Genomic DNA, 121,896 nt, shown 5'->3' with positions numbered 1-121,896 from the left:
GATCCAACAGGTACTTCCAGAGCTTTTGGCGTTTCTGCGGGGAGTTGAGACCCTTTACATTCCAGGTTCCTACATTAACAGGCATTACAACATCGGGACTCTTCGCTCTGGAAGCGTGGTAACAAGGATCCCGCCCCTCCCCTGACCAGCGTCACCTCCACTCCACACACATCCGAGCGAGGCACAACCCCAATCGCCTCCCTCCAGTCAACCCTGCTTCCCCTCCCCACCATCATAGCAGCACAATCAGATCTCCCATAACCAGGCACACCCGGCGTCTCGTCAAGCCACCAATATGGACGCAGACCAGCGAGACACCCCGCTACTAATAGCCCGACCAGCATCCAACCCAGGGGGGCAGTATCCCACCCGCCCAAGTACCCCAGACTCCCCATCCGCAAGTAACCAGCATCAATTAGGGGACTCATAAGCACACCCGTGGCAAAGAACGCTCCAGGAAGTGACCCCTTGCAAGAGACTCTAGAAAAGAAAACACTGAATGCAGACAACACCTCGCACACACAGCACCTGGCCGCCACCACCTTCCCAACTCCCCCCCTCCCAAATCCCAACACCCCCCCCCCCGCAGCCCTCACCCTCCGATTTCACCGCCCCCCACCCCCCTCAGCCAACAGAACAACCATAGAAAATAACAGAAGGCACTGAACCTGAACAATGTCCTCAATAGTTCCAGAAGAGGATAGGTCACAAGGAACCCTCCAGGGTGGGAATGGGGAGAGGGTACCAACGTGGAAACCCCCTGGGCCATGGTCCGGGGTGTCTTCTCCAAAAGTACAAACGCACCCCCGAGACCTTAAGACCAGACCCCCTCCGGCGCCGATCTGCTACTGGACATGATCACGCTGCTCCCGAGCTCTGTTGAGAATCAGTCACCGTGGCGGAGGCCACCGAAGCCACCGCATCACCACGTTCCAATAAGCTGGTAGCGCTATCCGGGCGCCGTCGATTCGGGGATGCTCCCACTCTGTGCCAGGAGGACGACCGACGCCGTCTCCTCGATGAAGGATCAGTGGCCCCTTGTGAGGGAGGGATGTCATCCAGACCCAGCAGGTCCTTAGCCGCCTGAAGAGAGCGTATTTGTTCCAGTCGGTTCTGCCATCGGAATATGATGCGGAAGGGGTGCCCCCACGAGTAGGAGATGTTGTGGTCCCGAAGATAGGCAGTCACAGGTCGGAAGTCCCTTCTTTTCTGCAGCGTCGACGCCGCCAGGTCTTGGTAGAGCTGCGGACTGTGGCCCCTGAATTGCAAGGAGGAGATGGCTCTCGCTTTTCGCAGGATGCGTTCCTTCATTTGGAAGTCGTGCACACAGACGAGGATGTCCGGAGGAGGCCCCCCTCCTCTCCTGGGTAATCCCACTCTATGGACCCTGTCCATTCTAATTTCCTGCAGATCGTCCTCGGCCAAAATTTGCAAGAACAGGGCCTGCACGTAGCCGCGTAGATCCCCAGCCTCACCGTCCCAAGGGACTGCACGAATGCGAATATTATTCCGCCTGGATCGGTTTTCCAAGTCCTCCGTGTGGGCTTGCAGATCCAGATTCTGCTCAGTGAGACGGATGACGTCTTGTTGAAGTTGGTGCACATCATTCGCAACGGTCAGATCATGGTCTTCCAACGTCGCCACTCGTTCGCCAATCCCATCAACATCTCTCCGTACCTCACGCAGATCCGACGCCAGCTGACCACGGAGGTCCGAAATTTCTTCCTTGATAGCGGCAAACAATTCAGTCATAAAGGCCTTGGTGGCGGGCGCCTCATCATCCGATTGCCGAGACGAACCACTTGCCCCGGGAGAGGCCGGTTGCTGAGAAGATTTAGAGGTGCCATCCTTCCCCGGCTTCCCCTTACGCAGAGCGCTGGACATCGTCAAATCTCAGAGCCCCCAGATAGGCGTGGGACCAGGCGAAGTCTTCCACTCCAGGAGTCAGAGGTGGACACCGCTATGGGAGCACTGGTCAAGAAAGGGCTCGCTCCAACCACCCACCCCAGCCTAGGCGCAATACTGGTAGCTGCCACTCCTTCAAGATGATGGCAAGGGAGCCTCCCGCCAGATGGCGCCGCAAAGTTAGTTATGTAGTGCCTCTAGGAGTCCCCAGGCCAGGGATGAATAGCGTCACGCAGTTCTACAGGCGGAGCCAGGTAAAATGGCCCCCCGGCTACTTTGCCAATCAGCGCCCCAGGATACCAGGCGTCGGTCCCCCGCAGCTAGTTTCCACCCGGTCCAGTTCCGGTGCCAGCGATGCCCGTGACCGACCGCTTCACCCTCCAGACCTCGTGGTGCGGCGCTTGATGTAGTCGAGTAGGCGACCCACAGGGGAGAGTGCCGACCAGCCGCCAGCCGCCACCTGTCCGCACCTGTCCGCACCACCTCAATGCACGGGCGGCACTGCGTCGAGCAACGATGATATCAGGGGCACCACACCGCAACAGTCACTGGGCCGCTCCACGCTGCGAGTAGGCAGCACCCCCAACGCAGCGCCGGACGGGCCTCGTCAACCGTCCCGGCACCGCCCGACACCACGCTCGGCCAGGGCGGGGGGGCCCACTCACCGGGACCAGGTCTCCCGAGGGCCTACTTGACGGCCCACCTTGACCCCCGCTGCTCCACCGGCGGCGCCTCTGTCCCTCCGACGTGCTCTGTGGCGCTTCTGTGCTCCGGCGAGTCCGAGCCCCCTCCTCACCTCGGGCCGTGACAGACAGGCACTCCCGGGTCCCCTCGATGAGCGGGGCTTCCCCTCACGTGCTCCGGCACTGCACACTGCTTCCCGGTGCCGGCGCAGGACGAGTCAAAGGCGGGGCGCGGACAGAACTCTCCACCTCCGCGGCGTGCTCCAGACTCTCTCCGGCCGGCCCCAACAAATCCAGACCGGGGATTTACAGGCCCAAAAGCTCCGCAGCTCCCGTCACTGCGCCAGGCGTCCCCTTGCGTCGCCGATGGTTCCAGGCGATTCCGCAGGGAATCGGCGGCCTCCGCCACCGAGCAGGGGTCAATCCGCACCCTCAGCGCCGTGCTATAAGTCGCTCTGTCGGATCGGCGCCGGAGAGGTTAGAAGAAGCGACCTACTCCGTCGCCATCTTGGCCACGCCCCCAAAGAGGTCATTTTTACTATTCCCACTCCAGGCTAACCAAAGTGGGGGAAAGTGTTTAACACTAAAGGGGTGACTTTTACTATTCCTACTTCAGCCCAACCGTATTGGGGATGTTTTAGAAATGGGGGTTTTGGTTGATAGGGGTATTCACCTTGCCCAAGCAGGTACCACCATTCTAGTCTGGGTAAGCTACATACACTCTGAGCAATAACCTGTGCTCACCCTCTGCTAGCTTGAAACAGAGCAGCCAGGCTTATTTAAAAGGCAATATGTAAAGTATTTGTGCAACACATACACACAATAACACAATGAAAACTCCACCCAGGGTTAGAAAACAGATTATATTTGTATTAGTGTAACAAGACCAAAACAACAAATCCCCAATAAGTAGAACAGGAGTTGTGAATTTGTGAAGATTAAATCAAATTATAGTGCTTAGAGTCACGAAACGCGATGGAGGGCAGGCCGGCTACAGGACTCACGCAAGTCCTGCTGAAAAAATACCTTGGATGGAGGAAGCGTAGATGACTCGATGCGAAGAGCCGTTTCATCGTCGAACCCATGGACAGAGGCAGTGCATCAATTCCAATTCCTGCCATCAGCAAGACTTTGTCAACGAACCTCTTTTCATTAAAATCAATTCACCATAGTCGAGCCGTGCAGTTCGTGTGCATCATGCTGTGCGGTCTGTTGAAGCCATATTGTCGGGCAGCAGCTGTGTTTGCATCGAAGGGAAGAAAAAGAGTAGGTTCTGATCAGCACAAAGTAGTTGATGCATGAGTTCTGCTGGATCAGCACAGAAAAAGGCACTACCAAGGGCCCAGGACTGGGATGGCACCTGTTGGCAAGGCACGACTAACAGATGGCAGAGTCCAGGTGTTGCTGGAAGGAGTCTTTGATGGCCCTGAGACTTCAGAACAGTCACTCTGGATTTAAGTGAGATGAGTTTTTTTTCTCAGCAGGACAAAGGGCAGCAGGCAACAGGCAGCAGCAGACCAGAAAAGCAGTTTTTTCTGGAGCAGCAGTCCCACGGTGTAGCAGTCCTTGTAACAGCACAGCAGTCCTTCTTCCTGGCAGAGTTCTTCACAGGTTCAGTAGTGTACTGACTTGGTGGGGTCAGAGTCCCATTACTGATTCCCAGTTGTGCCTTTGAAGTGGGGGTGACTTCAAGGAAGGCTCTTTGAAGGGCACACAGGCCCGATCTTACCTGCCTTGGCTCTAGACTATCAGTAGGGAGTAATCAGCTGTTTTTGTGGGGACAGGACACTACATATACAGTTGCAAGTGTCAGCTCCTCCTTTCCTTCCTGCCCAGAAAGAGCCATCAGAATGCAGAGACACACCTAACCATCCTGTTCTTGTGGCTTTCTAGCGGGAATAGACAAAGTGAAGCTGTCACTCACCCCAGACGTGTATTGGAGACAGGCTGCAGGCACACACCGGTGTGAGAACATTTACATACTAAAATATGCACCAATACCATAAAACAAACAATACAATTGAAGGACTGGTCAATTTCACAATTGTATTGTTTGTTTTCTTGTATCGGTTTATATTTGTTTATGTATTTGCTCACACACCGTTGTCAATTGTATAATGAAATGATCTAAAGTTATTGCCCTTCGAAATGACATGCAATCAAATGTCAAAATAGATCTAAAAATAGAGAAAGAAGAGCAAAATAAATTGCAAGGGCCACTACAATTGTAGGTGTGGTTCTTATAGGTGAAATCAAACATTTAGCATTCAGCATCTAGACACCATTGCTGGTATAATTTAAAAGGAGCTCAGTCTAGTTGCTAGGTAAGGGACCAACCCCCTCTTTCTTACACTTTCTAAAATATTAATGTTAAATCCACTTTTACCATTAAAGAGGGTGTATCATTACCATTCCAAAGATATAAAATATGACACAGCTAATCCCTTCTAATCAGGAATTACACCTTAACAGTGTATTATGAAATTCCCAATGTTAACCTATGAGAGCAATAGGCCTCACGCCCTGCCCTATGTATTATCTAGGGCTTACCTTGGGGATAACCTATGTGTAATAAGAGGCAGGGGTGTGGCTTGGTCAGTAAGACTGTGGGGGTGTCAGCATCAGATTTCCCGAACATCACGCTGGCATATAATGTTAAAATACATTATATGACAAGCAGGGCACATGAGAGTGGCTTAATAGGCAGTGGAATGGAGAAGAATATGGATTAATAGAAGTACTAAATGTGAGAAATACAATATTTTGCTAAATAATCTTTTGTGTGTGTTTTTGTCATTGTGTGCATACAAAAATCTCAGGTGAAATCCAACAGACACCTCACCATCAGGCCTTTGAGGTGAACTTATCTCCATTCGTGGAGTTTTCCGCACTCCGTGTTAAGTTGGAGAGTGTGAGCAAGGAAAATCCAATGATAGAACACCTCCCAGCGAGATTTGTCAGCATGGGCAGTCGTGAATGGTCATAACTGCTCATGTTCAGAAACCTGTTTGCGTTGAGGAAGCTGACCCTCGAGTTAAGCATCTACTCGAGCATCAGAAAGAAGCTGTGCCCTCTTGCACTGTGCATGGTGCCGTTCACACTGATTTTCCGGCGTGTGACAAACACACCTCACTACATCAGCACAAACAGAGCAACCTAACGCGCTCTGCCGCTTGTGGAACTTTGCTTAGCTTGGCAGAGTTTTTTGGTCACCTCACGAACTCCGCCCAGGACTACTCACAGTACCTGACTGACAGCACTTGTATCCAACTATTCATCTGAAAATACATTTATTAGGGGGTGTAACACCCGAACACCCCCCCTCCCCTGCCCCTGAAGCTACGCCTCTGATAAAAGGGGAGTTTAGGGTTTGGCAAAGGGTTTTAAATGGCAAGTGGAAGTGGCAGATAAACCGCACACACAGGGTCTGCAGTGACAGGCCAGAGACATGTTTGAAGGGCTACTTGTGTGGGTGGCACAATCAGTGCTTCAGGCCCACTAGTTATTCAAAATATATGGGTTGAACTTTTAATGCAGCTCAATGATAGGTCACATTACAAATATATATGACTTTTTACCTTAGCTGAAATTGCTTTCAACAGATTAATTCTTTTAGGTTCAGGATATAAGTTGCCTTAAACCTCGATTTTTATTTTTGAATTCCTCATTTCTTTCAAAAGCTTTTTTTATATATCAAACTCAATTCAATTCATGAAGCTTTATTCGGTGCATATAAAATGACCATAAAAGCACATATTAAAATACAGAATACATGAATCAACAATTAATAAAAAGAATATAATGGTGTACAAACCAAATACACTAAAATATCATGCCTTTTCGCACACTAATAGATTTGTTTAAAAACACAGCAGTATTAAAACAGATATCAGCCGATTTCATGTTAAAAATAAGACTCATTGCCTCCTCAACTGTACGTACCCCATATTTAACAAACATAGGTTTTAAATACATAATACGAAAGTTCAAGTACAGTTTGCATATTAGTAGAAAGTGCAAATGCTCTGTTTAGATATGCCGTCACATAAACATGGGCCTTTAGGATGTTGCTTAAGGTTAGGCAAAGCCACCAGGTAATGTACTATTCCAAACCTTAGTCTGGTGAGGACAAACTTGTGCGATTGCCTGGTCACCAATGCTAGGTAAGGTGAAAAACCTTCAGTGAGGGAATATCTACTAAAAAATGTGACAGTTAACATGGATCCACTGGCAGAAGCTCTCTTCCTTGCCAAATTATCCAAACATTTTACTTTCAACTCGGCTTTTGGTATTGTCAAAGCAGCCTTAGGGTCAGAACATTAAGGTTAAATATTTGCAAAAAACAATCAGCGACATATTTTATCCATGGGATTTTCCTGTGCAAGTCCAAGGAAAGACAGTCCTCAATTATAGATCTATTGAGGGACTTTTCGTCCTGGAGCCATATGGAGCGCAATAACATAAGTGGTCTTAAAGATAATAGATCATTTAGAAAATTGATGTCTAATTCCCAGTGGATCAGTACAGTGGTGGCCGAGGTGGGAAAACACAGGAGATTTTTTAAGATGGAATTTTCCTCCAACTGTAGTTTATGGTCACAGCTGTAACCCCAAGTGGCCGCCCCATACAATGCAATTGTGGCTCATCTAGCTTGATAAATTTGCAACATGTCCCTAGTTCGCCTATCCCCAATTTTTGCTGCAAATCTGAAAATACCATGGGCGCTTTTTGCCATTTTATTGCTGATATTGTTAAATTCGTTGGTCCATTTTCTGTCATGAGAAAAAGTGATTCCAAGATAACAAAATGAATCGACTGGTTGCACCTTGTTACCATCAATAAAAAAGGCATTAGATTTATTGTTATTGGCCCCATAAGTCATAGTGTGCGTTTTTTCCTTATTGATGAGTAGTTTCCTGTCCTTAATAAACACAGAAAATATCAAACTCATTAGATCACATAAAACAAAGGTGACTTAGCTCTTCAGGCTTTTGATCAATTCAACATTACATGTTACACAATCAAAAGCTAAATTATAAATAACACAGCTATTTTACAAGACAAATACTTGTTTTTCAAAACATATATTAACACAAAGACTAAATGAACCCAAAAACCAGTTGTGTATTATTCATTTATACAAAAGAGAGTCTATATTCAATACATGTTTTTTTGGACTGAGTCTTCAGTTCTCGCCTTACTAAGGGATCTTAACAACTGCTAGTTATCCAGGACACCCGTCATAATACTTTGGTTGTCATGAAGGAAATACATTTTATTTTTCACGACTCCCTTTGTTTGCAAAGAAAGTAGATGCGTTTCACCCTCTTTAATTTGGGGTCCCTTCAGGATCAAGGCCGTTTTTTTTTTTTTTCTGTTGCACAATCTATTTAGGGATGTTCATGTTATGTTGAACTGCACAAATTAAAAAGGTCAGCTCAAAGCTGGTTCAGATAGCCGGGGGGTTAGCAAAGATGTCTGGGAAGTGCATACATAAAATGGCTGGTCCAGCAATGGAAATTTATAAGGCCCAGGGTAGAGGAGCGGCATTATATGGGGCAGAAATGTAGGGCTATCGAGCATGTGATCATTTATCTAAAAATGAGAACTCTTTTATTAGGCAGCTTCTAGGTCTCCTCAAAAGTACACCATTAATGCCACTCCGTATGGTCCTTGGGGTCAACACAATTGCAGAGGAAGTTGCCCTAAGGCCTCTTCTCTACTGGAGACGTATCTGGAGTACTCCAGAACTTGAGTTCTCCAGACAAGAATTGAAGAATTGTCTGTCCTACATCAAACACACCTTGGCTGCTATGAGGATGGGAGACCTATGGACTGGCGCTGAAGAATAAAAAAATTGTTTTCCCTAGACCCACTGTTTACAATTACTAAGCACAAATTACAGTTTGAATATATCAAAGGCAAATTATTTATTAAAATGTCATCATTCAACGATAAAAAACATAGTAATTACAAAATATTCAATTATAAAATTATAAAATCCGACATTACAAAGAAATCACAATTATTCACCATTTTTATGACCAGCATAATTGATACAGACAAAAAACAAGCTGTATGATATTGAGTTTATCAATTACTGTTTGTACATCCAGAAATCAGTCTAAGATACTACTTGTAATACATTTAGACAATTTGTATTCGGGAAATTAGTGTTGTTTGTAGGATTATACTGTATGTTGCGTTGACGCGTTTCGATTGTTTGATTCTGATTACACCATCTTTTTCAAGCTAATCACTTTATTCTGTCTCCGGGGGGAATTGTATTTTCGTTCCCTACAAAGATATACAATGTTTAGATCACAATCCCAAATTACCTATGTCTTTACATGGTGAAATGCAACTCTTTTACCATACATTTGAAACACAAAAAGGTGAAAAATGACCCCATGGTGTTACTTATATAGATTATATACATTTTCTATGGCTTAAATCATCAATTGTCTAACCAGTTTAATGTCTTTTTATGGGGGGACTCAAGCGCTGAAGAAACCAGCATGAAAACTCCCAAGAAGGCCTTGTCAAAGATCTTTAGAGAATTTAAACTTAATCAGATAAAGGCCGATTCCGACACAGGCGCATTGACTCTATCATTTTTAGAGGTAAAAGACCAATACAAGCTGGAATCTGTTCTTGATGTCATACAACCCCCCTTGCAAAAAAACTGTACCTGCAATTTAGGTACGGTGTACTACCATTGCGCGTATTTACAAGTAAATGGGGAAATACTTTGTCTCAGGACTGTCCATTCTGTGCAGACAAACCGGAAACAGACCAACATGTTTTATTCGTCTGCCTGGCATACAAGAAGGCTAGACACCAATGGTTACAACAGGTATGTGGGAACCTTGGGGCAAAGTATTGTGCGGAGGCCTATAGGATCCTAAAATATGATACCAGTCTGCCCATAGTGTTCTCAGTGACTTGTTACTTATTTTCTATGTGGTGTATATGGTCATCCATTTTAAAAGCTGGGTCTATTTGATAAATGTTGTCTTTCAACGCAAACATAACGATTAATATTTTTTTAACTATCTTTTTAAAAGTTTTACAAATATTAATTTTAAACTAGCTCCTTTTTATTATATTTAGAACTCCTCCTTCTCTTAATGTTGCAATGCAGGCTCAATTTCTCTCTGCAAGAATCATGAGTGCAAATTATGCTGTAATACTTTTTTTATGCGCCTTAATGGCCATAAAGAATTTTTTTTATTTGAATTTGAAATGCCTATATCCTCAATTATATTGCTCACAGATTAAAAGGTGTCTTCCCTGCTTCTTTGTGCACTCTCGCTATAGCTGCGAATACCATTTTTTCACCTGCAACATTGTTTTTATTTTGTGTGATTCTTGACAACGCTCCACCTCGGCTTCTTGTTTAATGCTGAACAGGCAGGCCCACTAGTAGCATTTAATTTACAGGCCCTGGCTAGAGGTAATACCAATTTATAAGGGACTTACAAGAGCTCCGAGTCCTAAGGCCAACAAAAAGAAGGTCAGAAAAAAGAAGGAGGGAGGCAAGAAATTTGTGTTGGACACTAAAGCGGTGACAATTACAATTCTAACTCCAGCGGTGACAATTACAATTCTAACTCCAGCCTAGCCAAGTTTTCAAGTTTATTTTATCATGCATAGTTAGTTAAAGTGATTACATGTTCTTTTAACATACTTTAAAAGACTAGCCATGACAATACAGTGTGTCCATTAAAACACCTTAAAAAATGGTGCATAAAATCAAGTAGGGCTGTGCGCAGCTGGCAAAAAGATAATGTAGTTTCAGCATGAACTAGACAGAGCAAACTCAAACTAATCAATCAAAAAATTGCACCCTAAAATGTTGTCTCCTAAGTGACGTGTGGATTGCTTCAAGTAAAGTTGCTAATCGTACTGTGCAATCCTATTGCTTTAAGATGCATTTGCGCCGTGTTAGAAATGGGGTTCTTTAGTTGGCAGAGGCAGGTACCTTTGTCCAAGTAGGGACCCTTCTTCCTATTCGCGGTAAGGGAGTTACACTCCTAAAATAACCCTTGATCACCTCTTTGGTAGCTTGGCACGAGCAGGCAGGCTTATCGAAGAGGCAGTGTGTAAAGTATTTGCACATAACCAACATTAATACAGTAAATGCACTACAAAAGGACGCCACATCAGTTTAGAACAATATCCAATATTTGTATATGATAAAATTCTAACATACAGTACTTTATCAATCAATCGATCAATCAATCAATCAGGGGTTTATAAAGCACACTACTCATCCCTGAGGGTCTCAAGGGGCTAGGGGGGCGGGCAGGTCCAGATCTGTCAAAGAACAAGGTCTTGAGGTCCTTCCTGAAAGTGAGCAGCGTCGGGGAGTGTCTGATGTTCACAGGGAGCTCGTTCCAAGTCTTGGCTGTGATGTAGGAGAAGGCTCTCGCGCCTGTTCTGCGGATGCGGGGGACTTCTGCCAGGGCGAGGTCGGCGGAGCGGAGGTCCCTTTTGGGTACGTGGAAGGATACTCTCTCGTTCAGGTATTTGGGTCCAATGTTGTTGAGGGATTTGTAGACATTGGTGAGGAGTTTAAAGATGACCCTCTTCTCGACGGGGAGCCAGTGGAGGTCTCGTAGGTACTTTAAAAATGAATACTTTGCAAGCTATCCTTAAAATTGCAGAAATACTTCAAAAACACAGTTTGTACGAGTCAGTAGATCCGTCTGGGGTTACCACGATGCTGAAAACAACTGAGTCTAACAGTTCCAGCCAACCGCGTCGGCATGGGCCAGTGAAAGCGTGGACAGACTCGGTAACAGTACCTTTCTCGTATTGGCTGGCACGTGGGTGCAAGCCAGTCGTGGCAACCGTTGCGGTTATGTTGCAAAATTGAAGCAATGCAAGGTGCAGTGCCCTCTCAATGCAGTGCAGGCAGCGGCTTGGTGGCAAATGTCCAGACGGCGTCGGTGAGACCAAGGCTTACGGTGCAGGGTGAGGCAGTGCTCGATGTGGTGCTGGCAGGTTGCGGTGCAAGCGAAAGATCTGGTTAGCGGGAGCTGGCGTCAGTCGGCCCAGACTGCTGTGTGGACGAGGCAGTGCATTGTGAAACTTACGAGCGATACCTCCACCCTCGATGTGGTCATGGGTGTCGTAATCAGCCTCAGCGACAGCGCGCGGTGATACCAGGATGGCAAAGTGAAGTGAGGCGGTGCAGAGTGCGGTGCCCACAGGTCACAGTGCAAGCAGCGGCTCGGTGGCGGCAGCAGTCGTCGTCGTTGAGACCAGGGTTGCGGTACAAGATGCGGACGGTGTTGTCAGGACACAGAGCCAGTGATGGAGTTGGTTGCGTTTCCTTTCTCTGTGGCAACTGAAACAGCGGCTCCAGAAGCAGTACCCAGAGGTTGGTGAAGTCTTTGCAGTCCCTGAGACTTCAGAACAGGAGGCAAGCTCTACTTCAAGTTCTTGGAGATAGTCCTTTCAATGCCCAAGGCAGAAGCAACAAATGCAGGTCAACCCAACAATGCAACAACACAGCAAAGGGGCAGTACTCCTCCTGGCAGTTCTTCCAGCTCTTCTTCTTGGCAAAGTCCTTGATTCCAGTGAGTTCTAAAGTTCTGGGGTCTGAGCTCCAGTACTTATACCCAAAATTCCTTTGTTCTCTGAGGCAGAGAAGCCATGTGCCCAGTCAGAACCAGTTCTGTCCTCTCAGTGTAGCTGCCCAGCAGGAAGCGGAGGCAGCATTGCCTGCAGCAGACCAGGCCCATTCAGGTGCAAGTAAATCTCCTCCCACTACTCTAAATGTAGCCCAGGTCTATTCAGCCCAGCCCTGACCCATCCAGACTCTCTGGAGCCACTTCACACCCCCAGCCCCTGTCACTCCAAAGCCAGACAGTCAATGCACATCCTCGCAGAAGCACACTGGATGGCTAAGCAATAAAAGTGGTATTTTCAAACACAGAATGTAAAAATCACCCTCACTAAAAGATGCATTTTAACATTCTGAGTTCAGGCATACTAAACTTTACATTCCAATCTTGCCCTAATGGAAAGTTACATTTATAAGATGTTATAGATAAACTCCCATTCTATCCTATGGGGCAGATAGCCTTACAATAGTGAAAAACGAAATTGGCAGTATTTCACTATCAGGACATGCCATACAAATCAGGGCATGTAATACCTTTCGCCCACGCTGCACCATGCCCACAGGGGTAACTTGGGCCTACCTTAGGGGTGACTCACATGTAAGAAAAGGGAAGGTTAGGGCCTGGCAAGTGTCTGCACTTACCAGGTCGACATGACAGTTACAAACTGCGCAATGACTCTGCAGTGGCAGGCCTGAATGACAATCAGTGTTGCAAGCCCACTAGTAGCATTTGATTTACAGGCCCTGGCACTCTCTGTGCACTTTACTAGGGACTTACCAGTAAATCAAATATGCCAATCATGGAAACACCCATCCATAACACAATTTACAGCACTGAGCATATGCACTTTAGCACTGAATAGCAGTGGCAGGGTGCCCAGAGTCCTAAAACCAACAACAGCAGATCAGGGCAAAATAGGAGTAAGAAGCAAAATGTTTAGGGAGACCCCTGTAAACAAGGCCATTTCCAACACACTGCTATTGTGGTATGCTGACTAAAGTGCTATTTTCTTGACGGATAGGGGCATGAGTGTAAAATGTGAAAGCTATAGATGTCTCTACTGTACATTATAATCATACAGGTTTTTGTTTCCAAATTACATAAATGAACTAAAACAAATTTATTGTCTGTCCAATCCCCCTATTTACCTTCTCAAACAAAACTTTATGTTGCAAACTGTTTAAAATGTTACTTTGCTAGAACGGCAAATCTGAGAATGTCTTTTTTAGGTCGAGTAATTTATTACTCGAACCTATTACATCTGAACCAAAGTCTCTTGAACCAGCCGGATTTCCTACAATGCATGTTAATTTTTCAACCGTGACGCTTCTCCAGCGCGCGCTTGGCCTGTTCCCTCCCACTCGCTCGCATCCCGCCCCCCCACCAAGCTCTTGAAGCATGACGCTTCGCCAGGGCTTCCCTCCCACTTGCTCACTTCCCCGCCCCCCCACCCGACTTGTTTTTTAGGTCGAGTAATTTATTACTCGAATCTATTACATCTGAACCAAAGTCTCTTGAACCAGCCGGAATTCCTACAATGCATGTTAATTTTTCAACCGTGACGCTTCTCCAGCGCGCGCTTGGCCCGTTCCCTCCCACTTGCTCGCATCCCGCCCCCCCCCACCAGGCTCTTGAAGCGCGACGCTTTGCCAGCGCTTCCCTCCCACTCGCTCCCTCCCCCGCCCCCCACCCGGCTTGTTTTTTTTATAGCAGAGACTTCGCCTCACTCCTCCTTTGCCATATCTCCGCTCACCAATCACTGTGTATTAGAATGTAATGTATTATTTTCATTTCTTGCTCCAGCGCGTCTTTTGTTTTCCAAACCTTTTCCCATTATCGCACCCATCTCTCCTGCGCTCTGCACACTTCCTCATTTCTCTCCTTAACCCACATCTTTCCTGATTCTTTCCCAGCTCCTCTACTTGTTAGGCTCATTTGCTCATAGAATCCCTTTTCTCTCTTTTCCCATTCACAATCATATGCATTTTCTTCCTGTTTCTCCACATCTCTTTATTCGTCTGCGTCCTTGCCCCTAGCCTCTTATCAGTATCTCTTTTTACCCCGTTTCTCTGCATCACCTCGACCTGTACTCCCCTCTCGCTAGCATCTTTTTAGTTGCATGGACTCCTACTTCACACGACTTTCTTTCCATAGCCCTTTCATCACTCACTGCTTCCTATCAGCCATCTTCTCATACCACTCCCTTTCCCTGTTCTTTCATGTGTAATTTTTGTCACATATTATGCTCTCCAAAGTCTACCACATGTTTTCAGTTTTCCACCTACTTCTACACGCTATTGTGTTTATATCCTGGCTCAGTTCGGACCCTACCGCCCGATACCCCCGCCTTTCTTCCTGCCCCTGCCACATCCCTACTGTAAAACTGGCTTCACATTCTCACTCTTCTTTTAAATTTTATATCCAGCTGTTGGTGAGCTGGAAGCAGGGTGATATTTTTGGAGCGGGCAGTGCTTTAAGACTGTCTTATCATGGCTACAATCCAAGATGTTTGCTTGTTTCTGAAAGCTTTTGGTTGCGAACAGTCTTAATAGGGATCTATGACATAATATCGACAGACAGAATATCTACATACAAAAATATCGACATCAAAAATATCGGAGTTATATCTTCATAAAGGTAAGTACAAAAATATCGAAAAAATAATATCGTAGTACAAAAATATCGAAATTAAAAATATCGTTTTTTAAAATGTATTAATAATAATGTAAAAATTATTTAAAAATACATATACTTTTACAAATATTAAATAAAAAAATTAAAACATATTAAAAAAATTATAACTAATACATATACATTTTAAAAAAATTAAAAACTCTACATATAAATTAATATATATACGTACTCCACATATTGCAACAGTAGGAAAAGCGTTGGATAGCGTAGGGGTAAAAATTACTTTTCCCACTCCAGAGGGTGCAACAGTAGGGAAAGCGTTGGATAGCGTAGGGGTTTAAATTACTATTCCCACTCCAGAGGGTGCAACAGTAGGGAAAGCGTTGGATAGCGTAGGGGTAAAAATTACTATTCCCACTCCAGAGGGTGCAACAGTAGGGAAAGCGTTGGATAGCATAGGGGTAAAAATTACTATTCCCACTCCAGAGAGTGCAACAGTAGGGAAAGCGTTGGATTGCGTAGGGGTAAAAATTACTATTCCCACTCCAGACGGTGCAACAGTAGGGAAAGCATTGGATAGCGTAGGGGTAAAAATTACTATTCCCACTCCAGAGGGTGCAACAGTAGGGAAAGCGTTGGATAGCGTAGGGGTAAAAATTACTATTCCCACTCCAGAGAGTGCAACAGTAGGGAAAGCGTTGAATTGCGTAGGGGTAAACATTACTTTTCCCACTCCAGAGGGTGCAACAGTAGGGAAAGCATTGGATAGCGTAGGGGTAAAAATTACTATTCCCACTCCAGAGGGTGCAACAGTAGGGAAAGCGTTGGATAGAGTAGGGGTAAAAATTACTATTCCCACTCCAGAGGGTGCAACAGTAGGAAAAGCGTTGGATAGCGTAGGGGTAAAAATTACTATTCCCACTCCAAAGGGTGCAACAGTAGGGAAAGCATTGGATAGCGTAGGGGTAAAAATTACTATTCCCACTCCAAAGGGTGCAACAGTAGGGAAAGCGTTGGATAGCGTAGGGGTAAAAATTACTATTCCCACTCCAAAGGGTCCAACAGTAGGGAAAGCTTTGGATAGCGTAGGGGTTTAAATTACTATTCCCACTCCAGAGGGTGCAACAGTAGGGAAAGCGTTGGATAGCATAGGGGTTTAAATTACTATTCCCACTCCAGAGAGTGCAACAGTAGGGAAAGCGTTGGATAGCGTAGGGGTTTAAATTACTATTCCCACTCCAGAGGGTGCAACAGTAGGGAAAGCGTTGGATAGCGTAGGGGTTTAAATTACTATTCCCACTCCAGAGGGTGCAACAGTAGGGAAAGCGTTGGATAGCATGGGGGTAAAAATTACTTCCCACACTACTCCCCCTTTAACACACAACCCACTACACATACAAAAAAACACAATTAATATAAATTTCAATTAATCAATTAATAACAATTAATATTATTAAATTGATGTAATTATAAATGAACTAATTAACACATATTAATTACTAATTAATTAACAATAAATACCAATAAATAAATAAAAGCTCTTTAATTAATTACATTTAATTATATCACACCCTATTCCCCTATAAACACACAACCCACTACACATAAATAAATCACATCATTTAATCACTTAATAATTATTAATTACTAATTAATTATTAATTAACAATAACAACAAATTAAATATATTAGCACATTAACTCTAATTAATTTAATTTACTAATTAATATTATTTACTTACCAATTAATTAATTAACAATAACAAAAAATTAAATATATTAGCACTTTAACTCTAATTAATTTAATTAACTAATTAATATTATTTAATGGCCAATTAATTAACAATAACACAAAATTAAATATATTAAAACATTAACTCTAATTAATGTAATTAACTCAATAATATTAATTAATTACCAATTAATTATTAATTTAAAATATTTACAAAAATATATTAATTAATTAATTATTATTTAATTACTTCCCACCCTATTCCCCTATAAACCCACAACCCGCTCTGATACTAAAACGCAAAATGTAAACAAAATTACTAATTTTCAGACATACATTACAAAACATATTTAACAAACATATAAACAACATAATAAAATACATAACACTAAACAAAATTTCGATATTAGTAGATTTCGATATTAGTAACATACATACCTTAAAAAACGATATTTTGTCTGTCGATATTTTGCACATCGATATTCTATACCATCGAAATTAAAACATCGATATTATTGTATATCGATATTTTAATTTCGATATTTTGTCTCATTACCGTCTTAATAGAACTCTGAAAGATTGTATAAATGGCCAGTGGTAATGGAGAGAAGGCGTAATTAATTATAGCCCAGCCCAAACGGATGAGTGTTTAACAGTGTACGCATAAAATGTAGAAGACCGTGCAGTCCAGCCTCTAACAAAGACAGCTTTATTAAACCGTAGGAGATTCAATGCTATCCAAATCTTTTCACAAAGCCGAAGAATACATGCCTCACAACACATACAGGCGCTGAGTTGTCAGTGTAAAATGTGTGATCTCAAAGTATTTTACATTGGTTGCTCCACTGTTTATTTTTGTGTCTTTTGACACCCCTTAGTACAACAGTTGAAGTGCAGACAGAAGGCTACCAAAAATACATATGGTGTATTTTATTTATAGCGAAGACATTAAGATTGCTCATTGATTTTGTTGAAGGAACCAGAGCAGTGCATTCATACCTAAATTGCGGATGGCCCATGACTCAATGTACAATAAGAATTGATTTATAAGTTGTCGTACATCCCTCGATACAGGGCTCAAAAGCCAGATTCTGTACAGGTGTGGCACTGCACGGGGACGCCCCTAGGGCAGCACAGAGACATTTCTCTCATCTATAACACACAGTTCCCTCACTTCTAATTCATGTTTTCCCACCTCTGCTTCATGCTGTGAATACTTGCTGGGCTTCTCTTCTGTGCACTCAGTCTTGTCCAGTTTCAATATGGCACCATTCTGTGCTTCAAATCCCCATTACGCCGAGTGCATGTGCCCGTGCACGCGCTTGCCGTTTGCTCCCCGAACCGCCTCCATTATCGCATCAGACCCGCCACAGCAATGCCGAGAGCTTCACACTTCAAAGGAATGTTCTCCCCCGCCCCCTCTGTGCAATGCCTCTTCTCTCACCCTTTCGCTATCTCCCCCGCCCTCCCACCTTCAGCCTCTTCCTCTGCAGCGCACTCTCTCCCCCCTCCCTCCTCCTCACCCCAACATTTGTCTCTCACACCACAGGCTGCTGCTCCCCCGCCCACCCAGCAATGCCGAGAGCTATTCCCTCCCACTTACTGGCTCCCCTGCTCCCCCACCCGACTTTAAAGGAAGCCTCGCACACCACGACCAGGAAAACACACACACACATTCACAGCAAGATTTTTCTGTGTTTTAAACGCTCGCTGCTGACATCTTCAGTTATGTAATGAAGGTCATCAGTTCACATCCTTGCAGGACCAACTCACACACGTGCTATTTAGTGCTAATTTTTTCACACACATACATGCACGCACACACACATACGCACACACACACACATTCACAGCAAGATTTTTCTGTGTTTTAAATGCTCGCTGCATACATCTGCAGTTATGTAATGAAGGTCATCAATTCACATCCTGGCAGGACCAACTCACACTTCCAGCTTCTAAGGTGGATGAATTGAGTACCGTTACATTGGGTAATAGTAGTTCATTTTCATTGTGTTGTGAGTGCGCCTGCTGGCCAAAATAGACTGCCACATTAACGCATGCATGCAACACATAGAGCCAGTGGTTCAACGGCTACGGCTAAGGGGGATTCATTTGTCACTTTGTGTGCAGACTAATTACTGAGATTCACGCACATCAGCAAAAATGGAGGCCTGCGGGTCGGCAATTCTCATCACATTCTCTGCCTCTCTCGTCATACTGTAACTGTAAATTGCCTGGAATGCGGCTCACACAAAGCCTCCCTTTATCTGGGGAATGCTTCTGAGGAGCACGCTGCCCACAGCAGAAAATTATTAACTCACTCTATCTGTCTATCCATCGCACTCACTCTATCGCCAACACTCTATCTATCTATCTATCTATCTATCTATCTATCTATCTATCTATCTATCTATCTATCTATCGCCCTCCCTCTATCTATCTATCTATCGCACTCACTCTATCGCATCCCCACAGCATCACTCAGCACCACCACAGCATCACTCAGCACCATCACAGCATCACTCAGGGGCTCCACATCACTACTATGCGCTACCACAGCATCACTGAAAGCCACAGCATCACTTGTCGCAACCACAACATCACTCAGCGCCACCACTGCATCAATCTGTGCAACCATTCAACAACAACTATGGGGCATATTACCAACCAATAGAGATAATTTTTGTCTCTAACTTGTTTAGAGACAAAAATTATCGCCGCAAATCGGCGATTTTTATCGCAGATAAACCTTGCTATTAGCAAGGTTTATCGCAAATGCGATAAAAAACGGCCGCAATGCATGAATATCGCTGAAAAGTCAGCGATATTCATGCATTATCGAGCAAATGCTCTTAGCCATGTTATCCACCTTCCATTGGATAACATGGCTAAGAACTGCTCAGGGCAGGTGTTAGCTTTTGGAGATATTCGCGCTTAGCGCGAATATCTCCAAAAGTTGGTAATAGGAGATAGCGATGTTAGCGACTGTTTCCAGTCGCTAACATCTTGGCACGCCCACTTTGCATGTCATTAGTGATAAATATCACTGACATGCAAAGCGGGGCCCAAGATGGTCGCTATCTCCTATTAGCTGTCGCTAACTGGTGTTAGCGACAGCTTGGTAATAGGGAGATAATTTTATCTCCGCTTTCTTGGCTTTTAAAGCCAAAAAAGCAGAGATAAACCCCCTTGATAATATGCCCCTATGTTCTCTCAATGTTTCAAGCTTTATTACAAATGTCACAAAAAGATGTTAATATTTCACTTCTGTTCTTGGATTTTAGTAACAATAAAATACACTGAACATAATCTTCACTAAAGTTATTTACCAAAGTTTAAGCTATTGCCATTATAAATTACAATAACTTTTATTTAAGTATTAATTATTAAAAATAAATTAAAGCCATTGTTATTTGTAATATCAATAAATCTAAGTCACGTTAATACAATACATATTGCATTACAAATGCTATAGGTGTCACATTTGCGATAGTTAAAACTATTGGCATTGTAAATGACAAAGCTATTAATTTCGCTATTTTCAAAACCAACACATAAATAACAAATTTGTCATTTACAATACCAATAGCTCAAACTTTCCTAATGCGAGACCTATTGCATTGCAAATGCTTGTTGGCCCAGTTATTGATCTTGTTTCTGAAACCTCACAGACTTGTATCTTTGACTACCCTTGCTCGCTGTGTTAAATGGGTAAAAATCTTAGTGGGTATTGATATGACTGCCTTTGGTGCACACTCTACTAGAGGTACCATGGCTTCTAAAGCCTTTTGGGCAAGAGCTAGACTAGAAGACATCCTCAGATCTGCAGACTTGCCTAATTTTTCAACTTTCTATTGTAACCCTGTTACTCCAGTGGCAGATGCTGTTGTTTCAATGTTTTGAACTAGCATTATAGGAGCCTCCGGTCTTGTAATTAAATGGAGATTTTCCTATCTTTAGTGAAGGAAAGTTTAGATTTTATTAAAGACACGGAGTTGAGTATTATCCCACCACTGTTATCTAACCATCCCTTTTTCTCTTCATAGTGCCATCTGCACAAATGGCTTCTTTCTCTAAAGGACCATTTACGATTTATTAATTCTCTGCTGAAGAAACCGTCAGTCTTGTCCTCTTTCGGTGGAGTGCTCAACGTTCCTGGATCAACATTCCTTACACCCTGCGGCTGCGTTCATATTGACCTTGGCTAAAGACTTTTTTTCTCTTCTGATGGCTGTCATTGGTATCATTGTTATTTTTCCAATTATTACTTTACTCTTAACTGCTTTCGCAAGAAAAAGGAGTTTCTTGGTCGCAGTCAGGACTGTTACTAACAGCAGTTACTGCTGATTGGTTATGCTTTTATGATGTAATTTAATAGCTTCTTTCCCTGTCACTCAAGAGCTACGTATTTTGTTTATTTTTTATCTTGGCTACTATTAATTTAAAGGAAGAAAAGAATGCATAATACTCACCTCTGTGTTTTTAATGAAATCTCGACTTTCCGGGCCAGATTCACAGAAATAACTTAAGACAAAATCCTAAACTTACTCTCATTTTGGTATTCACAGAAGGCACTTACTCATTTCGGTATTCACAGAAGTTAGAAGTCCTAACTTTAGGACTCTTAAATGCCTTCTGTGAATACCGAAAGTCTTAAAGTTAGGATTTTTCTCAGTTTAGGAGTAGTAAAGTTAGGACTCCTAATTTTAGGACTCCTAAATGCCTTCTGTGAATACCAAAAGTCTTAAAGTTAGGATTTTTCTCAGTTTAGGAGTAGTAAAGTTAGGGCTCCTAACTTTAGGACTCCTAAATGCCTTCTGTGAATACCGAAAGTTTTAAAGTTAGGATTTTTTTCAGTTTAGGAGTATGGGAGTAGTAAAGTTAGGACTTTAGGACTGTGAATACCGAAATGAGTAAGTGCCTTCTGTGAATACCAAAATGGTAGTAAGTTTGGGATTTTGTCTTAAGTTAGTTCTGTGAATCGGGCCCTCCTTCACTAAAGTTATGGAAATCTCCATTTTAGCCCATATTGCTATCAATATGCAATCACGGCTGTCAGGGTGGAAAACAGGCGGCAAACATGGATGTAGGCGCAATCACTGTCTGGTGTGGATCCCATACATTCTTATGGCACTGAACAGTATACACCACACACCTAGATGTTCTCCAAGGCATGGGTTTGCAACATTTTGTCAGAAATAAATCCTTTGCAAAGGATCAAATGCTGCATTGTATTCCACAAGCTTTCTTGGTAACTTCTGATCCGTTTGAGCTAGACATAGGATGTTTTTATGAAATGCCCAAACTTTCGGAAGAAGGCAGATTATCTGCAGATGTATCTACCTGCTATTAATAAAACATGCTGCAGTATTTCTTTTTTCAGAAGACACCTAGGATGTCACCACCACATCTGCCAGCACAAACCCTGGGTTCCAATGTAGTGGGCCTCGTTTGTCATTCATTAATTCCTTCTTCCTGGCAGCTGCTCCTTCTGAGTTGTCCACAACACTTTTATTTCAGTTCTGTGGAATCTGACATTTGTGTAGGTGACAGGAGTCACTCGACAGCCCTGGCAGCTTTACTCCGCCACAGTAGAGCTCTCAATATTTGCTTGTAATAAAGATGTGCAGTCCCCTTATCTGAAAACATATTGGATTTGTGAACCACACCCTAGTTCATGGCAGGGTGAATCTTGGCCCTACCCATGCACTCGTTTTTGGGGCAGAGTGCACACATACCAGAGAGGCCATAAATACTGACATGAGAGTCTGCAGCATTCAGAAGTCACCCACACGCTGACAGGTAACTCTCTCTTTCTTATCCTCTTTGGACTGTACCTGTGGCTCTTACTGGCAGCACAGAGTTGCTTTGCGATGTTTTTAGGTTGCAGCGTAGGTTTGCTAAAGACATCATGGGGACATTCATAAAGTTGACCTAAAAATGCATTCCGCCTGTTGCTTACCATTAGCTTTGTGGTTTATAACTCACATTTTCTGGCTTTCTCTTTGCTGGCTTTATTTGCTTTAGGCTGTCCAGCTCGAGTTCGTTCCTTCCGTTGCCCAAACCTTGTTTACTGTATTTGGCCACAAATTTGCTTTCTGTAAACAGACCTTTAAATCTTGTTCTTGTCTTGTCACATTTGCTGTGCATTCAAAGACAGAGGTCAAATGTCAGGCTGTGTCTTGCAGGGAGCTTGGTGTTTATTCTTGTTGTCTGACTTCAAAGTGAGAGGATTTACGTGAGGATCATGCTGGCTAGTGGGGGATGATTGAGCAAGGCCGTAAAGGTGTTATGTTTATTTTCCAGCACACAACAAAATGTAAATGTCTGTAAATTAACTGTGCTGATGACAGAATCAATATATTGGGTAATGACATTTCGGCACATTATCATTTGTGCGCTGTATACTTTTAGCAGTAGAAGTCTATGTGAGTGCAAATATAATTGTCAGTTCAATTGAAGATCTGTTGTCTGTAATGGCAGAGTGCCACCATACCATGCATACTCCATATTACTCCACTCCACTCTACTCTGCACCACTCCACACCACTGCACTCTACTCTGCACCACTCCACACTGCGCCACTCCACTCCGCATCACAGCACACTTCTCTGCACTACTCCACTCTACGCTTCTCTACTCTTCACCACTCCACTCTACTCTATGTCAATTCCATCAACCCCACACTACTTTACTATGCACCACTGCACTCCTCGCCACTGCACTCTACCTTATTCCGCACCACTGCACTCTAAACCCTACTCTGCAACACTTCACTCTATGCCACTGCACTCTACACCACTTTACTCAGAAGCAATGCACTCTGCGCCAATCTACTCTGCACCAAAGCTCTCTACGCCACTATACTCTAAGTCACTGCACTCTACGCCACTTTATTCCACTCCACTGCACTTCACTCTGTGCCACTGCACTCTCCGCCACTCTACTCAGCGTCACTTCACTCTACGCCAATTATGCACTCCACGCCAATTTACTATACACCACTGAACTCTACAACAGTATACGCTGAAATACTGCACTCTATGCCACTCTACTTTCTGCCACTCTACATCACTAAACACTACGCATCTGCACTCTATGCCAATCCACTCTAAACCACTCTAATCTACTCTGCACCACTGCACACTACAACACTTCACTCTACTCTGAAACAATCTATGATGCCACTGCAGTCTATGCCACTCTATTGCACTCTATGCCAATGCACTCTACAGCACTTTACTCAAAATCAATACACTTTACGCTTCTGCACTCTACGCCAATCTACTCTGCACCACTGCACTGTATGCCACTCTACTCTATGCCACTGCACTCTACACCACTCTACTCTGCACCATTGCACTCTACGTCACTTTACTCTGCACTATTGTTTGCCACTGCACTCTACACAAATGAACTCTAAGTCACTCTAGTTTACACCATTGCACTCTACAACACTCTACTCTGCAGCAGTGCACTCACTGCCACTGAACTCTCTGCCATTGAACTCTCTTACTTTACTCTGTGCCACTCTACTCTGTGCCACTCTGCTCTGTGCCACTCTATCTGCGCCACTCTATCTGTGTCACTAATCTGCACCCCTTTATGCCACTCTTCAGCACTCTATGCCAATGCACTCTAAACCACACTAATCTACTGTGCACCATTGCACTCTGACATTCACTCTATGTCACTTCACTATATGCCACTCTAGTCTGTACCACTCTATTCCATGCCAGTGCACTCTACCCCACTCTACTAGGCACCACTGCACTCTTAGCAACTGCATTCTACACCACTCCACTCTGCAACACTGCACTCTACGCCACTCCACTCTACCATTCACTGCTCCACTCTACACCACTTCATTCTATTCTGAAACAATCTACTCTACACCACTTCACTCTACGCCACTCCACTCTATTCTGTACCACTCTACATTACACCACTGTACTCTAAACCACTGCACTCTATGCCAAATCACTCTACACCACTGTTCTCAAAACTGTACTCAAAACCAATGCACCCTAAGCCACTGCACCTATGCTAACTGCTTTACACCACTGCACGCTATGCCACTATACTCTACAACATTCTACCCTGTGCTTCTGCACTCTACGTCACTGCACACTACGTGACTCTACAGCATTGCTCTCTACATCACTGCACTCTACACCACTCTATTCTGCACCACTGTACTCTACTTCACTTCTCTCTGCACCAACTCTGTATGCCACTCTACTGCACTCTACATAATTCACTCTAAGCCACTCTAATCTGCTGTGCACCACTGCACTCTAAACCACTCCAGTCTAGGCCACTCCACTCTAGGCCACTCCACTCTGTACCTCTTCACACTACTCCACTCCACTGTGCAACAATGCACCCTACTCCTGTGTACTCAATGCCAATACTCTGTACCCCTCCACTCTACCCTGCAGCACTTCACACTACCCTTCAACACTTCACTCTACCACACTTCACTCTACTCACTCTACTCTGAAACAATCTGCTCTGCTCTATGCCACTGCACTCTAAGCCACTGCACTGTACACCCACTCTACTCTACACTGCACCACTTCACTCTGCGCCACTTCACTCAATGATGTGCCACTCTACTCTATACTACTCTATGCCACTGCACTCTTGGTTACTCTACTCCACTCCATGTCACTAAAGTCTCCGCTATGGCACTGTACTCTAAACCACTGCACTCCAAGCCAAACTCTACACCAGTTTACTCAAAACCTATGCACCCAACTTCACTACACCTACACCAACTACTTTGAACCACTGCACTTTCCCCCACTCTACTCTACAACATTCTACTCTATGCCACTGCATGCTATGTCACTCTACACCACTCTATTCTACTCTGCACCACTGTACACCACTGTACTCTATGCAACTGCTCTCTGCACCACTCTACTCTGCACCACTCTACTCTTCAACAGTCTATGGCCCTGCACTCTACGACCCCACACTCTGACACTCTACTCTGCATAACAGCACTATATGCAACTGCACGCTATGCCACTGCACTCTAATATGCACCATTAAACTCTATGAGACTCTACTGCACTCTATACCAAAGCAGTCTGGGCTACTGTACTCTATGCCACTGCACTCTACACCGATCTACTCTATGACACTGCACTCTACCCTGCACCACTCCATCCTAGGCCACTTTACTCTAAGCCACTCAACTCCACGCTGTGCCACTCTACTTTGCGCCACTCCACTCTATACCATTGCACTCTACGCCACTGCAATCTACTCTAAAACACTCTACTGTACGCCACTGCACTTGACGTCACTGCACTCTATGCCATTGCACTCTACACCACTTTATTCAAAACCAATGTACTCTACGCCACTGAACTATTAACTCTACACCAATCTACTCTGCACCACTGTACTTTCCGCCACTTCACTCTAGCCCACGCTACTCCATTCCACAGTAATCCACTCTATGAAGCTCTACTCCATTACACTCTGCTCCACTGGCACTCTACTCCACTACCCTCCACTCTTCTCCACTCTATGCCATTCCTCAACAGCTCCACTGTACGAATCTCTATGTCACTCAATGCCACGTTACTCCACTCTGTTCTTTGACACACTACTCCACTTGACTCCCTTCCACTCAAGGCCATTCACTTTATGACAATCTACTTCACTGTACGCCACTCTACTCTACAACACTCTACTCCACTCTTTGCAACACTCTCTACGCCACTCCATGACACTCTATGGTACTCCATTCTACGACACTCTACTCAACTCTGACACTGAGCTCCACTCTACATCACTCAAATCTACGGCCTTCCAGTCTACGACCCTCTACTCCCTCCACTGTACGCTACTCCATGACACTCCACTTTACGACACTCCACTCCACTCCTTTTTACCACACTAACTTTCAGCCATGCTGAAGAACAGCCACGCTGGTGTACAACACGGCTAAAACATACTGGCAAAGCCAATAGCTCTTGCATTGGCAAGACCTATAGGCTTTGCCAATGCTTGTTTTACGGAACACTTACATATCACCTTTGTCTTCTTGGAGCTGTAACTTAAGGAGTTTCCACCCAAATTAAACTAACATGTCTACATTAGATTCACACACAGAATCCATATAGCCTTCGTTATAAATATTATTTGGTGTCTGTTATGTGATTAATTCATTTTTAATCATTTTCTTCTGTAGAAAGCAGAACAAGTTTGTATGATATTTGTTATGCTGAATGTCACCTGCTGTGAAACTGAAAATGTTCAGGTAGCAAGGGCTAGGATCAGACAAATAACATAACATACTGTGCAATTTTAAAATGACGACTGGCAGTCATTGTGTTTTCAGTCGCAGTCTGGGACCTCGTAGCACTATAAATGCATGCCACTATCCAGCCTAAATGACCCCGCCCCCATTGGACCCAGGATCACAATTCCCAAGCTTCTTATGAGCTTGAACCGCTGCTCTGGCTGGTGGCAGCGTTCTGGTAGATGAGCACTGGCTCTGTGATTCTGACGCCACACAGCTCTGCCTGAGAACTTTTACCAACTGCTTGCATCTCTCTTAGGCCAGTATTATTTGGCATCTTTGAACTTTGTGGGTGTCTTTGCTATGGTCTGCCTGATGTGATCTCTGTGGTGCAGTGGCGGCCACGACAACATGAAGGTCGGAGTGCGGGGGACGGTGGGGCAGGCAGGGGAAGGGGACGGGAAAGGAATGGGAAAATAATAATTTAAAAAAGCTTACTGTTTGCTACTGCCGCCTCAGTGTTCTCCCAGCAGTCTCTGGGAAGGCAGAGGCTGCCCAGCCAATCCAGACACTGCTCTCATGCTATGAGAGCTGCACCAGGATTGGTCTGAGCTGCTTGCACTGCCACTCAGACACTGCCTTGTAGCCTGCAGCTTTTTTCCATCCCCGCTGTGAGCACAGCTGGGTAGGAGAAATAGAAGTGTGCATGTCTGTTTGGCCGCCTAGGATGGCTGACCAAACTTGCATGTGCACTTCTAAGTGCTCACCATCTGATCGTCATGGCCCGCCCTTCATGCATGCCAGAGCCAGTTACAGAAAAATAAAATATTGTTTTATTATTATTTATTTTTCTGTGACTGACTGTCGAGTGGGGCAACGCTCCTCCGCCATTACTGAGGAGTAAGCATGGTGGTAAGGGGTGTTAGGACCAACTTTAAAAGCACATGTAAAAGTTTGCAGACTGGTGTAAAGTGACGCCATTGTTCTCTTAGAGACGAAGACGTAGAGGTTTGAAATCACTACCCCTTCCACGCTGACACGCATCTCATCATAAATGTGGAAAAAGGTGGAGTTCATACTGTGTCCGTAAATAGCAGGCAGGGAAATTAAAATGTGGATACCAAGGGGCCTAAAACAAAGAGGACGTGGCTTAATGGCTAGAGAGGCTGACTTTGAAGCTGGGGAACCAGGTACGAGTCTGGCGGGAGGCTCCAACATCTTGTGATTCTAGGCAAATCACGTAATCTCCCCGTGCCTAAAACAAATGAATGTGTCCATCTGTAATGCAACTGGTGCTCATATAAAGCGCTCTGATTCCTTCGGGTTGAGTTCCCGCTATATAAGACTGCAAAAAGGAGACTTTACCTCCCCCCTTGCGCTCCACCCCAACTACACCAGCTTTGGTAGTGAAAAGGGAAAATAATTTGACTAAAGGGTCCATCAGTTACTTGAGCCCTGGTGCCACTGCACCCGATGCGCTACTGGCAAGTGGGGGTGGGTTATCTCAATGGTTCGTTCCACAATCGGCAGCCCTGCCAAGTACCATGCATCAGGCGTTAGACTAAAGCATTCTAGTGTGGTGTTCCGCATCACAACACTAAAATTTAAAGTCACGCATTATAGCACTGCCGCTTCTTCTTCATGTGCGCCAGGCTCTGGTACATTAAGTTAAAGTAGCAGTTATTTCAGCAAGCAGTGGGAGCTCGGACCACCCGCTGGCCACGCTGGTGCTGGTGTGGCATAGTCAATTTAAGACCTGGACAGACAATTGACTGACATGCTACTATTCTGCGCAGTGCTGTCCTTTCAAGTTACATTATGCAGGCATGTACCGGCCGGCCTGGCCTGGCCTGGCATGGGGAGCTCAGCTGCTGAGCGTTAGCTGGGTGTTGCATTCATTGCAGCTGCTGCGTTCATGTGACATGGTGTCATGGCTGTAACAGTGTTCCATTTCCTGAGAGGGGAGACAGGAAGTTAAGTTACTCCTGAGGCGGACGGGTCCGCGGTGCAAGCAGGCGGCATTTATAAATGTGTTTCTTTCGCTTGAGTGGCAGCCAGTGCTTGCACCACTGCCTCTGCTGAATTGGTCACAGTGCCTCATCATGCCACTGCCCTGCGACCAGATCTGGTCGGAGACGAGAGGTCGCACAGACTGTCATCACGGAGAGGCTGCAGCGTGGCTCACTGAGCTATTGATAGTTTTTAGGTCTCGGTCTAGCGATACACCGCACCGCCAGAGTCCTTTTGTACGGGTTTTCAAAATGGACCTGGAAATTCCACATGCTCGTGCGTGTTCATTTCCTATGGTCCATTTTGATTGGGCTTTGCGTGCGTGTTGATTTTTAACAGAACACGCAGTAGGCCATGGGCGGTCACGTAGCTCCGCCCATGGCCTATTGGTGTCTGTTACGTGCATCAAAGCCCATATGTTTTCAATTATCGTGTCCAGACACGGGCGCGATAATTGAAAACATATGCCTCGCAGTGGCGCACGTGCGCGTGCACCACTCGCGGGCGTGTTTTTTTTTTTTACAATAGCGACCGCGAAAGCGATCGCTTTCAGTGCTGCTTGTTGAAGAGGCTATCTCTTTTTTTGTAAAATTGGTTTGCCGGCATGTGTGCTGGAAATGAAAAATTTTCAATCGCAAGGAAAACTTCTGCACGGCAACAATAGCCGCAACTCGCCATGAAAGCTGCAGCCGCCGCCGCCACCGCTACCCCCCTCTTCAACATTTTCCAAATACCACTCACCCAAGGAGCAGAGCTGAGCTGTCTGAGAATTAACAAGAGGTGTGTACCTAGTGGGAAGGGTAACGGATGCAGGAGAAAATTCTATGGGACATCTCTCGCTTAGCATGTAATGTGCCTTTGTTTCTATCATCCAGGAATTCAAGTTAAGCTGCCCGCTGCTGACATTTTACGCTGAGAGTATATCAATCTGAAAGGACTGAGAAACAACATCTTTGAGCAGTATGCAGAGTACTGCCAGCAGCAGGAAATCTGTACTTGGAGAGCGGCCTATATTTTCCTTTCCACGTCTGTTGCTTTACTTTGCTGCCTTCATCTGACATGTGAAGAGGTGGTGGTGTGGGTGAAGAGTTGGCTAGTAAGTGGATGGATTTTTATGCATGAGTCAGGGTTAGAAACACATGAAAGGGAGCGCAGCAGAGCCACACGTGGATAAAGCTCATATGCTGACAATATGGCTGTCTTTTCTTGTAGGTAGGCTTTACATAAATTCAATTACTAATCAAAAATACGAATTTTAACATTCCATGTGTTTGCGAATAATCCCTAATCCTTAACAAGCATTGGAAATGCAATAGGTCTCGCATTAGAAAAGTTGGAGTTATTGGTCTTGTAAATGACATATTTTATTTATTTGTTGGTTTTTAAAATTGCTAAATTGATGGCTTTGTCATTTACAATGCCAATAGTTATAACTTTCGCGAATGTGACACCTATAGCATTTGGAATGCAACATGTTTTGTATTTACGTGACTTAGATGGCAGCTCTGGTCGTTAGGCCACATCACTAGAGAGCAGGAGAGTGCAGCAGGGGAGAGAAGCACAGCAATGCAATAGGTCTCGCATTAGGAAAGTTTGAGCTATTGGTATTGTAAAGGACACATTTTTTATTTATGTGCTTGTTTTGAAAATAGCGAAATTAATAGCTTTGTTATTTACAATGCCAATAGTTTTATCTTTCGCAAATGTGACACCTATTGTAACACAATATGTGTTGTGAGGGTGAGTGAGGGTGAGGGGTTGAGGGTGAGGGGTTGAGGGTGAGTGAGGGTGAGGGGTTGAGGGTGAGTGAGGGTGAGGGGTTGAGGGTGAGTGAGGGTGAGGGTGAGTGAGGGTGAGGGGTTGAGGGTGAGTGAGGGTGAGTGAGGGTGAGGGTGAGGGGTTGAGGGTGAGTGAGGGTGAGGGGTTGAGGGTGAGTGAGGGTGAGTGAGGGTGAGGGGTTGAGGGTGAGTGAGGGTGAGTGAGGGTGAGGGTGAGGGGTTGAGGGTGAGTGAGGGTGAGTGAGAGTGAGGGTGAGTGAGGGGTTGAGGGGTTGAGGGTGAGTGAGGGTGAGGGGTTGAGGGTGAGTGAGGGTGAGAGGTTGAGGGTGAGTGAGGGTGAGGGTGAGGGTGAGGGGTTGAGGGTGAGTGAGGGTGAGGGTGAGTGAGGGTGAGGGTGAGTGAGGGTGAGGGTGAGTGAGGGTGAGGGTGAGGGGGTGAGGGGTTGAGGGTGAGGGTGAGGGTGAGTGAGGATGAGGGGTTGAGGGTGAGTGAGGGTGAGGGGTTGAGGGTGAGTGAGGGTGAGGGTGAGTGAGGGTGAGGGGTTGAGGGTGAGTGAGGGTGAGGGTGAGGGTGAGTGAGGGTGAGGGTGAGGGGGTGAGGGGTTGAGGGTGAGGGTGGGTGAGGGTGAGGGTGAGTGAGGGTGAGTGAGGGTGAGGGGTTGAGGGTGAGTGAGGGTGAGGGGTTGAGGGTGAGTGAGGGTGAGGTTGAGGGTGAGTGAGGGTGAGGGGTTGAGGGTGAGGGGTTGAGGGTGAGTGAGGGTGAGGGTGAGGGTGAGTGAGGGTGAGGGTGAGGGGTTGAGGGTGAGTGAGGGGTTGAGGGTGAGTGAGGGTGAGGGTGAGTGAGGGTGAAGGGTTGAGGGTGAGTGAGGGTGAGGGTGAGGGTGAGTGAGGGTGAGGGTGAGTGAGGGTGAGTGAGGGTGAGGGTGAGGGGTTGAGGGTGAGTGAGGGTGAGTGAGAGTGAGGGTGAGTGAGGGGTTGAGGGTGAGTGAGGGTGAGGGTGAGGGGTTGAGGGTGAGTGAGGGTGAGGGGTTGAGGGTGAGTGAGGGTGAGGGTGAGGGTGAGTGAGGGTGAGGGTGAGTGAGGGTGAGGGTGAGTGAGGGTGAGGGGTTGAGGGTGAGTGAGGGTGAGGGTGAGTGAGGGTGAGGGTGAGTGAGGGTGAGGGTGAGTGAGGGTGAGGGAGGGTGAGGGTGAGTGAGGGTGAGTGAGGGTGAGTGAGGGTGAGGGTGAGGGTGAGGGTGAGTGAGGGTGAGTGAGGGAGGGTGAGTGAAAGTGAGGGGTTGAGGGTGAGTGAGGGTGAGGGGTTGAGGGTGAGTGAGGGTGAGGGGTTGAGGGTGAGTGAGGGTGAGGGTGAGTGAGGGTGAGGGTGAGGGTGAGTGAGGGTGAGGGTGAGGGGTTGAGGGTGAGTGAGGGTGAGGGTGAGTGAGGGTGAGGGTGAGTGAGGGTGAGTGAGGGTGAGGGGTTGAGGGTGAGTGAGGGTGAGGGTGAGGGTGAGGGTGAGTGAAGGTGAGGGTGAGAGTGAGCGAGGGTGAGGGTGAGTGAGGGTGAGGGTGAGTGAGGGTGAGTGTGAGGGGAGATGTATATGGGCATATAACGAGAAAGCGAAAGTGAAAGAACAGGTGATGTGGAGGACTCAGAGGTAATCAGAACGGAGCCGAACGCAGAGGAGATGGCTTCGAGCTCCAGTACAGGTAGAGAGAGGAATGACAAGGACACGAGGGCAGCTTGGGAAGGACTTCTGCTGATTACCTTCAAGTACCGTCTTCCACTGCCAAGTAAACTGCTCTCAGGACAGAAAGGGCAGAGGGGGAGCATGAAACAGAAGACAGGTATAGTGACTAAGCAAAGGGCAGGGCGACAAACAAGAATAATGATCATACGGATAGGGGTTCAAAGGCGGCAAGGATGAGGCTCATGAAATTACGCGTTGGCAATTTGGATAAATACATTAAATGATTACGTTAAACAGAGTAGGCTATAGCCAGAGAGAGGAGGCATGCAGGGAAAGAAGTTAAGGCAAGAGGGAATCCAGGCCAGACTCTCCTGCTCTGGATTCATAATAGAGTGTGAAGAGGGTTATTAGATGGCGTGCAATATTAGGATGTAAAACTGTTAACAAAAAAACCTTTAGAAATAAACATTTTTACGCAATAAAGTGCTATAGTAGTTTGATGCACTAAAATCACACTAACGCTGCTATGATTGGTTGAGGTTCCTGGCAGTGCCCTTTGCAACCAGACTGGAGATGCATATGAAGCGGTACTGATTCTCACAAGAATGAAAACTGGTCTAATGAACAGACTATATGTTTACAGACTCATCTATGAAACAGCAACTTTGTTACCCACAAAAACATAACTAAAACAGACAATAGGTCCAGGTCATTGTTGAGATTGCACACAACAACTTAAGACACCGAAGGGGAGACACACGGCGGGCAGGGGAGGGGGCGGAGCGGGGAGAGCGGCATGAGGGTGTGAAGCAGCCGGGGCCTTTGAAGTGAAGCTAAGCTTCACTTCAAAGGTGTGGGAGGAGTGTGGCTTTGGGAACAGATGGCGATTTGATGATGTGCACGCGCATTTTAGGTCAATGCGCTTGCGCATTGACCTAAAAGCGCACGGGCACAGCACCAAATCGCCACAGTTAGTTAAACTTTGTTTAAAGCCCTATAGTCTCGCTTCTCTCAATGCGCATGCGCATTGATAGGTCACGAGACCTAAAAATGACAGAAACAAACTTTGCAACCACAGGCTGCACACTTTGGCAGAAGATGGTCATTACTGTAGTTCGGTAGAGCTGTATTTCCATGAATCAGATTTGTGTTACAACCTTCGAATGGTACTCAGTTGTCCTACTTTACTCCTACATGATCGGCTGTTTGCCGGCTATGCTATCCTGTGATTATGGGGCAAAAGACAATTGATATAGCTGTAGAAAAGGACAATAGATTTCAGTGTCAAGTTATGACTGCCTAAGGAACTTTTTTAACGACGTTCACCCTACTAACTTGGACCTTAAAAGAGTAACAGAGAAAATGCCTTTCCAGGTTTAAAAACAAAACATTTGGGTTTGTGGCAAGGTCGCCGGGTCTAGGATCTCCGGGCAACTGGAAGCCAATTGTGTGACCCCGGCTCTCAGACGCCGCGCAGTAACAATGACAGCTTTGGTTTCATTGCATATGTAATCTGCATGCAGGAGTTTCCTATCACGGCTTACCATGCAGAGCTCATTGAGTATTCATTAAGAGCATGGGGTGGTGCGCGCTGGTCCGATGCTCAGCACCAACACAAAGCATGCATGGACCACGCCGGCCGCCTTGAGGCAGCATGTGGTGATGATAGGACCACGCTGTAGGCCCCTCATCATCTCCAGGCACCGCACAAATTGTGCTTTCAATCACAACAACCCAATTAGGCGTACACACTTCTCCTTTTATTTAAAAGCATTCCCAGCTCGAGGCGCACATGCACGTCTGTGTTGTGAGTGCCTCCCGGGGTACTTGCGATCTAACACTATGGAATCTCAAGGCGAGTGCGGCATGTCCTGTGCCCTGCCCAAGCACAGTGTGTGTGTGTGTTTGTGTGTATGTGATGTGAGAGTGTGTTCGTATGGTGTGTGTAGGGGTGTGTGAGAGAGCGCGAGAGAGTATGTGTCTGTGTGCATACCCAGAGGCGCACACTGCACCAGTGCACGCGCCTCTCCTTTTATTTAAAAGCATTCCCAGCTCGAGGCGCACAACCACACACACACACACAACCACACACAACACCACACACACATCCACACAGACACACACTCAGCCACATGCACACACAACCACACACACAACCACACACACAACCACACCCAACCACACACACACAACCACAAGTACACACAACCACACACACACACCCAAGCACACACACAACCACACACACAACCACACTGTCAGTGCACACTTTCACCAGGCACAGACACCATCAGTCGTTAGTGTACGCTTTCACCGGACACAAACACCACCTGCCGTCAGTGCACGCTTTCACCGGGCACAAACACCACCAGCCTTCAGTGCACGCTTCCACCAGGCACACACCACCAGATGCCAGTGCACACTTTCACAAGGCACACACATAGCACTAGCCATCTGTGCATGCTTTCACTAGGCACACACACCTCCAGCCGGCAGTGTACGCTTTCACCAGGCACACACCACTAGCTGTCAGTGCACGCTTTCACCAGGAACACACACCATCAGCCGTCAGTGCACGCTTCCACTAGGCACATACACCACCAGCCGTCAGTGCACACTTCCACCAGGCACACACACCACCAGCCATCAGTGCACAATTTCTACAGGCACATACACCACCAGCCATCAGTGCACACATCAATTGTTAACGCATCCACAATTAACTATTGTAGCAATCGCAGTATGGCGCACTTTACTTTTAAACATATTCTTCTAAAGCGCAGCATGCCACCATTGCTACAAAACTTTTGTTGCAGTTGGTGTTGCAATATTTAGCAATGCCAATAGCCCAAACGTAATTAATCCGAGACCTATTCCATAGTAAATGCTTGTTAAACTTTACAGTCTGTACCTCTGCTCAATGCTCTCCAGGCTCAGTTTAGTGCCGCAGCAGGATAGGCTCCATTCAGCTGACTCTTGATTTAAAGCACTGACTAGACTTCAAATATAATTTCAGACCCTGACGGAGGGACTATAGTCCATGCACGATCGGTCCGTGCTACTCTCTGTGCAGGAGATCGCGCTCACACTGGCACCAGGCAGGAGTGTTTCTAAGTCCTGTTGTGCCCCCCTGCTGCCTGAGCCTCACCAGCCATGGCTTAGGGAAGAGATTCCCATCCTCTGGGCGGGCCTGTGATGTAAAGCATTCTTCACCTGCCCTGGCTCCATGTGTGTTGCGGGAATTGTGTGGCACTTGTGTCCACACGGGCATTCACCGTGCTGTACTATCTTGAAAAGGCACAGCAGACCAGAGCCTGCGACTGAGGATTGTTCAGACTGTCAACTCTTTAATGCAGCACTGAGCCCCCAAAGTCAAGAGAGACCCAGCACCTGCTGCTATCAGCGCAATGCCCGCACCAGTTCAGGTGATTGGCAATTTAGCAGAACCCGTCGTGCAGAAAGTTGGTAAGTGGCCTGACCAGAAGGGGCAAGCAATCACTGCTGATAGAGTGATGCCTGTGGTTGGAGGGGTGATGTATACCTATGAAATGATACAGGCAGTAATTTAAATGGAAGCATAAAAAGTGCTGGGACTTATTATCCACAGTACCTATTCGCTCCTCTGAAGTGCCGCTGTTCTCCCATTAAATGTATTACAGCACTGCTGAAAAGTGCAGATGCTCTGCCTTTTAAATTAAAGTAGTGCAGGTACTCAGTACCAGACACCATCTGCTCAGTTAAAGCAATAGTTTACAGGAACAAGTCTGGATTTAATGATTATTCTCAGGGCTTTAAGTGGGCCGTGTCTGAGCACTGGCAGTTGTTTAAAGGAGGCCTCGAAACGGGTCTCTATCGGCCTCTGTTTTGTGCCCTGGCACACACTGTAGTGTAGCTCCTATTTTCCCAATAGGCTCTGCGCATTGGAATAGTACCTACAGCAGTAAAGGCCTAGGCCAGACGTTAACTAGGTCTACTACTGTCGATACTAGACTTAATTTTTGGGTTTGCCAGCTAAGCTCAGAGTTCGCTAGAAACTTTCTCGAATGTTCAAGGAAGGAATTAACTCCCCTGATTAGACAAGAAGGGATTTAGTTTCTGACAACCATAGAACATGACAACTTTGCTCTCCCCTAATCAAGAGTAATCTCGAGAGTCGTGTGAGCACAAGGCAATTATTTTACTCAGTCAGTACGTGCATTCTTAGTCTCATCAGAATGTAGAGAAAAGGAAGAGACGGGCGTGTTCAATAAAAGATGTTATTTATTGATCAGTCTCTTTTCTCGTACAAGAGAAATGGATCGATATTATTGCAATACTTATAGTTAAGTAAAGTGCATACATTAAAAGCAATAGTATAAAATAATATTGTAAAAACATTGATATGGTTTCTGAGCCATATGATGTTTAAAATGATTAAAATATATTTACATACACATATACATTTTGACTAAACATGCTCAACTGGTGTTTCTAAATACGCCTACCCCGTGTACCTGACCTAAGTCTAATGCGTGGGCGGGAATAGAAAGTTACAGTTTAAGTTAAGTTTGTTTTTGCCAAGTGAATAACTAAAGAATTCTCTGTGAGGGGTTATTCAGTTCTGTACCTGGAAGTTAGGATGAATGAGGAATGGTATCTCTTTCTCTGCTCTCGATATCCCAGGCTGCCTGCGAGGGCTGCCCAGAAACGCCGGTGCTGGGTCTCTCGGCTTGAGATAGCAGCGCGTCTCTCAGCGCGTCAGGAAGGCGGGGCTGCTGCCAGCGGGGTCTGCTCCTGCTCTCGGCTTCGGCAAGTATGGCTGCTCCGTCTTGTCACCACGCGTGTGTTTGCATAGGGCAAGATCGGCAATATTTATACCTTAAAGGTGCCGAGATTGACGTAAGGATGGACATAGATACGTCAATAAAGATGTCATACGATTTGCTCGTTAGCACATTCTTTACTAAAGTTCTCTGTGAAATCAAAACAATGGCCGCACGGATTTTCCAGGTTGTCATAGGTTTGATTTGTTATGAGAACGTCGTATGCCTTATCAGGGGCTGGAGGAATGTCGCTTGTCTAATTAGATCTCAAGCGTTATGACCTAATCAGATAACACGTTCCTGTGCCGTAGTGTGACTGCGTCAGATAACGGTATCTGCATCATGGGGGTTTTCTTGCCTCATGGGCTGACTGTTAGTTAACTTGATAGTTAGTTTAACCAGAATAGGGTCAGGAATAGGGGGATCGATTCAGAACCTATAGGAATACATGACACCCACTCCACGCTAACTATGGTCATATCTACTAATCTATGCATAGTATAACATAGTACAACATACTATAGAGTATAGTGTATACCTTACCACCCCAAAATACATAAATGCATTTCGAAATTTTCAAATATACTGAAAAATTGCAGTCATATATATTGTATGCACTTAAGCTATGAATTAAATGCAAAAGTAAACACGCATTGTTATGCATTATTGCTTATTGGTATATGAGAAATACACATGAAATGGCTCTTAATATAGCTATACAGAAAGGAAGTTCGAGACCATCTCATCACATAATAAAATATTTGTGAACATCCCAGCGGGCAACTAAAGTTTATAAAGTATCTAAAAATAGAAATCTTAGTTCTCTAGGAATAGTTTCTTACTTTAAGCAGAAGATAAGTGTCCCGAAAAATTTGTGAAAAATAATTTGGGGCTGCTAAAAAATTGTTGTCCGTGAACTGGTGGGAAGAATTGTTCATGTGACTTTATTTTTAAAGTTGAAGGCCGAATTCAGGGAACGCCGTGTGCGAGCTTGCTCAAAAGTCTCTATTTCTGTTCTGGAGAGAACATCATATCATTCAGGCTTTCGAAAAAACTGTCAACAGCTTCATGGGAAAGTTCCACTAAGTCGGAAATAGGGGTAACCATGCATTCGTGCGCATGATTGTCTGTATTGACATTCTGAGTCGCATTGCTGACAGAAGGTCGTACCTGTTTGATGCTGCTTTCATCTTGAACTTCACTACTCTTCAATCGCAGTGGTGAAGATTCCAGGAATGCCGTCATCAGGATTGGCAGCCTTAGAGGGCAGCACAAAGCGTGAACCTTGGTAGGAACCAACAGTGTATCTGCATCCACTGGCGCATCCGATTGTAGCGTCAGACAGGTGTCTAACACGCATTCTTCTCCGCATAGCAGACACCTTAGTACAGGTAAAACACATCTTTGCCACATTGGTCGAAATGATAGAAACCAAGTCATGTCCAGGTCTCTAAGCCGGGAGAGTCCCAGGATTTTTGATATCCGGTCCCGGTATCCAATGGCTAGGATCGTATCTTCCATTGTCGCGAGAGTTTGATCTGTGACATGGGTTGCCATAACGAAAAATAAGGACTAGGAATAGGATTCCTGCAATTAGTCCCAGGATCAGGGGAAGTCCGCCAAAAATCGAATGGACGAAATCTGGAAAAATACCCAGTATGGCTTTGAATGGTGTTAATGCCATCGAAAATACTGTCTTAAATACCCCTGAGATCCCATTGGTATCAGAAATATTTAAGATTTCGCTCAGAATTTCCGCGAAATGTACGGGGGAATTAGTTGATAATAATGTATGTATCTCTGCAGCCGTCCTTGCGACTTGTAGATCATACGTGTCTTTTGATGACGTGAGCCTTGTAGGCGTCTGAAGAAGCACTGTTTTCATTCTGCTTAAAGTATCTATTCGAATAGAAGTAATTTTCAAACTGGGCCATGCCCTTGCCTCCCTGTCTGGAAAGGAGCTGGGGAATAAAGAGCGTCCACAGCACTTGACCTCCGCCTTCGTAGTGACTAGATAAGGAGTCCCGGGCCTAAGACTACAACATCTGCGGTCTACAATAAGAATGTAACTCCCATTATAGAGTCTTTGAAAGAATGGTTCCATTCCAGTTGCAGGTGCGCCTTGCTGGTGACATGAAAGGTTGTATGAATTCCCTTCACAGGCTCCGTGCAAACTAATACCGTTACACAGAAGCGTGCCGCTTAGTGACATAGCACAATTGTAGCCACTAAGAAACACTTTCTGTCCTTTATTACTGACACATGCATGTGAATAGGGCAGGTTCCAAGTTGTTTTAAGGTACCCCTTTCCCAATTTCTCGTACATGCCAGCCTGTATATATTTTTGGCAGTATTGAAACCTGAAGGTTGAGATTGGAATATTTATGATTCCGTGTATTATCCATTCACTGACATTGTCATTGGTAATCTTTCTAGTTTTTCAATGCTCAAGATTGTATAATCAGCACCCTTTTGCGCCATACCGATTTGTCTATCAGTAAGGTAAAAGATTTGGAATAGTGACGTTGTGTTGATTAAACGCCAAGGCACATAGCCTGAACGCAGATTTTGTAACGTCCAGCCAAGCTGTACAATAGAACGCAATTGTGACTGACCATGTTGTAATAACAGTAAGTCTTGCGATAATATATCGATTGCTGAAGACACAATGCTGTCCAATGAAAAAATTCTGGAGGACAGAGTCATTAACCCATTGTCCACTACAGAAAGTGATTTTTCCAAATTGATACGGTCAATTTCCCGTATTCTTTCTGCTGTTTCAATTTGAGTAACCTTCCAGGCCTCATTGTATGCTGCATATACAGAGGCTGCTATGAAACGCTTTTGACGCTGTTTGCGTGGTCCCATTATGAAATCACGCAAGTCAGCACCATCAGTAAGTAAAGTTAGGTGTTGCTTAATTTCAGGCAGTGTGGAAGTTTGTAGCCATTGAAGGCATAATTTGCCCACACTGTAGGTTGTTATTATCCCTGGGTGATGTCTTTGGGGATATCTAGGGTCTGGCCTGGTCATTTTGAAACCCTGTGTTTTATTCAGGAATCTATCTTGACAGTTATTTGTATCTGTGGGCCAGATCAACCATTGTTTCCAATCAGGATGTGTTCTGTTTTGGTTTAATATATGGTTTACGTCTATCTCTTCATCTGTATCAGAGTTATTGCTAAACATTGTTGGCTTTGGAATAGACGGTTTAATTAAATCTTTGATTTTGGCTAAGCCAAGACAGGTGGTTTGTTGAACAGTGTCATTTAAAAATATCATTTGTTCTGGGATCATGCAGGCTCTAAACAAAGCTTCTATACCCTGTACTTGCCATTCTTTTGTACCCCAAACACTTTTCAAATCAACATTTTTGTCCCAATAATCAAATCCAAATGTATTAATTTTTTCAAAGAATGAATCTGAATATATCAATTTTGTGTTGGTTATCATGGTTTTCATCCCTGTCTTGTTTGACAATTTAAAATAAAATGTTTCAGCATTACTTATGTTAAACCCTGAAAAATATGAATATTTGTCATAAACGGTTCTTGAGCTCCCTTTTGGAGGTGTTGCACAATGTTCCCATTGATTATAATTTAAAACATTTCTAGGTTGTGCAGATTTATGCAAAAAATGATTACCATAATGGTTATAGCAATACATACTGTCATAATTTGTAGAACCTTGCAAATAATCATGTTTTGTAAATTTAGCAGACATTACTAAGTCAGACATCATGTTGTTAATACTTTCGAAGTCCCAATCATCAGCAAATGAGTTTGGTTTTGCAAAGTCACTCAAGGAGATCTTGATTTGGTGTGGATATTTCAGGATCTCGACCGGACCATAAATTTCATAGTCAGTGTTGTCCCAGGCTACCCCACCAGGTATAGGATTGGCTGTGAAGTTGGCTGAAGAAAGTTCTCTTTTCTCGACGTGTGAAGATGTGTGTGGTTTGAGGACCAAGTTGATGTTCTGGCTTGCTGTGTCCATTTTAGCATATTTTCCCTCAATGAAGCGTCCTAAAGTAAATACCATGATGAGCCAAAGTATGAGGATAAATGCACCAAAACCCACCCAAAATTCAATCCATGGAGAAACCAGATATGTTTCTTTCAGATGTTTCAAAAGTTCCTTAGCTTTGTCTTTAAAGGATTTTGATGATGGCTGTGTCTTTGATTCACTGAAGCTTTCAGAGGAATCATCGAAGTTGATGAAGTACCCGGATGCAGTTCTGTCAATTGTTCCAATTGCTTCAGGATTTTTGTTTCTTGCATTGTCACTTGGTACTTCAGTATAGATTGGTGTGTCTCTGCTAAATGTCTTTATTTGGGTTTTCAGAGGTCTGAGTTCTATTGCATTGTTGCATAGTCCTTCTTGTTCTTCTTTAGGCGTTTCGAATGTGATGAGCCTTTTTGTTAGGACCTCTGTGCTGGTAGCAAACCTTGGTGTTCTGCTACTTATTGGGAGTCCACTTGGCCTACTGTTTGTTATCAGCCACATGTTGTGGTTTTACCAGGTCGATGGATACAACTCGGTTCTCCTTTTTACCAGCAAGTGGCGGTAGTACAACTGATCTTGTCCCGTTGACAGACAAGACAGGAACTGCTTTTCTGTAAGAAGGCCCAAATTCCTTCTTTACCGCGATCTTTTCCCTGACTAGATCCCCGACTTTTGGAATCCAGACAGGTCTTGCTGGGACAGGTGGTGATTCTTCAGTGGTTGTTGGCTGTTGTTTCAACTGTATGTTGCTCAGGTCTTTTCTTGTTTTGTTTAAGTCCTGCAAAATTGCCAAACGGTCTTTGACATCAAAGGTTTTTTCTATTACCACTGAAGTCTGACTATCAAGGTCAGAGATCAACATCCTAGTTCCGAATATTAATTCGTACGGACTGAATCCCTTCAGAGAATTTCTTGGCAAGTTATTTAGACTACGTTGGACACTTATTAGATGTTTGACCCACCCAGCTCCCGAACCTAATACCTTTGCCGTTATAGATTGCTTTATGTCACTGTTTTTTCTTTCAACAATTCCGTTCCCCTCAGGGTGAAATGGACAAGAGTACCGCAATTGCACGCCCATGCTGACCATGGCCTCCTTATAAGCCCGAGAGCTAAAAGCAGGACCATTGTCCGAATGCAGCATGCCAATTGCGTATGTGCCGATAAAGACTCGCAAATCTTTTATAACAGTTCTGGCGTCAGCCGTTCGCTGGGGCCACATCCATATGAATCTCGTGCATGAATCCACTGCGACCAAGATATATTTATAGTTACCATCCCTTTGTAAGGGACCGCAGTGGTCTAGATAAACACAGGCTAATGGTTTATCCGAGATTAGAAGGGGCGTCTGTGCCGGACGTCTCACCGTTGATACTTTCATTTTTTGACATATTTCACATGCTAGAACATAGTTCCTTGTTTGTCTTCTAATTTGTGGCCACCAGTATCTCTGTTTTAATAATGATACTGTGGCTGAGACGCCAGCATGAATAGAAGCAAGCCCTTCGTGTGCCGCTATTATTAGTCCTAACCTATGTTCCATGTTTGGAATTGCCCTATCCCCCACTCCAGGGATTTGAGCAAAAGGAACATTGTTTGCATCAGTTATGTATGAGTATTTTACTGGAAAGCCTTTAGGGAGTGGTTCTATCGAATCCTTTTCTGAAGCGCTGACAGCTTGTAATATTTCGCTGTCTATTTTTGTTTTTGACCTGGTGACGGCAGCTACGGAAGCCGTTTGCACAGCTGCCTTCGCGGCCTCATCAGCCAATGAATTCCCTGCAACGTGAACGCCATCACGTTGATGACTCAGTGTATGTATCACGTGAGTCTTTGGTAGTTCTTTTTGTAAAAGAGCTACTTGTTCCCAGAGCATTTTATGCTTGATTGTGCCACCTTTCGCATCCTTGAAACCGTTCTGAAGCCAGATCTGCAAGTATTCATTATAAGATTGAACGCAATAATACGAATCGCACACTATGAGTGTGGGGAATTCTCGATCGGTATTTTCAAGTGCCATCTTGAATGCTAGTAGTTCAGCTCGCTGAGCTGTACAATCTCCTAGGGATTGTGTTTTAGTGAGGGTTGGTTTAAATTTCCCTTCGTGCCAACGACCTTTAACAATCGCGCACGCAGCACTGTAAGCTTGTTTACCCCCTACTGCGGGTTGTGCTGATCCGTCTGTATATATTATACAGCCGTAGTGATCTAGAGGCAGAATTTCGGTTGGCGGAGGACATTCAAATTCATATTGGAGAAATTCTTGTGTTTTTAAATAAGGATCAAATTCGTACACCACGTCTGTTGCAGCAAGAGAGTTAGCCCATTGTATCCATCTTGGATGGAGTGCTTTAGCATTTGGAATGCTTGCCTTTGTTATCGCCTCTAAGGCTGGTATTGGTGTCACGATTATTATTCGTTTACCTTGTGCCAGGGCTCGTTCTTTTGCTATAGCTGTCTGTGTTGCTGTAAGAATTTTTTCCGTTGGGCTAAATTTCATTTCAGCCTTAGTGTACAAGTGTGATTTGAATGCAATTGGTACCTTTTCTCCTTCATTAGAAGTCAGGTATGTGAATCCGCATCTCCCTGGGATGACTCGAATCACAAGATTGCGTGTGTTATCACGTGTTTCTAATTTTGTTTTAATTAGCATGTCTGTTTGTAAGGATCTCAAAATTTCTGTGTGTGTTTGAGTCCAATTGGATCTTTTAAAGTCTGGTTTAATTAGATCATAAAGGGGTTTGACCCTTTCTGCGTAATTTGCAATGTATGTTCTTCCGAAATTTAGGAAGCCTAGAATTGACTGTAGGTTTTTTAGTGTTTTAGGAGCTTGGATTACGGCACATTTCTCTAGGAAATTGTCTGCCAGGCTTTTACCTTCACTTGATAACTCATATCCTAAGAATAGGACTGTCAGATGGGCAATTCTGGATTTTTTAAAGTTGAATTTGTAACCCTCTGCAGCGAACCCAAGTATTATGGTGTTCACCCTTTTCAAGTGAGTCTCCAAGTCATCATCTGTTAAGTAAATGTCATCGACATAAGATAATGCTTCATCATCATATAGTTGTAGTAATTCTGTTACTCTCGCTGAGAATACCCCCGGGCTGTTCTTGTACCCCTGGGCTAACCGACAGAATTGTTTTTGAGTGCCATTTACTGAGAATGCAGTTAAATATCTGCTCTCTGGTGCTATGTTTTGACAAAAGAATCCATTGGAGATGTCCAGGGTTGTTTTGTATTTTTTGCGCACTATGTTATTCATTAGTGCAGCACTGTGTGAGTTTTGCACTGCAAAGGTTTTGCAACATGTGTTAAGGTGTCGGTAATCCAAAACTAGACGATATGAATTGTCTGGTTTGGAGACCGGAAACAAAGGGTTGTTCATTTGTGAGGTGCAAGTTTCAATCACCCCCTGGTATTCTAGCTGATCTAGTATTTCATTTACCTGTTTTTTAGCTTCTTGCTTAATTGGGTACTGCCTTTGTGCAGTAGGTTGTGATTTTAACTGGATTTGTGAGGAGAATCCTCATCCCATCCTACATGATTTTTATATAAAGCAGGTGCTAAGGCCACTGCCCACTTTCTAGCAAGTGTGTATTTTTTATGAATCGGGATTTGATTCGAGAAGGCAGGCATAATTACTTCTTCGCCATGAGGGCACTCCCTGACAAACTCTGCCGGCCAGTCTTTTTCAGCTAGAAGGATGTCATAACCCTTTGAGAGGTTATCCCAAAATAGTCCCCTAATTTTCCTAGTCTTATCTCCCTCTATACGTAATGTTATCTCGTATATCTTGTGGGGCTTGCTAACTCTGGTGTCTGCAGTTTCCACTTGAAGGTATTCATTCGTGTCCACTGTCTCCAGATGATTCATAAGGACTTTGCGAGCTATGCTCACCTCTGCTGCGCTGTCTAGCATTGTCTGAGCCCATTCTCCGTTTTTCAGTTGTGTCCTCAGTATTCTCGGCATTTTTAACTACCTTGATACTGGCTACCTTCTTTTTTGGAAATTGTAATTTCTTTTTTGGCTGAGCAGGTTCCTTGTCTTTGGACTTGGCGTGCTCTTCTGATCGTCCTCTTCTTTCCGATTTCTGCGAGGAAGTCTGAAAAGATTGAGAGGGACGTGTATCAATGTCTTGATATCTATCAGGTTTTTTAATATTATCCCTATTTCTAAGGTTATATCTATTCCCAGAGGGGTCACTCTGCGGTGACCTTTGTCTTTGGTTTGGAGATTTCTCTCTTCGCCTAGGAGACCTTCCTCGGGACTGGAATTTCTTTTCTTTAGGATTGGATTGTTTGTTTCCATCCCAGTTCTTTTTTGGTGAATTATTATTAAAAAATATTTTTTCTGGACTTGTAGTCAGTTGCGGTTTTACTGGTATTCCACCTAGACTATCTCTGCCTAGTTCTTCATAGGATTTTTCTATGATTCTGGCAATTTCAGCTGGTTGGTCTGCTATATCTGTCTCTTTTAACCTCTGGCGGATCGCCACGTTTGCTGCTTCACCTTTTATGTTGGCTAATAATATAGCCGAGACCTGCTTGAAGTCTTTTAGTAATTTCATACCAAGAGTTAAAGCAGGTTCTGGACCGTATTCATCTTGAATTTGTTTTAGCACATCTGGTATTACCGAAATGGATGGAACACCGTGCGTTTTTGTGTAGATGTAAGCAAAGACTGTACCCCAATTGTCACAGTCCTCAATGTGTGGTGCGATTCCCATTGGGAGACATATAGTCAGAATCCTGTGTTTTTCTAATGGGGTGGTGTCAGGAAACACCGCCTCTATTTGGGTGATTTTCTGTGCCAACCAGAATGGTATCTGTTCCCGTTTAGCTGGAACTTTACCTAGGCAGGATTGGATGTTCTGTGGTGTAATTTTATTTGTGTTCCCCTGGTGAGGGGTCAGCTGTGGAAGTTTAATCGCTGGCTGAATTGTTGAAGTCCGCATTACATACTGAACTAATTGTCTATGAATTTTTAGTAATTATTTTAGCTGTATTAACAGCTCTGCTGCAGGCATTCTTTCGATGTCTGGATGTGGTGTGTATCCGGCTAAGACCGGCCACGTTGCTCCTGGTCTTCCTAAAGGACCGAGCCTTGTAATGTGATTGTTATGTATTAGGGCGCCATCAAATAAGAGCAAATGCTCTTGGAATTTGAGTGGTACTTCCACCTCCTCGAAAGGAGTGTACGTTTCAGGAGGTTCCTCTACTTTGTAATAGTGGAAGTACTTTGTTACAGCTTTTGCTGCTGGAAAATGTATCCATGAATAGTATACCTCTGTCTGCCGATATTCGTGTGCCTCGATTACGAATATGACTGTGCCACCTCTAGGTGTCAGTCCATTTTCTATAAGTTTTAAGGTTATAGATCTCCTTTTAATGACCGGAATGAGTGTTATATTCGGGTCTGCTGCTTGCATGGTAGCATCAGCATCTGCGAGTTCAGTTGCTAATCTAACTGCCTCTCTTTCATCATCACTCTCTGCCATTTTACAGACAGGATGGTATTATGTTTGTTTGCAGATCAGGTTTCTTTATGGAAACAGAGATTAGATGCACAATATTTTGGGAATGTTTTTATCCTTCAACGTTGACTATACCAAGAACCATACATAGGAGTTCCCTCCTGCGAGGTTTTGGAGGATATTACCTTTCACCCACTCCAGACGTCTTTAGAGTATAATGGAAAAAGGGGTCTGAGTGAGAAAGCACGACTGAGTTACTCTAAATGTCTTACGTTAGTTTTATCGCCCTTTCCAAACGCGTTGGGCGCCATGTAGTGTAGCTCCTATTTTCCCAATAGGCTCTGCGCATTGGAATAGTACCTACAGCAGTAAAGGCCTAGGCCAGACGTTAACTAGGTCTACTACTGTCGATACTAGACTTAATTTTTGGGTTTGCCAGCTAAGCTCAGAGTTCGCTAGAAACTTTCTCGAATGTTCAAGGAAGGAATTAACTCCCCTGATTAGACAAGAAGGGATTTAGTTTCTGACAACCATAGAACATGACAACTTTGCTCTCCCCTAATCAAGAGTCAATCTCGAGAGTCGTGTGAGCACAAGGCAATTATTTTACTCAGTCAGTACGTGCATTCTTAGTCTCATCAGAATGTAGAGAAAAGGAAGAGACGGGCGTGTTCAATAAAAGATGTTATTTATTGATCAGTCTCTTTTCTCGTACAAGAGAAATGGATCGATATTATTGCAATACTTATAGTTAAGTAAAGTGCATACATTAAAAGCAATAGTATAAAATAATATTGTAAAAACATTGATATGGTTTCTGAGCCATATGATGTTTAAAATGATTAAAATATATTTACATACACATATACATTTTGACTAAACGTGCTCAACTGGTGTTTCTAAATACGCCTACCCCGTGTACCTGACCTAAGTCTAATGCGTGGGCGGGAATAGAAAGTTACAGTTTAAGTTAAGTTTGTTTTTGCCAAGTGAATAACTAAAGAATTCTCTGTGAGGGGTTATTCAGTTCTGTACCTGGAAGTTAGGATGAATGAGGAATGGTATCTCTTTCTCTGCTCTCGATATCCCAGGCTGCCTGCGAAGGCTGCCCAGAAACGCCGGTGCTGGGTCTCTCGGCTTGAGATAGCAGCGCGTCTCTCAGCGCGTCAGGAAGGCGGGGCTGCTGCCAGCGGGGTCTGCTCCTGCTCTCGGCTTCGGCAAGTATGGCTGCTCCGTCTTGTCACCACGCGTGTGTTTGCATAGGGCAAGATCGGCAATATTTATACCTTAAAGGTGCCGAGATTGACGTAAGGATGGACATAGATACGTCAATAAAGATGTCATACGATTTGCTCGTTAGCACATTCTTTACTAAAGTTCTCTGTGAAATCAAAACAATGGCCGCACGGATTTTCCAGGTTGTCATAGGTTTGATTTGTTATGAGAACGTCGTATGCCTTATCAGGGGCTGGAGGAATGTCGCTTGTCTAATTAGATCTCAAGCGTTATGACCTAATCAGATAACACGTTCCTGTGCCGTAGTGTGACTGCGTCAGATAACGGTATCTGCATCATGGGGGTTTTCTTGCCTCATGGGCTGACTGTTAGTTAACTTGATAGTTAGTTTAACCAGAATAGGGTCAGGAATAGGGGGATCGATTCAGAACCTATAGGAATACATGACAACACGGTCCGTTTTTTCCGGACTGCAGTGACAGCAGGCACATACATCATGTGCACTGCTCACACTGCTCACTTCTCACTAGTGGAGAAGTTACGGCATGACGTCATGCCAGGAGAGCATTGTAGGGGAAGGGAAATCCTCTAAAGAGAGTCATTTTCTCTCTGGATTTTCCTTCTCTTTTTGAAACTCAGAAGCAGCAACGTTGTTGTGGTGTCACCAGGGATTTAAGTGGAAGCTTTTTCAATACTATATACAAGCCATAGTTGCTGCTTAATTATCTTATGCGACTAAGAACCATTGACAAAGGCAATAGTCCTGACTTGTGGGTATGATGTTACTTGTTGTATAAACATAACATAACATGTATTTGTGCACGTTCACCACTAAGGGTATCTTGGCACTGAATAACAGATGTTTGTTGTTACCCAACTCAATGATACTCATTTTATCGACCTCAGATAGATGAAAGGCTGAGTGGACCCGCCGGGATTTGAACCTGTGACCATGAGGTTAAACACAGGCCCCTGCAGTAGACACATTAGTCCACTGAGCCCCCAGACCCGGCTGTCATGTATCTGGATGCAATGACAGAACAGTACACTATGCTAAGCACGGATTTTTTGCGTACGTGTTTCCAAACCATGCCCTTAATTACATTGCCCCCAGTCTTTTCATCCCATTTAAAGCCCTGATTATTCTGGTAAGGTTTTGTAGCATGGAATGGCAATTGTATACTAGAGGGAGCAGTGTCAATTGGAGTGTTTTGTACAGGGGAGCTGGTGCTTTCAAGGAGTATGTGCTGTGCTAAAAGCCGAAGAAGGATGTGGTATTGCTCTTGGCACCTGTTGAGGAGGACTACCCTTCCATTTCTCGTACTTTGCAGCAGGGCCGGACTGGCTATAGCAGGCACCAGGCATTTCCCCAGTGGGCCGCCAGGGTGGGGGTCGTTTTTCTTACCGGGGTTCGGCAATATCGGCGGTTCATTCCTGATTCCGAGACTCTGGGTTGGAATTTTACGTTCGTAAACACCTACATTTCAAGAGTTCAAAGTTAGGCCACCAATGATGTTTGAGAATCAACAGCCGCTCCTCTTTAGTACACAAAGCACTTCCGCCTGGTCTAATGAAGGGCCCTCAACATGCGGGCAGCGCCATCTGCTGGCAGCCACGATAAATGCAGCAGAACTTTTTGAATGGTTCAAGTGAGCTGCCTCTGTCCTCTACTGTGCAGAGCATGAATCAAAGTTTAGAGGCATGTCATCATCTATTTTTAAAATGTTTTTTATGACATTATCCCAGCTATTATCTGAGGTCTGGGCCTATAAGACTGGCGTAACCCATCTGCTGTCTGAACCTGCCGTGTCTCTGTACCCTGAGCTGGAGCTCTGCTGTACAAGCCAAGGTCCTCTGTCTAGGTCAGTTGGTTAAAGCCACACATTGTGAGATCTGGGTAAACTTGCATCTTGCTCTTTCTAAATAGATTCCCAGTCATACTATATGACTGAAAATCTATGTGGAAGTGATAGCATAGAAAACGAATTAACCATTTTTAAAGTTGTTTTAGGTAGAGATTGCCTTTTTTTGCACATAGTGAGGATATTGAAATATTTAATCTGTGCCCCTTCAGAAAGTATGGCTTTCAGCAGTTTAATGCGGAAACTGTGCTTTAAAATGCACAATTCGACCCTGTGTTTTTCAAGCATTTCTTTGGGGCAGAGGCACTCTGAACCCAAATGGAGTAAGTGAGGCTCTTTCGCGCTCACTCAGTACCATTGAGGTGGACATTTTAAGCCTCACTACTTTGAAAACCAATAGTGTCCCGGTGCATTGTCCATTACTTGTGTCCTAGGAGTAAATGGCATTTAATGGTGCATCATAAGGAGGCAGGGTGTTGCTGAATCTGAAGGCATTCATTCAAGTATAATCTTTAGACTTTGGCCTGTTTGCAGCTGCTCTACAGCTCAACCTTCAGCTGATCATGGGTAAATAAAGATTGCATTAATGGTAAACTACAACCACACACCTCTGGGACCTGCTTATTGTATTTGGAAGGCTGTTATGATGCAGTCACTTAACAAGTCCCACTGGAGCTCCAGTACTTTTTCGGTTCCTTGGATTTTGTGCTTGTGTGATCTATGATCTATATCCTGGTCCTATATACCGGTCTTAATTACCTGATCTATGTACAGTACCTATAAACCGGCCCTCTACACCGGACCTATATACTGGTCTTATATACCGAACCTATACACCGGACCTATGTACTGGTCCTATGTACTGGTCTTAATGACCAGATATCTATACAGTCCCTATATACTGGTCCTATATATTGGACCTATGTACTGGTCCTATATACTGGACCTACGTACTCGTCCTATATACTGGGCCTATGTACTGGTCCCATATACCGGTCCTACAAACAGTCCTATATATGGACGTATGTACTGGACCTATATACGGTCCTATTTACTGGTCCTGTATACCGTTCCTATATACCAGACCTATGACTGGTCCTATATACCTGACCTATGTTCTGGTCCTATTCACTGGACCTATGTACTGGTCCGATGTACTGGTCTGATGCACTGGTCCCATATACTGGTCCTATACACCGGACCTATGACTGGTCCTATACACCGGACCCTTGTACTGGTCCTATACACTGGACCTATGTATTGGTCCTATATACTGGCCCTATACACCGGACCTATGTACTGGTCCTGTATACTGGTCCTATATAGCAGACCTATTTACTGGTCCTATATACTGGTCCTATTTACTGGTCCTGTATACCGGTCCTATTTACCGGACCCATCTACTGGTTCTATATACTGGACCTATGTACTGGCTCTATACACTGGTCCTATGTACTGGTACTATATACTGGTCCTATATACCGGACCCATGTACTGGTCCTATACACTGGTCCAATGTACTGGTCCTGTATACTGGTCCTATACACCGTACCCATGTACTGGTCCTATATACTGGTACTATATACTGCTCCAATATACCGGACCAATGTACTGGTCCTGTATACTGGTGCTATACACCGGACCAATGTACTGGTCCTATACACTGGTCCTATACACCGGACTTATGTACTGGTACTATATACTGGTTCTATATACCGGACCCATGTACTGGTCCTATACACTGGTCCAATGTACTGGTCCTATACACCGGACCAATGTACTGGTCCTATATACTGGTCCTATGTACTGGTACTATATACTGCTCCAATATACCGGACCAATGTACTGGTCCTATACACTGGTCCTATACACCGGACCTATGTACTGGTGCTATATACTGGTCCTATATACCGGACCCATGTACTGGTCCTATACACTGGTCCAATGTACTGGTCCTGTATACTGGTCCTATACACCGGACCCATGTACTGGTCCTATATACTGGTACTATATACTGCTCCAATATACCGGACCAATGTACTGGTCCTGTATACTGGTCCTATACACCGGACCCATGTACTGGCCCTATACACTGGTCCAATGTACTGGTCCTGTATACTGGTCCTATACACCGGACCCATGTACTGGTCCTATACACTGGTCCTATGTACTGGTACTATATACTGCTCCAATATACCGGACCAATGTACTGGTCCTATACACTGGACCCATGTACTTGTCCTATACACTGGTCTATTACACCGGACCTATGTACTGGTACTATATACTGGTCCTATATATTGGACCTATGTACTTGTCCTATATACTGGACATACGTACTCGTCCTATATACTGGGCCTATGTACTGGTCCCATATACCGGTCCTACAAACAGTCCTATATATGGACGTATGTACTGGACCTATATACGGTCCTATTTACTGGTCCTGTATACCGTTCCTATATACCAGACCTATGACTGGTCCTATATACCGAACCTATGTTCTGGTCCTATACACCGGACCTATGACTGGTCCTATACACCGGACCCTTGTACTGGTCCTATACACTGGACCTATGTACTGGTCCTATATACTGGTGCTATACACCGGACCTATGTACTGGTCCTGTATACTGGTCCTATATACCAGACCTATTTACTGGTCCTATTTACTGGTCCTGTATACCGGTCCTATATACCGGACCCATCTACAGGTCCTATATACTGGACCTATGTACTGGCTCTATACACTGGTCCTATGTACTGGTACTATATACTGGTCCTATATACCGGACCCATGTACTGGTCCTATACACTGGTCCAATGTACTGGTCCTGTATACTGGTCCTATACACCGAACCCATGTACTGGTCCTATACACTGGTCCTATGTACTGGTACTATATACTGCTCCAATATACCGGACCAATGTACTGGTCCTATACACTGGACCCATGTATTTGTCCTATACACTGGTCCTATGTACTGGTCCTATACACCGGACCTATGTACTGGTACTATATACCGGTCCCATACACTGGACCTATGTACTGCTCCTATATACTGGTCCTATATATTGGACCTATGTACTTGTCCTATATACTGGACCTACGTACTCGTCCTATATACTGGGCCTATGTACTGGTCCCATATACAGGTCCTACAAACAGTCCTATATATGGATGGATGTACTGTACCTATATACGGTCCTATTTACTGGTCCTGTATACCGTTCCTATATACCAGACCTATGACTGGCCCTATATACCAGAGCTTTGTTCTGGTCCTATACACCGGACCTATGACTGGTCCTATACACCGGACCCTTGTACTGGTCCTATACACTGGACCTATGTACTGGTCCTATATACTGGTCCTGTACACCGGACCTATGTACTGGTCCTGTATACTGGTCCTATATACCAGACCTATTTACTGGTCCTATTTACTGGTCCTGTATACCGGTCCTATATACCGGACCCATCTACTGGTCCTATATACTGGACCTATGTACTGGCTCTATACACTGGTCCTATGTACTGGTACTATATACTGGTCCTATATACCGGACCCATGTACTGGTCCTATACACTGGTCCAATGTACTGGTCCTGTATACTGGTCCTATACACCGAACCCATGTACTGGTCCTATACACTGGTCCTATGTACTGGTAGTATATACTGCTCCAATATACCGGACCAATGTACTGGTCCTGTATACTGGTCCTATACACTGGACCCATTTACTGGTCCTATACACTGGTCCTATGTAGTGGTCCTATACACCGGACCTATGTACTGGTACTATATACTGGTCCCAAACACTGGACCTATGTACTGCTCCTATATACTGGTCATATTTACTGGTCCTATATACTGTTCATATTTACTGGTCCTATATACCGGTCCTATATACCAGACCTATGTACTGGTCCTATACACTGTACCTATGTGCTGGTCCTATGCACTGGTCCTATATACCGGTCCTGTACACTGAACCTATGTACTGGTCCTATATACCAGACCTATATACTGGTCCCATATGCTGGTTCTATATACCAGACCTATATACTGGTCCTATATACCGGTCATATTTACTGGTCCTGTAAACAGGTTCAAGTCCCCATATACCTTTACTTAAGTAGCAATGCGGTTCCTCTAGTGCACATCATGGTAGTTACATATTGTCTCAGTCCAAACCTGGAGAAAACATGGCCAACATCTGCAGAAAACTTTGCCATACTCTGCTGCCATAGTAGTAAACATGCAGATTCAACAGTAAAACAAAAAAAGTTTAATTGTATTCTTAATTTTCTTTTATTTTTTAGTTCAAAATGATTTTATTGAAGTTTTTTAGACAAAAGAAATAAACAAGTGCAATACAAAAAGAATAAATCTTAAATGCGCAAATGATTAAATGATGAGCGTGAAATGCAGTAAGCCAAAAATGAAGAGGAAGGGAAAAGGGAGAAAAAGGGGGGGAGGGGCGGGGGAGTGAACATATCATAGAATCATAAAATCATAAAATATAGAGTCACAATTAAATTGAATACAAAAAAGATGGTAAATAAGGAGAAATTAATCACGAAGATACATAAGAGAACACTTAATCATATCATTGCATAACATACGAATCAATAGGAGACCAAAAAGATTGAAATGACTGTGAATTGTGAGTAACGCCTTTAAGAGACAGCTGAGCACCTCTTCTTGTAAAGGTAATCCACGACCACCACGCATGAACTGAAAGAGAAGAAGCGTCTTTCCAACAAAAAGTAATGGACTTTAAAGCAGCTGTAATTAAAAAATTAAATAACTTTGCCTCTGACTCACTAAGAGGATGGGAAAGGGCAACCGATTTGCATATTAACATAGCATAAGAAATATCATCATGTAAAGGCAAAATTTTCAAAATTACATTCCAAACATCCGACCAAAATTGGTCATTCAAATAACATATGACGAAGTGACCCAGAACTTGAATTGCAGTGCCAACAAACATCAGATGGTAACAATTTTGTACGACCTAATCGAGATGGGGTCCATAGAGCGTTAAATAAAATATAAGCATTAGTCTGATAAAGAGACACCGGAAGCCAACCAGAGATACAGTTGAGCCATATTGAGGACCATGAGTCATCTGATAGGGAAATGGAAAGTTCATTATTCCAAAAAGATGAGATTGCACCAACATTGGAGCCCTGGGAGGTGGTAAATTTTTTATAAAAAACAGAGACAGCTTTGGAAGATGACGTAACAGCCGTAAGGTAAATTAATAGGTCATTAGTGGTGGAAGAGGGAATAACATTGGGAAAAGAGTCCAAAATTGAGTTACATAAAGATTGATATTTTCAGAAATCAGAAGCCGGGATATCAAACTTTAACTGTAGTTGCTCAAAAGGAATAAAGGCATTTCCACAAAAAACATCTTTAAGATATAAAATTCCTTTTGAAATCCATGAGGACCAGAAGTTAATGTTTCTGTTTAGTTTCTGTTTCTGTTAGTAAAGCACTATGCCATAAAGACAAGTGGACTGTAGAGAGTAAGGGTAAATCAAAATTAGAGTCCAAATCATTAATTATTAATCTAGCGGATTTAATTATAGATGACAGATGAACAACCTTGGATGCAGAAGACATTGACATCAAAGAGGGCAATGAAAAGGGTCGTACAATTGAGGACTCTATATCAAACCAAATTGGAGGTTTGACCACATGTGAATTTGTAAACCATAAGGAGCTTTGTTTTAAGATAAAAGCTTTATGGTAGAGGTAAAAGTCTGGAAGGGCAAATCCCGCCTGGGACTTAGGGAGTTTTAATTTCCTGTAAGCAATACGAGGAACTTTGTTGGACCAAAGGAATTTAGATAACAGTTTATCGACATCTTTATAGAATTTGAGAGGAAATTGAGAGGGAATCATAGCCAAGGAGTAGAAGATTTTTGGTGCAATATTCATTTTTACAGCCTCCATTCTCCCCCACCAGGTGAGATAAAGGGAAGACCACTTGGACGTTTTGTTTTTGATATAATTAAGTATAAAATCGCTATTTAGTTTTAATGTAGCAGGCAACGAGGAGGCAAATAGGATACCCAAGTACTTAAGCTTCATGTTTTGCCAAAGAATATCTGTGTTTGGTAGCATATCCGAGGTACAAAAAGCATTTAAAGGAAAAAGTCAGTCTTACTTACATTTAATTTGTAACCTGAAACCACAGAATAATTTGCAATAATGTCTAATAGGGAGGGAACAGAGGAAAGAGGATTACTAATAAACAATAAAACATCATCTGCATAAGCTAAAGTTTTAACAGTGACATCATTTATCGCAATACCCTGAATATTGTCACAGCAGCGGATATAATTAAGAAAAGGCTCAATTCCTAATAAGAATAACAGTGGGGAAAGGGGACAACCCTGCCTAGTACCTCTAAAGAGAGGAAATTGAGTAGAAATTTGACCATTAATAAACAAACGAGCAGTAGGGGCAAAATATAAAGCAGAAATCATACAAATAAAATGGGCACCAAAATTAAAAGATAATAAAGTTTTAAATAAAAATTGCCAATGAATTTTATCAAATGCTTTTTCTGCATCCAAAGCCATCATTCCCACAGGGGAAGTAAGGTGAGGGTCTGTTCAATAACGTGTAAAAGCGTTCTGGTATTATTAGCAGAGTACCTATTTTTCATAAAACCAGATTGATCTGGATGAATGATGGAGTGAAGGACAGGAGCCAATCTAGTGGCAAGGATTTTAGCATAAAGCTTACAGTCCTGGTTTATTAGGGAGATGGGATGATAATTAGAAACCAGGGTAGGGTCCTTATCAGGGTTGGGCAAAACAAGGATTAGAGCATCCGTAAAGGAGCCCAAAATAGTACCAGAGGAACCAAAATGGGAAAAAAGTGCACTTAAATAAGGTAAAAGATGAGACTGAAACTCTTTATAAAATTCAGCTGGGATACCATCCAGGCCTGGGGATTTATTCTTAGGAAGTGACTTAATAGCAAGTAAAATCTCATCACAAGTAATTGGGGAATCTAAACCCATTCTATCTGATGGAGAAACGTGAGGCAAATTACACTTATTTAAAAAGGAATCAATTAAAGAATCATCACAGGGGACAGGTTTACTATATAGGGTAGAGTAAAATTTTTACAATTCTTGGACAATATCATTATGGGAAATAGCAACTTGGCCACGAGAACCGCGTATTGAGGTTATTTGAGTCTTATCCCTCTTGATCCATAAATAGTTTGCAAGGAGTTTCCCAGACCTATTGGCATTAAAGCGAAATTTAGCATTGGATTTTGCGAGTTGGATCCCTGCTCTAGTACTAAGTAGAGCATTAAATTCATAACGAAGCTTTTGTAGTTTAAATTTGTGTTGAGGGTCATTAGAAGAAATAAATAAACGTTCATATTTAGCAATTTGTTTTTCCAAGAGTTTAACATTAGAGTTAAATTGTTTGTTCTCATGGGCCATAATAGAAATTGTGGTACCTCTAATGTAGGCCTTAAATGCATCCCATCTATTGACTATTGAAGTTGAACCTTCAGGGTTGAACAAAAAATAGTCTTGAATAGCTTGTAATAGTTTAGGTTTATGCGTATCATTAAGTACAATGTTCGTGTTCATACGCCACCTAATTTGTTTGGAAAAAGTAGAGGAAATATTTAAAACAAAGGAAATTAAGGCATGGTCCGAAATATCAATATTACCCACAACAGGATTGGTGGCTGATTGAAGTAATTGTAATTGTAATTTATATTTATATAGCGCATTATCACCAATGGTCTCTAAGCGCTTGCTTTGGGAACCCGTCCTGGTTTTTCCCTGTGAGATAACCCGTACTGGGCACCCCCAAGGTGAAAGCCAGGCATCCCGCCGCGGGGGGCCATAGTGGAGATTAAGCAAGCTATTGCCCGGAGTTGCAGAGTGTGAACCCGAGATTCGAGCAGGCACCGAAGCAAGAATTAACGAGCCCCTGGACATTTTGGGCTCAAGACCCTGCCGTGTCGGGAATTGAACCCTGGTCCCGGGTCTGACCTCTGCTTCATGGTCTGCCTCTTCTAACCATTGAGCCACACTTCTACAAGTCACAGTAATGAAGGCGAAAGCAAAAAATAATCAATCCTTGAATGAGAATTATGGGGATTAGAGAAAAAGGAAAACCATTTATCAGTAGGAAAGTGTAGCCTCCAAATATCAGCCAACTTGGTTGTGCGAAGGAAAGATTTAAAGGCATGAAAAACTTTAGGAGGTCGGAATTTTGTAGTGGAAAGCCTATTCAGCAACGGATCAATAATCACATTAAAATACCCCCCAACAATCAAAGGAACTTGCCCCAACTTTAGAACTTCAGTAGTTATAGTAGACCAGAACGAGGGGTCATCAGCCGTAGGGCCATAGATATTAAGCAAAAAGAAGGTTGAGTCATGAATTTTAACCTTAACCACAATATATCTACCTTCTGTGTCAGTAAACCTACTAAGAATCTGACAGTGCAACCTTTTTGCAAAGAAAATTTTTCCTCATATATTGTAAAATTTTGTCATCAACATGCGTTTCTTGGAGAAAACAAATGTCAGCTTTGCACGCACCCAGGTAGTCCAAGATTTTAGTGCGTTTTACTGGATGCCGTAGACCCTTGACATTAAGTGAAACAATTTTAACATTATGAGTATTAGCCATTAGGAATTAGAAGGAAGAGGATAGAAAAAGATTCAAAGGAAGAGGAAATGAAAAACAGCCATCGAGAAAGAGCAACTCTATGTAGAGAACAGGAAAAGGAAAGACACAAAAGGGAGGAACACAAAGGGAAGGAAAAAGAACAAACAAGAAACATAAACATAAATAAGAACATAGAGACGCACACCAGTTCCTCAAGCATGGCCAGAAAACCGTTAGAGCCCATGAAGAGAGAGATATTTAAATGCCAGGAGAAATCAGACTATAAGCATTCAAGTAACGGGATCATGAGTGTCCATTGACGGTGAAGCTTGTTGCTCCAGAAAAAGTCTTAAATCATTCAGGACGATGAAAAGATTTAGAGAAGGTGTCTTTCCAGACTCTCATTGTAGAAGGATCAAATAGACCATACTTAAAACCAAGGCTTCTCAGTTGTGGACGATAAGAGGAAAATTCCTTGCGAATAGCAACCGTTTCCTTAGCAAAGTCTTGATGGATAAAGATTTTACAGCCATCCACTAAGAGTGAAGGAATGTCTCTTGCTGCTTTCCTGATAAGGACCAAATGATGGTGTCGCAAAACCTTCAAAAATCATTTCCCTGGGTTTAGTGTGGTGAGGATTCCTATGTGATGGAATTCTGTGAGCCTTATCCACTTCAAATTTTTCAGGGAATTTGATATTTAGGAGGCCAGGAAGCAAGGACTCTAGATATAAGCGACAATCAGATCCCTCAACCTCTTCAGGCAGATTGAAAATACGGAGATTGTATTGTCTATTACGGTTTTCCAATTCCAGCAATTGAGTATGCATTGGTACTATTTGACTCATCAGAGGTGTAAAAGCGTCCAACTTATTTTTATTGTCCTGAATTTTGATAGCATTATCAGACACTTTCATGGACATAGAAGCCATATCTTTGCGAACATTTTTCACTTCAGTTGCAATAGTATCAGTATTCAGACGTAGCGCTTGAATTTCCTCCAAAATTAGAGCAAGGGAAGGTTCAGAAGATTCAACAACCTTAGACTTAGTTGGAGGAGGCGATATCTGCTGTTTCCTTTTATTAGCAGCCACATTTTTATTTTCCATCTTGAGGTGAAAAAATAACCTTTTGCGTCAGAGAAATGCAGAAAATGAAAAACACCTCAAAATGTAATAGATATGAGGGAAAAAGGACGTAAAATTCCCCAAAAGCTCTTCAAAAGGACTGGTGCAGCAGCTAAACTGGGTCATGGGTGTGGCCAGGCCCAAGCCAGGCCCTCTCTTCGTGAGCACTCCACCCCCTATGCAGAGCAAGCCAGCAGAAGCTGGAGCAGAGGCAGGGGAGAGGAACCAAGGAGCCAGCAGGAGTACTTCCCCACAAAGAAATCGCCTAAAAATCGAGCACAAGGTAGGAGACAGGCATAGAATGCAAGCGCCGCTATAATTTGGCGGTTCCTGACAGGAATATCGTCATTTGTCGCCTAATTGGGCTGGGACACTTACGGAGCTCCGGTGGCAGCGGCCATCTTGGTCGACGCGCTCGCGCGACTCGTATTCTTAATTTTCTAAAAGTAAAACGTAACACTTTAAACTGCACCCACTGTTTATTCCTGAGTGTTTAGTAAAAAAAATTTAAATATTTCAGCGAAGAGAAAGGGGTTTGTAGTATTTTTTTCTTCTCTTATGGTCTGGTGGGACCGCCAGCATATGGTAGGGCATATTGCATAGGTAGCCAATAAAAGATGAATGGAAGGTTTGGAGTTGACCCACTCAATTGCTGTATCCTGCCCCTTCTTGTGTGTCACGCTTTCAGTGACATTTTGCTGTGAAGTCAGCAATAAAGGCTGGTTAACATTGTACAGAGGGCTGTGGGGTACTGCCACGAGGCGTAACAATTTGGCAACTGGTACTTGACATTACCACCGGGTTCATTTTCTTTTTCACTGAAGGTGGCATAAAAAAGAGCATGGACCGCAGTGTTAATCATTGTCCGTTTAAGTTCCAAGAGCACACACGCAAACCACGATGTACTGCAAGAGTTCAAAGGGAACGGGGGACAAAAAAGCACAGAGCTGAGGGCCAGATGTATCAAACAGTTTTACCCATTCTGTGTCTTTGGGAAAATGTCTTCGTACACCTGGCCCTGAATTCACACAAGGCACACCCAGCGCGCATGCGCGGGTACACTCGGCATGAACTCTGACGCTCCTCTCACAAGGATGAAAAGTTTGTCTTCACATGAATGGAGATCACTGCACCATTCATCCATATTCACTTCTCTTCCAGGCCTCGAACGTTGTTGTGATTATCTTGAGGAGAACTCTCACCTTGGGGTTCAGAAGGAGAGGGTTCATGAAGAGGCAAAAATAATGTTTTCTACGATGCTTCACACCAATCTTTTGCCATTTGGTGCCTGCACACAGTGCAGGGATGTTTAGAGGGCACCACAGGTGCCCCCCAGGGTTCATAGCAGAGGGTGGAGCGGGACCGGGACAGTGCTAGGGGCCCCCAATGTCACTTTCCCACAGCCTTTCTATGTCGGAGAGGCAGACATAGAAAGGCTGTGGTTGGGGATTATTAGCCCTTCCGACGCTCCGACAGGCTCCTTGAGCCCGTCGGAAGTGCAGCGGAATGCCCCCGCGGGTTTCCCTTCGAACGCCAGTTTGGTAATACGGCAGTCGTAGGGAAACCATCGATGTCGGATGGAAAGCCTCCAACTAACTGTTGGATGGCTTTTCGCCCAACATCGTAATTGGGCCCTCAATGATTGTGTAGATGAGGAGATTGTACTGGCACCCGGTGAGTATGAAGTTATGGAAACAGATTGCTTGCACTGCAAGCTATTTCTGTCTCCACACTTTGAAGCTTAAAAAGCAAGACTTTTAATTTCTGATTTTGGAATAGTTATGGGAATCTATAAGCTCTCAATAACCTGAGTAAACCGTGCACTTAATCGCCTTGCATGGCGGGTGGTGAATGAATTTAACTCTGTTCACTATGATTTAGTTCCAACCAGCACAGTACAGATATTTTATTTAGATCTGGCTGGGTTGGAGTGCAAGAACCTCCCGGTGACCATTAAAGCTAAATCCCCCATGATGTTATATTCTCCCCTTCATCTCATTCACAAAACCTATCAGTTTAAAATCAACTGAAGACTTAGCCTCCAAAAGAGAAATGTGACAAGGATAGGAAAAGTGACTGATTTAAAGTTCAGAGCTTCTTGGCTTTCTCGCCTGTTCTGGAAATCCACATACAGGTAGGAAATAAGTAAACTCTGCAGGCGAATCAGTGGTGAGGAATTCTACACTGTACTTAGTCATAACAGTGTGGCCCACCTCAGACCCTTCCTAATGCTGAATGGTTGTCTGAGCTGCTGCACCCAGTACTCACCCCTAAGCAGACTTCCAATGGGGAATCCCTTAACCCAGGATAACATTGCTGAAAGGTATATTAAAGCTACCTTTAAGAAATCTTTGGGGTGCCTCTGTGGCTTCCCCTATACAGGGAGTTGAGGCAAAGTGACCTTTATCTTCAGCATCTTTAGTCTCCCCTCCTACTCAGCCTGCCAGGTGGATGCCTCGAAAGCACAAACCTTACTGCATATAGCAAATGGATAATATCCATGTTCCCTAATGCATGTCTATGAACTGTTCAAACTTTCACGTTTTGTTAACATTTCGCTCATGCAAGGGTAGCCCACCAGCAAGTATTCCCCTGATGAGTTTTGGGAATCTTGCATAAGATATATTGATGCATCGGTACTGCTTTGAAGGTTGCCATTCAGTGGTTATAGGTTTTCACGTAAGAGATGGGTCCATGTAAGTGTTTACTCTATTGGTTGCTATTTGGCCCATCCTAAAGCCAAATTGATTTTTTAGGTTCTCTAGTTCAAGCGGCCCAATAACATTTGAGAGCTTCTCTTGAGCACACAGACAACACGGCAATGTCTGGCGAACTGAGCACTCTTCAGCAGAGAAAGATAAATTATGATGGCATTTCATGAGCTTAACTCTGAGTCTTGGAGTGAGAAGGTGGCCCTCACCATCAGAACGCCCAGATGTGGGAATTTGAGCCTACACCCGCAGCATGTTTCCATACCTCATTACAAAGCATTGAGAGCCACTGATCTTCAGGAGACAATGTGGAAAACTAGGACATGTGGCTGCAAAAAAGAAACACTGGATGCCGAACGAGGGCCAATTGATTATTGTGTAATAAATATGAGGACGATCCAGCACATGGTCTTCGTTGGACACGGGGGTTATGGGTAGGGCGATGGGGAAGAGCTAAACTTAGCATTGATTGATTATTCTCTTCTCCACAGGATGGAGTTTCTTACAATTCTTCTCTTCGGACTCGGCCTCTTCGGAGAAGTGCTGGCGGGTCCAGCCTGTGAGCCAACGCCAGCAAGTAAGGAAGTGTTTTGAATAAATGCATCACTTTTTATACTGTGCGATATGTTTGGTTTTTATAACACAGGTACAAACCAATATGAATACAGTCTGAAGAGTTAAAATTCTGGAAATTCATTTGTCATTGAGGAGCTGTGAGCTTGCAGTTCCTTAGCGGTGGGGGGGGAAGTTGGGTGACAGGAAACTAGTCACCACTAACGGCCAACAAACCCATGAGCGAGTTACTGGGAATCTGGGGCAGCTTAGATTCCATTCCTTGGATATTGGTTAGCTTGCCTAGCTTTTTTCAGTTATGGATAACAGACATAGACACAGAATGCCCTGCAAACCTCAAATCTTGGCACATAGTTTCCCCACATTTCTGAGAGGGATAGTTCCGGTATCTGCATTGGTCCACACAATTCCGACCAGCAAGCTTTCCAGATCTTCTCCTGCAAAAAATAGTCTCCCACCTGTGTGACTGGGCCTAGCAGCTGTGACAGGAATAGCCTCAAAAAGCTAAATGAAGACATAACATTTCTGCTCTCACAATCAACACACTTTGGCAATACAGGTAGTAGTATATTTAGGCATGGGCCTGGTCACCACCCACGGAAACCTACTAACCCAGACATTTCTGAAAAGTAGCCACGGACAGGCGGTAGTGGTGGTGTAAGTAGTGTGGATTCCACCAAGTTTTCCTAACCACAATGTCCTACACCCACAAACTTTGGATAAAATCAAGCTTTTACTTATATTTCTGAGGAAAAGCTCCTTAGTCTATGAAGATCAACAAAATTCCTACCACACTGTGTTTCCACACTTCTCCCGATAAAAGCAGTATCCCACTTGTGTGGCTGGGCCTAGTGCCAGTGGCGGGTACAGATCAAGCCACGGACCATGCAAAAGCCATAGTGACTTTGTATGATCACAGTTTTCATTCCTTCATTTCACGGGTGCTACCCATTTACAGTGGGATGAGTGTGGGGACACTGTGTGCTAGGAATATTGTGGATCCTTTCAGATTATGGAACTTTCCCTCACAGAAATGTGAGGAAAATGTGTTAATTTAGAAAAGTTTGAGTATGGGAGGACATTCTAGGTAAGAAAATATAGCTGGATCCAGGCAAGTAACACCACCCTGCATTTGCCTCTGTCTCTAGCTTTCAGAAATACCAAGTGTTCATAGGGTACCCTGGTTGCCAGCTGACCCAGAGCTTGTGAAGTGCAATCCTTCACCATAGCAAGGGAGATGTGGATGCTCTAGGCCCGGGGGATGGCAGATAGACTGTTGGTGCCTAGCCCCTTCCATGCTGATGACGGCCCCCAGCCGTCATAGCACACAGTGCTCGTGTGCTGATGACGGCTGGGGGCCATCATGACCAGCCTGATGTCAGAACAGGGACAGCCTCCACACCATCTAAAGTAAAAATATATCCATGCCATTCGGTGGGCTTGCTGCCCTCTAGGGGGGTAGATTGGAGGCGAGCAGTATACATACGTACCTGCCAATGCTGTTTCGTGTATATAGGAAGCACAGTGCATCCAGTACATAAGCGTATTTCGCAACATATACATGCTATTAAGAACCTTGATAAGGCATACCCAGTGGTACGCCACTTTGATTTGGTACACAGAAAAGAAGAATAGAAGCTACACTTCTTTGTGGTTGGTCATGCCCCAAAGAATTTGATGGGAGGTAACGGGGAAAAAAACACCACACCAGCTAGAATCGAGATATATACTCAAGATGGAAAGTAAAAACCCAAAAGGGTTAAACATGGAAGAGTATCTGCATACTTTCTTGTGATCTTTCTCAAGATAGAAACACTCTTTTGTAAAGGTAGATGCATATTACCCTTGTCTAACTAGGTTCTAAAAGAATCTCTTTATATAAGTTAATTTTGGTGGTTAGAACTTGATGACACGAAGGCACTCCACTAGGGGTAGACCACAGTGTAACATGCGAAATAATAGGATGTATGTCACTACAACGCATGCTTTTACAACGCATGTCATTACGACGCAGGTTTTACAGCGCAAGTCGTTACAACGACTTGCGTTGCGGGGCGCTGGATAGTGAATAGTTTAATTTACTATTCCAACTCCAGTCCCCGTGGATAGTAGGGAAGGTGTTGGATAGTAATTAAACTATTCCCTATCCTAGAGCGCCCTCCAGTGCAATGCGTTGTAATGACTTGCGTTGTAAAAGTTGCGTCGTAATGGTAGTGCGTTGTAAAAGTTGCGTTTTAAAGGATGTTTCCCGAAATAATATGATCAAGAAACAGCTCATGAAAATGCAATGTATGTGTATGCGCCAGGAATATAACCCTACTTAGATGCGACAAAGGCTATTATAGCTACCTATGTATGTCATCCAACTATGATGGGTTATTCAACTGAAGCTGTGCTGCTAGCTACTTAGCGTATCATATTTTATGAATTGAATTGAATTGAATAAAATTTATAATGCGCAGACAATAACCCAAAGGTATCAAGGCGCCTAACAGAATAACACAGAAAAGAGAATCACTACAACGCTACAGGTACGCTTGCGTAAAGAGGTGAGTTTTCAGGGCCCTTTTAAAAGCATGAAGGGTGGGCAGTGATCTTATTTCCAGGGGGAGGGCATTCCACCAACTAGGGGCCAAGGTGGAAAAGGCCCTGCCACCCCATTTTGCTCTCCTGAAACGGGGGGTCACTAACAGGAGTCTGCCGGAGGACCGTAGATTCCTAGTAGGGGAATAGCGAGACAGCATAGAACCTAGACCCGAGGGACCATTTCTGGCCAGAGCCTTGTATGTCAAGCATACAATCTTGAAATGGATCCGTGCCTCAACAGGGAGCCAATGTAGCAGCTTTCTAGCCGCTGTGCCTGAGGAGCGCTTGGGGAGATCCAGGACAAACCTGGCAGCGGCGTTTTGTACTACCTGCAGGCGCTGCAGTAGGCTCTTTTTCAGGCCCGCATACAGTGCATTGCAGTAGTCTATTCTTGAGCCTATAAGGGCAACTGCTAGTTGTTTCCTGGCCTGGAGGGAGAGGTAATTCCTAATCCTTCTTAGGATATGGATAATGCCCCAACAGGTAGAGATGGTACGGCTGACCTGTTTGCTCATGTCAAGGGCAGGGTCTATCATGACCCCCAGGTTTTTGGCGGAGGTGGTGGGGGTGGGACAGGCTCCTAGTGAGTCTGGCCACCAACTGGAAGACCATATTTCCTCTTTCCCTCCGAACACCATCACCTCTGTCTTCTCTCCATTTAGTTTAAGCGAGTTTGTAATCATCCATTTACCGACCGCCTCCATGCAAGATCTAAAATTGGAGGCGGTCGGGGCGCTAGCATGGGAGAGAGAGACAAGGATCTGGGTGTCGTCTGCATATGAAACTATCTCCATCCCATAAGATCTAATAAGTCTGGCAAGTGGGGTCACATAAATGTTGAATAGGGTCGGACTTAAAGCCGACCCCTGAGGGACCCCACATTGCACAGGGAGGGATGGAGATAGATACTCCCCCAGCTTCACTCTTTGTACTCGGTGGATGAGAAAAGACGTGAGAAGATCCAGGGCTGCTCCACGCACCCCAATCTCCCTCAGCCGGGTTGTTAGTACTGAGGGAGAGAGGGTATCGAACGCCGCTGTCAGATCTAGGAGGATCAGGAGGGTGGTCTGGCCCTCATCCACCCGTGTGCGTATGTTATTTAACACAATGGTGAGGGCTGACTCAGTGCTGTGATCCCTCCTGAAGCCGTGTTGGGAGAAATCAAGGCATTCCGAGCTTTCAATGATGTATTATGTATTGAATTTAATCAACGTGATATGAGATAGCGTTCTAACACTGTGATTGGTTAAGGGATCACCAATTAATGTGATTTTCACAGGCGTTTACACATTCTACATTTTAATCACTGACATAATGAATTTTGTTGAAATTGCTAACATGATGTAAAGCATTTTCATAAGATGTGATTTACTTTTTTAATTTTTATGGCAATGAAAAAAACCTTTGTACTTGACAGTAAGACTAGACGCCTGTGAAGCGCGAGTTAGCGTTCCAGTGTTTAATTGTGCTGAAATTAAAACTAGAATGAACATTATTTGAAAGATGAAATATTAGAAGTGTATTTAAAGACACAGAAAATTTATTTTGTTATTAGCCTTTTTGTTGCACAATTGCAGTTTGCATGATGAAATGCATTAAAAAATGTTTAAAACTTCCATGTTTATGATTAATGTGTGAGATCACCTGAGAGTATTGAGAAAGAAAATGGTGTTCTCTTGATGTGATCATGGCCGACTAGAACGACCAAACCTTTTTAGCGGTCTTTCTGCAATATGCAAAAGTTATTCTATGCAGCCTGCAGTGTCTGTGCCTATTTCTATAGAGCACTGTAATGTGATATATATATATTTATATACATAAGGCAGAGAGACTGTAGGGACTGTTCTGTGGAAAAGTCATGGCTTGATTCCACTCCTATATCCCATCTTTTTTAACGTCTTCGCTACTAGCCCAAACCTCCCCCGTGCTAAGCCTTTTTTTGGCTATGTGGGTAGTTCGCATTTAGGCCCCTTTTTGTCCAAATAAGGTATCCACGCAAAATTTGCGTCCTTTTTGTACAACATCGTGAGGATTCTAAAGGTACCCAAGGGTTTGTGGATTCCCCTGGAGAGGACAGAAAAATGACCCAAAATACAGCAAACCTTTGTTTTATAGGGAACAAATGGGAATAAAGTGCTGCAGAAGAAAGTGGCTCTTTTTTTCCCTGCAAATGGTATCTGTAAAGGGTTTGCGGTGCTAAAATCACCATCTTCCCAGCTTTCAGGAACAGGCAGACTTTTGCCATTATATCAAAATATTCCACACAGTTTTGTTATTTTACTGTGATATAGCCTATTTTTTCCAATTTTGTTTCTTTCAACCACCTTCCAGTTAGTGGTAGGAATAGGTGTGAAACCAAAAATGGCTCCTGGAAAGCAATAAATTTCGGAAGAGTAGACAAAATTCTGAATTCAGTGAGGGGTCATTTCTGTAGATCCTTCAAGGTTTTCCTATGTAAACTAACAGTTGGAATAAAAAAATATTGAAATTGAGTTGAAAAAACCCAGCTATTCCTGCCTACGTTTTCACCTGTAACTTCTAAGTATGGCAGATTTTTTATATTTGAAAGCAATATACTGTTACTTCAGCTGGACCTTTCTGGTTGCAGGGATATACAGGGCTTGTATGTTCACCAATAACCAGAGATACCCAGAGCTATTGACTGAGCTGAGTCTTGCAATGGTTTTTCATTGTGTACAGGGTATACCGCAATTCATTTGGCAAAAGCTAAAGAGTGAAAAATAGGTATCAAGGAAACATGTATTTCCAAAATGGGAACAGAATATGTTATGTTATGTTACTGTAGTTTATAATGTGCACAGATACTCCAGGGAGTGTCCCGGCGTGAACCTTGAGGTGCTGAAAGGGATAAAATGATTAAAACAGGAATGTTTTGAGCTGGTTTTTAAATTGACCTGGATTCTGAATGCTACGCAAAGAATAAGGAAGGGAGTTCCAGGCTGTGGCAGCACTAAATGCAAGAGACCAACCCCCAATTCTTTGGAGACGAACACGAGGTATCGGGGCAAGGAGCTGGGATGCTGACCTCCTTCCTGGAGTGTAAAACACAAAGCGCTTCCTTAAATCGGCAGGCCAAGACACATACAAGTCACGGTGTACAACGAACAGGACTTTGAACTTCACAAGATTAATGACAGGCAACCAATGCAGTATGCACAGGTGTAGACTAAAGCTGCTTCTAATTGGAATATTAAACAGAAGCCTAGCCACTGCATTCTGGACCGCCTGCAGTTCGTTGAGAGTATAGTCTGGTAGGCTAATGTACAGAGCATCGGCATAGTCAATACGTGACAGTATCAGTGCCCGGGTCACCGTTTCCTTCGCTGCCCTAGGAAGCAATGGGAACATTTCTTAGGGGACTTTAATATCCCAAAACAGTCCCCAGCCAGCTTCTTGATTTGGGTCGAAAAGGATAAATTCTGATCGAACCAAACACCCAGGTTCTTAACTGGTTGACCCAAAGAAGATGGCAATGGATAGTCAGACGGCCAAAGTGATTCTCTGAACTGAGTTGGAGTATGGAGTTTAAAAGCAGTGATTATTTGCACATCTCTGAACTCAGAATAGCATGTGAATTAGAGGGCATTTTTCAAAATGGCTTCTTTTTTACACATTGTCGTACATTTGGAAGGCAGAAATGCATAGAAAGTCAATTGGAAATAACGCCGATAAAAATGGCACCTCACTTGTGTGGGTAGGTCTAGTGCCTACGACAGGAAACGGCCCAAAACTCAGTGTGGATACATCACATTTCCAGTGAAAACTGACCCTTTTTATGCAATGTGCCTAGCTGTGGATTTTGGACCTTAGCTCAGCCGGCACCTAAGGAAACCTGGCAAACCTGTATATTTTTTTTAACTAGACACCCAGGGAAATCCAGGATGGGTGACTTATATGGCTCTCACCAGGTTCTGTTACCCAGAATCCCTTGCAAACCTCAAACTTTGTAAAACAAAAACACATTTTCCTCAAATTTCTGTGATGGAAAGTCCTGGAATCTGTGAGGAGCCACAAACTTCCATCCACCCAACATTTGCCCAGGTCTCCTAATGAAAATGGCACCTCACTTGTATGGGTAGACCTAGTGCCCGCGGCAGGAAATGGCCCAAAACGTACTGTGGAGACTTCAAAATTATCGATCACAAAAAGACTTTGTGAAGGAGTCACCTGCTTTTTTGGTCCCGGGCTCCGCGGGCACCTAGGGAAACCTACCAAACCTAGACATTTCTGAAAAGTAGACACCCAGAGGAGTCCAGGGAGGTGTGGCTTGTGCAGATATTCCTTCAGTTTCCTACCCAGAATCCCCCACAAACCTTACATTTAGCTCTAAAAAAACACATTTTCCTCCCATTTCTCTGTGGGAAAGTTGTGGGATCACCAGGCCGACACAAATTCTTACCAACCAGCATTCCACCAGGTCTCCCAATAAAAATGCTACCTCACTTGCGTCGGTGAGCCAAGTGGGCCAAGTACCCGTGACAAAGAAGGGCTCAAAACTGGTTGTGGAAACATCAGAATTATCTATCACAAAACGAACTGGCTTTGCAAGTGGGCCCATTTTTAGGTCTCGCCTAGGCAGCGTGCATGCACCGCTCTAGGAGGGCCTTTAACCATCGGTCTGCTCCTTTTCCCCACACTCGTGCTTGTGCTGGCATCCACCTTGCGGGTGCGAGCAGTGGCTGCGTGCTAATTGCAAACATATGGCTCTCGCGCCACCATGCTTGCTCCCACAAGGTGGAGGCCAGCACAAGCATGAGCGCTTCAAAACAGCTGCTGCTTGTTTGCTTTCGCTTTTGCCGCCACTTGGCCGCGCGCGCACCTCTCGCGGGACGCTTCTACGGTACTGTCTATCTCTATCTACAGTCTTAACCTTGCCTACCGAGCCAGATCTCTTTTCTCCTTTCTAGAGGCAGCCCCACTGTTTCAAGAAAATGATAAGTTTGCCCCACTCTCCAAAGGCACCCCATACGTGTTATCTTTCATCTCTAGGAAAGCGTATTTATTGACTCCTTTCTCTAGAGCTGCCTCTATTAACCCCATTCTCCGAAAAACGTCTTATTTTGCAGAGCAGTCTTCTTCTACCCCTCTCTGTTTAGCTGTCTCTACACGGGGTCTTTATCCCGGCCTGTTTCTACCAGCAGTCTCTACACAGCCCTGCCTGTTGCAGTAATCTGCTACTGTATTTCACTGGAATAGGAAGCAGATTGGCTCGAGACCGGATGTGTTCTGGCACCTGGATGAAAACACGTCCTTTCTGTGAGCTGTCCCAGCGGTCTGTAGCACCAGGCAGGATGGAAGTCTCTGGCTGCAGCTTGTGAGAGCCTGGGCTTGCTGACTGCCGGAACCGCTCATTTACAACAGTCTCTACCACTAAGGTCCAGAACCGTCTCGGGACCTTAAATCTACCAAGTCTGTACTCCTGCTCCTGGACTGCACAACGCGCTCTACACCTGGAGACATAACATGCTCTACTACTAGAATAAACTACATTATGTGCACCTGGAATCCGAACGGTCGCTTTCCTGGAACCCACAAGTTTCCATAATTTAGCCCGCCACATCTTTCATCACTGCGGTATTAATTTGCCTTTATTTATTTCGCTCCTCAATTAACAGCCAGCGTCTTCCTGTTTGTTACAAATCTTTCATTCAGAGTGAAGCATGGCGGTAGGCTGAGCGGCGGGGTTAGTAATGTTAGCGTGTTTCCTATGTGCAAGATTAATGACCCGCTCTTTTACATCCTCCATTTTTATGACAGTACAAAGAAAGCCATGTGATCTACTCTCCCCTGTCACTCTGCTCCTGTCCCCATAAGCCCCCACCCTCCTTGCATCCACATATCCACACATATCCACCCATGTCTTTTTAATGTATTTATTGGTGTTTTTTTTGTCTCCCTCGACCTCCCTGTAGCATTCAGACACCTCCAAGTAATGTGCATTTATAACTGAAACAACAGTTTCCCTGGCTCAGCTCAGTGCCCGGCTTTAACTCAATCCTTCACAGCCCCATTGCTGCTTCATCTTGCTCCCCCACCCTTTTATCTCGCTTTTCCAGCCCCTTCCCCAACCAGTCCATGCCCGTCCTTTTGGGACAAGAGGTGTACGCTGCTCTGTCCCCACAAGTCTCCCACCCTCTATGCTTTCATACGCACTAACCCATTTTTAGTTGTGTATTATTGCTCTTGTTCTCTCCCACCACCTACCTGTGCCACACAAACACTTTGGGACCGAGTAATTTGAGTTCTTTCGTATTTGATCCTGTTTTTAAAGGCTCAGGTCTCTGCGCCACATGCTGCAAGTAATATGCATTTTTTATTTATTACCTGTGCTGCTGCTTTCAAATCCCTACCAATACTTGTCCGGGTTTCTGCCCCCATATCCCCCACGCCCCCAACCCTCCATGCTTGCATACGCACCCACCACCACCTTTTCTGTTTATTTATGGTTGCTTTTATTTCCTCCGTGGCCTCCCTGCAACACAGAGTAATATGCACTTATACATTCAAACAAGCATTTTCCTGGCTCAGCACAATGCCTGTGTTGTGTTGTGCACCTTTAAGAATTGTCCTCGTGTTTATTCACGAGCATTTACGTGCACTTGCCATAGAATGTTATTGTTTAATAGTGTATTCTTTGTCTTCAGTTATTCCCTTTGAACTGACTGCAGTTTCTGTAGCAGCTGTTCGTGGGGAAGGACTGAGGAAAGGAGGCTCCGTTGGATAACTCATTATCTTAATAAAACTACTTATTAATCAACTTTATTCTGGACATTATACTTAACAAATTGGCGACGAGGGTGGGATTATCTTCCTTCATTTCAAAGGGTCTTGGTATAATACTCAATCCAAATAGTGAGGATCCAGTAATGTTATTGGATGATAATACAGATTTTTGTAAAGATATTTTGAATGAAAATCCTAATGTGTTTAAAAAAGTTATTGGAGAACTAAATGACTTCAAACATCATATTGTCCTTAAACCCGATGCTTGTCCTAAGGTACACAAAGTAAGGAATATTCCCATTGTATTGAGAAAAGAAGTCGAATCTGAGCTTGAAAAACTGGTTCAAGCTGATATTATCGAACCTATTGAGTCATCACAATGGATTTCTCCCATTGTGGTGGCTCGACGCAGCAATGGCAAATTGAGGCTATGCATTGACCTTAGGCACTTGAATAACAATATAGTTGTGGACAAATTTCCACTACCAAAAATCTCAGAAATGTTAAGCTTAATTAAAGATGCTAGCTGGTTTTCCACAATAGACTTGTCAGCCGCTTATCATCAAATTCCACTCACTGATGAAAGTAAACCCTTAACTGCATGCATCACTCCTTCAGGATGTTTTCAGTATAAACGGTTACCTTTTGGTTTAGCATCCGCAGCTGCCATTTTTCAAAGATTAATGCACCGATTATTTAGCAAGTTTGACAATGTGAGGTGTTTTCAGGACGATATTCTTGTTTTTGGGGAAGACAAAACTCAACATGACAATATCTTGAAGAAAGTTTTGAGTGTTTTGGAAGAAAAGGGTTTAACAGTAGAACACTCCAAGTGTAAGTTTGGTGTAAGATCTATCACTTACTTAGGACATGTTATTAGTGGAGAAGGAGTTTCTACTAAACCTTCTTTGGTTGATTCTGTGATAAATGCTCCAAGTCCAGGGAATAAAGATGAAGTAAGATCTTTTGTAGGCCTAGTTGAATTTTACTCGAGATTTATTGAGAATTTCTCGAGTAAAATTTTCAATATCAGACAATTATTAAAGAATAAATCTAAATTTCTTTGGTCTAAAGAGTGTGATGAAGAATTCAACAATATTAAATGTGAAATTGCAAAAGCTCCTGCTCTGAGTGCTTTTGATCCTGAATTGGACAATGTGATCACTGTTGATGCGAGCAACAAAGGTCTTGGCTGTGTATTCTCACAACTAGATTCTAAGGGGAAGGAGTACATAATTGCTTATGCTTCGCGTTCCTTATCTCCTACTGAAGGGAATTTCTCGGTGATAGAGAAGGAATCCTTAGCTTGCATTTGGTCTTTAGAACATTTTAGGACCTATGTTTGGGGGAAACCTTGCCTTCTCAGAACCGATCAAAAACCTTTAGTGAGGCTATTAACTACAGAGGGTTTATTTAATGCTTCACCCAGGATAGCTAGAATGTCTTTAAGATTACAGGATTATAATTACAATGTGGTTTATGTGCCAGGTAAAGAGAATGTTGTGGCTGATTTTCTTTCACGCATGCCAATAAATCTTGTGGATAGTTCTGACCACGAGTGGCAGAATATTCAACTTGCTTTGGTTCAAGACCATGGTCCTCCTTGCATAAATAGAGAAGATTGGGAATTGTCATATAAGAAAGATTCTGTTTTGGTGGAATTATCTTCCTTCATTTCAAAGGGATGGCCTGTTAAACATATTTTATCAGATGAATTAAAGCAATTGTGGGAGATTCGTGATGAGTTTTCTATTTTGAATGGTAACATTTTACGGAATGGAAGAGTTATTCCTCCTTCTAACTTTAGAAGAAAGATAGTGGAAATGTGTCATGAAGGTCACTGTGGGATAGTGAAAACCAAGAAGAAAGTTAAGCAGTGGTTCTGGTGGACTGGAATGGATTTATTTATTGAGAGAATCATTAGAGACTGTGTGTGGTGTGCCAACTCTGATAAGACTTTAATAACTTTGAAACCGGCCATGGCTGAGCCAATTATTCCTAAAGCACCTTGGCACACAGTTGCCATTGATATTATGGGGCCTATTGAAGCATCTAACAAGTATGTTTTAACTGTTATTGATTTATTTTCAAGATGGCCAATTTTGAAAGTGGTTGAAAAAATTACTTCTGAAGTAGTGATAAAATTTTTGGATGGTGTTTTTGTTGGAGAAGGGTTACCTGTGTTGTTGATCAGTGATAACGGTGTACAGTTTGTATCTAACGTTGCCAAGGATTATTTCAAAAAAGTTGGTATAAGACATTGCACTACTTCCTTGTACAATCCGAGTGACAACGGTATGGTTGAGAGGTTTCACAGAGTACTCAAAAATGCTATTCAAGGTGCTGTGGCAAACGATTCTGATTGGGAATTACAATTAGTGAAGACTATTTGGATGTATAGAACCTCACCGCATGAAGTTTTAGGTACAACACCTTTTGAGGTTATGAGAGGAAAGGCAGTACACACTAAATGTAATCCTGAATGGATGATTTCCAATATGAAACCAGTGATTCCTTTTGATGAGTTAAGGGACAAAATAAAAGACAAACATTTGAAAGTTAAGGATGTGTATGATTTGAAACACAATGTTAAATTTTGTGATATTAGTGTAGGATCTTGGGTTAAAGTTAAAAAAACCTTGGAAAGTTAAAAAAGGTGAGAGTCAATTTTCTGAACCATTAAAAGTAGTAAATATTTACAGGAATGCAGTACGTTTGAGTGATGGGAAAGTGTGGAACTTAAAACGGATTGCAGTTCTTAAAAGTGACATTAGTTTGTATAAAAATACAGGTAATTCCTGTATGTCTAAAGGAATCTCACAACATTTTATCATTGAAGATGACCTTATCAAAAATCAAAATTCTAATGTAGGAAGTGGTTTAGCTAGTTCTTCAACAGGTTTGCATGGTGCTACTTGTGTTACATCTGAAGGGGTAAACAATGCTGTAGCTTCTAAAGAAATGGAATGTACTTCTAAAGAAATGGAATGTACTTCTACCTCTGTAAGAACATCTGAGGAGTTTAATAGTGTTGTAGCATCTAAAGAAATTGAAAACAATGTTGTTGCAGGTTCATCTGGAGCAATAGAAAATGTTGATGTTGCTACATCTATAGCTACGCCTATTGATGGTATTACCAATGTTGATCGTTCCGTTAGAGCTAAATCAAAACCTTCATGGTTAAAAGATTTTGTTTGTGATGACTTTTCTGATTAATGTATTTTATGTTTTTTTTTAATTTTATTTTATTTTACTATTAGGAGGAAGATGTGTTGTGTTGTGCACCTTTAAGAATTGTCCTCGTGTTTATTCACGAGCATTTACGTGCACTTGCCATAGAATGTTATTGTTTAATAGTGTATTCTTTGTCTTCAGTTATTCCCTTTGAACTGACTGCAGTTTCTGTAGCAGCTGTTCGTGGGGAAGGACTGAGGAAAGGAAGCTCCGTTGGATAACTCATTATCTTAATAAAACTACTTATTAATCAACTTTATTCTGGACATTATACGTAACAGCCTGGCTTTAAGTCAATCCCCGATATGCCCCTTTCATCTTGCTTTTCTGGCCCCTCTCTCAACCAGTCCATGTTGGTTCTTAGGGACATGAGGTGGACGGTAGGCACACATGTAGTGTTTCTTGTTCGTTTTTTTTTTTTGGTGGGCCCTCGTATACACACGTCCAGGAAGTTCATAGTACACCTCTTAAGTCACCCAAGACTTCCAGGCACATTCCAAGAAATGCCCTGCCATCGCCCCTATGCACAGGCCGCAGGCAGGCTTACTTCAGATGTGAACGGAGAATGTAGAGTTTAGTTACAGGCGGACAGGCAGGCCCATTAAACTACACTGTTTCAGGCACAGGCGAAATGTGGGCTGTGCCTACTATGGCAAAGAAAACAACCCGGAGGGGTGTTCATCGCAGCAGGCAAATGCAGACTTTACTTGCTGTGAAGGGATGGTTGTTTGGCTCAAAAGCTGCAGTTGATAGTGTGCCAGCAATCTTTTTTTATAACATTAGATCTAGTTATTGTTTACGAGTCTGACATGATTGAGTGTCTTTCTGACAGCCATGCAATATTTTCTAAGTGAAGGCATAGCTAGCTCATCAATCCAGTTCTTCTAATTTTCATTATGGGACTTGTAGCTTTTTTCATAAACCACAGCTAAATTTCACAGAATGCAAAGACAAGCATTGGCATAGGCAATAGGTCTCGCCTTTGGGACCTTGTAAGTGTTTAGCCATGCAACAGTTAATGTTGTTGCAGTAAGGAGATTGGGCTGCATAACTAAATACTTATAAGGTCCCAAAGGTGAGACCTATTGGCTAGGCTAATGCTTGTTTATGGAGGGGTGGGGCATTGGAAAACCCATTCTCAGAAGACTCCACCCCTATACTAAGAAAATAAAGTATTCCCTAGTCCCTAGTGGGATTTCTGCCCGGCTCGGGCAGATGGGGGCTATTTGCCCCCATATGCCCCCAGGGGGGCAGAACGATTGTGCCATTTTTGGGGGCTTGGGGCCTTGGCATACCCATTCTAGGCAGCCCTCATCACTCTTTTATTTAAAACAAAAACAAAAAAAATCCATGTTGTCAAGTGGGCTTTTTGCCCCCCCCTGGGGAGCGCAGATTGGGGGTAATGACCCCGATCTGCACCTCGGGGGCAGAAAGACTGTCCCTTTTGTGTTTGGAGGATGGGGGCATTGGCATGCTCATTTTGGGCAGCCCCCATCCCTGCACATTAAAAAAATGAATCCCTGGCTCCTAGTGGGCTTTCTGCCCACCGGGGGCAGATCTAGGTTAATAACTTCCATTTGCCATCCCAGGGGCTGCATAAAGGCTGTTATTATTATGGTTGGGTGAGGCCATTAGCATGCCCGTTGCGGGCAGTCCCCACCCGTCTTTTAAAAAATAAAAACAACAATAATCCCTAGTGGGCTTTTTGCCACCCCGGAGGGGGGGGGGGCAGATCGGGGATAATAACTCCCATAAGCCCCCTGGGGGCAGACATATTGTCTTTTTGTTTTTTGGGGTGTGTGGGGGCATTGGCATGCCCATTTTGGGCAGCCCCAACCGCTATGTTTACAACAAAAAAATAATCCCTTGGGCCATGTTGTTTTTCTGCCGCCCCACCCCCCAAAGGGCAGATTAGGGTTATTGCCCCAATCTTGCCCCCAGGTGGAGCAGAAAGGCTGCTTTGGCCAAAAAATATGGGGGGAGCAAAAGCTCATTTGTGCCTAATGGAGTGGATCCCTACTTGGGGTTCGCTCTCCTGCAGCGATCCCCAAGCAGGGATCCACTAGGGAAGGGTTCCATTGGTTGGAAAGAGGAGATTCTCCCCCTTCTAATAGTACCTCTCCTGCCTGCCTAGGTGCTTGGGAGGCTGAGATAGCCCTGCGAGCACATAGTCAGCAAAAGTGAAATGAGCAGTTTGGCTCATTTCATTTTCTCTTTCAGTCCAATGACATTAGCACGCCATGAGAGCCAACCGTCATTACACTGACAAAAAAAATGCCTCGGAAGGTTGGAGAAGCTCTTGCCCAGCTCCCAAGGCTGAAAAAATGAAACAGAAATCCCTCTGCTGTTAACAGCAGAGGGACTTGGTGGTAGTGTACAGCGGACGGAATGGTTCCATCCTCGGCACACAACCACCATGGCGCATGACTGAACCATTCCATCATGAGCATGCAAGGGGTTAAGTGTTTTCAATTGTGTCCCCTTTCCATGGGTACCTCTCCCACACAAAGGCTTGGGGGTCCCCGCTCATCGAACAAAGTAAAAGCAGGCTGTGCCTAATTGAGCCATCTGGTTTCAAACTTTGTTTACTCAGACATCGGCATGCTCTGTGGGTAACGGTATATTAAAAAATCAAACGTTTGATCTGAAATGATCTTCACCGATGCAGTGGATGAATCGTTTACTACAAAAGTAATGCGGTGGATGTGAACGGTTCATCCACCACATCGAAATGATAAAGCATTTTTGAGATAAGACCAATGCGGACACTGTATGCAGTCCATATCTGAAACCGGTTCTAGTTCAGATTCACAGTGTCGGTGGTGTTACTGAGTGGTCCATATAAGGGAGCTGATCTCCACGGAAACTTGGGAACGACATCGATGTTCTCTTCGTCTTTTTTGTATAATGTATGCACCACTCTGAGCCTGAAAGGGTATTGTCATGACGTATACTGGGTGCTCCCTTATGTCTCTCTGATGAGCTCTAGTTAGAGCGAAACATGTATCAGGGTTGCTTTTATTCATTCTAGGTAGGCTTGGATGGTATTTTACCATTTCAAAGCTGTACTACAGTGTCTCGAGTGGTAAAAGCCTTTTATCATTTTTTAGCTAATCCTAAATTCAAACTTTTTGCTGTAAAATGGCAAATGGCTTTGTCACTTTCTAACTCAGCGATGATGATACAGTGCTAATCTTAAACTTAAAAATTATACTAAAAAAACAGACATTTGAGATTCAGAGTGTCACTGGTGTTGTAGGTTGCTCATATGAAGGAGCTGCTCTCTGCCTAAACTTGGGAACTACCCTGCGTTCCCAGCTTCCTGTTTTGCACAATTTATACAGAACTCTAAGCCTAAAAGACAATTGCCTTAGTATATGCATATAAAAACAAAATACATTATTAACATTATTTAATATTTATTTAATAAATATACTCTACCAACCCAATATCCCATTATAGCCAACTCAGCCAACTGTCCTAAAAAATATAGAAATAGCTATCATATTTACTTTAAAAAGAATTCATATTACATTAACATACATAATTAACCAAAAACAATACAATAAAACACTTTAATGCAAAACCATTTTTCAAAGAAACAGTATTTAAAACTTCAATATAACAGTAAAATAGGTAAAAAAGACACACTTACCCTCAATACTTTTGTCCACGATATTTTTGAAGTTACAATACTGTGATCAGCATGTTATGGTGAGACAACATTTTTGCGATGATATTTCGATTGACATCCAGTAAATCAAATTCCATATTTGTAAAGCACGAACATATCACTCCTTAGGGTATCGAGGCGCATGGGGCCGTTGAGGAGATTCAGGGCCCAATTTACAGAACTAACTTAAGACAAAATCCTAAACTTACTACCATTTTGGTATTCACGCCGAGACGCGCCTGGAGGCGCTCAAAAGCAGACGGGAGGTCCGGCAGAGCGGGCTCCCCTGCGTTACCTGTCCATTTGAGTTTACTGCTGCCAGAGAACCCAGCGGGGCGCGTGCAGACATTTCCAGTCACCGGCTGCCCTCCCTCCCACCCGCTGCCGCCGAGGAACATCAGGGTGGCCGCTGTGTGGAGGTGGAGGTGAGGTGAACTACCTTCCCCGGCATCCCCTGCGGGCGCTGACGCCCGAGACGCGCCTGGAGGCGCTCAAAAGCAGACGGGAGGTCCCGCGTCGCGGGACGCGCGCGGGACTGAGCCCGGGCCTAAGCCCGGGCAAAGGGCGGGCCCTCTGTGGCCCTCAGAGGACCTGAGGAGGACGGGGCGGGCCACCCCACTTGGCCCCATCATAAGAGGAGGTACAGAGACATATTCCCCTATTTATTATTGTGTTCGATCTGCCCAGTGTTGTCATCGGGCCTTTGTAGTCCAATCACTATGTCTATTTGGGAGGAGCTTAATGCCGCGTGTGGCACAAACTATGCCCCTGATATATCAACTCCCCCTTCAGTGGGGAGAGATACTGACCCCATTAACTGTACTACCCAGGATGTACCCTTATCCCCTCAAATAATCCTGTTTGGAGCAAACACACTGTCCCGGGAGTCACCCAGCAAAAGGAACAACGAGGAGATTCCATTAAATGTTGATCAAATGTGCTGTAGCTCCTCATCTTCCCCCGCCAATCCAACTGTATCAACGCCATATAACGCGGGGACCACATTAATTGACTCTGTTCTCCCCCTCCAATCGACCCTACTGGCCCAAATTGAGCGATTGTTGAATGCAGCTCTATCACCCCTGGTCACCAAAATCACGGATCTGGGAGACAGGTTGACCAGTGTTGAAAAAATAGTAAAAAGGATTTACCCATCCTCACGTCCTACGCTATCTACCAACCCTGACAAGCCTAAATCCATTGAACAGAGGAAAGCACGAACAACTGATCCTTCTTTGAGCATACCCATTCCAAGGGGCCGTAATGTCACTTCTAAGCCTACCCGAGCCCCTTACAAAGCTCCTAGGTTTCCTCAAGAAAGAAGGCATCGAATTAATTTACCCCCTGAAGCTGCCCCCTACGTGACTGTTCTCTCCGGGGTCCCGGAACTTAGTCAGGGCAAACTCGAAACAAGCGAGGACCTGTTGAATAAAGCCATCTTTTGGCTTAACAACAACAGACCGCTGCCGCCTGCCCTAGATGGCGGAATCCGGAGCGTCAGGAGGGTGGGGTGGCTAGGCATGTTGCCCAAAGACATTCCGGGAGACCTGATTTTAATTAGATTTAAACACAGGAACATTGTCCCCTATTTAAGATTTTCTCAGCCAAAACCTGGAGATGGCCCTATTTCCACTTGGGACTTGTTTGATTTTTACCCTGGCCCCAGAGTATTGAACAACTACACTTGGTGAAAGGGGACTCTGTCTACCATGTGTTATTACTCCGCACCAGATTGAAGTTAGTTTTAAATAACTGTTGAGTCATATACACATGTATGTAAAAAGGTAAATCCTAATATGTTCTTAATAATTGTGTTTATGTATCTTGTCATACATCCTATGTTATTTCTGTGTATTTTATGTATGATTTTATTCTTGTAGTAGCTTTTATGATTTTTTAATTCACAAAAATCGAAATAAAGCTTAATGATACTGAGTAAGTGCCTCCTGTGAATACCAAAATGGTAGTAAGTTTAGAATTTTGTCTTAAGTTAGTTCTGTGAATCGGGCCCTTAGTGAGCTATTGCCCAGAGTCACATGATGCTGAGCTGAGCTACTGTCGATTGAGCCGTGAGCCTTGCGCTCCGGGGTCAGCCGTTCTGGCTGCTGCGCCACACCTCTTTCTCTTCTAAATGATGTCACAGCACATCTCCAAGCCAATGCAGACATCATCAAACAAAGCAACATTCAAGGATGTCTATTGTTGGCGATAATTTGTGCTGCAGGACTTGTTAAAAAGAACACTTTTGTCTTCAATACTTGATGCCCCCTTAAAGTTCAAGGCACTAGTGGTGAAAAGGACTCCTTGGGAATGGATACTTCCTGCTAAAATGTTACCTGTGTGGACATATAACATTATTGTGATACAATTGCTTTCTGTAATGACTCTATAAGAGATCAATCAGATTTCTCTGGCAAAACTGAAATCCATGCAGCTCACGAATAACAGACTATGTGAGGGCTCAAAAGGGATTAATTTAGGAAGATAATCATACATCATTCTGTGAATCCTTTGTAGGTGGGGCTCAATGCTCCCAAAGTAAAACGCTGCAAGATCCCTCAATGTCAGTAGCAAGAATATCTACAAGTGGATGGATTTCTGGCACTTGTAACTTTTTATATATTTTTCAGGTGAAAATTTGGCATTGAAGGGGAGAGCCTCCCAGAGTAGCCAGTACCAACATGGTGGACTGCCATTCTATCCCCTCACCGACAAGCCCAGTGGTTTCTACATTGACAACACCTGCTCCCACACAGATGCGGACATGAATCCTTGGTGGAAAGTGGACTTGGGACAAAGTCAGCCAATCGGTTCTGTTGTGGTGATGAACAGAGCCGATTGCTGCCCTGAGCGACTCAACGGTGCTGAAGTTCGGGTCGGAGACAACGTGAACAACAACAACCCTGTGTAAGTTCTCCTACTTGTATACTTCACAATTAGAAGTATGCGCACAATTGTGTTTTCCAGGAATCTTGGAGATAAGGGTGTGTGACGATCATGTCTGTTAGAAGAATGAGTTACCCTTATGTTTGTAATATATATATATATATATATATATATATATATATATATATATACATATACACATACTTCTCCCTGTATTGGTTCCTGTTAGTGGATGGTGCTCTTTATTAACGGGCGGTGCATGACTCCTCCGTCCGAACCATGCCAGTTTCAAATCTCTAATCTGTGCAGATGCACAACACAAACGAGGGCACTCCCAGGAAGTAACTTTGCAGAATGGTATTGTTCAGCACAAACAAACACCCAAAGCATTTCGGTCTTGCCTCAGACCTTGATCAAGGAAATACTGTCCCTCATTTATTTCCAATACTTTCGTTACTTCCTGCTGGAACACGTAGTTCAATATATTGAAAGTGACATAGTGCATTGAGTGCAAATTTGCAAAAAAGTTGCAATAATGTTAATAAAAGTGCAAGGTAAGCCCGTCTGCGCCTGTCCGCATCCCGGAGGCGCCTGGGCCTGGCCACCCTAATGAATTCCAAACTAGTACCCCTGTCATCACACATAAATATGACTCTTTATTTCTTAACAGCCTAAGGGGAAATATTGGTTGAGACTGCCCGGGGCTCCCCTGTGACCTTTATGCTGCGGTCTTAAACTGTGCGAGGTGCAGATGGGTGACTCAGACCGCATCCGTCAGTCTGGACACTGTACGTGCGGCTGATTCCTCTGATATGGCGTCGATCAGGGGAAGTTCTCACTCCTGCATGCTGCTTAACACTCGGTCCCTGGGCAAACATGCCCTGGATCTTTTTAATCTATTAACCGAGTGTAAGCCAGGGTGCCTTTTTTTGACTGAGACCTGGCTTGGTGACTCTTCCAGCCCTGATATCTCTACCGCTCTTCCCCCAAACTACTATATGATGAGGAAAGACCAAGCTGTAGGTAGGGGAGGGGGAGTTGCTATCGTAGTGGACAGGCGATATTCTTGCTCAGTGGTTGTGACGGAAGATATCTCTGGGGTGGAGTCACTTGGTTTCTGTTTGTCTTTTTCCCCCATCACTCGTGTGCTGGTCTGTTATTATACAGACCACCCGGCCATTCTGGCTCTTTTTATGATGATCTGCATATGGCCATTTCCCCATTGTTTATGAAATGTAAGCATTGTTTAATCTTAGGGGATTGCGAGAAGTTGGCCTGATGTATGATGTCCACTATTCTAGTGAGCACCTTGTATCAGTCCAAACAATCCCTTATGGTGGTGGTTGTAAAGTCAACCTTATAGACTAGCTATCCTAACGGTAGCATGGACTAAGCAGTCTTAGGCTTAACTCAAGAGGGCATGTGAAGCCAGCTGTTTTACCATATGCAATCCTGTAATATCAAATGAAAGGACACCACACAAGTTATATATTATAAAAATATATGTATTTATTACTAGAATAATCTTCTGTACTCTTTATGAGTCCAGAGGCACAAGCGTTTAAATAAAAGCACAGTTAAACATACAAAAGTTAGAGAGAACAGCAGGCTGTGGGTCTGATTAGCAGGCCCACAGCCACATTAAGTCGAAAACCGGTGAAGCAAAAAGCAAAAATTGGGGTGATCATAGGAAAGCAGACCCAACTCTCCTACAGGGATTTTAACATCCATATGGATGATGCCGAGGCAGCGGATTCCTTGAAACTTCAAGATGTAACTAGCACATTTGGCCTGTCTCCGTATATTTTTTCTGCGACTCACAATAAAGGTCACATTTTGGACCAAATCTATTCTTCTATTCCCATTATTTCTTTCCCTCCGTTACCCTTGATCTGGTCGGATCACTATTTACTTAACTTTGACATTTTGGGCATTTCTAAAGCAGCCAGTGTTGGCGTAGGCTCACAGTCTATGGCCTTTCGCCCTTATCACAATGTCACGGCTGATATGCTGGAGCAATCTCTTGCTGCGCACCCTTGCCAGCTCACGGGTGAGCTGATGAATGACCTAGCTCTTTTTCAATCATGGCTTACGCAGCGCCTTGATGAGTTAGCACCCCTTCCCACTCAGTCTAAATCAGTCCAGCGTGCATCGGCTCCCTGGTTCACTCCAGTGCTTCATGAGACCAGAAGAAGTTGCAAGAAAGCCGAAAGAATATGGCGTAAATGCTACGATGCTCTATCTAAAGTGACTTACAAGGATCTCATTAAAGGTTATCACAGGGCTATTGTTGCTGAGAAGAAATTGTACTTCTCTAAAAGAATTGACTCGGCGGTTAATGTTAGCAAAGAAATGTTTAAAATTGTCAAGGAATTCACCTCTCCTTCCTCCTTAATTTCAAAATGTTCTCCTTCAGAATCCTGGGTCAAGCAATTGGCTAGTTTCTTTACTAACAAGATCTTAAGCATCCAGGTCTCTTTTGCACCTGCTGTCTCTGTAAGTGATCCAGGTTCAAATCTCTCTGTAAATTGTTCCCTTCCTGAGAGTCATATGCTCTCAATTTTTCCACCACTATCTCCACAAATGTCACTGGATCTACTACTGAAATTAAAGTTCGGCTCTCCGTCTGATCCCTGCCCCGCTAAAATCCTGCTAAAATGGCACATGTTATCAACCCTATTGTCAACCCGCTCCTCAATGCCTCTCTAGAAACTGGCACCGTCCCTAGTGCATGGAAAATGGCGCACATCGTTACGCTGTTAAAAAAAAAACTATTTGGACCCCTTAGAGCACTCTAACTATAGACCGATCTCGCTGCTCCCTGCTTTGGCTAAAATTGGGAAAAAGCATGTTCACTCCACTCTTTCCAACTTCCTTGAAACCCGAGATATCCTGCATCATACTCAGTCCAGTTTCCGCTCAAATCTGAGCACTGAGACTGCATTATTGGAAGTCACCGAGTCTATTAAGGAGGTTTTGGATAGTGGAGGGAAGGCGATGTTGGTGCTACTGGATTTATCAACAGCCTTTGATACCGTCCCTCACCGACGTCTTCTTTCAAAACTCCAGGAGATCGGACTGAGAGGGACGGTATTCAATTGGTTCGAGTCCTTTCTGTCTGGCCGCCAACAATCGATCTGGGCCCCTCCCTTTTCGGTTACTGTTCCCCCGTTGGATGTGGGAGTTCCACAGGGCTCGGTATTGAGCCCCACTCTTTTTAATATTTATCTGTCTCCCCTGGCGGATTTGGTGGAATCTCATGGAGCCCGGATTGTGTCCTACGCCGACGATACGCAGCTTCTCTTTACCTGCAACAAGAACACAGATTTCGTCGGCGATACCATCAGGAGCTGCCTTGAGGCTGTCTTTTCTTGGTTTCAATAGAACCAGCTAAGGTGCAATTCGGATAAGTCTGAGATTCTTTTCTTTGTCTGTCCTCCTGACGCCCATTGGAAAGCTTGGTTGCCTACTGATATGCATCCTCCATCATCTGCCACCTCTCTGGCAAAGAATCTGGGTGTAAAAATTGATAATGGCTTAACCCTCAAACCCCAGATTCTCAATCTAGTCGGCCAGTGCTTTGCCCTGTTACGAACCCTTAGGAAATTCCTTCCCTTTCTCTCCTATGACCACAGGAGAATCACGGTTTAGGCGCTGATCAGCTCCAGGCTAGATTACACCAATGTACTTTATCTGGGCCTTCCGGAATACCTTCTTGCACGCCTCCAATCGGTCCAGAACTCGGCTGCAAGGGCCATTTTTGGCCTCAGCCGTAGGGCTCATACCTCGGCTCTCCTGAATTCGCTACATTGGCTGCCGGTGCGTAAACGTATCTATTTTAATACTCTCACTATGGCTTTTAAATCCTTGCATGGTATTGGTGCTGTCTATTTATGGAAAAGAGTCCAGTTCTATTTTCCCTCTAGATCTCTTCGCTCCTCCTCGCAAGCACTGGCCGTTGTCCCAGCCACTAAACGTGCGTGTATTGGTGGTCGCTCATACAGATTGTTGGCCCCTCAACTCTGGAACAAACTTCCCCTTTCCCTCAGGAAATCAGATAATCTGCTGTCCTTTAGGAAAGGACTAAAGATCTGGCTTTTCAGACTGTAGTCTCTCTGCGTTTTTCTGGCTACTCCTCTACAGATCTGTATAGCGCCAGGACACTCTGCCCGAGTAGCAGAGCGCTTTATAAGGCACCCAATAACATAACATAACATAACATAGTGCGAGGACAGATATTTATGATAAACACCATATAATTAAAAAATTGGGAGAACATTTTCAGGCTTTTAAATTATACTTTGGTATTTTCAAAACTTTTTTAAATATCAAAGTCTCCATTAAACGATAATGTCCATCTATATAAATAACAGAGCATTATCTTGTTTCTTTAACATTTTACATTTCTCAGGAGAACTGTAAACTGTGAAAGAACCAGGATAATGCGCATTCCTTGATGTTGGTTGAGACTCTGAAAAATGTAATGGACGCTCTCAAGAAACTTATTGGTAGTTACCCACTTGAGGGTGTTATTTATATAGATTGCATCACTTACAGTTCACATGCAGGACGCCCCACAGGAGTAATGGGATGGGCTCAATCACCCCCCTCCCTGTTGCTGAAGACCATAAGTGGTATCCAGTAATGACACACAAAATAAAGGAGAAAATTGTGCTCTTTATTCTGGAAAAGGACTCCCGCCTCCTACCATCTCCTCACAAGTCCAGCACTAAGTCTCCCCTCAAAGAATTCTACAAACACACATTAGGTCACAGATCACAGTACATTGAATGTGCTTTCAGAACCAGTACCATACATCTTCCCCCCATAGACAAAGCAAAAGACAACACCAAGACAAGAAGAGAATTACCAAACAAAGAAAAATGAAAAAGAAGCACACCCCACTGCAACACGACAAACACGATGTACTCCTAAGAACCTGACAAAATCAATTAATAACAGCAATACGTTTGAGATTCCAAATCCGTCCATCATCTAACTTTACAACATTTTAAAACAATTTAACCACACCTTGAATGGCTTGGTGTATTTAGACGTAGTGCTGTTATTAATTGATTTTGTCAGGGTCTTAGGAGTCCATCATGTTTGTCGTGTTGCAGTGGGGTGTGCTTCTTTTTCATTTTTCTTTGTTTGGTAATTCTCTTCTTGTCTTAGTGTTGTCTTTTGCTTTGTCTAAGAGGGGAAGATGTATGGCACTGGTTCTGAAAGCACATTCAATGTACTGTGATCTGTGGCCTAATGTGTGGTTGTAGAATTCTTTGAGGGGAGACTTAGTGCTGGACTTGTGAGGAGATGGCAGGAGGCGGGAGTCCTTTTCCAGAATAAAGAGCACCATTTTCGCCTTTATTTTGTGTGTCATTACTGGATACCACTCATGGTCTTCAGCAACAGGGAGGGGGTGATTGAGCCCATCCCATTACTCCTGTGGAGCGTCCTGCATGTGAACTGTAAGTGATGCAATCTACATAAATAACACCCTCAAGTGGGTAACTACCAATTATTTTCTTGAGAGCGTCCATTAAATTTTTTAGAGTCTCAACCAACATCAAGGAATGCACATTATCCTGGTTCTTTAACATTTTACAGTTCTCCTGAGAAATGTAAAATGTTAAAGAAACAGGATAATGCTATGTTATTTATATAGATGGACATTACCGTTTAATGGAGACTTTGATATTTAAAAAAGTTTTGAAAATACCATAGTATAATTTAAAAGCCTGAAAATGTTCTCCCAATTTTTAAATTATATGGTGTGTATCATAAATATATGTCCTCGCACTATGCACTTTTACTAACATTATTGCAACTTTTTTGCAAACTTGCACTCAATGCACTATGTTACTTTCAATATATTGAACTACGTGTTCCAGCAGCCCCTGGGGCAGGAAGTAACGAAAGTATTGGAAATAAATGAGGGACAGTATTTCCTTGTAACCAACCCATGATCAAGGTCTGAGGCAAGACCGACATTATGGTGACTAGCAGGATGTTTCACCACTACCATATCACCAATGTTCACCTTGACACCGGAAACTCCTTTACGTAAGTCATAATTCAATTTTCTTTGAATTTGTTTTTTTTCTACTCAACACACACTCCTCTACGTTCTCACAACATCCCAACCATTCAAACTCATTCTGAAATGTACTATTTTTATCCAATGAGGACAAAGAGCAGTATTAGATAGTTTTCTTCGAAGCCACTCTAAAGGAGTTGGCTCTGTGGTACTATGTAATGTAAACCCGTTAGCCTCACTCTTTCTCCACAACACTTCCTTCTAACCTTTCCCATTCACTCTGGGGTAATTGCAGGCTCTCTTTCACAGTCCCGTTGAATTTCTCCCCCATCCTATTAGTTTGTGGATGATAGAGAGAGCACTTCTTGTGCACTATACCTCTTTCCCGCAGGAAATTCTCCATCATTTGCAAAGTAAACTGAACTCTATTGTCCCTGAGGAGTGTTCCAGGATTGGTCTTTCTGCTAAAAATCTTCTCCAAGAATTTAATTACCGATGTCGTGGTGATTTCTGATACAATAGCTACTTCAGGCTACCTTGAAAACATGAATATGGACAGGCCTGGTCCCTAAGCTGAGAGGACGTAAAATGTCTAGGGAAACCTCATTCCAAGGACATAAAAGTACCTCCTTGCATACTATGGGAGGTGTTCTCACAATCATGGTTTTATCGCTCAATGAACACTCAACACACTCTATTATGACACATTCAACCTGCATGTCCATTCCCTGCCACCAATAACCAGTTCTCAATCTCCATTTAGTTTTACTTATGCCTAGGTGTCCTACATGTGCCAAATCTACCAAACCCCAAACCCTTCCTCGATGTTACTGGTGGTATCAGCCTTTGGTTTCTCATAACCAAACTACGTATTTTGCAAAAAATCTTTGCATATTCACTGGATGATTACCTTTTACTCCCAGTAACAATCATCTCTTGCACCCTACAGAGTATTGTATCCCTACTCAATTCATCCAACTATTCAGCCTCACTAATACATCCTTCTGTAATCACACACACTCTGATGTCTTCATCCAATCACCAATCATCACTACAGTCAACACCACTATCTGAGGGTACCAACTTCGAGAGACAATCTGCAGTTTTATTGGTAATGCCAGGCACGTACTTCACATTGAATTGGAATTTTTTCAAAGCCACAATCCACTTACAAATGTGACTGGATTCTTAATCAATTCACTTCTTCTCAAAAATCTCATGTAAAGGGTTAAAGTCAATGCACACACTGAATCTCTCCCCCCATAAGAATTTTTTGAATTTTCTAAGGGCCCAGTATACAGCTCATGCCTCCTTCTCAATGGCAGGGTATCTTACCTCAGACCCTCGCAGTGCTCTGGAGGCAAAAGCAATGACAACCTCACAACCCTCTTGCTCTTGTTTCAATACTGCCCCAACACCTTTAACACTTACTTCAGTCAAAACTGAGCATAATAATCCAGGGACAAAGCTACTCAAATGTTGTGCTTTCTTAAGACATAGCGTTATATCTTCACATTCTTTCTCACAGTCTTTATTCCACTCAAAGACAACTCCTTTTCTCAACAAACCACTCAAGGCACATGCTCTGCTTACAAATTTGGGCACAAAATAAGGAGTAAACCTCTGTCATTCCCGAGAACGTTTGCACATCCACTTTTTCGACTGATCTTGACAATTTGGGCTTAACTCCTTTGGCTGCAATATCATGCCCCAAATATTCTATTTCTTTCAGAGCAAATTTGCATTTATTTGCCTTGAGGGTATCCGCATTCTCAAATATTACTTTAAGACTTCCTTGACTCTGCACAGGTGCTGTTCTCTGGCTTTACCAAATATCATCCTGAAAGTACAGAACTTCTTTCATACCACCAAATATTCTTGACATTAACCTCTGAAACAGAGGCGGCAGAACAGAGACTAAAGGGCATGTGATTGAATCGGTATGTGCCAAACGGCTTGATAAAGGAAGTCAAATCCTTAGAGCGGTCAGTGAGCTTGACATGGTGACACGCTGACAAAGGATCCAGCATGGTGAACCACCTAGCACCTGATAGAGTCCCTACCATTTTGGTAATGTTCAGCATGGAAAATTTGTCTTCCACTACTCTTTTATTGAGTTCCCTCAAATCAACACATAGTCTAATTTCATTATCCGGCTTGCACGCTACCACTATGGGAGCCAACCAGTCCATTGCTTCAACTTGCTCAAGAAATCCCTCTCTGCACAGCCTATCCAGTTCAAGCGTAACCACTTCTCTGACACTATACAGAATGTTCTTCACCTTGCATGAAAAGGGATTGGCATCTGCCTTCAATTTTAAGTCATGCAAATAGTTCTTTACTCAACCTACACTCGACTAAAAGATCAACAGAAAATAATTCACCAAAGCTTAAGATAGCCTATCGACACAGTTGACCTGAATTTGTACTTGGGGAGCACCACTGGGGTTAAGTGTTATACCCAATAACTTCTGAGGCAGCCCGCTCAACACAATATTACCAACCACAGGAACATAAACCGTTCCTTCTGCCTCATTACCGTTAAAACAAAATCCCCCATCAAAAATGACCAACCAACTCTATTGGTTTACCTCCATAAGCTTAGGGCTTAAAAACCAGTTCATATAACTCAACTTATCCTTTAAAGTATTTTTCAAATAGTACATCAAAGTCAAACATGCTCCAGAATCCATCATTATTTCCACACCAATGTCATTCACCAGCACCACATAGGAGCCACATCATTTGACCAAAATTGCGAGTAGGTGCTATCTTAAAGTAGTAACATAATCTTCAGCAGACTCCTCAGGTTATTATGCCCGCATACCAAAATAGTATCGCTCTAAGATTATAGACAGTTTGGGTCAATAATATCTGTACACCTTTTAATTATACATAACTTAAACTTATTTACACTGGATGTTTCATTACTTCCTTCCTCATCAAATAAATCAGGTAAGTGTTATAACACTTCCTGCCCTTCAGTGCAGGGGAGGACCTGTGGAAAGGAAATGTTAAAGAAATGCAAACCAAAACGTAACTGTGGTTCCAAAGTATAACGCCTTAGTGGTAGCCTCTATGAAGTTCTGTCCAAAATGTGAGGAGGAAACAAAGTCAATCTTCATAAAAAATAGACTCCCTAAAAGCCAAACCTGTTGATAAACAGAATCCATAAAAACTTTTAATATTCTTCCTGAATGTCCATGGCTGAAGACAATGACGCCATGATGCCTTTGCAATGCGTGCAACTACACGTGGAGAACACTTACTCTAGCCAGACAGGGCTTTGAGTGGGATTAAAAAACCGAAGTGTCTCTGAAAGGGGCGTGGCCGATTTAATTAAGGGCGTGGCTTAAAAACACGGAAGCTGAAAATCTATGCTCAGCTTAGTGGGCTGCCTGACTGGTATTTTGCTACTTCTGTCATCACATCCAGATCTATACTACACAAGTAACATTACACTTAATTTAATGTATCTCCACGCTTCGACCGCTGGGGAACCCGTCCTGGCTCACCCTGAGAGATGGTCCCTGATGGGTATCTCTAAGGTGCGACCAAGCATCCCCGGCAGTCTGGGGGGGCCGTTGTGAAGATGAGGCAAGCTGATGCCCAGAGTTGCCGAGTGTGGTTTCTGACTAGAGTAGGCACCGAGGCGAGAATTATCGAGTCCGCTGACCCTGGTCCACGACCCTGCCGCGTCGGGAATCGAACCCAGGTACCCGGGCCGTTCTCTGCTTACGGGTCTGCCGCCTCTAACCAGTGAGCCACACTTCTCACACTACTGGCTTTGTCAATGGTTTTTAGTTGCATAAGATAAATAAGCAATAGCAATAGCCATGCCAAGGGCTTTAAGTGGGATGAAAGAATTGGGGGGTCTCTCAAAGGGGCATGGCCAATGATATTAAGGGCGTGGCTTAAAAACATATAAGCTAAAAATCTGTGCTTAGCAAAGTGTGCCGCCCGACTTGTATTTTGCGGTTTCTGTCATTGCATCCAGATATATGATACATGTAACATCATACCTACAACAAGGCAGGAATATTGGCTTAGTCAACAGCAACTATGGCTTGTTGTATATAATATTGAAAAAGCTTCCACTTAAAGCTCTGCCGACACCACGACGATGTTGCTGCTCTTGAGTTTCAAGAAGAGAACGGAAATCTAGAGAGAAAATGACTTTCTTTGAAGGATTTCCCTTCTCCTACAATGCTCACCTGGCATGACGTCATGCCGTAACTTCTCCACTAGTGAGAAGTAAGCAGTGTGAGCAGCGCACACTAGTGAGAAGTGAGCAGGCGCACATAGATGTGCCTGCGGTCACCGCTGTCTGGAAAAAAACGGACCGCCTGTGCCAGGGCACAAAACAGAGCCCGATACAGACCCGTTTCGAGGCCTTTCTAAAAAAACTGTCGGTGCTCAGCACTGGTGAGACCCGGCCAACCTAAAGCCCTGGCCATGCCTTTGAGTATAGTATATTGAAAAGGCTTCAGTTCTGAAATGAGGAGACTTTGAAAGAACTACAAGGAGTCTCTTTGAAGTTACTTCAAAGGCAGTGAAGGTTGGCACTGCTGCTGAGGTAAGATTTATTTTTTCATGGTGAGGGCAAAAAGGTAGAGTCCGATAGAGACCCATCTCGGCACCTGCTTTAAAGAACTGCCTGCGCTGAGCACTGGCAAGACCCGGCCCACTTAAAGCCCTGCAGCCAGAGAAGAAAGAGTATGCGGCAGCAGCACACAGAGACCAATGAGGAGCACGTGACACCAGTGCTCAGCGAAAAGGACCCGCACTCCGCGAGGATTGCAGACCATGCAGCACCATAACTCTGTGAAGATTGCAGAGCGCGCTGCACCAGCACTCCCAAAGTGAGGGCGGCAGCAGCGCCTGGCACCGAGATGGTAGGCGGACAGCCCCAGCACGAGATGAGGAGGCTGGTGGGAGGCGTGAGCGGCACTAGCAGTGAATCTCCCGAGACTCCAGGGAATGTAACAGTAAGGGGCAGATTTACAAGCCCCTTGCACCCCTTTTACGCCGTCATTGCATCACTTTTGTGATGCAGTGGAGGCGCAATGATGCGGGGTACTTACAACGTGACTGGGATATGCGTCACGTTGTAAAGCCCTGTGCAGAAGGAGGCGTTCCTGCGCAGGGGGGTGGCGTTCTGATGCAGGAACACCTCCTAAAAGTGGCTGAGTGAAATCCACAAGATTTCACTCAGTCACTTTTGGGTCCATGCTGCGTCAAAACCCTGCGCCTGCTTGAAGCAGGCGTAAGGATTGACGCAGCATTGTAAGAATAGGGCCCTCCAGAGCATTCCTGGAGCTGCGTCGCACTTGCGATGAAACTCCAGCAATGCGCCACTTTTACGGCACAGTTGCGTGAAGCATCTGTGCCGTTTTTGCCCCATGGTGCCCAGCATTGTAAATGCGGCGCATCCAGGGTGGCGGAGCTGCGTCGCACAATATCTGGCGCATCCCTGCTGATAAGCAGGGATGCGCCACTTATTGTAAATCTGCCCCTAAGAATTTGAGGCAGGCTCAGTGCCGATTGTCGAATCTTCAACTGGCTCCTGTAATTGTCCCAAATGTATGATTTAAGGTTGAGGAACCAAATTTCGGTTTGGAGAGTCTACATGGCAATATCCGTGATAAACACAAATGAAACAGGAGATAGTAAAACCTGTGACACAGAGTCGGATTGATAATGCGGGCTCTCGGGAAATGGCTGAAGGGCCGGTAGCTGAGTTTTAGCTGTGGGCTGCTTTTTTGTGCAGCCTGGGAGCTGTGTGTGCTGTTCGGATGCCGCCAGCGGCCCATTGGGTGCCTGAGTGGCATTTCTAGAGGCAAATGGGTGGAGATATCACTCCCTTTCTCTCCCTGGGACGCTGGCCCATTAAAGTTTGCTGATTGAGTGGGGGCTTGGGGCCTGAGCAGAAGTGACCTCACTTGCATTCATGTGTGTTTCACAAGTGTGAACTAATCTGTGCATTTTTTTTTATATAAGTGAAGTTAATAAACCATGCCCCCCCACCCCTTTTTTTTCATACAACTTCGCTAAAGCAGTGTTTTGCGGAAAGGCAATATGCAAACGAGGGCCACTTTTTTTTGGTGTCCCCGGGCCGATTTTTTATCCCAATCCAACCCTGCTGAGCAGTCATCGATCAAATTTTAATTCCATCCATAGTTTACGTTGAATATGTCCTAGGGTTTCTAGAAGTTAGTATGTTCTCCAGTTGTCGCCAAATTGTAGTATGCAGTAATGACACGCAAAATTAATTAAGTTCTTGGATTTAGGGTTACCTACCCAGGACAACTTCATCCTGTCTACTTTCCTGCATCACTTACAGTTCACATGCAGGAGGGTACTTTGCCTCCATGCATCTTCAGTCATGCGCATATGCACGATAGGAGTAACGGGGGGATTTAAAACAGCCCCATTCTCCTAGCTGCTGAAGACCATGAGTGGTGTCCAGTAATGGCACGCAAAATAAAGGTGAAAATTGTGCTCTTTATTCTGAAAAAGGACTCCTGGATCTGCCATCTCCTCACAAGTCCAGCACTGTCCCATCACAGAATTCTAGAACCACACGTTAGGTAATGGATTATAGTGCATGGAATGTGCTCGCAGAACCAATGCCACACAATGACATATTACTTGTTGTCCCTCCCCTTCGGCTCTGGCGCCGCACCAGCAACAAAAAATATCACTATGATGCAGCCACCGCTGGCCGCGTCATAGCGCTTTTTTTTCACTTCAGCAGTGTTTAGGTTACATTGTACTGTGCCCAGTTTACCATCATTTGTTTAGTGACAAAGTCATTCTATTTTGACGTGACCCGTGCAGATGCGCAGCAAGAATACAACCACTTAATGTTGATTAAATGTGAAAAAGCAGCCAAAGTGATATCTTGAGTGCAATGTGTTGTGTTTATGTAAATGTGCTGTGTTTGGAAGGTTGCATCCTGAGGTGCAATCGCTTGGTTATGGTGCTCTTTGGCTGCCCTGCCTGTGTTTATTTATCATTCAATCAATCAATCAGGATTTGTATAGCGTGGCTGCTTCACCCGTGAGGGTCTCGAGGCGCTGTCAGGTTGATATATTTCCACTTGCATGGGCATAAACATGGCTGGCTTACAAAAGCACTCTGTGGATGATTGGTCGTTATATTTAAAGGTAATTGATGGTCCAGACCTGGTGTAGTTTCCAAGCAGTGGCTTATCCGGGCAGGCTCCCATACATTGGGCCTGAATATGATGTCGGTCGGAAAGACTCCAAACCGCATTTGGATTTTCCTAAACTGTGTCGGAACCTGTTTCTGACCAAGTCAGAAACATATCCGACCGACAGACTACGATGGAAAGGTAACCGTTCAGTCATTCCTAATGGGTTCCGACCAGTATTCGGAAACTCAGAGTCAGTCGAAGCCAAATCGTACAGCTCATTGGATCGCGTTTCTGACTGACGTATTACAATGTCGGATTCGGACAGCCTTTCCGACTCAGACTGCCCGACACGAAAAGGCTGTCGGAAACTGAGTTTGTGGGCTCCTACCAGGCCCCACTTCTTCCTGAGGCCTCCGGTTGTGGGCCCTGGGGGTACCCAAGGGTCCCCCATGTAGAACAATGCACAGTGTGACAGGTACCATGGGGTGCCCCACCACAGGGTACAAGATTTTCCGCAACCTCTCCTTTTTTCAATTGGAGCGTGTGTTGTCGGTCAGAAACAGGCTCCCATTGACGTCAACGGGAGACTTTCCGAACGGTGTTTGGAAGCATCATAATCAGTAGGTAGGAACCTCCAACCGTGAGCCGGTGGGAAACGAATCCAAGATGGAGGCAGAAGGTTTAGTTTCCGACTGACATCGTAATCAGGCCCATTGTCTTCATCTCACACCACACATCCCACTGCAAGCTATTTATTTACCATGTGTATTTATTACATTACTTGCTACATTCACAGAGCACCAGGCATCTCTTGTGAGTAGAGCAGAACACAACCTCGTCCTGTCTGCTGTTCTCACTTAACACTTGTGCAAAAATATATCTTTTTCATGTCTAATTGTTCAGCAATGCTGGTAATAATTTATCGTTGGCTATCGAGTTCTCCTTGTGACTACAACCTCTATACAGTGCTACTGTTTCATTATTCGTCGCTTTCATTATTACAAAGTGTTAGCGCATCAATTAGTAGGTTCGAGGGCTCTCAGATAAGACAGATTATGCCATCTTGTGTCACTTCTTCAGAGCACTGAAGGCAGACCTGCAAACAACTTAACACCAGGCAGCTATAATTGTGGGACTTTAACAATACATGTTTTGCTCTCTGGGGGCCGGGTGGGTCTAGATCTTTGTATTACCTCTCTCTAATATATATTCTGAGTATTGAGTTATCAGTATTGAACCAATTCTCCGGCCCATGAAGTCGGTATTTTGGTTGCCACTCCAGCAGAACCCATTGAGTCACTTCAACAAGATCACACAGACTGTCAGCAGGCAATAAGGAGTCAAACTAACACCTAGCTAAAAAGTCTGGCTCATTCACCAACACTGCACCTTTCCCAAGTGGTATTCACCATTGAATAATTCAAAATGCTGTGTCAATGCAATTTATATGTCTCAAATATAGTAATATTTCCTGAAATAAGTCCTTAGTGAATTATTGTCTTGCATATACGGTTACTCTCATGACCATTTTAGAGCACTAGGTTGCTCAAAAAGGGATTCTGGGTACATAGTTTGTGGGCAGTTAGAATCCAACTATAAAGCCTATCAGTTACCAGGATGTGGCGAAACGGCTAGAGCTGTCCACTTTGGAGCTGGGGAAGCAGGTTTGAGTATCAGAGTCGGCTGAACATCCTGTGATTTTGGACAAATCACTTAATCTCTTAATCAGCGTTTGGCTACCTTCACTGTAAGTGACACAATCTGACCTTTAAGAAGGAGTCCATCCACACACAGTAGTTCCCTTCAGTGCCAATTAGTACCATAACAGTGTTCAGTCTTTGAAATCAAAAATAAATGTGACTTTCGCAGCTTCCCCGACAATAAAGCCACTCCACTCTGCACCACTCCACTTTATGCCACTTCTCTCCATTCTGCGCCACTCCATTCCAAAGAATGCCACTTTACACCACTCCCTCTCCACACAATGCCACACAATGCCACTCTGTGTCTCACCACACTACGCCACTCTACTCTGGAACAACACTCTACTCTAGTCCACTTTACTCTTCTCCACCCTGTGATTCTCCATTCTATCCCACGCCACTCTGCGCCACTTTATGGTATGCCACCCCACACCACTCCACTCTCTCCGATGCCACTGTACACCATGCCACTAACTTTTAGCTATGCTGAACAGCAGCCACACTGCTGTACAAGGCTAAACGACAGTGGCAAAGCCAATCTCTCTAGTTGGTAAGGCCTATTGACTTTGCCTGTGCTTGTTTCTTATGTGGGTGCTTGATGAAAGGTGTTTGAGATGGTGGCTGGTGATTTTATCATTCTTTCTGACATCATTTGTGACCTAGCTTACTATGAGTAGATGATGGCTTTTTTCTCATTAAGCAGCTGTCCCAAAATGCACCTTCAAACCTTTTGGAGGACAAGTGCTTTAGACGTTTTACCAACACAACATAACACCATCTTTGATTTCAAGTCATATATTCTATGCAAAAAAATAGAAAAAGCTGGCCCTGTTGGTCCTTCCTAATCCCAGACTTTTGATTTGTGTTTTGATCTACAGGTGCGGTATCATCAGGGACCTGTCTCCCGGATCCGTCTCCACTCTCTGCTGCAAAGGGATGGTGGGCCGCTATGTGAGTGTCATCATCCCGGGTCGGGCAGAATGGCTCACTGTGTGTGGAGTGGCTGTTTACGGTGTTGTGCCTCAGAAGCCAGATCCCAATGCATGCTGGTAGCTTGAAGATGTCTTCTATCTCTATTACACTGATACTTTCCCTTCCATAGAGACGCTACATTATGCCTTCACCTTTAGTAATTCGGATAATTTGTTGTCACCTACTGCAAACCAGGATGTTCTTAGACTGAAGGCTGTGCTGCAGAGCCCACATGAACCGTTGATAACGTAGGCAGTGGATGGCTCTGCGGAGGATGAGAACATTATGGGAAAACTGTTTATCGCCCATAGGTCCTTTCAAGAGGAAGTAACATTTGTTACAGAGTTTTACAAACTGCAAAATAATGTTTGTTAGCAAAAAATGTGAATCTGGCTTGTAAGTTCTAATGCAATGCACCCATAAGTTAATTCCATGGAGCGCACGAGGAGGCCTTGGCTCTGCCCTTTCTACATCACCAGGAGAAGTGTCAGACATACCCGGAACATGTTTGTGGATGTTGCTCAGATATGATTTTACCTTAAAGAAATGAAAAGACAAGAGGCGTTTGGTAAAACAGGAACAAGTTGATTTTTTTTAAATATTTCTTTTTATTAAACAGTTTCGACAAAATCACATCAATTGATTACAAGCAAGCGACTTCATCATTTCTCATTACCATCATGAACATTTCAATATAGGTCACAGTTATTATACTGATTAAATCAAGGGGTTTCAAGAGTTTCAGTGTTGATCTGTCGACAAGGTGGGAGACAGATGTCACTTCTGTAGTGATTCCACGCTCCCCACACTGTGATGTATTCCTATAGGTCCTGAATCGATCCCCCTATTCCTGACCCTATTCTGGTTAGTAAACTAACAAGTTAACTAGTAATCAGCCCATGAGGCAGAAAATCCCCATGATGCAGATACCGTTATCTGACGCAGTCACACTACGGCACAGGAACGTGTTATCTGATTAGGTCATAACGCTTGCGATCTAATTAGACAAGCGATATTCCTCCAGCCCCTGATAAGGCATACGGAGTTCTCATAACAAATCAAACCTATGACAACCTGGGCAAAACCCTGCGGCCATTGTTTTGATTTCACCGAGAACTTCAGTAAAAGAATGTGCTAACGAGCAAGTCGTATGACATCCTTATTGACGTATCTATGTCCATCCTTACGTCAATCTCGGCACCTTAAAGGTATAAATATTACCGATATTGCCCTATGCAAACACACGCGTGGTGACGAGACGGAGCAGCCATACTTGCCGAAGCGAAGAGCAGAGCAGACCCCGCTGGCGCAGCCCCGCCTTTCTGACGCGCTGAGAGAAGCTGCTTTCTCCTGCCGAGAAATCCAGCACCGGCGTTTCCGGGTAGCCCTCGCAGGCAGCCTGGAATATCGAGACCAGAGAGAGAGATACCATCCCTCATTCATCCTAACTTCCAGGTACAGAACTGAATAACCCCTCACAGAGAATTCTTTAGTTATTCACTTGGCAAAAACAAACTTAACTTAAACTGTAACTTTCTATTCCCGCCCACGTATTAGGCTTAGGTCAAGTACACGGGGTAGGCGTATTTAGAAACACCAGTTGAGTACGTTTAGTCAAATGTATATGTGTATGTAATATATTTTATTCATTTTAAAACATCATATGGCTTAGAAACCATATCAATGTTTTTACAGTATTATTTTATACTATTGCTTTTAATGTATGCACTTTATTTAACTATAAGTATTGCAATAATATCGATCCATTTCTCTTGTATGAGAAAAGAGACTGATCAATAAATAACACCTTTTTATTGAACACGCCCGTCTCTTCCTTTTCTCTACATTCTGATGAGACTAAGAATGCACGTACTGACTTAGTAAAATAAATTGCCTTTTGTTCACACGACTCTCGAGATATACTCTTGATTAGGGGAGAGCAAAGTTGTCATGTTCTATGGTTGTCAGAAACTAAATCCCTTCTTGTTTAATCAGGGGAGTTAATTCTTTCCTGAACATTCGAGAAAGTTTCTAGTGAACTCTGAGCTAAGCTGGCAAACCCAAAACTTTAAGTCTAGTATCGACAGTAGTAGACCTAGTTAACGTCTGGTCTAGGCCTTTACTATTGTAGGTATTATTCCAATGCGCAGAGCCTATTGGGATGATAGGAACTACACTACATGGCGCCCAACGCGTTTGGAAAGGGCGATAAAACTAACGGTAGACATATCACAGTCAGAACAGCAGAATCAGCCTTTGAGGCACTAACAACACCGTGTAATTTACCAACAACAACATTGAATCCAAAGTGGATACAAAGGGTGAATTCAATCACAACGGACAAAGTATACTATTACCTTGATCCAGAACTAGAAGAGTTGAAAAATCTAGAATATGAAAGAATATTCCCTCTGCCAATCGATATTCTGCCTTTACGACATTACGCCTGTGTAATTTATACAGACGGACATGCTCAACCTCCCGTTTGGGGAGAACAAGCATACAACCCCAGATGTGGGATTACAAAAGTGTGGCGCGGAGGTAAACTAAAACCTCTATTAACAAAAACACACTCAGTAGAAACTAATTCAGAACAACAAACTGAGATAGTAGCCTTGAAAATGGCGCTAGATAATGCGGATCGCGAATTCCCGACACTTATAGTGTCAGATTCATATTACTGCGTCAAATCATATAACAAGGATTTGCAAACATGGATTCAAAACGGTTACAAAGATGACACAGATGCACTAATAAAGCAGAAACTGCTCTGGGAACAAATAGCTCTTTTGAAAAAAGAACTACCAAAGACTCACGTGACACACTCACTGAGTCATCAGCGTGATGGCGTTCACGTTGCAGGGAATTCATTGGCTGAAACAGCCACAGCGGCAGCAACTAAATCGGCTCCCGTAGTTCGAAAAAAGCGTACATTAAAATACATTGACGGTGAAACAGTGCTGGCAGTGAGAACGTCATCAAAAGGCGACTGCTCAGCGTTACCGATCAATTATCCACTCAATTATACATACATAATCGATGCAAACTCCGTCCCTTTTGCTCGAATCCCTGGAGTGGGGGATAGGGTGATTCCAAACATGGACAGGAGAAACTTGTTAATCGCAGACGCACATATGGGCGAGGGTCTCAGACACCTCAAACTAAAAAGATTCTCTGAAAGAATTACAATCACGGTACTGGTGGCCAGGCATGAGTCTGCGTCACACCATGTTTGTAAAAAACTGCCCAAACTGCAACAGAGATCGCAGTGGGGAGAGAAACAGTTTAATACCTCATCGTTTTACTCCGGAAAAAATCAAGAGTAAAAAGGAAGGGTTGCGATTAACATATACAGGCTAGTTTCCACTTATAATGTAGATCACCAGCACTCGGCTGACGTCCGGACTGTTATACAAAGATTTGCGAGTCTAAATGGCATATACGCTAAGAGCATGCTACGTTTGACCATTGTCTTCACTCTAGCACTCCAGCCTGAGGGGAAACATGACCAAATGAGCATAGTCCAGCGGGAATTTTCTCACTTCCTTCCTGAGGGTACGGGATGGTGTAAAGAAAAAACCAAGGCATAAAGCAATCTATAGCGGAAAGGGTATTAGGTTCGGGAGCTGGGTGGGTCAAACATCTAATAAGTGTCCAACGTAGTCTAAATAACTTGCCAAGAAATTCTCTGAAGGGATTCAGTGCGTACGAATTATTATTTGGAACTAGGATGATGATCTCTGACATTGATAGTCAGACTTCAGTGGTGAAAGAAAAAAGCTTTGATGTCAAAGACCGTTTGGCTATTTTGCAGGACTTAAACAAAACAAGAAAAGACCTGAGCAACATAAAGTTGAAACAACAGCCAACAACCACTGAAGAACCACCACCTGTCCCAGCAAGACCTGTCTGGATTCCAAAAGTCGGGGATCTAGTCAGGGAGAAGATCGCGGTAAAGAAGGAATTTGGGCCTTCTTACAGAAAAGCAGTTCCTGTCTTGTCTGTCAACGGGACAAGATCAGTTGTACTACCGCCACTTGCTGGAAAAAAGGAGAACCGAGTTGTATCAATCGACCTGGTAAAATCACAACATGTGGCCGATAACAAACAGTAGGCCAAGTGGACTCCCAATAAGTAGCAGAACACCTAGGTTTGCTACCAGTACAGAGGTCCTAACGAAGAGGCTCATCACATTCGAAACGCCTACAGAAGAACAACAAGGACTATGCAGCAATGCAATAGAACTCAGACCTCTGAAAACCCAAATAAAAACATTTAGCAGAGACACACCAATCTATAATGAAGTACCAAGTGAAAATGCAAGAAACAGAAATCCTGAACCAATTGGAACAATTGACAGAACTGCATCCGGCTACTTCATAAACTTCGATGATTCCTCTGAGGGCTTCAGTGAATCAAAGACACAGCCATCATCAAAAACCTTTAACCCCTTCGACGCTCATGACGAGCTGGGCTCGTCATGAGGTAGCCTCCTCGCACGCTCATGACGAGCCCAGCTCGTCACGTAACATGCGATACCGCAAATCTCAGCGTACGGGCGGAATTCCGCCCGCACGCATGCGGTTAAAGATAAAGCTAAAGAACTTTTGGAACAACTGAAAGAAACATATCTGATTTCCCCATGGATTGAATTTTGGGTGGGTTTTGGTGCATTTATCCTCATACTTTGGCTCATCATGGTACTTACTTTGGGACGCTTCATTGAGGGAAAATATGCAAAAATGGACACAGCAAGTCAGAAAATCAACTTGATCCTCAAACCACACACATCTTCACACATCGAGAAAAGAGAACTTTCTTCAGTCAACTTCACAGCCAATCCGATACCGGGTGGGGTAGCCTGGGACAACACTGACTATGAAATTTATGGTCCGGTCGAAATCCTGAAATATCCACACCAAATTAAGATCTCATTGAGTGACTTTGCAAAACCAAGCTCATTTGCTGATGATTGGGACTTCGAAAGCATTAATAATATGATGTCTGACTTAGTAATGTCTGCTAAATTTACCAAACATGATTATTTGCAGGGTTCTACAAATTATGATAGTATGTACTGTTATAACCATTATGGTAACCATTTTCTACATAAATCTCACAGCCTAGAAATGTTTTAAATTATAATCAATGGGAACATTGTGCAACCCCTCCAAAAGGAAGCTCAAGAACCTTCTATGACAAATATTCATACTTTTCAGGTTTTAACACAAGTAATGCTGAAGCATTCTATTTTAAATTGTCAAACAAGACAGGAACCAAGACCATGATAACCAACACAATATTGATTTATTCAGACTCATTTTTTGAAAAATTGAATACCTTTGGTTTTGATTATTGGGACAAAAATGTTGAATTGAAAAGTGTTTGGGGTACAAAAGATTGGCAAGTACAGGGTATAGAAGCTTTGTTTAGAGCCTGCATGATCCCAGAACAAATGATATTTTTAAATGACACTGTTCAACAAACCACCTGTCTTGGCCTAGCCAAAATCAAAGATTTAATTAAACCGTCTATTCCAAAACCAACAATGTTTAGCAACACTTCTACAGATGAAGAGATAGACGTAAACCATATATTAAACCAAAACAGAACACATCCTGATTGGAAACAGTGGTTGATCTGGCCCACAGATACTAATAACTGTCAAGACAGATTCCTGAATAAAACACAGGGGTTCAAAATGACCAGGCCAGACCCTAGATATCCCCAAAGACATCACCCAGGGATAATAACCACCTACAGTGTGGGCAAATTATGCCTTCAATGGCTGCAAACTTCCACACTGGCAGAAATTAAGCAACACCTAACTTTACTTACTGATGGTGCTGACTTGCGTGATTTCATAATGGGACCACGCAAACAGCGTCAAAAACGTTTCATAGCAGCCTCTGTATATGCAGCATACAATGAGGCCTGGAAGGTTACTCAAATTGAAACAGCAGAGAGAATACGGGAAATTGACCGTATTAATTTGGAAAAATCACTTTCTGTAGTGGACAGTGGGTTAATGACTCTGTCCTCCAGAATTTTTTCTTTGGACAGCATTGTGTCTTCAGCAATCGACATATTATCGCAGGACTTACTGTTATTACAACACGGTCAGTCACAATTGCGTTCTATTGTACAGCTTGGCTGGACGTTACAAAATCTGCGTTCAGGCTATGTGCCTTGGCGTTTAATCAACACAACGTCACTATTCCAAATCTTTAACCTTACTGATAGACAAATCAGTATGGCGCAAAGGGGTGCTGCTGATTATACAATCCTGAGCATTGAGAAACTTGAGAGATTACCAATGACAATGTCAGAACGACCTGTCAGTGAATGGATAATACATGGGATGATTAATATTCCAATTTCAACCTTCAGGTTTCAATACTGCCAAAAATATATACAGGCTGGCATGTACGAGAAATTGGGAAAGGGGTACCTTAAAACAACATGGAACCTGCCCTATTCACATGCATGTGTCAGTAATAAAGGACAGAAAGTGTTTCTTAGTGGCAACAATTGTGCGATGTCACTAAGTGGCACACTTCTGTGTAACGGTATTAGTTTGCATGGAGCCTGTGAAGGGAATTCATACAACCTTTCAGGTCACCAGCAAGGCGCACCTGCAACAGAAATAGAACCATTCTTTCAAAGACTCTATAATGGGAGTTACATTCTAATTGTAGACCGCAGATGTTGTAGTCTTATGCCCGGGACTCCTTATCTAGTAACTACGACTGCGAAGGTCAAGTGCTGTGGACGCTCGTTGTTCCCCAGCTCCTTTCCAGACAGGGAGGCAAGGGCATGGCCCAACTTGAAAATTACTTCTATTCGAATAGATACTTTAAGCAGAATGAAAACAGTGCTTCTTCAGACGCCTACAAGGCTCACGTCATCAAAAGAAACGTATGATCTACAAGTCGCAAGGACGACTGCAGAGATACATTCATTGTTATCAACTAATTCCCCCATACATTTCGCGGAAATTCTAAATGAAATCTTAAATATTTCTGATACCAATGGGATCTCAAAGGTATTTAAGACAGTATTTTCGATGGCATTAACACCATTCAAAGCCATACTGGGTATTTTTCCAGATTTCGTCCATTCGATTTTTGGCGGACTTCCCCTGATCCTGGGACTAATTGCAGGAATCCTATTCTTAGTCCTTATTTTTCGTTATGGCAACCCATGTCACAGACAAAACTCTTGCGACAAGGGAAGAAACAATCCTAGCCATTGGATACCGGGACCGGATATCAAAAATCCTGGGACTCTCCCGGCTTAGAGACCTAAATATGACTTGGTTTCTATCATTTCGACCAATGTGGCAAAGATGTGTTTTACCTGTATTAAGGTGCCTGCTATGCGGAGAAGAATACGTGTTAGACACCTGTCTGACGCTACAATCGGATGCGCCAATGGATGCAGAAACATTGTTGAGCCCGATCAAGGTTCATGCTTTGTGCTGCCCTCAAAGGCTACCAATCCTGATGACGGCATTCGTGGAAGCTTCACCACTACGATTGATGGGTAGTGAAGTTCAAGATGAAAGCAGCATCGAACAGGTACGACCTTCTGTCAGCAATGCAAATCAGAATGTCAATGGAGACAATCATGCGCACGAATGCATGATTACACCTATTTCCGAGTTAGTGGAACTTTCCCAGGAAGCTGTTGACAGTTTTTTCGAAAGCCTAAATGATATGATGTTCTCACCAGAGCAGAAATAGAGACTTTTTGAACAAGCTCGCACACGGCGTTCCCTGAATTCGGCCTTCAACTTTAAAAATAAAGTCACATGAACAATCTTTCCTCCAGTTCACGGACAGCAATTTTTCAGCAGCCCCAAAATATTTTTTCATATTTTTCGGGACACTATCTTCTGCTTAAAGTAAGAACTATTCTTAAAGAACTAAGGTTTCTAAATTTTAGATAGCTTATAGACATAGTTTATAGACATTAGCTGCCCGCAGGTATGTTCACAAATACTTTATTATGTGATGGAATGGTATCGAACTTTTTTTCTGTATTAAGAGCCATTTCATGTGTAATTCTCATATACCAAATAGCAATAATGTATACAAATGCGATTACTTTGGCATAATTATACAGCTTGAGTGCATACAATACATATGACTGCAATTTTTCCGTATATTTGAAAAATTTCAAAATGCATTTATGTATTTTGGGGTGGTAAGCTATACACTATACTCTGTAGTATGTTGTACTATGTTATACTATGCCTAGATTAGTCAATATGACCATAGTTAGCGTGGAGTGGGTGTGATGTATTCCTATAGGTCCTGAATCGATCCCCCTATTCCTGACCCTATTCTGGTTAGTAAACTAACAAGTTAACTAGTAATCAGCCCATGAGGCAGAACATCCCCATGATGCAGATACCGTTATCTGACGCAGTCACACTACGGCACAGGAACGTGTTATCTGATTAGGTCATAACGCTTGCGATCTAATTAGACAAGCGATATTCCTCCAGCCCCTGATAAGGCATACGGAGTTCTCATAACAAATCAAACCTATGACAACCTGGGCAAAACCCTGCGGCCATTGTTTTGATTTCACCGAGAACTTCAGTAAAAGAATGTGCTAACGAGCAAGTCGTATGACATCCTTATTGACGTATCTATGTCCATCCTTACGTCAATCTCGGCACCTTAAAGGTATAAATATTACCGATATTGCCCTATGCAAACACACGCGTGGTGACGAGACGGAGCAGCCATACTTGCCGAAGCGAAGAGCAGAGCAGACCCCGCTGGCGCAGCCCCGCCTTTCTGACGCGCTGAGAGAAGCTGCTTTCTCCTGCCGAGAAATCCAGCATCGGCGTTTCCGGGTAGCCCTCGCAGGCAGCCTGGAATATCGAGACCAGAGAGAGAGATACCATCCCTCATTCATCCTAACTTCCAGGTACAGAACTGAATAACCCCTCACAGAGAATTCTTTAGTTATTCACTTGGCAAAAACAAACTTAACTTAAACTGTAACTTTCTATTCCCGCCCACGTATTAGGCTTAGGTCAGGTACACGGGGTAGGCGTATTTAGAAACACCAGTTGAGTACGTTTAGTCAAATGTATATGTGTATGTAATATATTTTATTCATTTTAAAACATCATATGGCTTAGAAACCATATCAATGTTTTTACAGTATTATTTTATACTATTGCTTTTAATGTATGCACTTTATTTAACTATAAGTATTGCAATAATATCGATCCATTTCTCTTGTATGAGAAAAGAGACTGATCAATAAATAACACCTTTTTATTGAACACGCCCGTCTCTTCCTTTTCTCTACATTCTGATGAGACTAAGAATGCACGTACTGACTGAGTAAAATAAATTGCCTTTTGTTCACACGACTCTCGAGATATACTCTTGATTAGGGGAGAGCAAAGTTGTCATGTTCTATGGTTGTCAGAAACTAAATCCCTTCTTGTCTAATCAGGGGAGTTAATTCTTTCCTGAACATTCGAGAAAGTTTCTAGTGAACTCTGAGCTAAGCTGGCAAACCCAAAACTTTAAGTCTAGTATCGACAGTAGTAGACCTAGTTAACGTCTGGTCTAGGCCTTTACTATTGTAGGTATTATTCCAATGCGCAGAGCCTATTGGGATGATAGGAACTACACTACATGGCGCCCAACGCGTTTGGAAAGGGCGATAAAACTAACGGTAGACATATCACAGTCAGAACAGCAGAATCAGCCTTTGAGGCACTAACAACACCGTGTAATTTACCAACAACAACATTGAATCCAAAGTGGATACAAAGGGTGAATTCAATCACAACGGACAAAGTATACTATTACCTTGATCCAGAACTAGAAGAGTTGAAAAATCTAGAATATGAAAGAATATTCCCTCTGCCAATCGATATTCTGCCTTTACGACATTACGCCTGTGTAATTTATACAGACGGACATGCTCAACCTCCCGTTTGGGGAGAACAAGCATACAACCCCAGATGTGGGATTACAAAAGTGTGGCGCGGAGGTAAACTAAAACCTCTATTAACAAAAACACACTCAGTAGAAACTAATTCAGAACAACAAACTGAGATAGTAGCCTTGAAAATGGCGCTAGATAATGCGGATCGCGAATTCCCGACACTTATAGTGTCAGATTCATATTACTGCGTCAAATCATATAACAAGGATTTGCAAACATGGATTCAAAACGGTTACAAAGATGACACAGATGCACTAATAAAGCAGAAACTGCTCTGGGAACAAATAGCTCTTTTGAAAAAAGAACTACCAAAGACTCACGTGACACACTCACTGAGTCATCAGCGTGATGGCGTTCACGTTGCAGGGAATTCATTGGCTGAAACAGCCACAGCGGCAGCAACTAAATCGGCTCCCGTAGTTCGAAAAAAGCGTACATTAAAATACATTGACGGTGAAACAGTGCTGGCAGTGAGAACGTCATCAAAAGGCGACTGCTCAGCGTTACCGATCAATTATCCACTCAATTATACATACATAATCGATGCAAACTCCGTCCCTTTTGCTCGAATCCCTGGAGTGGGGGATAGGGTGATTCCAAACATGGACAGGAGAAACTTGTTAATCGCAGACGCACATATGGGCGAGGGTCTCAGACACCTCAAACTAAAAAGATTCTCTGAAAGAATTACAATCACGGTACTGGTGGCCAGGCATGAGTCTGCGTCACACCATGTTTGTAAAAAACTGCCCAAACTGCAACAGAGATCGCAGTGGGGAGAGAAACAGTTTAATACCTCATCGTTTTACTCCGGAAAAAATCAAGAGTAAAAAGGAAGGGTTGCGATTAACATATACAGGCTAGTTTCCACTTATAATGTAGATCACCAGCACTCGGCTGACGTCCGGACTGTTATACAAAGATTTGCGAGTCTAAATGGCATATACGCTAAGAGCATGCTACGTTTGACCATTGTCTTCACTCTAGCACTCCAGCCTGAGGGGAAACATGACCAAATGAGCATAGTCCAGCGGGAATTTTCTCACTTCCTTCCTGAGGGTACGGGATGGTGTAAAGAAAAAACCAAGGCATAAAGCAATCTATAGCGGAAAGGGTATTAGGTTCGGGAGCTGGGTGGGTCAAACATCTAATAAGTGTCCAACGTAGTCTAAATAACTTGCCAAGAAATTCTCTGAAGGGATTCAGTGCGTACGAATTATTATTTGGAAATAGGATGATGATCTCTGACATTGATAGTCAGACTTCAGTGGTGAAAGAAAAAAGCTTTGATGTCAAAGACCGTTTGGCTATTTTGCAGGACTTAAACAAAACAAGAAAAGACCTGAGCAACATAAAGTTGAAACAACAGCCAACAACCACTGAAGAACCACCACCTGTCCCAGCAAGACCTGTCTGGATTCCAAAAGTCGGGGATCTAGTCAGGGAGAAGATCGCGGTAAAGAAGGAATTTGGGCCTTCTTACAGAAAAGCAGTTCCTGTCTTGTCTGTCAACGGGACAAGATCAGTTGTACTACCGCCACTTGCTGGAAAAAAGGAGAACCGAGTTGTATCAATCGACCTGGTAAAATCACAACATGTGGCCGATAACAAACAGTAGGCCAAGTGGACTCCCAATAAGTAGCAGAACACCTAGGTTTGCTACCAGTACAGAGGTCCTAACGAAGAGGCTCATCACATTCGAAACGCCTACAGAAGAACAACAAGGACTATGCAGCAATGCAATAGAACTCAGACCTCTGAAAACCCAAATAAAAACATTTAGCAGAGACACACCAATCTATAATGAAGTACCAAGTGAAAATGCAAGAAACAGAAATCCTGAACCAATTGGAACAATTGACAGAACTGCATCCGGCTACTTCATAAACTTCGATGATTCCTCTGAGGGCTTCAGTGAATCAAAGACACAGCCATCATCAAAAACCTTTAACCCCTTCGACGCTCATGACGAGCTGGGCTCGTCATGAGGTAGCCTCCTCGCACGCTCATGACGAGCCCAGCTCGTCACGTAACATGCGATACCGCAAATCTCAGCGTACGGGCGGAATTCCGCCCGCACGCATGCGGTTAAAGATAAAGCTAAAGAACTTTTGGAACAACTGAAAGAAACATATCTGATTTCCCCATGGATTGAATTTTGGGTGGGTTTTGGTGCATTTATCCTCATACTTTGGCTCATCATGGTACTTACTTTGGGACGCTTCATTGAGGGAAAATATGCAAAAATGGACACAGCAAGTCAGAAAATCAACTTGATCCTCAAACCACACACATCTTCACACATCGAGAAAAGAGAACTTTCCTCAGTCAACTTCACAGCCAATCCGATACCGGGTGGGGTAGCCTGGGACAACACTGACTATGAAATTTATGGTCCGGTCGAAATCCTGAAATATCCACACCAAATTAAGATCTCATTGAGTGACTTTGCAAAACCAAGCTCATTTGCTGATGATTGGGACTTCGAAAGCATTAATAATATGATGTCTGACTTAGTAATGTCTGCTAAATTTACCAAACATGATTATTTGCAGGGTTCTACAAATTATGATAGTATGTACTGTTATAACCATTATGGTAACCATTTTCTACATAAATCTGCACAGCCTAGAAATGTTTTAAATTATAATCAATGGGAACATTGTGCAACCCCTCCAAAAGGAAGCTCAAGAACCTTCTATGACAAATATTCATACTTTTCAGGTTTTAACACAAGTAATGCTGAAGCATTCTATTTTAAATTGTCAAACAAGACAGGAACCAAGACCATGATAACCAACACAATATTGATTTATTCAGACTCATTTTTTGAAAAATTGAATACCTTTGGTTTTGATTATTGGGACAAAAATGTTGAATTGAAAAGTGTTTGGGGTACAAAAGATTGGCAAGTACAGGGTATAGAAGCTTTGTTTAGAGCCTGCATGATCCCAGAACAAATGATATTTTTAAATGACACTGTTCAACAAACCACCTGTCTTGGCCTAGCCAAAATCAAAGATTTAATTAAACCGTCTATTCCAAAACCAACAATGTTTAGCAACACTTCTACAGATGAAGAGATAGACGTAAACCATATATTAAACCAAAACAGAACACATCCTGATTGGAAACAGTGGTTGATCTGGCCCACAGATACTAATAACTGTCAAGACAGATTCCTGAATAAAACACAGGGGTTCAAAATGACCAGGCCAGACCCTAGATATCCCCAAAGACATCACCCAGGGATAATAACCACCTACAGTGTGGGCAAAATATGCCTTCAATGGCTGCAAACTTCCACACTGGCAGAAATTAAGCAACACCTAACTTTACTTACTGATGGTGCTGACTTGCGTGATTTCATAATGGGACCACGCAAACAGCGTCAAAAACGTTTCATAGCAGCCTCTGTATATGCAGCATACAATGAGGCCTGGAAGGTTACTCAAATTGAAACAGCAGAGAGAATACGGGAAATTGACCGTATTAATTTGGAAAAATCACTTTCTGTAGTGGACAGTGGGTTAATGACTCTGTCCTCCAGAATTTTTTCTTTGGACAGCATTGTGTCTTCAGCAATCGACATATTATCGCAGGACTTACTGTTATTACAACACGGTCAGTCACAATTGCGTTCTATTGTACAGCTTGGCTGGACGTTACAAAATCTGCGTTCAGGCTATGTGCCTTGGCGTTTAATCAACACAACGTCACTATTCCAAATCTTTAACCTTACTGATAGACAAATCAGTATGGCGCAAAGGGGTGCTGCTGATTATACAATCCTGAGCATTGAGAAACTTGAGAGATTACCAATGACAATGTCAGAACGACCTGTCAGTGAATGGATAATACATGGGATAATTAATATTCCAATTTCAACCTTCAGGTTTCAATACTGCCAAAAATATATACAGGCTGGCATGTACGAGAAATTGGGAAAGGGGTACCTTAAAACAACATGGAACCTGCCCTATTCACATGCATGTGTCAGTAATAAAGGACAGAAAGTGTTTCTTAGTGGCAACAATTGTGCGATGTCACTAAGTGGCACACTTCTGTGTAACGGTATTAGTTTGCATGGAGCCTGTGAAGGGAATTCATACAACCTTTCAGGTCACCAGCAAGGCGCACCTGCAACAGAAATAGAACCATTCTTTCAAAGACTCTATAATGGGAGTTACATTCTAATTGTAGACCGCAGATGTTGTAGTCTTATGCCCGGGACTCCTTATCTAGTAACTACGACTGCGAAGGTCAAGTGCTGTGGACGCTCGTTGTTCCCCAGCTCCTTTCCAGACAGGGAGGCAAGGGCATGGCCCAACTTGAAAATTACTTCTATTCGAATAGATACTTTAAGCAGAATGAAAACAGTGCTTCTTCAGACGCCTACAAGGCTCACGTCATCAAAAGAAACGTATGATCTACAAGTCGCAAGGACGACTGCAGAGATACATTCATTGTTATCAACTAATTCCCCCAATCATTTCGCAGAAGTTCTAAATGAAATCTTAAATATTTCTGATACCAATGGGATCTCAAAGGTATTTAAGACAGTATTTTCGATGGCATTAACACCATTCAAAGCCATACTGGGTATTTTTCCAGATTTCGTCCATTCGATTTTTGGCGAACTTCCCCTGATCCTGGGACTAATTGCAGGAATCCTATTCTTAGTCCTTATTTTTCGTTATGGCAACCCATGTCACAGACAAAACTCTTGCGACAAGGGAAGAAACAATCCTAGCCATTGGATACCGGGACCGGATATCAAAAATCCTGGGACTCTCCCGGCTTAGAGACCTAAATATGACTTGGTTTCTATCATTTCGACCAATGTGGCAAAGATGTGTTTTACCTGTATTAAGGTGCCTGCTATGCGGAGAAGAATACGTGTTAGACACCTGTCTGACGCTACAATCGGATGCGCCAATGGATGCAGAAACATTGTTGAGCCCGATCAAGGTTCATGCTTTGTGCTGCCCTCAAAGGCTACCAATCCTGATGACGGCATTCGTGGAAGCTTCACCACTACGATTGATGGGTAGTGAAGTTCAAGATGAAAGCAGCATCGAACAGGTACGACCTTCTGTCAGCAATGCAAATCAGAATGTCAATGGAGACAATCATGCGCACGAATGCATGATTACACCTATTTCCGAGTTAGTGGAACTTTCCCAGGAAGCTGTTGACAGTTTTTTCGAAAGCCTAAATGATATGATGTTCTCACCAGAGCAGAAATAGAGACTTTTTGAACAAGCTCGCACACGGCGTTCCCTGAATTCGGCCTTCAACTTTAAAAATAAAGTCACATGAACAATCTTTCCTCCAGTTCACGGACAGCAATTTTTCAGCAGCCCCAAAATATTTTTTCATATTTTTCGGGACACTATCTTCTGCTTAAAGTAAGAACTATTCTTAAAGAACTAAGGTTTCTAAATTTTAGATAGCTTATAGACATAGTTTATAGACATTAGCTGCCCGCAGGTATGTTCACAAATACTTTATTATGTGATGGAATGGTCTCGAACTTTTTTTCTGTATTAAGAGCCATTTCATGTGTAATTCTCATATACCAAATAGCAATAATGTATACAAATGCGATTACTTTGGCATAATTATACAGCTTGAGTGCATACAATACATATGACTGCAATTTTTCCGTATATTTGAAAAATTTCAAAATGCATTTATGTATTTTGGGGTGGTAAGGTATACACTATACTCTGTAGTATGTTGTACTATGTTATACTATGCCTAGATTAGTCAATATGACCATAGTTAGCGTGGAGTGGGTGTGATGTATTCCTATAGGTCCTGAATCGATCCCCCTATTCCTGACCCTATTCTGGTTAGTAAACTAACAAGTTAACTAGTAATCAGCCCATGAGGCAGAACATCCCCATGATGCAGATACCGTTATCTGACGCAGTCACACTACGGCACAGGAACGTGTTATCTGATTAGGTCATAACGCTTGCGATCTAATTAGACAAGCGATATTCCTCCAGCCCCTGATAAGGCATACGGAGTTCTCATAACAAATCAAACCTATGACAACCTGGGCAAAACCCTGCGGCCATTGTTTTGATTTCACCGAGAACTTCAGTAAAAGAATGTGCTAACGAGCAAGTCGTATGACATCCTTATTGACGTATCTATGTCCATCCTTACGTCAATCTCGGCACCTTAAAGGTATAAATATTACCGATATTGCCCTATGCAAACACACGCGTGGTGACGAGACGGAGCAGCCATACTTGCCGAAGCGAAGAGCAGAGCAGACCCCGCTGGCGCAGCCCCGCCTTTCTGACGCGCTGAGAGAAGCTGCTTTCTCCTGCCGAGAAATCCAGCACCGGCGTTTCCGGGTAGCCCTCGCAGGCAGCCTGGAATATCGAGACCAGAGAGAGAGATACCATCCCTCATTCATCCTAACTTCCAGGTACAGAACTGAATAACCCCTCACAGAGAATTCTTTAGTTATTCACTTGGCAAAAACAAACTTAACTTAAACTGTAACTTTCTATTCCCGCCCACGTATTAGGCTTAGGTCAGGTACACGGGGTAGGCGTATTTAGAAACACCAGTTGAGTACGTTTAGTCAAATGTATATGTGTATGTAATATATTTTATTCATTTTAAAACATCATATGGCTTAGAAACCATATCAATGTTTTTACAGTATTATTTTATACTATTGCTTTTAATGTATGCACTTTATTTAACTATAAGTATTGCAATAATATCGATCCATTTCTCTTGTATGAGAAAAGAGACTGATCAATAAATAACACCTTTTTATTGAACACGCCCGTCTCTTCCTTTTCTCTACATTCTGATGAGACTAAGAATGCACGTACTGACTGAGTAAAATAAATTGCCTTTTGTTCACACGACTCTCGAGATATACTCTTGATTAGGGGAGAGCAAAGTTGTCATGTTCTATGGTTGTCAGAAACTAAATCCCTTCTTGTCTAATCAGGGGAGTTAATTCTTTCCTGAACATTCGAGAAAGTTTCTAGTGAACTCTGAGCTAAGCTGGCAAACCCAAAACTTTAAGTCTAGTATCGACAGTAGTAGACCTAGTTAACGTCTGGTCTAGGCCTTTACTATTGTAGGTATTATTCCAATGCGCAGAGCCTATTGGGATGATAGGAACTACACTACAACACCTTTCTCCATTTCCCAGGGCACCCTCTGGCCACGTAGACTGACTTTTCCCTATACATGCACCAGTCTAGGTTCTTTTCCCACCTCCTCAATTGAGGCGGCTGACTTGCTCCCCACTGCTGTGCAATGTTCCTTTTTGCTATCATGTATGCTAACATTGCCCATTGTGCAGTGTACGTGTTTAGATCTGTAGGCTCCCAGACATGTAGGATACACCTCCGAGCCTCAGGCTGCATGTCAACCCCCGGTTCTTCCCGCAGTGTGTGGTGGTTGTCCCTCCAATACAAATGTATCTGCTGACAGTTCCACAATATGTGGATGAACGTCCCTAATGATATGTTATATGTTATATGCTGTTTTATACCGCGCTCAATTACTACCGGAGTATCCTGGCGCATAGTGACCAAAAAGAGAAGAACAGAAGAATAGGGCCAACGGGGAGAATCTAAAACGCCATTTTAAACAGATGAGTCTTCAGAGCTTTTTTGAGCTGTCTGCCTAATTCCCCACACCCTCTTCTGCACTCTCCACTCTCTGCCTTTCCCATCTGGACCAGGCAAGGCCCTGTTACATAAGTCCTGTGTAATATTTTGAGCTGCACTAATCTCAGCCTGGCCTGGATTGCAACTACCCGCGGGGAAGAGATCGCCTCCAGCCAGTCCTCGTCATCAAGTTCTAAGCCATCACTGTTCCATTTCCCCTTGAGGGCCTGTAGTGGATCTGCCGTGTTATTGATTAGTTTCCTATAGATGAGAGAAATGCTCTTTTCCGTGAGGTACCCATCTAGGAACAAGTTGATTTAATTAAACGCTGCGGCCGGGAGAGTCTGGACAGAGTGCGACTGAGGAAAGTCTCATTTTGTACAAGTTTCGGCTGACAATATATACATCATATAAGGTACAATAAAACAATTCTGCATTCTTGAAAAAGCATCTCAATCATAAATAACATGTTTGAGCATCTGGTAATGACACAGATGGATCTAGACCTCAGGGAGAGCTAGTGTGGGCCAGTGTGTATGTGTCCAGATGTCCGGTGTTGGAGTGCGTGACCACTACTTGTGGTGTGCATGCTGTGTCCTGATTGGTTGAGTGCTGCTACCTACATGTGGCATCTAGCTTTTTGGGATTTTTGGGTAAAGCATGCCTTTGGCCAAATGTGTTTTATTAGGGCCAATTTTCTCGGACCTGTTTGTGGTGCGACTCTGTGGGATCGATCAGAGTTTTCCCTGGGTGCAAGTTTGTTTGTGGACTAAGTGAGACCCCACCTGTGATCTCTCACTCGATAGGCTTTGGTTGGGGTTGTCGGACCTGTCTTACCATGTGTCTCTAACTCTAGGTTGTTGGGGAGGTCACCATGGGTGAATCCGACAGCAACGATACGAGTTCATTAGAACTTCTGAAAGTAGTGAAGCAGTCTTTTGGTATCATTTATACCGACTTTCTCAACATCGTGCATTCAGTTGTCACAGAATACATCGACTGTCTTTACTGATATTGACATACTTATGCGTGCCTAAAGCACGGCGTACATTGACATTGTTTTTACTGGTAACAACATTGCTATGCCTGATTGGATTATGGTATACATTGACATTGTTACTGCCGGTATGAACACTGTTGTTCAGACATAAATGATGGCATACATTGATATTGCATTTATGGGTATTGACGTTGTTATGCGGGCACAGGTTATGGCATACGTTGACATTGCATTTATTGGTTTTGACATTGTGGGGCCTGCACAGATCATGGCAGTTCATAGATATCATAGTCACCCATTCCAACATGGACACAGGACAATAAAACAGAACTCTGTACATGTTATGCTCTTGTCTGTGTTCCTGCTGAGCATGCCTGCCCTTTCCCTGGCAGAAGTAGCCGTGACGGGCAGCACATAAATTGGGCACAGTGTTCTTGTGCCAGACTCTTTGGACACCTTTCATGTCATGTTCGAGGGCCAAAGTTAAATTCTGGTCATTAGTCTTTCGTGCTGCCAACGGTGAGTGGGTAAAGGGAATAGGGAAATTTGGCAGCAACTGAAATGCCCAAATATTATTTTTCCAACTAGTGGCATTGAGGTGCTCTGCGTAATGGGCAGGAGAGTATGCATAGAATGTATCCTGAGTGGCACAGCATTAAACAAGCATTGTTGCCTTCTGCTCAGATCATTAATAGTGTTTACGGTCGTTAACTGCCCGCCCCACTAAGGGCCCGAAGAGAGGGCACATAATGAAGGTAGGAGAATTTAGCAGCTGGTAACACCTGACAGCATGTAGGTAACAAGGCTAGCAGCACAATTCTCTCAGTCACAACCATTGCAGGTAAAAACAACACACTCACTCTCTTGGTCTGCTACATGCCTCTGGCACTGAGCCTAGGATGCAAGCAGGGCCAGACTGGCAATCAAGGGCGGTTTATTGGTATGAGCGCAGGTGGCCACGTCCCCATAGTAATTGCCTCCTTAATAATTTTTTTTAATTAAATGCATCCTACCTGCTGCTGAACAATAAATATTTACATCATACAGCGAAGCTGCACGAGGGTCAGGCAGTCACAGCAATAAAAGTCACATGCACTTACTGCGCATGTACCGTGTCACAGGATTTTCCAGACGTATGTGATTTCAGACCTTGTTTCTGTGGCCTGCCCGAGAAAGGGACACTCTTCCCCTGGGACATGCACAACCCTCGCTGACTGACTCTATTGGGGCACTTCAGGGTACAGAATTTGCTTTCCAAAACAATGTGTCAGTCAACGAGAGATCACCTTTCCCAACTCATTACAGAGTGAGGAGTTGGGAACAGGAGGCCAGGGTTGGAGGCAGAAGGGTTGAGACGTGTGGGCAACACCAGCGAACACTTTGAATGGGTAGAAAATTATGTGTGTGGATTTGAGACACACATGGAGCCAGCAATTCTATTTTTGAAGCTCTGCTCTGTTCCTTCCTATGTGGTTTATCTGCACATACTTGTACAACATGAGCACTTTTGTTTAAAATGATTTAATTCATCTTCAAGATCGGATTGAGTCCAGCAGGATCAGTTATTTTGTAGCTAAGGGAGAGAGTGAAGTGTTTCTGCATTTCTCCTTCAATAATTATGTTTTCAAAGCAGCACAACATGGTAAAAGGAATTGCTTCGGCATATGTACCGAATTCCACAATATATGTGTGCTGGCATATCACATTTTTCAAGTGCTCCACTGCAAGTGTGTGCCTCGAAACGTGCCTTGCTTTTCAGTAAATCCCTTTGCTTCTCATGGAGTAGTGAGCTGAGTGGAGCTTTCGTTTTTCTTTTTAGGTCTCGCTCTCGAGACCAATTGTCGTCGAGTTGTCTCTCAAGGGAGATACACCGGTGCACGAGCCGCTTGGGGTGTTGGACGCACTTCACGCGCACGCACACACAGCGCTACTGAGGCCGGCTGAAGGCACGCACACGCGCGCATACACAGACAGACGCACACACACATACACACACACCGCCGCCGCCCCCCCACGCACACACACTCACACACCGCCGCCCCCCCCCCACGTGCGCAAACACACACACATGCGGGCCCCCCCCACAATTAAGCCCCACACACACACACGCCACCCCCCCCACACAATTAAGCCCCACTTACCGTATCAGCGGCCTCAGCCGCCACTCCTGACGTCTGCAGCCACCGCGGGGCTCTCCCTCAGGCATGGGAGCCCCGCGTCACCACTGCTCCTGGGCCATCCACTCCATGGGCGCGGGCTTCTGGGCTTCTCGCAGAAGACGGAAGTCCCGCCCCACGACAGGCGTGACGCTCCCAAACTTCCGGTTTCGGCATGTGCATGTGCACGCTCACGGCTTGTTCCCCACTCCCCTCTCAACCGTTCTTTCTACTTCCTCTTCGTTTTCTCCGTCCATGCTTTGCCCCCTTCTTTGTTATTATCCCTTTCCACCCTACTAACTGTTCTTTCTGCCGTTATGTCTCTCTCGTCCTTCCCTTCTCTCCCTTTTCCTCCTTTCTACTCTCTGTTCTCTCTTCTCCTTTGTTTCTGCTTCCATCTGTCTTCGACAACTCTGTCTCTCCCTTACTCTCCTTTCGTTCCTTCCTTATCTATGCCTTTCCTTTTCCACTCTCTCTCTCGCTCACCTCTTTTCTCCGTCTTTCTCTCTCTCTTTTCTCTGCTCCTTTACCATCCTCCCTCCCCTTTGTCTCCTTCTCCACTTTGCTGCTGCCCTCCCTCTGGTATACCGTCCCCTCGGCTCTCCACCGCTCCTGTGCGCACAGTTTGCCTGATTCCTGCTGGCCATTCGCAGACCAGGTTTTTTAATTTGCGAACGGGGAGAGATTCACAGCTGCTTCTGTCACGCCCTTCTGGTTGGGTTTGTCATGCAAAATGAACCCAGCCAAAAACACTTCTCATTCCCAATGAAAACTAATTGGGATGCGAGGCCTTTGTAGTGCAATTATAGATGGAGACCAGGCTGCCGGAATCAATCAATCAATCACCGCATTTGTATAGCGCACTACTCACCCGGAGGGTCTCAAGGCGCTGGGGGGAGGGGGTCCGCTACTGCTCGAACAGCCAGGTCTTGAGCTGTTTCCTGAAGGCGAGGTGGTCCTGGGTCAGGCGGAGGTGGATCGGAAGGGAGTTCCAAGTCTTGGCGGCCAGGTAGGAGAAGGACCTTCCTCCAGTGGTGGCTCTTCGGATGCGGGGGACGGTGGCGAGGGCGTGGCTGGTCGATCGAAGCTGGCGTTTGGGAGCGTAGAAGTTGAGGCGGCTGTTGAGGTATCCTGGTCCTTGGTTGTGTAGGGCTTTGTGTGCGTGGGTGAGGAGCCGGAAGGTGATTCTCTTGTTGACCGGGAGCCAGTGCAGGTCTCTCAGGTGTCCGGAGATGTGGCTGCGGCGGGGGATGTCCAGGATGAGTCGTGCTGATGTGTTCTGGATCCGCTGGAGTCTTTTCTGGAGTTTGGCGGTGGTTCCGGCGTAGAGGGAGTTGCCGTAGTCCAGTCGGCTGGTGACGAGGGCCTGGGTGACCGTCTTCCTGGTCTCGGTGGGGATCCATCGGAAGATCTTGCGTAGCATGCGCAGGATGTTGAAGCACGACAAGGAGACGGCGTTGACTTGTCTGGTCATGGAGAGGGAGGAGTCCAGGATGAAGCCCAGGTTGCGTGCGTGGTCAGTTGGTTTGGGTGCGCTGCCCAGGGCGGGGGGCCACCAGGAGTCGACCCAGGCGGAGGGTGAGGATCCCAGGATGAGGACTTCCGTCTTGTCTGAGTTCAGTTTCAGGCGGCTGTTCGACATCCATTTGGCTACGTCTGTCATCCCTTCGTGCAGGTTGGCTCTGGCGGTGGCGGGGTCGTTAGTGAGGGAGAGGATCAGCTGGGTGTCGTCGGCGTAGGAGATGATGTTCAGGTTGTGCTGGCGTGCGATGGCTGCGAGGGGGCTCATGTAGACGTTGAAGAGTGTTGGGCTGAGCGAGGAGCCTTGAGGGACGCCGCAGATGACTTTGGTGGCTTCCGATCTGAACGGAGGGAGGCGGACTCTCTGTGTCCTTCCGGCGAGGAAGGAGGTGATCCACTCCAGTGCCTTCTCCTGGATTCCGACGTTGCTGAGGCGCTGTACTAGGGTACGGTGGCAGACAGTGTCGAAGGCCGCGGAGAGGTCCAGGAGGATGAGGGCCGCTGTTTCTCTGTTGTCAAGCAGGGCTCGGATGTCATCTGTAGCTGCGATCAAGGCGGTCTCGGTGCTGTGGTTGGCCCGGAAGCCAGACTGCGAGAGGTTGAGGGAGCCGTTCGTCTCGAGGAAGGCGGCCAGTTGCTTGTTGACGGTCTTCTCGATGACTTTAGCCGGGAACGGGAGCAGCGAGATGGGGCGGTAGTTCTTGAGGTCGGTGGGGTCGGCTGATGGTTTCTTGAGTAGAGCGCTGAGTTCGGCATGCTTCCAGCTCTCCGGGAAGGTAGCGGTGTCGAAGGAGGTGTTGATGATGTCCCGCAGGTGGGGTGCGATGACAGCGTCGGCCTTGTTGAAGACGTGGTGGGGGCAGGGGTCGGTCGGAGATCCGGAGTGGATGGAGTTCATCGTGCGGATGGTGTCTTCGGTGCTGATCGGGGTCCAGGCGCGGAGGGTGGTGGTGGGGGGCGGTGGTTCCGTCGTGGCGTGCGTCGGGTGAGTGCTGAAGCTGTTGTGTATGTCCACGATCTTGTTGTGGAAGTAGGAGGCGAAGGAGTTGCAGAGGTCTTGCGAAGGGGTGATGTCGTTGTTTCCGGCGTTGGGGTTGGAGAGCTCTTTCACGATGTTGAAGAGTTCCTTGCTGTTGTGTGCGTTGTTGTCCAGTCGTTCCTTGAATGCGGTTTTCTTGGTGGCGTGGATCATCTGGTGGTGTTTGCGGGTGGCGAGCTTGAGGGCAGTCATGTTGTCCGGTGTTGGGTCTCTGCGCCAGGTTTTCTCGAGTGCTCTGCAGTTCTTCTTGGAGCTCTTGAGTTCGTCGTTGAACCATGGGGCTTTCTTGCTTCCGGGTCTACTCGGCGGGGTCTTCAGCGGGGCGAGGTCGTCTGCGCAGTCGCTGATCCATTTCGTGAGATTGGTGGCCGCTTGGCTGGGGTTCGTTGTGCTGGTGGGAGGGTTTTTGTTCAGGGAAGTGGCGAGCTGGTCTGCAGTGATCTTGTTCCAGCTTCTGCGGGGAGCCTGTTGCTGGTGATGGTGGAGCGTGGTTTTTCTGTAGCTGAAGTGGACGCAGCTGTGGTCCGTCCAGTTGAGTTCCGTGGCGTGGCTGAAGGCGATGTCTTTGCTGGAAGAGAAGATCGGGTCGAGTGTGTGTCCGGCGTAGTGGGTGGGGGTGGTCACCAGTTGCTTGAGTCCGAGGTTGGCGAGGTTGTCCAGCAGGGTGGTGGTGTTGCGGTCGTTGTTGTTCTCCAGGTGGAAGTTGAGGTCCCCGAGGAGGATGTAGTCAGCGGAGGGGTGGGCGTGCGGGCTGATGAAGTCGGCGATGTCTTC

General features: G+C 44.1%; 1 protein-coding gene across 1 annotated transcript; it reads left to right on the top strand.

The window, feature by feature from the left end:
* Positions 1–4,051: 4,051 nt before the first annotated feature.
* Positions 4,052–97,988, top strand: LOC144827964 (fucolectin-1-like). The gene is made up of 4 exons (XM_078686120.1): positions 4,052–4,209; positions 62,689–62,774; positions 81,638–81,914; positions 97,671–97,988. The coding sequence occupies exons 1-4, from the start codon at positions 4,052–4,054 to the stop codon at positions 97,843–97,845; spliced, it is 696 nt and encodes a 231-aa protein (XP_078542246.1). The 3' UTR covers positions 97,846–97,988.
* Positions 97,989–121,896: the final 23,908 nt, after the last annotated feature.

This window comes from Lissotriton helveticus, chromosome 4_1 (assembly GCF_964261635.1).
Source record: "Lissotriton helveticus chromosome 4_1, aLisHel1.1, whole genome shotgun sequence".
In the NCBI taxonomy this organism is placed as follows: Eukaryota; Metazoa; Chordata; class Amphibia; order Caudata; family Salamandridae; genus Lissotriton; species Lissotriton helveticus.
This window is presented reverse-complemented; position numbering and strand designations above follow the sequence as displayed.

Bases quoted from the DNA above. Each gene is read 5' to 3' on its own strand.
- LOC144827964 (XM_078686120.1), top strand. From the start codon at position 4,052: ATGAGTTTTTTTTCTCAGCAGGACAAAGGGCAGCAGGCAACAGGCAGC. The intron at 4,210-62,688 runs GTACTGACTTGG...TCTTCTCCACAG, and splicing joins TTCTTCACAGGTTCAGTAGT to GATGGAGTTTCTTACAATTC. The intron at 62,775-81,637 runs GTAAGGAAGTGT...TATATTTTTCAG, and splicing joins CTGTGAGCCAACGCCAGCAA to GTGAAAATTTGGCATTGAAG.